This window comes from Mesoplodon mirus, assembly GCF_964341445.2.
Source record: "Mesoplodon mirus genome assembly, chromosome: 6".
NCBI lineage: Eukaryota > Metazoa > Chordata > Mammalia > Artiodactyla > Ziphiidae > Mesoplodon > Mesoplodon mirus.
Genome location: NC_138982.1, coordinates 9,230,638 through 9,374,816, shown reverse-complemented (window position 1 = coordinate 9,374,816; position 144,179 = coordinate 9,230,638). Strand labels below are relative to the sequence as shown.

The 144,179-nt window shown below is 40.9% G+C and overlaps 2 protein-coding genes across 4 annotated transcripts; both read right to left on the bottom strand.

Annotated features, from left to right (window-relative positions):
• Positions 1-23,013: 23,013 nt before the first annotated feature.
• On the bottom strand, positions 23,014-26,613 carry CHST2 (carbohydrate sulfotransferase 2). Its single transcript, XM_082625408.1, has one exon. It carries the CDS (start codon positions 26,494-26,496, stop codon positions 24,904-24,906), a length of 1,593 nt encoding a protein of 530 aa, XP_082481534.1. The 5' UTR covers positions 26,497-26,613; the 3' UTR covers positions 23,014-24,903.
• A 49,740-nt stretch (positions 26,614-76,353) lies between these two features.
• U2SURP (U2 snRNP associated SURP domain containing) lies at positions 76,354-128,485 on the bottom strand. 3 transcript variants are annotated; one of them, XM_082624706.1, is made up of 28 exons: positions 128,377-128,485; positions 119,781-119,825; positions 118,281-118,412; positions 110,446-110,544; positions 108,230-108,344; positions 107,533-107,666; positions 104,938-105,005; positions 104,289-104,383; positions 104,170-104,205; positions 104,000-104,082; positions 102,471-102,636; positions 102,078-102,289; positions 101,094-101,137; positions 97,908-98,012; positions 96,760-96,830; positions 96,517-96,676; positions 95,024-95,186; positions 94,529-94,608; positions 93,516-93,603; positions 92,372-92,494; positions 91,142-91,298; positions 90,208-90,303; positions 89,436-89,502; positions 85,184-85,343; positions 81,942-82,052; positions 79,463-79,581; positions 78,045-78,221; positions 76,354-76,895 (listed from the first exon to the last, which is right to left on the bottom strand). In XM_082624706.1, the coding sequence occupies exons 1-28, from the start codon at positions 128,419-128,421 to the stop codon at positions 76,757-76,759; spliced, it is 3,090 nt and encodes a 1,029-aa protein (XP_082480832.1). In that variant the 5' UTR covers positions 128,422-128,485; the 3' UTR covers positions 76,354-76,756. The 3 variants fall into 3 exon arrangements, with proteins under 3 accessions (XP_082480832.1, XP_082480830.1, XP_082480831.1); XM_082624704.1 differs by having other exon boundaries at positions 104,173-104,205; positions 128,377-128,478; XM_082624705.1 differs by lacking the exon at positions 78,045-78,221 and having other exon boundaries at positions 128,377-128,478.
• Between the last annotated feature and the right edge of the window lie 15,694 nt (positions 128,486-144,179).

The following is a 144,179-nucleotide window of genomic DNA, read 5'->3' as shown; positions in this document are numbered from 1 at the left end:
GCCACGATGATTTATTCAGCCAAATGTTTAAAAGAAATGCCTTGGTATGTTCGTATTGATTGTCCTGAGTTTTGCTGACAGAAAGTGTATCTACTAACTCCATCTCTGGGTAGCAGGGGGATTGGATTTGGGGATATAAATTCCACCAGTGGGTACCATAAACCGTCCTGAGATAAACGGGCTCCACTTTGCAGAGAAACAAAACACATTCCTTTCCACGTGGCTGTTCTTCAACAAGAAATAATGAAGGAAAACAGTGCTGAAATGTGCTGTGCAATTCTTAATGGCATTTTAATAGTTTAAACTAGGAGCAAAAGGCCGCTCGGCATGTGGTTTTACATAAACATTGCCCTTTCGTGATATTAATTGGGGTGAGGAGAGACAAGCTAGGAGAGACACATCAGATGGCAGGGCTCAGAGCTGGCTTACTCCGGGAGGTGGCCAGTGGCACAGACTCTCCTCTGCCCCTGAGAAGCCACAGCCAGACCCGGATGCCAGAGTAAAGCAAATCCTATCGGCACCCCTACATTATGAACTGACTTCCAGTGTGAAGTACACTTGGCACGCAGTTGACAGCTTGCTGGCCTGGACACTGCAACTGCTTAATTTATGTAATGTTCAGCTAGGGAAGAAGGCTTGGAAGTAAGTAAGAGGTAAATGACCCTTCACTTGCCACCAAAATCCATCTTTTCTAATCTCTTACAAAGAGGGTGATCATAATAATAAAATTCCAAAAGACAGGCAGCTTACAGGGGCATGTGCATTTACAGTTTGGGATGTACCTGAGACCACAGCATACAAATGAAAGAGGTACATACTTGTTTCTTCCAGGTAAAGTTGACGGTTCTATGTACAAATTGACACAAGCATCGTGAGCATGTGGTAAGTTTTCGCCGTTCCTATTCTAAACCAGGCGGATATGCTCACGACCAAAACAGACAAGGTCCCGGTTCCCAAGGGTTTCCTATTCTAGGCCCCCAAGTGTCGAGTAAACAAATCAACCAACAAAATAATATCAGATCATTATGAATGCTATGAAGAGAATAAAACTGGGACAGGAAAGAGAGTGCCTGTGTGGTCAGTCAGGGAAGCCTCTCTAGGGATGGTATATTTAAGCTGAGACCTGAATGGTCAGAGGGGAACAGCCATGCAAAGATCTCAGGAAACAACATTCTGGGCAGAAGGTACCACAAGTGCAAAGGCCCTGGGGTGAGTCTGTGCCATGTTCCTTTCCTTTCACCATCAAAACGGGTCCATGTCATGTCAGATCTTCTCACTGCAACATTTCTTGAACAGATGGCCTAGCTCTCCAGGGTAGAACATGCGCATGTTTTTAACATAGAAAATGAGCACCTTTTTGAAGAAGTGAATGTAATATTAAAGAATCATAAGGGCACAGAATCCCAGGAGAGTAGGAGAACATAAGTGCTGTTTTCAAGGTGCAAGAACTGGTTTGCAGAACCCCCTCTGAAACTTCTAGGGGCAATTACCCATAAAAATGACACATGGACTCAAAATGTATGTGGGGCTGGGGGGTGGTCCTGAGAAGGTGTTTAACAAGCACCAGGTTGTTTGTTAGGTTTTTAACAAATACTGAGGGATAGCATATTCTGTGGCCAAATTGGTTGATCTGGGTCGGTCTCGCGCTTTCCTCTTCCCCACGATTCTCATGATGGCAGCAACACCTGCCCTCGGGGTAATCTACGAAGGAGAATTGAAGTTGAGGACTATCCATTGGAGCAGTAGCCAACTGGAAGAGGAGTCTCTGTGCTGGGGTGAGAGTAGTTGACTTTCCCTCCATCAGGAGCTCTGAATGAAGAAATGATGCTCCCAAGTGGCTTCAAAATGGTATCAAAGTGTGTCTCAAAAGGCTAAGATGGAAGACTTGAATGGACCTTATTTTTTCAAAATACAATTTTAAGGGAAGAACTACCCATAAGAAACACTGTTCTGTTAAAATAGTCCCATGAGGCACACAGGAAGTAATAGAGATATCTGGGTGATCTTTCCAAGGCTATTGGGGGTGTCCTTCTCTTTGGAAGGATGGTGCCATGGTCAAGTCTGGTATACAACCTATTCAGATGTATCTCTTGAACAGCAACTACTTTTATAATCACAACCTGGGTTTGATCATATCAGGAACTGCTCATCTTTTGGGGAACTAGCTCTGGACAATAGCAACACAAAAAAATCTTTTTATAAGAATATAATTCCTCTTAATTTCTCTTTTGAAATCTTGTAGTTTTCCTTCTTAATCTATTATGTGCCACCAAATACATCAAGTACAATGTAGAAAAGTCTTTGACTTTCTGGATAAGAAGAATTAGGTGTTTTGATTTATATGATTGCTCTAACTGCATTACCCATGTGGGAAATTGTTGGCTAAATCAGCATGATTGAATCGTGTTCCAAGGGTTTCCTCACTGCACTCCTGTTTGATCTAGAGTGAATTTGCTTAGGAATCCATCGAAAATGAAATAGAGACATCCTTCACCAAAACAGACCAGCATTAGCTTTTGCACTGGGAGATTTGGCCTTAGAGTTCATAAATTACCTGTTGACTATGCATATAACTATGGTATCCATCAGGAGAGGGAGTATCAGCTATGCTGATTTGATATGACTCAACCATCTTGGCAAATGTATTACAAACTGGGAAACTGAATTTCTAACTAAAGCTATCTCTACACAACAGCACAATTATTTAAAAAATGAAAAATGTAGTTAGCTGATTAGGATCTAGCTATGCCAAACAACTAGCCAAGCTGATTTTTGCTTTACTAAATTGACCAGTAGCTTGAGCAAATGGGCTGAGTTAACCAAGTGATAAGGCATTAAATAGATCTATTCACACCAACACATACATGTATATAATCAGAGTTAGATTATCCAAAATCTATTTTCTTTTCAGCTCTAGTAACAATAAATTTTGATGCTCACAGGTAAAGAGATGAATTGTTAGAACAGTAAATATTCAATAAATATTTGTCAAAAGATAGTAAATAAACATAAACATGCACACTGATATTTCTGTGACTGTTAGAACAGTGGCTTTTATCCCAATATCTCACAGGCCATAAAACTAAGTTGAAAAGAATGAAAAGTGGCAACATGCAACCATGCCCCCTTGTATAGAGGCTTACACTTGTTCTAGTTGATGACCAGATCTAGCACTCAGATCTTAATTTCTAAATACCATTCTCCAATAAAAGAAATCACAGCTTCTTAGAGAAATGGCTGCTTCCAGGACAGGGAAAGAAAAGAAGATGAACCTGGACCATCTTATGGTGCCAAAGAGTCAGAAATGCTCAAAAAATGATAGAGATAGGTCAAAATGACACAGGATCCAAGTGGCCAAATCTGGAACAATTTCAGCAATAAAATAAATAAAGATAGTAATAGATAATTGCCCATAGAGTAAAATAAAAGCCATTAATCTATACAGATATAAATAAACAATTGAGAATAAACAAATAAATGAGAATGAAGGGAAAGCTCTTTCTTGCAGTAGAATTCTAATTAATAAATGTAGAAAGCATGATGACAGCAGGGAATTTGACAAATACCACAGTAATAATTGTTTCTGGCAAGAGTTATCAATGGGTGCTAAAATTAATAGGCATGAGTATGAGAAACAGGATGTTTACATGGTCTCAGAGTATCTCCCCCTAAAATATCTATTAGTTACAGAGGGGGAAATAGTAACTTCCCAATGGAGAAACTTGTCCGACACCACCTGAACCAAGTTTTCAAAGTTAATATCCCCAGTTATGGAACAAATCAATCTCAAGGGCCTCCTGATACATTGCACAAGAAGGACACAATACCACTTCTGTGATGTTCTTGTCAAAAACGCATAACCTGAATTCAGTCATCATGAAACCTGGACAAATCCAATTAAGGAACATTCCACAGAGTAGCTGTCCAGTACTCTCCACAAAAGGTCAACGTCATGAATGACAAAGACAATGGAGAAAACTGTCACACATTAGAGGAAACTAGGGGGCATAACAACTAAATGCAAGATGCTATCCCGGATTGGATCCTGGACCAGAAAAGAGACATTAGATGGACAATTGGAGAAATGTGAATATGGTCTCTAGATTACATAACAGTATGGCATCAACATTAATTTTCTGGTTTTTATCATTTTACTGTAGCTATGTGAAATATTAACATTTGGGGACTCTGAGTGAAGGGGATAAGAAAATTCTTTGTACTATTCTTGCGACATTTTGTAAGTCTGAAACTATTTCCAAATTAAGCATTAAAAGATAAAATGTTTATAATGGTTCCCATTGGGGTTGTGGTTGGAGCTGGTAAGCAGGGGGCAGCCAGCTTTGTAGAGACTAAACTGTGTGGTCTGACAGAGAGCTAAGGAGTCAGCCACCAACAGGAGGCAGCAGTGACCTGAAAGAGCAAGGTCTAGATCAAGCCTAAACCCTGCACTAACCTATTAACCCAAACCCAGACCTTTGGCCACACCTGTTTATACCCACGTATGTTTCAGACCTCACCCTGCTTCCAACTGCTCTCCAAATAGAGAACAAACTCCGTAATGGGGCTTTGAACAAGGTACTTAACCTCTTCATTCTCCATCTACAAAATGGGGCCATAATAGCAGGTAAGTCATAGGGCTGTTGTGAGGGTTACATGATATAACATGGAAAGCACTTAGCATGGTGTCTGGCACAGAGAAAGCTCTTGATGAATGTTAGCTGCTCTAACCATCATACTCCTTTCCATCATCATCATTATTATGATTCTGCTTGCAAAGCCTTATAAACAGCCTCACTAGAGTCTAGTTCCATGGGAGTGGGCACTCTGTCCAGCGTGGTGACCTCAGTAACTCCAGCTTTACATGGTCCCTCCACAGAGCAGACACTCCATATGGCATGCTACTCAAATGGAAGAAAGAAACATCTGGCACAGCTTCTCTCTGGAATTATTTTGAACAGAAATACAGCTGTTGTCACAGAGACCCAAGAGACCAGTAACTTAAATAAGAGAGAAGTTTATTCTTCTCTCATATAGTCATCTGAGTATGAACGGCCCATAACTGTAAGATACTTCCAGGAACAGGACCCTTGGGGCAGGGCCGTTCCCAGAAGGCTCATGACCTCATTCACATTCCTGCCCACAGGAAGCAGGAAAGGGCAGGAGGAAGGACACACTCTTTAAGGGCACAGCCAACAGGATATACACTCACTTCTGTTTCCATCTCACTGGCCAGAACTTAGACATGGGCAACATCCAGTTGCAAGGGAGGCTGGGAAATGTAGTCTTTATTCTGGGCAGCCATATGCCTTGCTAGCATTTGGTGGTTCTATTACTGTAGATGAAGTGGTTGATGCTATTCGGAAGCCACCAGCAGTACTTCCAATCTCGCCAGCTTCGTCTCTCCCACTCTAGACGCCAGCCCCACTCCACTTCTCCCAGGCCTTTGCACCCACTGTTCCCTCTGCCTGGTGCCCTAGCCTGGCCTCAACCCCACACCTTTTAGAAAATCCTGTTTCACCTTTCAGACCCCTGAAGAGACATCACTTCCTCTTGGAAGACTTCTAGCACCCCCATCACCACCCAGTAGGGATTAGGTCCTCCTCCCTCCATGCAAGTTCTTTCACTGTCCCTGAACTTGTCCTACAGTGGCACTTGTCACACTGTACCTAAACTGTTTATTAGTCTGTCTCTCCTACTACAATGTACACTCCAGAGGGCAGAGAATATGCTTCTCTGTGTCCCTTGCACATTACAGTGCTTTAAATTTCTGCTGAATTATTAAGTATATATACTTTTGAGAATCTGTATTTGAATTTCCAAGTTACTGTTGCTTTTCCCAGTGGAAGAATATTCTTGGCATGAACATAACCACCCTGGACCCAGGCAGGTAGTAGAGAAGATACCAGTGAAATCAGACCCACTGCTTAAGAAAGGAAGGAATCCAGATGCTGTGGGCCCCGCAGGACCCTGGGAATGTTTGCCCTGCTCCCAACTCCTGTTTCCATCCGGCTGAGCCGGAGGACAACAGAGCCCCATCACCAATGCCTCCCTCCATGAAATCAGCAGACGGGGCCGTCTCTAGCTCAGGACAGCACAGGCTCGCTTCCTGGGCAAGGAGCATTCGGGTGGCAACATTAGGACTCTGCTGGTTGAAGTCACAGCACAGATGGCTTATGAACATGAAAAGCCTGTTTCATGATAAAAGCCTTTGACTGTTTTTTTTTCCAGATTAATTCCTTCTGTGCCCTGCAAGCTGTACACAAAACTGTATGAACCAAGGAGAAAGGGCATTTCAACCAAAACTCTAAATTTCCTTGCTTGATACCATTTCCATGAGTCCCAAATCAGTGTCTTAAATACATGTTTGTGGATTCAATGTTTCTTTTGGTTTGTTTGAGGTAGGAGAGTGAAGGATATATCAATAGTTCTAGGCTGTTTGCTGTCCTAGTTTCAACAAAGGGGAAGAGAGAAAAATATTAAGCTCAGATGGAAGAATAAAAACTTACCATTTGTGAGTGTCTTAAAGGTTTCACTGGAGGGTCCTTCATTCACTCCTCCCAGCCGTCTACCTTTAATCACTACTTTGGAAGCAAGATAGAGAAGGAAATTGGAAGACTGGTCATCCCTTGTTCTGGGGCATCTCTCTGAACAGAGTAGGGATTGCGGGTTTCTGGGAAACCAAAGGAAAGTCCTAGAAGAACACAGCTAGCAACATCCTCCAGTCAAAATTTTGGATTGTGGATTCAACACTGTTTTCTGTTTGTAGCTTTAGCTTTGGGGATAGAAACAATGTGTTTCTGCTCTCCTTCGTGCAATTATGTATTCAAAAAAAATAAAGAAGGTTACCGATTGCTAAGGAAGCTGTAGTGAAGGAAACCTAACCTTAAACCTAATCCTAACTCTCATTCTACTACCAGGCTTAGAACCCCAGCTCACCATCTTTTCCTCACTGAGCGCCATTTCCCTCACTCCCAAATCAGAGTTTTGAACGTGAGTTTGTCAATAGAGGGCTTGCTTTTTTTTCTTGTGAGGAAGAGTTCTTTCGGTATTAGACATCAAGCTCTCTAAACGTTGGTCTGCAGCAGAAGTTTCATCTCCTTTAATCTTCTTGCCGATGATAGAAGGTCAATAACAAGACAGGGATCAGAATGGTCCCCAGCTGGGAAATGACAATGTCTTCTCATCAGACACCTCCCAGCTGGGAAAAGAAGCCAAAGATACAATGTTTTCTTTGAATACTCAAGGAAAGTTAAGGAAACCCCAAGAACTCTTTCTCGAGGAAGTTAATAAGCCCATACATCATTCTGGGTCCTTGGCCCATACTAGTCTGTGATGTCACCAGCCCATAACACCACTCTTAATCAAAATCTCCCTACTGGGCTTCCCTGGTGGCGCAGTGGTTGAGAGTCCGCCTGCCGATGCAGGGGACACGGGTTCGTGCCCCGGTCCGGGAGGATCCCACGTGCCGCGGAGCGGCTGGGCCCGTGAGCTATGGCCACTGAGCCTGCACTCCGCAACAGGAGAGGCCACAACAGTGAGAGGCCCGCGCACCACAAAAAAAAAAAAAAATCTCCCTACCTTCTTGCCTCTTACTGGTTGTTCAACAGGCCAGAGCAATTTGTGTGTACTCCCTGGATGACCAAATCTGTGCTCCACGGCCGTCTCCTGTCGGTGAACACAGAGCTATGACATGAAACAGTAACAGCTGTCACACACAGGCAATGTCTTTATCCTTATTTTTAAGTACATAATGCTGTGGAAGATGACAGGTTTGGCAATATTTTTTTTCAACCTGCTCAGAACTTCACCAGATATTTTCATAATGACTTGAGGACTCAATCTCTAAAAAGCCAACATCCACCTGTGACTAAGGTTTCAATGTGCATCTTTATTAACAATGGGGTCACTGAAGTTCCCCGCTCACACTTCTGATTAAGAAAACATGTAAATAAGTCCTCCTAAATCATTCCTTGTCAGCTGATTCTAAATGGCACCAAAACAGAAATAATTGCTTTCCTCTTGCATCCAGATAGGACACTTCCATGCAAACTGTTCATTTGATTCAGAATAGGGCCGATACATGATGATGATTCAAATAGGAAACTAGATCCTAATTGGGTCACTGGATAAACAACTTGAAGTTTTCTTTAAAAAAAAAAAAGAAAGAAAGAAAAGAAAGCTTGAAAAAGCCAAAAACAAAGATCCCTCCATAATTACCCACACGTAAAGAAGGAGTTGTGTGAGGTTTTCCTCTTTGTGGCAAATCATTAGGTCTATTCTAGGTTTTCAACTTAGAAGGTAGTTATGTCAGTCTGAAATGAAAACAACTACAAACCCTTTAACCGGGAAAAAGAGCTGCATGGTAAGATCTTGGGCTCTGGGCTGAGACTGCTGGCTCTCCCGGTTACTGGCTGTGTGACCATGGGCAGGTTACTGTATCTCTGAGCCTTGTCTGTGAATCGGGCTAAGAGAAGTGGCTACCTTAGAGGCTCACTGGGTTGCTGACATATATGCATAGCACAGTGGCCAGAACAGTACACTCAGTCGAGGTCAGCAAATTATTATCACCCTCTGAAGGTCAAAGGCAAGAGGATCTTTCTACCCATTCACTGTCAGTATAAAGTTGCTTTTGAAAAGTGAACCAACCACCCACCAGTTTGGCAAATCTAAAAGAGCTGGTACCTCTCCTGGAGGAAGAAGGCATTGCCTGCACCAGCTGGCTGATAGGTACACTCAGTCCCTAAGCTGTTAGGTTAGGTACCAGCTGGGAGGTGCACTCAAGCCCAAGATGGGTGTTTTCCCCCTCTTTGCTCAGCTCTGTTATGTTAAAGTGCTGTCTGTCCCTAAAATGGCTTCCTTTAAAATACATGTATACACACAAGCATATACATGTATGTATCTATATAGATAAATGGATATAATGTATACATAACCATCTATTGCCACGATCTTAATTTTCCCCACACTCTGAGGCTTCAGCCTTAGCAACGAGAGCTGGTGTGGCCAACTGTCCTGAGCTCTTGCCCCATAAGTGTTCCTCCAGGCTACGGCCGGTTGAGTGTGCTCCACAATGTGTCGTGTTTAGGCTGTGGTGTCTTTGCTCTCTACCATTTATTGGAGCTGTAAACATTGTGGAAATGAAGGTACTTAACCTGCCACAAAGAAACGAAGGATGAGTAACATGTTGGATATTAAAATGTAAGCTATCATACTGGGCAGCTCTCATCAGAGTGGTTAGGGAATCATCTCTGGGCCATTAGGAACTCCTGGAAGTCCTTAGATATTAGCATCAGGCATCATCACGTCACAGCAGCCCAGATAACTGATCCACAGCTGACTCTCAACTCTACACTGAGCAATGAAAGCCAAAAGTCTGAAGTTATTTCTCAAGAGCAACTGCCAATGGCAATGCCAGGACCACGTCTCCCCTGGGGACAATGCTGAGTCAGTCATCAACTCCCTCATCCTGGAGAGCAAACCACAGCTAGGAAGCATGTGACTGTGCTCCTCGCCTACCCCCAGCCTGAAGTCTCCAACCAGCCATTTTTAAACAAATTCTTAAGTTACAGAAAAGAAGTGACTCATTCTTTCTGCCCTGTGTTAATCAAAAGTTATGCAAATTATTTATGTTACATGTACATATGTATAAAACATGCATATATGACCCTTAGACGAGACTCTAAATTTACTCCAAATTCATATTATGATTGGGTGTAAAGCTCGTATGGTAGAAATATATTCTTATTAACTGAGGTGAGCAGAAATCAGAAAAAAAGAACAAGACTGACATTGTCATTTTTAACCAGCATCTAACCTTTAGAGGGTCTGGCATGTCAAGTTTTCTTATCACCTGAAAACATGCTAAGAAATGAGAATATCCGTCATTTTGTCTGTTATTTATACACTGCTTGTTTGCCTTTGGTCCTTCTAAAAATGCACACTCAAAAAGAGTAAAAATCAAATTCTGGAGTCAACCACATGGCTAAGATGCTGCAGGATGGAAGCCCAGAATTCATTTTAACATGTAGTATTCCCTAGACTGTGGCAGAATTCAGGTTTCAATTAGCTTTCTTCAGGCTCTCCAAATCAAGAAGAATCTAGTGGGTTGTTAACATATTCATAAGTAAACAAATGTTTGGTCCTTTGACAGGTGGCCAGGATGGGGTGCAGGGAGGGACCGAGGTATCCATGGTGAAGCCACGGGGGGCTTTCACGTCCCTCACTCCACGGGACTGGACCAGCTACGCATGCTGCTCCTGTCTTTCTGATCATCTTCATCTATACATTTATGGAAGGGAGCAAGATGCCCACTGAAAGAAGCCTGGCACGCAGCCAGAATTACTGAACTGCGATGGTGCTCCTCATACAGAACCGCTCCAGGCTGAATGTTAGCAAAATGAAATTGCCTACAGGTTGGCCACAAACTTGAATGTGAACATCGATCACCTGGGAGCCTATTAAAATGCAGATTCCAATCTGGCAGGATAGAAAGGGGCTGATGCAACTGATCTGAGGACCCCACTTCCCTTCACAATTAAATAAACGTGGTTTGGAGGCATCCCAGGTGCCAGGCACGGTGTCTTCTCCTAGAAATACAAAGATAAGACAGGGGCCCTGCCTTAGAGAAGTTGGTGTCATAGGAGAGACAGCTTAAAACACTCTGGGAAAATTCAGCCATCGTTTGGATTCTTTGCATCACAAGCAAGAAACCCCCATCCAAAGTGGTTCAAGTGAAAAGGGAATGTAACTGGCTCCTGTAATTGCAAAGCTCGGGTAAGGTGACTTCAGGTCCGGTTTGAAGCAGGGCTAAAATGACATCATGAATACCTAGTTTCTCTTTCTCCACCAGGACCTGGTTTCTCTCTCTCAGCCTTTTGGCTCTGCTTCCTGTGGTTTGGCTCTTTTCTCTTGGAGGCAATGTGGATACCAGTCCATGTTTCTTCTCCTCTTAATAAGAGTGCCCGCTTATCCCAGAAATCTCAGCAAAAATCTCAAGGTATCTCACTGGCTCTAATTGGGTCATGTGTTCAACACTTAACCAATCACTGTGTCCTGGGAAGTCAGACTTCCACCATGGCAAACACTAGTGTTTAGGGTGGAGTTAGCCCCAGCAAAACCACATGCATCAAAAGAGCAGGAGGCATGGATTCCCAAAAGAAAATCAGTGGTTGGATGCCAGGCAGCCAAAAGGCCACAGTCACCACAACAGAGGTGTGATAGAAGCAGATGCATAGAGAAAAACACTGGTACCTGATAAATACTGTTGACAATGCATGCGCACGTGCGTGTGTGTGTGTGTGTGTGTGTGTGTGTGTGTGTGTGTCACCAGCCACAGGCAAAGCACACACACAGTGCCCAATCTGGAAAAGACTGCTGATTGGCTTCTTGGGGGCCTTTAACATGACACTGCTCCACCTCTACCTCAGCAATGGTGTAGTTCAGTCACTCCAGAAATATTTCATTCATTACTTTCCATGCAGGAAATGAGAAGTGAAAAGCCTGGTTTAATTGTTTCCGAGATTAGAGTTAAATTGGAATATAGACCAGACTGACACATCAAATATTTTAAAGCCAATACAAAATAATGTGTAGCTAAGTACTGATTTGTCCTCAAAGAAAGGAGGCATTGGTGTAAGCTGGAACAGAAGCTTCCACAGGCATGAACATAGAGTTGCAGTAATGACCCAGCTTGTTCATTGGGACATGAAGAGACTAAGCAAGTTGTAGAAGAGGACAGTGTCAACTTCAAACACCAAGGATAAGTGCAAGATTTGAGCACCCAGATCAACGACCATGGCCTAGACCACCATTATCCATGATTTGAGTGTCCACGTTGGGAAGCTATCTGATATCCTAGACTTTTTCATCTCCTTAACATGTTCACCTTCAATCCACACAACTACCTTAGCCCTTGACTGAGAACAACTGCACCATCTCAGAAATATAGGATTCAAGAATTCCTGACTGCTTGTTCTATAATCTATCCTGCCAGAACTGTATATATATATAAAATCTCAAATCTTTACTCTCATTGAGAGTTTCAGCATCTCTCCTACTTTTTCCCTATCCTTTACCCATCATCCAAGCCTGACCTAAAGCAGTAGAATGTAGCTATAGAAACATGCAAACTTTAAATTCATTACTGCCTTAAATGCCCCAAATAGCAATGATGATGATGATGTTGATGATGATGATGATGATGATGATGTTGATGATGATGATGTTGATGATGATGATGATGTTGATGATGATGATGATGTTGATGTTGATGATGATGATGATGATGATGATGTTGATGATGATGATGTTGATGATGATGATGATGATGATGGTGATGTTGATGATGATGATGGTGATGTTGATGATGATGATGATGTTGATGTTGATGATGATGATGATGTTGATGTTGATGATGATGTTGATGATGATGATGATGATGATGATGATGATGTTGATGATGATGATGATGATGTTGATGTTGATGATGATGATGATGTTGATGTTGATGATGATGATGATGATGTTGATGTTGATGATGATGATGATGATGTTGATGATGATGTTGATGATGATGATGATGATGATGATGTTGATGATGATGTTGATGATGATGATGATGTTGATGATGATGATATGATGATGTTGACGATGGTGGTGATATCATTATCACCTAACATTTATGGAGTATCATTATGAGGCAGCTTTATTGTTGGTTCTGAGTCAGTAAGTACATAATTCTCTTTGGCTTAATTTAGCTCAGTATTTCTCAAAGGAACCACTATTGGCATTTGGAGCAGGACAATGCTTCATTACCTGGGACAGTCCTGTGCACAACAGATATTCAGCAATACTGCTTCCAGCCCACTAAATGCCAGTGTCATGGCAAACACACACACACACACACACACACACACACAGTTTTCCAAAGGCTGGCCCTCAATCCTCCCCACCAAGCAGATTGAAAGGACAGTTGAGAACCAGGGGCTGAGTGGAAAGAGTACTAATTTGGACCTCAAAACTGACATTTACTGTATATACTTTGACCTTGAGCGGGCCACTAGCCTCTCTGAGAGTCAGTTCCTCCTCCTACAAAAGATGGGTCGTAATCCTACTTCTGCCTGGTGGTGGCAAGTTTCCAATAATCTAATAAAGTATTAGTGAGAATATTTAGTGCATTCATTAGGATTGCATTTGACTGTGAGTAACAAAAAATTTGACAGCAGCAGCTGAAACAATTAGGTGTTTATTTTTCCTACAACACAGGTATTCTGAAGGCCGGTGGTCCACGACTGGTGTGGTGACTTCATGATCTCATCAACATCCCTGGATTCTGTCTTTCTGCAAGTGGCCTTTACCTTCATGGCCACCTCTCAGCCACAGCATAGAGTCTCCCCTTCCAGACTCAAGACAGACAGACAGACAGATGGATAGACAGAAAGGAGGGGGGAGAGGAGGAAGGGAGCAAGGAAAGAAGACAGGTAGGAAGACAAAACAGGCAAGAAAAGGCTCTGTCTCTATCAGAAACATGACACAACTAAAAATCCCCAGCAGATTTCCATTTACGTCTCATTGGCTGTCGCAGGATCATTCCTACCTACAAGGGAGACTGGGAAATATTTTTAGCTGAGCATATTGCCTCCTAAGATTCTGTGAGTAAGAAAGAAGGGGATAATGGATAGTGGGTAGGAAACCAGCAATACCTGCCATACTTAGTAAACTACAAAGCATTACAGAAGTGTAAGGTGGCGTTATTATTAAAATCTGAATGAAAGCACATCACAAAATGCACTATCTACATGAATTTCATTACCTGAATTAATCCCCATCACTTAAATAAGTGAATGTTCTTATTTACATCCAACGAGCATGGCTGCCCAATTCACTAATAAGGTATATCGCTGCCCACATTTTAACATAGCAATGCAGAGCGAACCACCTTTTGTGTAGTGGGCTCTGAAGAAGATTGGCCCCAATTATTCAAGGTAACAGGAGATAATGAGAAAGTATGTAAATGAATATAGAAGACTTTTCTTGGTTTAAGGCCACCTGGAATTTATTCACCTACTTTTGATCATTGCACCCTGATTTTCTTGTGGAAAAGTGCTCTCCCACATTGTGTGCAGGTTGGTGGTGAACTCAGGTGGCCTCGGCCTGCAGTGGCTTGAAGCAGGATCTCAGTCCCTCGACCAGAGACTGAAGCCAGGCCACAGCAGAGACAGCACTGAATCCTAACCACTAGACCACAAGGGTCGGGGCTAGTGACAAGGCCCTGGTTTGTCTGCTTTGGAGAAATGAATTTCAACAAAGAGACAGAAAGCAGTAAAACAAGTAAAGTGTTTATTAGGAGGGAAAAATTACCTGTGAATAGACACACCCCGGCGGGCTCAGAGAGAGAGTCACGATTTGTGATAGTTTGAATCACTTATATGGGGCATTTCTGCCAGGTTTCCTCTGGCCAATCATCTTGCTTTGCCTGGCTCTGAGTCCATATTTGGTTTATCTCAGGGTCCCCCCACCCCGTGCACACACATCTCTTAGCCAAGATGGATTCCAGCACAGAGGCCTGTGGGAAGGTTGACACCACTTATCATGGGGTGGTGTCCCCTCCCTTTTTGACCCCCAAGGAGCCTTTCTGCGCCTGTGTAGTCAGGAGGTCTCCTTGACCTCCAGAATGAGATATATGTGGTCTCTTTATCTTTTATCTTGGCAGGACTCAGCTCCTCCTGGCTCCCGCCATTATCTTTATCTTGGAGTATCTGTCCACAGTGGACAGACTTCAGCTGCTCAGCCTGGGGCCCATCTATCTCCTGCCTCAGTGGGACTGTCAGTCAAGGTGCCCTGCTCAGGTGCCCCAACCTCAACCAGTGCAACTCTCTCTTCCTAGACATTGAATTCTGAATGTGTGAAGCAAGACAAATGAAAGAGAGAGAAAGGGAGAGGATGAGGAGAGGGAGAGAGGGGTACAAAAGAGGGGGGGGAGTGTGGGAGGGATAAGGGGAGGGAGGGAGGGAGGAAAGGAGGAAGGAAGGAAGGGAGGGAGGGAGGGAGGGAGGGAGGGAGGGAGGGAAAAAAGAAAGAAACAAGAAAGCCAGTGTATCCAGCCTTGCTTTTTAGCTGTTCTTCAATTCTGTGGCCTCCCAATGTATTTTCCAGCTAATTTCCTGTTTTGCTTACTGTAATTGAGTCTGTTTTTCAACCAAAGAACCTTGACTGATGCCTATGAGAATGACACTTGCAGACCACCCAGACACTCAGCTCTCTGCTTTGGATTCAACCTCATCTCCTACTAAAACTTGACCAGAATCCCAAAGGGCACTTCTTCTCTGATTCCCAGACATTCTATACAGATGTGAAACACTGGAATGGCCAAAAAACTGGTAGAAGCCAAGGAAATAAGTCTTAGGGCAAGGACGTGTCAGGAAACCAAGAGCTGTGGTTTCTAGTTTGTGCAATTTCTCTGACTAGAGACACAGAGGACATCTTTCAGCCTCTCTGCACCTCGATTTCCACACCTGTGGGTGACTGAGCTGTCTCTATCACATCAACCTTTATGACATGCCAGTATTTCCTAACTTTGCTAGGTCTCCACCTGCCCACTGAGTCCCTACCTGCAAAGCCTTAGAGTCACAAGCCATATATCCACCTCCTGGACATCCCTACTCCTTGAGCAGGGCTCACACCACCTCATCCTTGAAATTTTAAATAAGATTGCCTAGAAGCCCCATCTCACAGTGGGAGAGAAATTTCCTTCCCTGCCCAACGCCTCCAGGAAGTCCTGGGGTAAGCCCACACTCCCACAGGTCAATTCTAGCTTGAGTTCCTGCTTCCACTGAATTTGCAATTGCCTCCCTGCCTTTCACCTCCTGTAGTTTTTCACCCCATGTCATCCTGGGTGGCACTACTCTGATCCCTTCGGCCTGCAAAGCACCACCCACTCAAGGCAAAGCAGGTAGCAGCCTTGCTGAAGGCGTGGAGTAACAGAGGCTACTACACACCGCAGCCGAGGAAGGCAAATACCTCCAGGCTGAACACTGGCCATTCCCTTCTCTCCCAGGGACATCACTGCAGGGTCCCCTCCTTGGGCTCCAGCATCCCGTCACGTTGCTTGTCTCCTCTCTCTACCTCTTCCCCTCTCCCTTCAAACTCTTTCTCCCAATCCCCAAATTTCCTGTTCAGATTTTCCATGCCTTCTTCCCACCTCCAAAATGGCCTGTTACATGTTTTGCTAAACAAAGGTCATTCCAAGAGGAATTCTGACCAACAATTGCTTCTTTCTTTCTGCTGCAAAAAAATGCATCTCTAACAATCCTGATAACACCTGTTCCCTGGCTGAAGGCATAATGCCTCCAGCATTTAGGAAGCATTTCTCAGAAAGCATTTGGCTGGAATAAAAAGCTTTGCTATTTTGTTGGTATCCCTTATATGGAAATACTGTGACCTCTCATGTACCAAGCAAAAAGAAAGAGGCTCTGTCACTTAAATAGCTGCGTGACCTGAGGAAAATTAAGCATCTAAACCTATATTTCCCTTACATAAAGTGGAGACACTCATCACAATGAAAAAAAAAATCTATTTCTATGTGTCTATATGAGATGATGGATGCTCACTAAACTTACTGTGGTAATTATTCCATGATGTATGTAAATCAAATCATTATGCTGTACGTATTTAACTTAGACAGTGCTATAGGTCAATTACACCTCAATAACATTGGAAGAAAAGATGGAGACAGTAATACTTATGCCATAGGATTGTTGTGAGAATCAAATAGAATCATGCATATAAAGTACTTGGCACAGTGACTAGCACATGACAAATGCTCTACAAAGGGTAAATGATTATTAGTACTCTCATCACCATCACAATTAGGGCATTTGAAAGTGAGACTAAAATGGTGATAGAAAGTTCTAAAAAGCACAACACATCGAGAAGTCACTTGGGAAATGTAAAAATATAAATGAAGACTTAACCTAAAAAAGTGCACTCGGAGCTCACATTCTGGAAGGATACTGGTCTCACCAGCAAGTATGGCTGGTTAAATAACAGGGCTAAAAACCATAAATGTGAATGCCCATTCTTTCAGAAGGAAAATGTGTTTCATTTCTATTTTTCTTTTAGAAAGAAATAACATAATACCCTCCTTCATCTAAAGATGCTGAGCATGAATATGAGAACATCAAATATTTTAATTCCTCCCAGGAGCTAGTTCAGTGCTAGAGAGAATAAGAGTTTGCCAGAGTAACTGGGACATCTGAAAATGGAAATGTAATATTCAGACCTCCACATTGTTCCTTGAAACCCTTCCAGTCCCTGAAAAAGTTAAAAGATGATCATACCAGTGATGAGCTCCACGTGTCAAAATAAATACACGGGCTCAGCCTACATTACTGCAATACATTTTCCTACTGGGCCCTTAAAAATCGTATCATTTCTACATGCACCCCCCAATGTTCATAGCAGCACTATTTATAAGAGCTGAGATATGGAACCTAAGTGTCGATCAACAGATGAATGGATAAAGAAACTGTGGTATATATATATATATTCCATAGTGTATATATCTATCTATATTAGAGACAGATTCCATTGTGTATATATATATTCCATTGTATATATATCTATATCTATAGATAGACAGGTAGATAGATAGACACAATGGAATACTACTCAGCCATAAAAAAGAATGCAATTTTGCCATTTGCAGCAACATGGGTGGACTTTGGAGGGCATTAGGTTAAGTGAACTAAGTCAGACAGAGAAAGACAAATACTGTATGAGCTCACTTATATGTGGAATCTAAGAAATACAACAAACTAGTGAATATAACAATAAAGAAGCAGACTCACAGATATAGAGAACAAAGTAGTGGTTACTGGTGGGGAGGAGGGGGAGGGGCAGGTAGAGGGGGAGGCGGGGGAGGGGCAAACTATCAGGTGTAAGGTAGGCTCAAGGATGTATTGTCCCACACGGGGAATAGAGCCAGTATTCTGTAATAACTGTAAATGGAAAGTAACCTTTAAACATTGTATTAAAATTTTTTTAATATGTAAAAAGGATACATATATATTACATGCACGGGTAGGACCAAAAGAATTGTATCATTTCTATTGACTGTAATTCAGTTGTTACCTTTCTTTGGGGGGCTCCAATTTATTGTTCCTCTGTTTCAAACATTAATAGGGAAAGACCACATTTGAGGCCTTCCACAGGACTTTTTGGAATTCCTTTTCATCCGTATTGATTTGTCTGGCTTTTTCCGCCTTCTGTCTGGCACACATATGAAGCTCAGACCATAGTGGAATGTCACATCCCAACTCAAAAGCCTCTGACAGTGTCTGCTCCCCTCAATCCCTTCTGCTGCGGTGGCTTCTTGGGTGATCTCTTTTATTTAGCACTCCACTTTTTTTTTTTTTTTTTTTTTTTTTTTGGCTGTGCTGGGTCTTAGTCGCGGCAGGCAGGCTCCTTAGTTGTGGCATGCAAACTCTTAGTTGCAGCATGCATGTGGGATCTAGGACCCTGACCAAGGATCGAACCCAGGCCCCCTGATTTGGGAGCATCAGAGTCTTAGCCGCTGCGCCACCAGGGAAGTCCCCAGCACTCACTTTTTAAAGACCTACGAGCAAGATGCTGCTTCAGTGTTGGGGAGACACACACACAGATAGGAGCCAGTTTCTTTCCTCTTGAAGGACCATGACTAGAAGAGGAAGTGGATTATAAACAAAGAACCCCAATCTGCAGGGATACATACCGATAGATCTATGCACGAGGCAGTCAGAGGGAATAGGAGACCGAAAGACACATCTGCATCTTGGAGCAGGGCTGATAAGTAAAAGCTTCAAACATATCTAGGCTCTTCGATAATGAGTAGGAATTTACAAAGTAGAGAAGAAATGGCAGGCAGGAGAGGGGAGGAGAGTGCAGAGAAATTTCCCCAGAGAAGAGCAGGACATCCCACACTTATAATGAAATCAACTTAGCCAAACAGACTGGACACAATAAGGAGGCTTAGCTGTTGGCTTACCACACCCTGCACCTTTACTCCTTGCATTCATTGTAACTTGACCTTCTGCTTTTCTATGCACAGACTCTCCCTCTCTATTATACACGAAGCAAATGCAGAGAGTCCCACAGTAGTTTCAGAAGGAAGGGAACATTGTTGTCAGCAGAAGTTGCTAGCATCCCCACGCTGAGGACAAGGAGGTCAAGCTCTCCATCCTCATGGAAGACTATCTGACCTGTTCCTGCCAGAAGGATTCCCCTGACGGCACAGGCCATATATATATATATATATTTATATAAAGTTATAGAAAATAACTTCTTGAACTTAAGAAGTAAATATTCAGATCAAATGGGCTTGATGAATACTAGACAAAATTAACATAAAGAGACTAGTTCTTGTGGAAGTTAGAAATTTTAATTTTTCATAAAAAGAATTCTGGAAGACAGGAAAAAACAAAATAAAACAAACAAAAAGAATAAACAAGTTAGCTCCAAGGGAAGAAAAATCAGGACCAGAAGTTAATAAAGCAATATCCATCCTGAACAGGATTGGTCCCAAGTTGTCTCAAGCCCAACTGATGACTCAGAGGGCCTTGTCAATCACTTGCTACAATCATCAAGGATTATCTGTCATGTGTGCACTCACCTCCTTCGAATTCTATCATGCAGAGTGCACTTGTCTCGCTAGGATGTCTGTGCTTCAATTATAGTTACACACGACACCTTGCAGCCACTTTCCAGGAAATCGTAGGCCACTGTTATTTATTCTCTCCTATAATTAAGCATTTCGTTTCTGTATCTGGATGCAAGACTGGCTTCACGACAAATACCCGTACAGTTTGTGGGCCCTACACTCAGAAGGGCCCATGCTTGATTTAATCCTCTGCTGCTGCAGAATTGAAATGCTTAAGAATTTTTTAACAGGAGGCCCTGCCTTTTCATTTTGCACGGAGCCCCACAAATTATGTAGCTGGTCCTGTCTCGAGGATTCACTGCCTCAAGGTGAATTTCAATCAAGCCCTGTCTACACACTCAGGATGGGAGCCATTACTGAATGGTTCTGAGTACAGCTTTTGGTTACAGTGATCATTTTCACAGTCATTTACTTGGCAGGGTGACTGTCACCAACCTGAAAGTTCAAACAGCCCCACAACACATCTGAAGTCTGATTACAAATAACTGGCTTGGTCAAAAGTTAAGCTTCGGCCTTGGCTATCCTCTCTCATCCTGCCAGGTATACAGACGGGCCTTATTTCTTCAAGGCTCCTTCAAGTTTATAAACAATACCACCTCCAACACTGGTTCATAAAGTTTCCCATTCTACAAACTTAATGTGTTATTCAGAATTGAACCATTTCCTTAGCATAATTTGATGAAGGGTGTGCAGAATTGTATCAGATGTAATAAAAGTCAAGCCCTGTAATTTCAATTATTAAACACTTGTACCAGAGCCCATACCCAAGCGGCTCAGTGGCTTGTACTTGAACTGCAAAAGTAGCAGCTGGATTGCCAGAAAAAAAGGGAAGGTATGGAAACCAACTGTGTTCTTAGCCGTGACAGATTTGAAAGAGTCCTTCTCAAGGCGAGTGACAAAAGGGATCTATAAACTGTGCATTTGCCTTGGGACATCCCATCACCCACCTCAAGCCATTCTGCAGATTGCAACGGTCATTTTCTACCTGTCCACATTGGATCCTGACACGGAACTGTCACTGGTTCTGATAGAATCATCGCCCACGAGCTCTCAGAGGCCTGAGATCAAAAAGTGTCCCTCCCCACACACCCATTAGCTGGTATAAAAACATTCTCTCTTCCAGACCTCAAGACAGTGCACAAACACACTTGTATGTGCAGGCGGGCATGTGTGCTGTGCATAGAGAGGGAAGGGAAGGAGGTCGGGGGAGGGTGGTAAAGTGACACCTCGTCTTTATTCACGACTACAGCTAAGACACGCCTTTTTACTTCCCTCTTTCTGAAGTCATCTCTAGAGACTGGGTTTCCAACATGATGTTTATTTCATTGTTCAGACAGAGGGAATACTCATTTAACGGCCTCACTCAGATTCACATTCACATTAATTTCAAACAGACAGCGTAATTCAGCCACCACTCTCCAGCGTGCAGCAGAAATCCTGGACAGAACTGGCCACGGCCCGGCAGGCGATGCATGGGGACAGGCAGCCATTGTCTCGTCCACTATCCACAATAGGACTCACTTCCTGCAAGTAACTATTCTCTGTCTGGGTGAAACTCACAGCACTCGAAACCATAAATAAATATCACAGGCTTCTGCCATCATTAACAACATCCCTTAGGTACCAGGGCAGCATTTATTCTGCCCGTATGTTCTGATCCCTGCCTTTTATCTTGTTCGTGCCGTTGGAAAAACAAGTAATAAAAATAGAATTCCTCATTTGGAGACTTTTACCTCTCCATGTTCAGAAATTCTAATTCATCAGTGGGAAATACTGAACTAAACACAGATCCTCCTGGAAATCTTGAAGGTGTTTCTAGTGCCTATGCCCCACATCTAAATAGAGCCTAAGGCCCTTTCTCTTCAGCAAACTTTGATGAACAGCCTGGCACTTTCTCCAAACAGGTAACTCGTTTTCCCACTCTTTCCCTTCTGAGCACTTTCAAAATTGGATAGTTACGTATTTCACTCACTTAATAAATAGTTATCAAGTACCCACTGTGTAGTAGACACTGAAGGGTACAGGATTTGCCCCCATGCCCGCCCACAAGGTACCCACGGGTCAGTCTGAATGAGGCCTTTGAGTGCCCCTGAGCTCCCTGAAACTCAAGCACCCAGCCTCAGCTGCTGCCCCTGTTCCAAACTCATATTTGTTGGCTAAATGCACTGAGTAGACTTTGTTTTACAAATAGAGCTTTCTAATTAACAAAGGCATTCCAAAGGCAATGGGGTAAATCAGGCGTGCTATCAGTCAAGCAGAATTTGAAAATAAAAATCACTCTGATAACCTGCTCTGAAGAATATGTCCTCCTGCTGATGGACATATTGCCCAGTTGGGAACGGTGAAAGGAACTCCTTCACATTTGCTGCTTCAGAAATGGTCACAATTCTCTGTCACAAATTGTGTGGCACAAGTCTGCTTGCTCCCGGGGCTGACAGAAGCTGATTAACGCCCAAAATTGCTTCTCTCCTTCTCAGACTTGTAGGTGAATGTCACTGATATGACGATCTCGGCTGTTAGCGGGAACTACACCTGTCTCGCTTTCCTAGAATGCAGCGAGGTACAAATCTCCAGGAGCAACAATTCACCCTGTCAAATTACCGAGCCCAGGAGTGGCACAGTGGAGAGAAGGCAGCTGCTACAAAACAAGGATATTATGGGCGGAAACCCCGTTCAAACACAGCAAGGGGAGAACTGTGGGTGTTTAGCTTAAAACTTCATCGGAGCAGAGACCGTGAATGTGCTGCAGGCTACAAAGCCTCTACGTGGCATCTCACCTTTTAAAAATACAAGATCCAAAAACATCATGATTCCACTTTAATGCAATCAAAGTCCTTAGCTATCCAGAGAGAAGAATGAATTCAACTGCTTAAAAATCCTTCACTCAAACACTAAACGTGAATTTTACTGTGATTGAGTGAAACGAGTTGATTCTAATGCCACATGAAATTTGTTTTTAAATGGTTCTTTTATTCAGAGTGGTTGCCTTTTAATGATGCTGCCTTAATTTCCTGCTAAACCTGTTTCATCTCTAGTCATCCAACATTAATATTTATTTTGTTCATTTACTTTTAAAGTATTCTTAAATTAAAGTTGTTACAAATATTCTACTGCTGCTGAAGATAATTCAGCATAGGCGCTACCATGAAAATATCATAGAAACCATGATCAATGTGTTATAGCTGTAATCTGGATTAATAAACACAATTACTATAAACAATTTTAGTACATTAAGAAATAACCATTCTAGAATGTGTTATAAAATCCACTGCTAAATACATCCCTTTTTTTTAACCTCTGTGCTTTTAAACTCTCGGAATCCTTAACAGTGTAGTTAGATTTCACATTGTAATAAAAATTATACTTAAAGTATTTCCCATGTACATATTCCTTTTCATTATATTTTCCTTAAAATGAAATCCTCAGCATTTAACCTATACAGATTGGCTTGCACAAATCTCACAATAAATTACAGTAAAATAAAATTATGATGAACTTGAACTTGTACCATATTTAATGTAATATACAACTACACTCTCTTGTTCCTGTTTAGCTTCATAACTTCTTATCATAATACAACATTCTGCAGAATGCTTCAGTACAAATGGGCTCAGGACAGCAGCAACACCATTACCACTACAGGAAAATTGCAATGGTTCTTTCCCTGGAAAATACCAAATCTTAAAATCCAACATACAAACTCATAATTCATTTTCATTTCCTCTTTCCCATAATTTATTTTCATATCTAAAAGAAGCTCTTGGTTGAAGACTTATACTGTCAGCAACACGTAGCTTCTTTGCAATTTTTTACTTTCAGAAAACATGATAAAAGAAAAGCAATGTACCCCACAAGCAACCTAAGTAAACCATTATAAATTCACATTCTCTTTTGCACTAATTTGGATGGGCAGCCAGGAATAAGGGGGATAACCTGTGGGTGCCCTTACAGTTCCCAGATCAAACTTCCCTTTTCATATGCCTCTGTGGACTGTGTCAGAGGCAGAAAAACTCCCCAAACTCAAATACTTCTGTCACTTTTCTAACCAAAGAACTTGTTACCGTTGCCAACAAAACGGTCACACTAACCTACGGAGGGTCACACCCTCCGTAGGGTCTTGACGGGGTCTCCCACCAGGTCCTCATACCGCACCACCAGTTAGTTTGAGGTTTGTGTTATCATCAGAAGTTTTTTGAACTACATACTTCTGTTTTTTAAAAAATCCTTTTTCTGAACTAACCTCAGGACCAAAACACTGGTCTCTGCTTCAAGGTTTCCCAGTGTTAAGAGTAATCAAAACCGAATGCCTTCAGATCCTCAAGGGGTTGCTTCTTCCTTTCTGTGCTCCAAGTGAAACAGGAAAGTAGTGCTGTGCTTTTTCCTCCACTGCCCTGCTTCGTTTTTGCCTTTAGAATCTGAAGATTTGTCCCCAGTCCTGGGCACCTGACAGACTGTGATTTACATGGGAGAACACAACTCCAAGGCTCTTATCAAGGAGTCTGAAGCTGCTCCCACCCATCTGAGCTGTTTTCTAGGAAACAGACAGGAAAAGGGGGTGGGGGGAGGAGAAGCAGATTCTGTCTGAAGCTGCACAGGACAAGGAACACAGGCAAATCCAAAGTAATGGAGGCAAATATAAAAAAGAATATTATTTATTATTTTCTTTATTAATACTCACATATAACCTTTGCTTTTTACACAAAAGTCTACTTAGAAGAATGCCTCCTTGGTTTAGCATGCCCAGTGGGGCTTTTGCTCCTGGACCACTTCCCCTTTCTCCACCCTCCCACACCTCCCACCCCACCCCCGACATCCAAATGACTCTTCTACATGTTCACAGATACCACGAAAATTTTGGAAACAAGATTTGGGTTACTGGATCTTGATTTAATCAACATCCCACTTCAAAATGGAAGGCAGGTAGGGGAGAGGGTAGGAAAAGGGAGAAAAGGCAGGGGAGAGAAGAGGAAGGACAGCAGGTCAGAACTTTCAAGCCTTGCCTTTTCTGAGATGTGTGTGTATTGTGGCTGTTCCTTGAAATTCAATGACTCAAAACACTGACAGCAAGTGCCTGTGTGGTTATTTATATTATGTATCTATAACAGAATGTGTGGGCTTCCTCAGTTTGGATCTGGGCTGTTTTTGTTGAAACACACCACAATCCTTCTGTGGGTGTCACCACAGGGAGTCTGGTCTCCCGGGAACCCCTCTCAGAGCCGGGGTTTCCGGAGCAGGGTCTTGCTGAGGTCCCTGACCTCTTCAGGGCTATTGACCCGCTCGTAGCCCAGCACGGCCATGGGCTGGTAGCAAAACTCCTCCACCTGTTTGATCTGCTGGAAGGTGAGGGCGGTCCGCCAGGCGTTGGCGGCCTGCGTGGCGTTGCGTGCTGACACCACGAAAGGCTTAGAGGAGGAGCCTGAGCCACTGGTCATGTTGAGGGCAAACTGCTCCATTTCAGGGCTCACCAATAGCCCCACAAAGTCATACACCCTCCGTAGGGTCTTCACGGGGTCTCCCACCAGGTCCTCGTACCGCACCACCAGGTAGTGGCCTTGCAGCCAGTCAGGGGGCTGCAAGGCCGTCTGCAGCGTCTTGGCCATGCTGTGGCAGATGACCTCCATGGCGCCAAGGGCGTGGTAGTCTGCAGGCCCACCCATGCTCTCCTTCTTGGCGCCCAGCTTATGGCCAGCGGCCTCCAGGAAGGGCATGCGGTGCGCTCGGGGGTCCCGGCTGCGCACCACCTGCAGGCTTTCACGGATGAGACCATGACGCGAGCGGATGCGTGAACTGGCCACAGCGCGGGGATCCCGCACCAGGTGAATGACCTTGAGGTCCAGGGCCGGGTCGCGCAGAAGTGGCGCCAACACGGCCACGTCGAAGACACGCACGCCCTTGATGACCAGAGTGCGGTACTTGCGGCATTCCTCCTCGAAGCGCGCCAGGCGCTGCGGCGGGCACTTCTTGCACACGCGATCGTCCACCAGTCCAACGACCTCCTTGCGGTAGGCGGGGCACAGTGGCGACGAGCACACCACCTTGTTGGTGGCCGCGCCGAAAATGCCCAGCGTGGTGAGGTTGCGCCCCCCGCTGCCAGCGGGACTGTACAGCTGGAAGACGGAGAGGTCGCAGCGGTAGAGAGCGCTCAGCATGTCCCGTGCCGCCCCTTGCAGGGAAACGGCGTCCCCCGGGTACAGTTTTTGCCACACGTGCCACACTGGCTCGTAGAGGAAGAACACTTCGGGGTTCTGGTTGAAAAGCTCGCCGAAGAAGGACGAGCCCGAGCGCCACGTGGTGAACACGTACACCAACTGCCTCTTGTCCCCGCCATCCCCGGTGCCCCGAGTGCCATTACCGGGAGGGGCTGCGGCCCCCGCCGCCCCCGCCCCGGCTGCCGGAGCCGCCCGGACGGGGGCGACGGGAGAGCGGTATGGGGTCCGGGGGTCCAAGCGGGTGTGTGCGCGGGGCGGCACGGCCGGAGGAGGCCCCGGACGCCCCCAGCCGCCCCCAGCCGCCCCCGCCGCGGCCCCGAGCGGCCCGTCGGGGCTGCACTGCTGCAACGGCTCCTTGTGCCACTTGTAGTCCAGGAGGTTGAGCATGGTGAGCACCAGCAGCAGCGCGTAGCCCGCGCACAGCACCAGCGCCTTCCTGCGGAACACCTTCATTCCGAGCGGGGACGCGGGCCAGCGGCGACCCGGGCGCCGGGGCCACGGCGGGAGCAAGGCGCGCGGCCCGGCGGCAGGCGCGGCCGCGAGCAACCGGGGGGGCGCGCCCGCGGGCAGGGCTCGCGGCGGGCTGCGGCTCATCACAGGCACAACCCGGGCCGGCAGCGCGGCGGAGGCGGCCCTGCAACCCGGGAGGAGGACGCAGCGGCCCGGATTCGGGCGCTGGGACTTGGGCCGCGACTCCGAGGCGGGCGCGGCAGCAGCGGCGGCTGGTCCCCGGCGCCCAGGGTTGGCTCTCCCATGGCAGCGGCTCTGAGAAGGACCTGCGAGGGGAAGCAGAGTAAGCTCGTGCGCCCCAACCCTCCTCTCCCTAATTAACGCCCACCCTCGGGTCTGCCTGGCTACCCCGCTAACCTGGAGCCGCGGGCGCTCCCCGGAGCGGCCCGGGAGCACAGCCCGGCGGTCAGTCCTGCTGTCACTCGTTCCCCGCCTTCTCGAGCGCTGTTTTCCGCCCGGGGTCCGCGCGCCTCCGAGGGGGCCGAGGGACTTGGCAGCCCAAGCCCTGGGCAGAGTTTGCGGGCAGCGGGCGCCCTGCGGCTGGGGAAGGGAAACTTTCACCGGGCCCGGAGCCCTGCTCTGCGCTCCGCTGAGTCCAGTGCGCCCGGCTCCATCGGCGTCTCCACCGCCCTCTCGGGACTGTAGCTTCCTTCCTCGCTCTGGTGGGGGGTGGGGGGGGTGAAGCTGGCCGAGGGAGGGGAGGGGGAGGCGGCTTATACGGGACCCAGCTCCCGGCAAAGCGGCTCCGCCTCTCTTGCTCTCGGCCTCCGCGCCCCGAATCTTCCCATCTCTCTGGCGGTGGTAGATGGGGCGCAGCGCGACTCTGCAGCGGCGGCGGCGGCAGCTGCTTCTTCCATCACCCGAAGGATGCCCGGGCGGGCATTGCCGGCAGCCCCCGCCGCTCCTCAGCCTCCGACTGGCCCGGAAACCCCCTACACACACAAACACAGCTCTAGGCAAAGGAGCCGGGTCCGCAGCGCTCCCTTGCCCGCCTACCCCGTGGCACCAGCCTCTTCAGGTCAACGAGGCATCGGGGCAGAGAAAACCCCGCCGCCGCCGCCGCAGCCGCCGCGCGAAAGCCGGCGCCCGGGAGGATGCTGCTACCCGACTCTCCCTACGCGGAGCGGCTGCAACGCGCTCCGGCCAGCCTCTGCGAGGCTCCTGCCAGCCGGCGCCGGGTTGGTGCGCGCCGCCGTCTGTCGCTGCGGCTCCTCCCCTTCGGCGCGCTGCCCTCCTCCTCCGCGCGTCCCGCGCCCGCCCCCCCCCCCTCGCAGCGCCCAGCTCCCGCCGCCGCCACCTTGGGGGTTGGAGATGCGGGTTCCGATTTACAGCGGCGCCGCTTGGGCCGCCATCCGCGCAGCGTAGGCCGTAGCAATCCGTGCGCCAAGCGCCAGGGTACGGACGCGGGGTTCGGAGCGCTCGGGCGTCCCGACCTCTGGGAAACTTGGATTCTCCGTGCCGCTACCGGGCTCAACCGCACAGTTTTGCTCTCGGAAAGAGTTGGTGATAAAGTTTGGGCAGAAATCCCCCAGCGGCCTCCCACTGCGCTCTCCCCCCGGGGTCGGCACCGCCGGGCCTCTCCGGGGACCGAGGACGCACCCGCGCCCCGGAGCGCTCCGAGGAGGCCGAGCGCGGCTCTCAGGCTTCCCACTCCCGGCTCGTCCCTTCCAGCTGGCCTGAGGCTTCTCCCTCACCGAGGAAGTAATAAATCTTTCTGACCCCTGGGTCAAAGAAGAAGCTTCAGTTTTCCGGAGGTGTGTGCCAGCGGGGCGTCTTCTCCCCTCTCTACTCCACCTATGGAGAGGGCCTCTTCGGTTTTATTAGCCCCCAGCAGACGCTCTCCCCACCTCCGATCGTAATGACGCGTCCGCTGTGACTGACGTCCTCGGGAATTGGGGTGATGGGTCGGGGGTGACTCTTTGTTCCAATTTACAGTAAAATACTTGTTTTGCTTCTTGGTGTTAGAGATGAGATCAAACGATTTCACCCTAAAGGAAACGCAGTTTTTGGAAGTAGATCATTTTTTAAGTTAAGGTTTAAGTACTTTTTTTTTTTTAGGATAATGAGGAACAGCCCTCCCTCCCTCCCTCCCTCCCTCCCCCCCCTCCTCCTCCTCCTCCTCCTCCTCTTCCTCTCTCTTTCTCTCTCAATCTCTCACCAAAAGAGACTAAGCCATAGCTCAGTTTCATCCGCAAAATGGGGACAATTATAATAGCCTCCAGTAATTGAACGGTGATGGGGAGCTAGACGCCCAGATGATTAAACCCCACTTGAGCCCTGGGCTGAATCGCTACGAACTGCGACCGGTCTTGAAGCTCACGGGCCGCTGGTAACAGACTGATCTCCTGGAGACGTTTTGCTGCCTCCTGTCCTGATGGAGTTTTTAGAAATTTGATAAAGTTACTGCGAATTTATGTTTGTACTGTTTGGGGCAGCCTTTCTCAGCAAGATCCTTCTAAATTAAAAAATGTTGTTTGCGCTATTATTCTTCAGTGAGTCTTACGGAAGGACGAATCTTCGGAGTGCAAGGAGTCTTAGAAAGTGACTTAATTCATATGAGTTTTCAGGGCAGAAAAATGTTCCAAGAACTTGACCTAGCCTCGTTTTCCAGAAAAATCCATAATGCCACAGGTAGAGTTCAGATAATCCCCCCCCCCAGTGGTTCTGATAAAAGGTAAGGGTGAGACGTTTCTGACACAGATTTTATGCAAATAGAAAGAGGGAGAGTAGAGATCGAATTTTATCCACAGCTTTCTCAAGCAGCATGGCATTTCCCCTGGGAGCATGTCAGGACAGACAGACATTTTTAATCCCTGTTTACAGACGAAGATGATAGTTTAATGGAGTGACTACCCTTTCCCCACGAAACTGAAGTGATATTGACACATTAAAAGACTGGTGGAAGAGAGGAAGTTACGGAGGCAAGAAAACCTCGACGTTAGTATTCAGCCTGGTTCCAAGAAAAATAATGTCGAATATTTAAAATTTAGTCCCTGGCTTTGTGGTTACTCAGAAAGCCCCTGAATTGCAGTTATTTGCTGTAAGGACCCTTTTCTAAACGATTGTTTGCATAGAAACAGTTTCGTCTGCCATTCTGTAACACTTTCCTGAAGTTGGCAAAATACTAAATCCATTTGCCAGACAACCCCCCCAGTGAGTGCTCAGCTGGCATCAATTTACAGGTTCCAGCATCTCCACCCTCTCCTTGCTTGCAAATGTTTTACCGTTTTGCACCGTGTCATGATTAATTCCAGCCTTCGTCACAACTAATGACACCCAAAGACTTGATAATGCCTGTCTTCCCACGTGGGTTCAGGATGTCCTTTCATTTTAAGCCACTTATCCCGTTAGCATAGTAATGACCCAGACCTATAAGAAGTCACATAATTTCGTTGCCAGAGGAGTCAGGCCACAGGGCTGTCCTTAATTTCAGCTCACTGTTGAGTTTATTGCAATTCAGAGTCTTTTCCACGAGGCTCCTCAGTCCATCCTCTGCGGTCTGGGCTGTGGAAAGGAAACTGCTGTTGGAAACTTGCTGTGGCATTTACCTAATCCTGGACAGATAGGAGGCCAAACGTTCTGGGTTGCTGTAGGCCCAGGGCCCAGCCTGTGGGATGTGGCAGAGAGATCTTCCCCAGACCTTCCTCCATAGTCTGTCGAGAAAAGATGTAAGGCTGGGTTACCCGGCCAGTTTCCATCCAGGCCTGTCTGTGTCACTGTGGACCCACAAGATTCCCCTCTGGGGAACGCCTGCCCCTCCCCGGGCACCAAGATAGATTCAGTCAGTCATCGTTTCAGCAAATATGCATTGTCAGGGGAACTTGAGTGCACAGAATTGGATTAATCATAATCCTTGATTTAAAACACACTGTTGGGGCTTCCCTGGTGGCGCAGTGGTTGAGAATCCGCCTGCCGATGCAGGGACACGGGTTCGTGCCCCGGTCCGGGAAGATCCCACATGCCGCGGAGCGGCTGGGCCCGTGAGCCATGGCCTCTGAGCCTGTGCGTCTGGAGCCTGTGCTCCGCAACAGGAGAGGCCACAACAGTGAGAGGCCCGCGTACTGCAAAACAAACAAACAAACAAAAAAACACACTGCTGTCATTAGTCCAAGTGTGGTCCTTTTCTTTTTTATATGATTTTAAATAATATAATGAATACTCATGAACCCACTACAGAGCCCACGAACCTCCAGAGGTAACCGCTCTGCTTAATTGAGTTTAAAAGCTGAAATGAAATGGTCAAGTTTGGGGTGAGGGGGAGAGGGGCTTGCCTTAACTGGCAAAAAAGGAAATAGCCTGAATTGTCTGACGGCTGTGAAGGAACTCTTTTGAGTTCCCACCTTCAAATTCTAGTATGTAGCCACCAGTCATCCTGAGGAACTCCAGCCCAGCCTCTACATCAGCACCAGTGACCTCACCCCTCACACCTCTCCCTGGCCTTATTTATCACCAGCTGGATGAGAAGAACACACAGGTTCCCACCTGTGTCTTTCTCCTCCACAGAACACTTTGCTACTCACTTCACTTCTGACGCTCCAGGTCACCAAAAGTGTGGATTCTTTCCCCAACACCAAGCAATTCTGTGGCACCCGCTGGGTGTCCAGCAACTTTACTCAATTCTGACACTATTTGCCTGGAGATAGCGTCAGATCCCAGAGGTTAAGGGCTCAGTCCCACTAGACTGCCCCCCACTTCAAATGCCAGTCGCAAATCCAGATTGCCACCTGGGATTCTGACCAATCGGTCCTAAGTAAGAGGTTTCCCATGATCCCCTCCTCGGGTTCAGTTAATTGGCTAGAACGGATCACAGAACTCAGGAGAAGTTTACTTACGTTTATCGGTTTATCGTCAAAGGGTATGATAAAGTATATGGGTGAACAGCCAGATGGAAGAGATGCACAGGGCAAGGTATGTGGGAAGGAGCACAGAGCTTGCACACCCTCTCTGGGCTCACCGCTCTCCCGGCACCAATACATGTTCACCGGCGAACCCCCTACTGTTGGAATGTATGGAGGCTTCTCATGTTGTCATGACCAATGGTTAACTCCATTTCCAGCTCTTCTTCCCTCGCCGGAAGATGGGGGCTGGGGCTGAGAATTCTAAGTTTCTAATATGGCTTGTCCTTCTGGTGACCAGCACTTATCCAGGAGCCACTCAGAAGCCCACCCAGAGTCACCTCATTAGAACAAAAGATGTTCCTAGTACTCTTACCACTTAGGAAATAGCAAGGGTTTTAGGAGTCCTGTGCCGGGAACCAAGGACAGAGACCAATATATGTATATTTCTCATTATCTCACACTAACACTGACTGGGCTGCTCACTCATAACCCCTGATCTGCTGGGCTCTTTTATTATTATTTAATTATAACCTCCCATTCAAAAAAAAATAGCAGGAATGTGAGGTAGCCCACAGAGATAAACACAAGAAAAATGATCAAAGGGGAAAATAACATGAAGCCAGGGGTATGGTCTGGACAGCAATTCATTTCATGAGGTCCTGTGCAACTGTGAGAGGTGAGTCCAAAAATTGGCTCTGAGCTTCCTAGTAGGCATTGTAAAGAAGGAAAGTTGCTCAGGAGATTGACAGCTTTGCCTGACATAGAGAACTAAGAAAATAATTTCTCTTCTTTGTATTGTAAGACTCATTCATGTGATTTCTTTGTTCACTGCTTTTTTCCTAATACTAGCACCCTATCTGGCATATAAGTGTTCAATAAATATTTGTTGGCTAATTACTGTGGGTCCTTAAAAAGGAATTATGCAGCATGGAAAGTGTACTATGTCCTTAAATAGGTCTCCACGATCTACAATTAAAAAAACTATAGAGTTGGGGCAGTAGGTGCTGGTTCTTATAAGCCCAGTCAATGAAATCTAATGTCATAATATCAATGCTCAGTTCAGGAAAGGTGGACTAGTGTGGGCTACATCTACCACTCTGATGGTCTGGCCTGATGGCTCATCTCAGCACGCTGCATTAAGCTATTTCTCATGCCCAAGTGTGTAGGGATGAATCCCTTCTAGGAAGAGGCTTCTTGGAGAATTGACTGCCTGGAAACAGACTCAGCTTCTGTCAATTCTTTTCACATCTCCATGCCAAACATCTCCCAACAGCAGTAAGAGCTGTGTCTTGTGCTATCCTCAGCTAGAAAGTGGTCTTGAAGCATTTGGAAAGTCATTTCGTTTCCCCCTCCCCACCCCGCTCTCCCCCTTCTGTTTCCCAGGACTTGTGAGCTATGAACACACTAAATGGAGTTGAACTGGGAGCAGGCAGCGTGCCTTGCTCCAACCACCACCCTCGTCCCCAGGCTGGACCTCCAGTTTGCAGGAACTGCTTCTTGGAGCAAATCTGTTCTCTCCACGGAGAGCCTGTCCCCCAACAGTTGGATGTCTGGAGATTGGGCCTCCCAATAGGCCCTGAGAGATGGCCAACTGGCTCACTGTGGACCTTCTGGACACATCACTCACCTGGCCCCAGTCGGTCAGGAGCAATGACTTTCACGGTATTTTTGAAACACAACATTTGAAAAACTGGAGAAGCTTTGCCACTGGGGTTTTAGTCCATGATCAGAAGTACTTTAAAAATAATCAACCAGGGCCTCCCTGGTGGCGCAGTGGTTGAGAGTCCGCCTGCCGATGCAGGGGATACGGGTTCGTGCCCCGGTCTGGGAGGATCCCATATGCCGCGGAGCGGCTGGGTCCGTGAGCCATGGCCGCTGGGCCTGCGCGTCCGGAGCCTGTGCTCCGCAACGGGAGAGGCCACAACAGTGAGAGGCCCGCATACCGCAAAAAGAAAAAAAAAAAAAAAAAAAATCAACCAGTCACCAAAATCAACTGTCGTGAGGAAGCAGAGATAATGTCACACTGGTGGAAACTCCGTGGGACATCCACATGTCTGTGCAGTAATAGAATTCTGCTTAAAACAAATAAAGAGCTGTCTAGTGTAATACTCCCATGCCTTCAATGTGACTTCTACCACAGGTAACACAGTCTCTGATAAAAGGCCGTCAACTGGAAAACCTTCTCTTTATTGACATAAGAAATTAAGTTCCTTGAGATGGAGAAACAAGATATAGTGGCTCATGGGGCTTCCCTGGTGGTTCAGTGGTTAAGAATCCGCCTGCCAATGCAGGGGACAGGGGTTCGAGCCCTGGTCCGGGAAGATCCCACAGGCCACGGAGCAGCTAAGCCCGTGCACCACAGCTACTGAGCCTGCGCTCTAGAGCCCACGAGCCACAACTACTGAGCCTGCATGCCACAACTATTGAAGCCCGCATGCCTAGAGCCCGTGCTCCACAACAAGAGAAGCCACCACAATGAGAAGCCCGCGCATCACAACAAAGAGTAGCCCCCGCTCGCTGCAACTAGAGAAAGCCCGCGCGCAGCAACGAAGACCCAACGCAGCCAAAAATAAAATAAATAAATAAATTTATAAAATTAAAAAATAAAAAATAAATTTAAAAAAAAGATATAGTGGTTCATGTACAGAATTTGAAACCGGCCCTGGATTCAATTCCCTGCAAGTTTACTTACTAGTTCTGTGTTCCCAGACAAAGTATGTCATCTCCTCGGGCCTCAGTTTTCCATCTGTAGTAATGGGATAATAATAGCCATCTCCTCGAATGGCTAGTAAAACCCAGGGCAAGTGCAGGAGGAAGACACACAGCGTGGCTCCGAGTGGTTAGTAAATCACAGTTCTTACCCCCCACCCCAGGTGAAGGGTATCTTCTCCTTAGAGTGGCGTGAACTCTGGGGTCTGCAAAAGGAAGGGTGCCATATCACTTCTTCTATTCCTTTTTTGGTAAGGACATTTGGGGATCTGGCTCAGCGAGGGATTTTTTTTCAGGGTAGGGAGTGTTCTGGTTGAGATTTGTAGGAGCAGAAAGGTGGGAGAAGGATTCAGTGGTTAGCAGAAGGATGAGGCCATCATGACTGGAGTTTGACCTTGGGATTCATTGGCCTTGATGTCCCCTGGGCCTTGCTACTCAAAATATGGTCAGTGGATCGGCTGAATCAAGGTCACCTGAGAGCTTGTTAGAAATGCAAAATCTCAGGCCTCCCAACGGCTTCCATCAGAATCTGCATTTTAACAAGATCACTGAGTGACTGGTCTGCATGTTAGAGTTTGGGGAGCCTGGGAAGCCCGGTAGCAGCCATTCTGGTGTTAACAGCAGTGAACACCTAAATAAATAACTTAAGGTCACGCAGGTGGGTGACTGGTTTTTCACCCCCTTTTCTGTTGCGCAGGATTATCAGATGGCTAGTACAGGCTCCTTCTGGAGCAGTTGCTAGCACACATATTAATAAGAAATGCTTCCTCTCCACCGTCCCCACCCCAGGTACAGCCCCAGTTCAGGGTGCGCAGCCAGCGAAGCAGAGGCTGGAAACTTTGTGCAGAATACAACCTGCACAACTGCACGAGGGAATGTTCTTGGCACAAAAATAAGTAAAAATAATACAAATTTCCAGAACTCGTCCTTCACTCTCAACTTCCGTATTTACCTAAAGTCATAGAAATAGCTGCTTTGCTGGCATTAAACAGAAACCAAAAAAAAGGAACTATGCCCGCACTTAATTACGGTAGCAACCCATTGTGACATCAGTTTTTTCTGAAGAAAGACGAGTGCTTTGGGCATGTTCTGAGTCTCATGGTACTCAGCGCCACACACAAAAGCAAATTCTATTCTGGGCCAAGTTATCTCCGTCCTTGTAACTTATAGACAAACTATTATGCAGAAAGCCAGCGATTTTCCACAGGTGACCTCCATGCTTATGTGTGTAATTTCTACGGTGTGTCGGTGAATGCAGGGAATGTAGAATTTCATGCATTCATTGTTTTGGCAGTCACAAGATAGAAAATCCAACCGGGGAAAATATCGGAGAAAGAAAGTAGGTCTTAACCTAGATAGTTTCATTCTGCTTCTCCTCTGTCTATAGTTGGTCTTCCCCCCTCCCTGCCCCATGCCCCGCTTTCATCTATGGCAGATTCTGAGTTCTGAATTCCCAAAGTTTTAGGTCAACTCTTTATACTTTGGCTCAGATCTTGCCTAGTTACACGCTGAAAAGTTGGATGCAATTTTGGCTCAGAATGTAACGTCTCATTAGTTTTCAGATGATATATCCTTGTCTTTCGACAGATTTCTCTTTTCTCAGTCACGACGTAACAAGTGGCTTTACTTCCTTCAAAGGAGCAACCTTTTGGCTTAAGCATGCTTTCTGCCACTTCCATTCTGAGAGCACAAAATGTTCTGTTGATCTGTTGAGTGTTTCTTTTCCTTTGCCTTGTTAGCTGTCTATTTTTATGCAAGATTTCATTGTTAGGACACAACTTTTTATGCAGAAAAGTTTCTTCTGCAAATCCGTGCCCCACTTACAGTTTTGGGAGACAGTCTACATCTTAATGCCACAGGTCAAATTCCAATCCAATAAATGTCTAAACTCCTAGCCTTTGTACAAAAATACATCATTCTCTTCATCTCCAGCCAATGCCCCATTTCTCATTTATTTTCAGGATCTAATTGACTCGATGAAATTTCAGTACAACATAAGAAATTAGGAATTTATTATACTAAACTCTCTGTTTTGATTTTTATGACAAACATCTGGGTTCATCCAGATTTATTTTTCCATTATCGTTTTTTTTTTTTTTTTTTTGCGGTATGTGGGCCTCTCACTGTTGTGGCCTCTCCCATTGCGGAGCACAGGCTCCGGACGCGCAGGCTCAACGGCCATGGCTCACGGGCCCAGCTGCTCCGCAGCATGTGGGATCTTCCTGGACTGGGACACGAACCCGTGTCCCCTGCATCGGCAGGCGGACTCTCAACCACTGCGCCACCAGGGAAGCCCCATTATCTTTTTAATGATGCATGTTTTGTTTCTTTTTCCCTCAAATCTCCTCTGCCCAGACCCTAGTGGTCATGGCTTTATACTCATTATAGAGAAGCAATGTTCAGCCATTGCCACTGCCTGGACTCTGTACCCAGAGAATGAAGATATGATGGACAGCATCATAGCATATGATGATGTGCTTGACAGAATGGCAATACCAACAAAATGGGAATAATGGTCACTAATGAGAGAAGAAAGCCCTCTCCTTCTGGTGAAAATTAATTCTTCTCAGTTAATATGCATGACACTGCTCTGCAAGCTTTTGGATCCCTGGCCTGTTGAACTCTGTCCATAATGACGTGAAAGCCACAACATCTTCCCCTATTTGCAGCCTTTTTGCCGGTGTCACCACATCAGAGCACTTGGGTATCCATTGCTCAAGTTTTGCCCTTCTGCCTGGTGTGCTGTGTTGGAGAAGAACCCAAGAGAGATGGTGCCATTTGGTATGTTTTTGGCTGAACGACATTGTTTCTGCACACAGCTGCATTTGTCCAACCACATTGGCCATCACCTTAAGTATTTATGGCTATTATGAAACTCCCATATCACTCAGGCAGGCAATTGTTTACTTATGTTCTCCTGGAAACCCTTAGAAATATGTACTCAGTAGCTGCAGATGTGCCCACAGCTTTCCCACAGTCCCAGCCTGGGTCAGCAATCTTTTACATCCTTTTAAATAACCCACTCAGAATATCCCCTAACAGATTACTATCCATCTGGTAGTTCAAGTCAAAGTGCTGAATATGCACTGTGTGCTTTGGGGGCTCACATTTAGTCTAATCCCATGGTTCCTCCTGATTCAAAAAGTCTTTACTTACCTGCAAGACTCCCCACATCACCAATTCTTGCTGTCAGTAGAAGGTAGATAATGTCATCTGTTTACATAATCATGGTTCACTTTCAAATCACTTTACAGAAGCTCGTCCTTATAACCTCCCACCAGAGAAGGATAGAAATTTCACGAAGACTGGAAATGAGGCACTAATTTTACCCATGAATAGCTAGGTCCAGCAGAATTTTAGCATCCTTATTTCATCCTGTCCTCCAAGGACCCAGTACTGGATGCCTAGCCCTGCACGAGGCTTATATAGAAAGCAGGAACAGAGAACTCATAGCAGATCTTCTCTCTCCATCTTCCCATCTTCCCACATCCAAGTATTCTCCTCCCAATCTCTCCCACAAACCGGTAGCAAGTATGTGTATAAGCCTCGTGGGCCACGTGAGAGTGCTGAAACTGATGTTAGCCGGGATTGCAGTGAAGACACAAGAAAGTGGAAGCAGCCCAGCCATGTTGCAAGTTTATGACCATGAGAGGGATGCTGACTCCATGCTCAATGGGCTCTGACCTCCAGGTCTGTGTTTACTCTAGATTCACAGGCCCTCTCAAATTGTGGTCCAAGGACCTGCTCAAAGTGAGGTTTAAACACTCCCCTCCCCCGACCCACAGCATCATTATCTCCAAGGACAGGGTCCTGGAAAAGCTCTCCAGCTGATTCTGATGCACTTAAATGAGGGGGACCACTGTCAACTGCAGCACACGCCTTGACCCTCAGGCTTTCACAGTCATTTCCCCCGTTTTGCAAGGCCCTTGGCTCCAACGCTAGTCCCCATCCATAGATAGGCTGAAAAGCCTCCTCCAGGGAGCCTTCCATGATTACTACAGGAAGAAAAGCAGCCAATGCCCAGAGCTCTTTCTGTCTGTAGCTCATGTCTGAACCACTGAGTTAGCTGAGCAGATATGTGTGTGCGTGTCTGTCTTCTCCTCTGGCAGTTTACCAAACCTCATTCATTCCTCTTCCTCTTTCACTCCTTCTTGTCATGTCCAGATACCACCTGTTTTATTGTTTATATAATATTTTATTTTATCTGATTCACTGTTCAAGAGCTAACCTATATTTATTTTAGATAGAAATTGTATATCACCACTATAAATGGAAAACCATTATCAATTTTTACAAATGAAAAGTAACCAAATATAAATGTAACAAAAAACAAAAGAAAGTTATTAAATTCAATTAGATTATAGCCTTTCTTTGTTTTTGGTTTCTTTTTTGTTTTGGTTTTTTGTGTTTTATTGTTTTTGTTGTTTGTCTTGTTTTGTTTTTGCTTTTTTGTTTTGTTTTTAAAAGCAGGAGAAAATCAGTAGGTATTAAAGACAGACCAGCCCCAGACCAAAATTGAAAATTATTCCTCATTTTCCTGAAAACAATCTGACATACCATGAGTGGTAGGGTTCCTGATCTTTAAGAAACACCGTGCCAGGGCTTCCCTGGTGGCGCAGTGGTTGGGAGTCCGCCTGCCGATGCAGGGGACACGGGTTCGTGCCCCGGTCTGGGAAGATCCCACATGCCGCAGAGCGGCTGGGCCCGTGAGCCATGGCCGCTGAGCCCGCGCATCCGGAGCCTGTGCTCCGCAACGGGAGAGGCCACAACAGTGAGAGGCCCACGTACCGCAAAAAAAAAAAAAAAAAAAAAAGAAGGAAAGAAAGAAACGCCGTGCCAGAAATTGAAGTTTCTCAAAGACAAGGACTGTATTTTATGGGAAATGTAACAATTTAAAAGTAGATTGCCACTTAAGAAATCTGTCTGAACGTTTTATAATACCATCATGTACATCTTTAAAACTGCTTTAGGACTTAGCACAAGTGCCTTGCTTATGGAGGCACTGAACAAAGATTGAATATTTGTTGAATGAATGAATGAGGGAATGTACAAACATCTTGACTGTAAAATTTGATTTTGCAACTTTCCTCCATTTAATTACTCCATTAACATTTAGGGGTCCAGTTCAGGGTCTTCCTGGTACAATGCAGATTCTACCCCATGAATTCCTTCCCCTGTGTGGTGAGTTCCTGATTTGCATGTGATTAGATTAGGGTCAGAATGCTCATTAACAGAGGCTGAAGTGGGGTTTTTTGTTTGTTTATTACACTTTCCATCTGGCATCCCAGATCACCCCATTCACTTATGTTAGGTCATGAATCACACGGTTTATTAGAGCCACTGATTGGTTTTTATGTTCCGGTTTTGGTTTAGGATTGTATGTCTAATATTAATCCTCCAGTTTCTAGCTTCTCCATTGCTGAGGGTTTGTGTTTACGCCTGTGCAACCCAAAGCAGTTATGCTCAACCTGCAGCCCTGGCTCCAGCTCACTGAACAACTTCATGCTATTTCCTTCTTAACTTAACAGTAAATATTTCCATTCCAGGCTCATGAGCATTGCAAGAGATGCTGGCAAACTCCATGCACCCCAAATCTGATAATTCCATTGAAACGCTTCTGTGAACTATATACATACATACAATTCGCTTTTGTTGTTAAGGTTTAGAGTTAAGAAAGACCTTTTTAAAACACTCAATTTACTTTTAAGTGTATCTCGTTCTTCTTTTCAGAATAGTATATAATCAATTATTTTCAAACATCAAAACCACATGAGTACCACACACATACAGTTACAATGAGAAGGGAAAACACATTCTGCTTGCCATTACACTCTGCATTTCTATTCATACAAAAGATTCTTATATTCAGCACATACTTTTTGAACAGCTACTAGAGGCATGAGGTCAACATTATACCACCACCTAAATTAAATCAAAAAACATATAAATGGTCCTTCTCCATGCTAAATCTTGTTCTGACCTGCTTTGGGGGTGCACATTTGTATCGTGTTTTCTAGAGTTGCCATTTGGGGGTAACATATGCAAATCCTTATAAATGTTCTACTCAGAAGGTACTGCTTCCATTAGTGACAAACTTGGTTATTCGGATTAACATACCCACTTACTGAAAGTTCGTGGTGTCAACTGAAAAAAATGCACAGCCTGAAAGTTGAGAATTATGTTTTATTTGTCAGACAAAACTGAGGAGTTAACCCTGGGATGCAACCAATCAGATAGCTCTGAGGGACTGACTGGAAGAAGAAAGGGAGGGAACTTCCCCGGTAGTGCAGTGGCTAAGGCTCTGCGCTCCCAATGCAGGCGGCCTGGGTTAGATCCCTGTTCAGGGAATGAGATCTCACAGGCATGCTGCAACTAAGGAGTCTGCCTGCTGCAACTAAGGAGTCCGCCTGCTGCAACTAAGACCCGGCACAACCAAATAAAATAAATAAATAAAGGAAGGAAGGAAGGACCCAGGATACACAGGGGCTTTTGCAACAAAACACCAGGTAGTTGGAACATCAAAAGATTACTGCTAATTAAAGAAAACCAGCCACCTCAAGTTAATGAAATTAGCACTTTCCTAATGTTCGGGAAGATGCAAGAGTCAGGGCTCATTGAAATCATTCCTTTGATATGTACCTCAGCTAGTTATGTAAGGTCACTATCCTGTGCTTTCCCAGCCTGAGTCCCCTCAGGGTGCACCATAGCGCGTGGCTTCGCGGGCAGCCTGTTTGTCTCCATCCTGAGTTCCCTCAAGGCTCACCGTCAGGGGCGGCTGTAGTGGCTTGATGGCTGCAGCATCCTTTATTTACTGAGAAGGCAAGCACCATTTTTCATTCACAGTGGATATACAGGGTAGAGGACCAAGCCAAGCCAAGCAAACCTCAAAGAAGAACAAGCAGGAAGACTTGCTGTTGCAGATATCAAGACTTGGTATAAAGCTCTCGTTATTAAGACAGTGTGATATTGGTGCAGGAAAAAAAAACTCGAGCATGGACTGGAATAGACCAGGTAGCTCCTTCACAGACTCATGCATATATGGACCTGAGCTGTGACGTAGTTGCCACTGCAAAGGGGTAGGACAGAGACAGTCTCTCAATACATGATGCTAGGACAATTGAATGTCCATATGGAAAAAGATGACATTGAGCACCTATCTCATACAATACATAAAATTCAAGCCCAGCTAAAGTACAAACCTGAATGTGAAAGGTAAAACACTAATGCTCTTAGGAGATAATGTAGAAGAATAGCTTAATGATCTCAGTAGAGAAAAAAATAATTGTAAACATACAAAAGCACTAACCATGAAGAAAAAAATATACATATGTATTTAACTACATTAAAAATAAGAGCTTCTGTTCAGCAGAAAAATAGCATAAAGGAAATGGAAATACAAACCGTGGAATGAGAGAAGATATTGCAACACATGTAAGTCTTTACACAAAGAATTCTCACAGCTTAGTAAGAAAAAGGCAGGTGGCCTAATAGAAAAAACTGTAAAAGATTTGAATTGGCTCTTCTCAAAGGAATGAACTGAAATTGCCAATATACACGAAAAGATGCTCAATCTTATTAGTAATCAAGGAGATGCAATTAAAGACCAGAAAGCAATATTACTACACACCACCAAATTGCTAAAAACATAAAAAATATGGCAGTGCCAACTGTTGGTGAGGAAGGGAACTCTCATTCGCTGCTGGTGGGAATCAAAAACTATTGCTACTTTGGAAAAAAGTTTTGACATTATCTAATAAACTTGAAAAAGTTCATCGCTATGATCCAGCAGTTCTAATTATAGGGCATATTTGCTAGAGCATCTGTGGACATGGGCACCAGGAGAAAGACCAGAAGTGTTTATAAGATCCAAAACATCAAAACAGATCAATAAATTATATGGTCAAACAATGGAATATGACATGAAAAGAAATGAACTAGAGTATAAACAAAAACATGAATCTTACAGACACTGTTGAGTAAAAATGAAGCAAGACATACAGTATTGTCTCATTCCTATGAAGTTCAAGAACAGGAGAAATTACACTATGTTCTTTACATATTTTTTTAATTATATTTTTTTAAATAAAGAAAATGCTTTCCACAAAAGTCAGTAGTGGTTACCTCTGTGGAGGAGAAAGCAAATGATGATTGAGAAGGCATGTTGGGGTGCTTTCAGGGAGCTCACAATATTACATTCCTTAACATAGAGGGTGTTTATTATAATGTATATTTTATGTACTTTTCTTATGTGTGGTATGTTTTATAAGAGGAAGTACAATGAGAAGAAGATAAAGCAAGAAAAGGAAGGAAAGAAAGGAGAGGGGGATGGAAGGGAAGAGAAGGAAAGAAGGAGTGAGGGAGGGAGAAATGAGAGCAATCAAAGGCAGAAAGACCGCAGCTGCAGAGATGCTGGACCACAGACAGGCTGGTGACCCAACTTTGATCATGCAGTTAAGGACGGTCCCCTAAGGGATGGCAGAGCAAGATGGAGGGAGCGTGGTCCCTGAATGACCACGTGGAGCTCAGCTGGCCCCCAACCTCCCAACCCACCAGCCTGGGCCACAACCTCAGAGAAATAACTGTCCATCTTCTTATAGCCACTGTATTTTGAAATGTATTTGTTACAGCAGCATTGCCTTTTACCATAACTAATACAGTTGTCTACATTGCCAATCAGGAGATTTCACATAAAAATTCAGACTTCTGTTCAAAAATCGGAATATCTAGCAACCCTGGAGTTGTATTCTCATAAGATAATCTTCCAGAGCTGAGGGGTGGCTGTCCCCTCAGTGGGACCATGTGATGGACAGCTCACCAGAGCCCACACCTGGTGCACTTCATTCGTTCATGGTACCTGCCTAGCTTTGGAGAAATTTGCAATCCCAGCATCGTATGCACTTTTATCAATCCGTTCTCCTGATGCAAAGATTTCATTCGCTCCCCACTGCCAAGATTTGGGTCAGCCTCCTCCGCCCCGCATGGGCAATGCTGCATTCTCACCCCTCCTGCGTTACCCCTGCACTCCTGTACTCCCGGAGCCCCACTTCCAGGCCCTGGCTCGGCTGGTCCCCCTGCCCAGGAAAGACAGCCTCCTCCTCTCTGCTCAGGTGACATCCCGCATAAAGCTCCTCGGTGCCCAGTGACCTGGTCATGCTCTAAACTGCTAAGACACAAACTAACTGTGTGTGCTTCTCAAAAGATCTTAGAATGTCAGAGCTAGAAAGAACGATAATAAAAGAGGAGAGAGATGTAATGAGAGCGTTTGAAATGAAAAAACTAATTAATGGTCAATTTCTAGATGGAAAAACCTAGACTCCCAAACACCTAGCCCTTTTCACTCCGTCTCATTCATTGACTTCTCCAAGCCAGGGTTATACAAACATTTTTTAAAATCACAACTCACAGTAGGAAACCGATTTTACATTACAACCCTGTACACAGACACAGACACACACACACACACGCAAACTCTTGCGCATGTGTGCCACTCACGAAACATGAGAGGTCCTCTGATATTTTCTAGTCTATTCTACTTTTTTAATACTGTCCTTAACCTCTGAATTATTTTCATGACCCATAAATTGTTTGCAACACAGACCAAATAACAGTCTGCTCCATGATTCCTCTTTGGCCAGGTGGCAAAGAGCTCTGCTTGTCTCCAATCTGGGATCAACCTCTTAGGGAGCTCTGAGGCCTTGGGAAAATTGCCTAACTTCTTTGAGTCTCAGTGTTCTCATCTGTAATATGGGATAATAATGTCTACTAGGTTGTCATAAGGAGTCAAGATAGTGTATATAAGTATTTTATCACAGCACCTCAGACATAACAAGCGGTCAATAAACAGTGGCTTTGTTGTCAGTTTTTCTTTAACGTTTTTGTACCACTCTTCAACTGCATGGCAATTTTCATTAGAATGTCATGGCACCCAGACAGCTGCTGTGCACCCGCCAGGATCTCAGTGAGTGCATCAGGGACAGTGTCCTGTCACCTCCTGGATCTTTGCCTTGAGGTCCCAACTTCAGGAATCAGCTGGGAGAGTTCAAATGGAAATCAGGGGACGTGGAAGTGTGGGAAGAGGGGAGGAGAAGAGGCAGTTTTCCCTCCTCCGATGCGTGTGATGACCGGCCACTGTCCTCCTAAACACTGATTTAGAGGCTGTCAAAACTGCAGTCTTCAAGGTGATCAGAACAAAATTCCTCATGTGGGGACCAAAGGAGACATTCCCTGGCAGCCGCAGGAAGGATGCGTTAGAACAGTGGTTCTCAATTTGAGGAGGGGCAATTTTGAGGAGGGCAGCTTTTAGAATTTACACACACACACACACACACACATGCACAAAGACACATGTACATGTGCACACACATACGCACACACTGAGTTGTCTGGTGAGAGTAATAGTATAATGTGGTACGACAGCTCCATTTTACAGATGAGGAAGCTAAAGTCCACAGAATAACTGGCTGAAGGTCACAAGCTCACCCCGATCCGCGCCCGGGACAGAGTTCTTTTCTCAGCCGACGCCTTTTCCCCTGTGCAACCGCCAGCTTCGTGCTTCCAAGCGTCCCTCAGATGCCCACTCGGCCTCTCTCCCCCGGATACAGTCAGGTTACACGTTGGTTTTGGAAAGTCATGACCGCTTAACCCTCTGTTCCTATTTTCTATAAGAACCAAGGCTGGTTTTGGTTATTTTTTGTTTTTTACACTCTCTGGGGGAAGTAACGTTGATGATGTGATATGGAAGTATAACCAACCTACTGGTCTCTCCATAAGCAGCCCCAAAGCATCAACAGTGGAAACATCTCTACCGGTGATCTTTTCTGAAGGCATTGCAGTTTGCCATGTAAAAATGGACTCTCTTCCCATCCTCACATTTGCCTCATTTGATTCTGGAAATCAGAAAATAACCGCTGACCCATTAAAATATGGTTGAATCACTGACTGATGAGAAACCAAGTAATTTCATTGGCAGCTCGCACTGCTGGCTCCCCCCCCAGCCTGGGGAAACACCGAATGTTTAGGCCATAAAGTACAGGCCAGGCCCAATCCACTCGGTCTGCAAAATGCAGGAATTTCTCGTATACGGGAGGCTGAACAACAGCCTGGCCTCTAAGTTTCTAAGCTTTTGTCAGTTTAAGTTAGGATTTTAATGCAATTTTAATAAGTAGTGATTTTACTTTGTATCTAATGAAATCCACAGAGCGTGAAAATAGACATCAGAATTTGGAGGACAATGAGTCTGTTAGCTCGGCTGCCAGCGTCGCTGAGCGAGAGGTACAGTACTTGAGGTACGAAGAATAGCCCGCATCAGAGGAGGCTTTTATTAGCTTCATTAGGTGGACATCAAATGAATGATTTCATAGCAGATCTAATTAACCAAAGAATGTGCACAGGTTGCATCTTCTTCCTGATAATTGGGCATCTAGACGCAAGGCATCTTAGCTACCTTAGAAATTCAGCATACAGATAAACCTGATAGATTCTTTGTGGGAAAGTGTTCCGTGCAGGGGATGTTTTATAAGCAGAATTTTGAACAACCCGGGATAAAAACTTTCTAACCTTTTGGATCCTGATGGTGGACCGAGGACACTGAAGCCACGTTGAGAAAGCGTCAGAATACTTGGGAGCCAAGAAACAGGAACGGAGTCTGACCCTCATAAATGAATGGAGATTTTATTAGAAAGCTATGGGGGTGGTTGGGAGAGAGGGGAGGGCAGTGTCACAGGAGAGAGGAAGGTGGAAGTCCCAGGCTCACAAGGGACAGAGCCAGTCCGGTCTGGTCAGGGGACAGGGGGTGCCCAGGAGACTGTGTTCCAGCCTCCGCCAGGCACAGCCCCGCTGGAGTGAATGACGCCAAGCATTTTCTGTCCCTAGATCAAATCAAAAAGTGATTCAAATTCCAGGGAAGCGAGTCCCTTCATCCTGCTTGGGTCCCTTGCCCACCTTGTAGCAACTGGTTCAGGTGCAATGATAAAATGGGTGCTGCACCATCAAAAAACCCACCATCCACTCTTGTTTCCTTCTTAACTGAAAACTGCCTCTGCAGAAATATTCATGGGTAGAGTATTTCACCAACTTTATTCTGAAGGTGGAGATACTTTTGTGTCTTTTGGGCAGACTTGGTTCTTTTGGGGAAATCTTATGTTGTTTATTGGTTTGATGTTGGAGTCTTTTTGGAGGAAGATTGGGTCACAGGGGACATTTAGTAACACTATGATTGTCCAGCTTTTAAAAATAAATCTGATTTAAATAGATTAGAAGTACTCTGATCATCACAATCTACTGATTACCTGGACCCAGAAGAAATTCCTTCTGGCTCACATTTGAAGACCTCCTCATTTAACCAGAAAGTTCAGAGTCAAACTTTGGTCCACAGACGGAAACTGTGTTGGTTTTCGCCTCACTCCATTTTTATATATTCATGCTTGTTTTTCTTGTTTGTATCACTTCTTCCTAAACTCTACCTACTTCCTTTTACGCCATATTATTCACTTTTTGTATCCTTCAAAGGTACCTTAAATATGATACAGAACAAGCTGGGAGGTGATGATGATAAAGATGCAAATACAATATACACACACAACAGAATGTTAAGATGGGCCTCTTTCAGTCTCAGTTTTGGCCAAAACTCCATATGGTCAGGAACAAATCAATAGGTTGAAGAATACAATATACATTATGATATCGAAGGCTTGTGTATTACTGTAATATTTGTCAACATAGCTCTTTTAAATGTCAAATAAAACTGAAATTTATAAAATTTTAAAAAAAGAACAAATCAATAAGTGTCAAGTACTCTCCACATTTCACAGGTTGCTACTAGACACCCCCATACAAGACTTGCAAAAGAGGGGCTCAAAAACTGCAATCTTTAGCCCAATGCCACCTTGAGGGTACTAAAGGGGTGAAGCTGAGAGATGATGGAGAAAGCTCTTAGAGAAATGAGAGAATATTTCTCTCTCTCCTCCTATGGGAAGAAGTCAGAGGCTTGTAAGGGACAAGATGAGAGAATAAGTGGTTTCTTAGTCCTCGGGACGCCTGCGCTCTCAACACACCAGAAAGTCACAGTCTTTTTTTTATGAAAAAGATGCTTCGGTTGTTCTTTTTTATTTCCTTGACTATACATTAATTTTGGTGATTTATCCAAGTAATTTTAAATAACTAAGGAAGTTGGATTTTACCTATTCAACTTCAGATCATTTTTTCTTGTAATTTGTTTTTTTTTCTTTTATATTCTTTTCCATTAGGCTTTATTACAGGATACTGAATAGAGTTCCCTGGGCTATACAGTAGGACCTTGTTGTATATCCATTCTATATATAATAGTTTGCATCTGCTAATCCCAAACTCCCAATCCATCCCTTCTCCATCCCCCAGTCCCCTGGGCAACCACAGGTCTGTTCTCTATGTCTGTGAGTCTATGAAGGCACCGTAGAAGATGAGACGAGCTGGAGCATTTCGGAGAGTGGTCAGAGGCGCGTCTCTGAGGAAGGGACGTCCAGGACACCAAGATGGAAGGCAGGGTGGAGCCGGCCAAGCATAGGCTGGGCGAGAATGCAGGAGTGAGAAAGGGAAGAACACTTGGCATATTCTAAGTCTGTGAGTCCGTTTGTGTCACAAACTCACAGTCTTAACCCACAGTGAGATCATAGGAATCAACTCTTCACACAGCATAGGTGCCAGGGTCCCTGGGTACAAGTGTACGTGATTTCCATGAGAAGACCTATCACGGAACTAAATGAAAATTCTTCCTTGTAATTGGACCAGAGAATTGGTCTAAATCTAGCAAAACGCCACTCCACCAAGGTGCCTAGGGAATCTTCGGATTTTGTTTCTTGATCTGGGAGCTATCTGAGTTTTCCCTTGTTTGCATTGGGCCTGCACTGGCCCTTTGAGGCGAAGGACTGGACAGCTCCTCCCCTTTTCTCAGGCAGCATGCTGACAGGGGGCACTGCCCTGTGGCTGGCAGGTATGTGCAGAGTCTGAAGAGGGAAAGGGGGAGGGAGAAATTAGAGGAGCAGAATGGTGGTGGGCCCAGGAAGCAGGGAAATGTCAAGATATAACCCTTAGAAAAGCCTGTGAAATATCTTGACCAGATCCTCAAGCCGGAAATCGAGTGGTGAGGTCCTTGCCTGACTTCTCCAAGGCTGGGAGGTTCAGCAACCTTCCTCCTTCATGAACTGCAGTAGCTAAATGCAGGGCTCTCAAGGGGAACCGACTCAGTTCACCTAATTGGTAAACGCTTCGAGATTGGGTGTTTCTACATCTCCTTAATGACAGGTTGTACTGAATGTTCGATACACGTTCTTAGATGTGGTAGGAAGAATGGATTGTGCAGTTGAGACAAGTGGGATGAAATTCTAGCAGATCAATGCACTCTGGGTTAAGTGTTTTATTACAATTACAGAAAAACTAAGAGATTCAAAGAAGGAGCTCCAAATAAACTGTTCCTTAGGTTTCTGAGGTTATGTCTTGAGAACATTATCTTTTCTGAAAATCAGAAACACAGCAAAAGAGATTCTTTTTTTTCTCCAGTTGTTTAATTATTTTTTGTTCACCCCTGGGATTGTGTCTGATAGCTAGAAAAATGAGAGATCAAGGCATCTCAGGGCCCCTTATTAATTCTACACACCAAACATTCCCAAATAACCCTATATAATACACCACTGACAATAAATATTTTAGTCTGAGAAATAAATATATTTAATTATGAATGTATGGTTTAAGGATAAGCTAGCTCTCAGCTTCTTAAGCTTTTTATTGTTTCCCAGAAATTTCCCAAAGATAGATGTTGAAGAAGGACTTTTCAGAAATAATTTTTTTTAATGAGTTATCAACTCAATAAAGAAATGGGCAAAAGATATGAACAGATACTTCACCAGCAACCAAATCCCTTTCCCATATTCGGAAACTTCCCCAACATGTGTCCCTTCCACTAGAGGAGCCAAAGGGGGGCTGAAATTCATGTTCCCCAGCTCTGTATGGAGGGCCCAGGACTGTGACTACGGTTCTACTAATCAGCCTCGCAGATGCACAACAGACGAGAATCCAGTCCAACAGCCGTCTGTGCCCTTAGCACCTCTATTCCCACTCATTCTGTGAGCCTGGCTCACTGCTGTCCTGGTGATTCTAGGAGGTGCCCAGTAACTGTTTTTCCCACTAATCAGCACTAGTCAGTTTCTGTTGCATTCAACTAAAACCCTGGCTTATTTGGCAAGGATGTGGAGAAAAGGGAACCCTCATACACTGTTGGTAGGAATGAAAACTAGTATAGCCACTATAGAAAACAGTATGGCGGTTCCTCAAAAAATTAAAAATAGAACTACCATATGATCCAGCGATTCCACTCTGGGTATTTATCCAAAGAACATGAAAACACTAATTCAAAAAGATATATTCACTCCAATGTTCATAGCAGCATTATTTACAATAGCCAAGACATCCAAACAACCTAAGTGCCCATCAACAGATGAATGGATAAAGAAGATGTGGTACATATATGCAATGGAATACTACTCAGCCATAAAAGGGATGAAACCTTGCCATTTGCAACAACATGGATGGACCTTGAGGGTATTATGCTAAGTGAAATAAGTCAGAAGGAGAAAGACAAATACTATATGATTTCACTCATATGTAGGATCTAAAAAACAAACAAACAAAATAAATGAACAAGCCAAACCAAACAGAAATAAACATGTAGATACAGAGAACAGAGTAGTGGCTACCAAAGAGGAGGGGGCCATGGGGGGGGATAGATAAAGGTGATGGATGGAAACTATATTTCTGGTGGTGAGTATGCTGCAGGGTATCCTGAAATAGAAACATAAAGTTGTACACATGGGGCTTCCTGGGTGGCGCAGTGGTTGAGAATCTGCCTGCTAATGCAGGGGACACGGGTTCGAGCCCTGGTCTGGGAGGATCCCATGCCGCGGAGCGACTAGGATCGCGTGAGCGACATGCCCGTGAGCCACAACTACTGAGCCTGTGCGTCTGGAGCCTGTGCTCCGCAACAAGAGAGGCCGCGATAGTGAGAGGCCCGCGCACCGCGATGAAGAGTGGCCCCCACTCACCGCAACTAGAGAAAGCCCTCGCACAGAAACGAAGACCCAACACAGCCAAAAATAAATAAATTAATTAATAAACTCCTACCCCCAACATCTAAAAAAAAAAAAAAAGGTGTACACATGAAATTTATATAACATTATAAACCACTGTTACCTCAATAAAAAAATTAAACTTAAAAACCTGACTCGTTCATTTTAGAACAAGGAATGTGAGAAGATCTCAAATGTGCCTCTGTTTCCCACTTAAAACATGGAGCTGCTAACAGCACTCTGTTTCACTGAATTCTTGAAAAGAATAACTTGTAAAAATGCAAATGTTGTTTAAATTAAGTAACATAGACAAAACACATATGCGTACGTGTTTTTGTACCAGCATGTTTTATTAAAAGGAAGGCAAATTTCAAAGCTAGAGGAGAAAACAAAAGCCTTCATGAAGAAATGCTGCACAGAATATCCTTGTTCTAGACCCTTCAGGCAGTAAGTGGAAATCCAGCCCGCACTACTACCTGACTGGACTTCAGAATTTATGGAGCCACCTAGGAGAAGAGACGGGGTTTTTTCCCAGACCCAACAATGCCATCTAAAGCTTTGAAAAGCATCCCACCTAGCCATAACTCCACCTGTGTGTCACAGCATCTCTGTGTTTCCCTTCCCTGTATCTTTTTTAAGCTGCTGAGATAAATACAGAACCTCGGTCTCTTAAGAATTCATCTGGTGGAGCCTTTTTCTTCTCACCAGCTGTAACCTCCAATTGTAGCATCCAAGGTAGAGGCTAGGGACATGGTAATCAAGTCACAAAGAATGAGCCCAGAAGGAAAATTAAAAAAAAAAAAAAAAAAAAGCAGCAAACACGAGAAAACCTTGCACATCAGAAGCCCATTCTTAGAAGAAAAGGTCACTTACAGGTAAAAATTAAAAAGGAGGGCTTCCCTGGTGGCGCACTGGTTGAGAGTCCGCCTGCCGATGCAGGGGACACGGGTTCGTGCCCCAGTCCGGGAAGATCCCACATGCCGCGGAGCGGCTGGGCCCGTGAGCCATGGCCGCTGAGCCTGCACGTCCAGAGCCTGTGCTCCACAACGGGAGAAGCCACAACAGTGAGAGGCCCACATACCAGAAAAAATAATAATAAATAAAAATAAAAAAGGAAATGAGCATCTGGAGACTATTGCTTCATTAAGACTTTCTTTTAAAGGCTGTAAGGTCAAGGTACCCACAACCTTTAGAGAATATCACACACTTTCATTTGCAAATCCATCCAAGGACATTGTGTCCCCTTTTGCTGCATATGTGTTGCAGACAAGGAACAAGAGGCAGCCCTGGGTGACCCCACAGGGAGGAGGGAGCCCCAGGGAGTGCGGGACATTAGACCAGAACAAGCTGCTGGGACCAAAGGTAACATTTTCTGCCGGTGTCAATGACTTGGAAAGTCACATCTATTCCACTGAGCCTTTTTCTTCAGTTATGATGCTCTGAACCCATCTTCTTTTCACACCTGCAGCTTAGGGACAATTCTGTGAATCAGTCTGTCATCAGCTCACCCTCTGCACATCTCTAACAGGCACAGATGGGGCTGCAGCAGCTGGCTGGAGGCAAAGAGAGATTCCTTTTAGGGGAAGGTGCTACCAAAAGATTGTCAAGGCCCGGGCCCCCAGAAGGGATCTGCAGACCTCCTGCTGTCTGCACAGAACCAGACCCCGGGCACAGGGCCCGAGGGGCAGAGAGAGAACCGCTGGGCTCCCCCACCCAGAGGCTGACTTTGTTTATCCCTCCACACTCCTGGAGGGAGTGCCCAGAAGACAGACAAACTCACAAGCACCTGTAGGATTAAGAGGAAGGAAGACAGGGACTTCCCTGGTGGTTCGGTGGTTAAGACTCCGTGCTTCCAGTGCAGTTCTCCCTGGTCGGAGAACTAAGATCCCACATGCGGGCAAAAACAAAAACAAAAACAAAATGAGGAAGACAGGCAGTGGCAGGGTGAGCTCCAACCTCTCCCTGTACCTCTGAAGTCATCAGCTGAACGTGGTGCAAGAGGCCTGGGGTGACCCAGCTCCCAGAATAGGGGATACCAGGAGCCCCAGCTTTGTCCTCAGCCTACAGTGCCCCTCGCCCAGGCACAGTGAAAGGCCGCCACTCAGTCAGAGATGGGCACTCCCCTCGCCTGCATTCAAAACGTGTGCAGCCCAGAGCGTCAGCCTCTACAAGTTCAAAGAGCTTCAGCTCTCCCTAGCCCAAGGAGATGTGGAGGGGGCCGTGCAGACCTGGACTCAACATAAGGCCCAATACGTGCCTGTAATTTCCATTCTATACAGTCTGTCCTGACTCTTCAGAGAGTTTAAACCATTCGTGTTAGCATTTTTCAATATTATTCCTCGATGTGATACAACTTTATTACCATCTCTAGCTGCCCTTTCTAATTCTAATATTCTCATATTCTGTGCATCCCAAGAGGCCCCTTTCCTGACAAAGATATTTACCTTAGATATGTGCAACTTCCAGAAGTCTAAAAGATGTCATAAAGCTATTAGCGAACACAGTGGTTTTTAGCTTCTCCAAAGCAGAACCCACATAATTAATATGTCTTTTAGGATCTTCATCTCTGCCTAGCTTTCCTCTATCCCCCTATGTGAGGAGGACTTATTATAGACTCTATCTTGGATCCACCAGGGGACCACAGAAATGAGGTCTGCATAGCATTTCATTAGCCCAATAGATTATATTCATGACGGAGAGGGAGAAAAAGCACACTGATACCCCAGGAGACTTGTCATGGTCCAAAGCTTTTCCCTCAGGCTGAAGCAGGAGGGAGAAGCCCCAGCCTGGGCAAGAAAAAAGGCAGGCTCCCTCATTGGGCTCACTTCTGCCTTTCAGAGGCCAGAAGGTTTATGCTATTCTGGAAACCAGCTCCGAGAGGCGTCCTGAGGATCAGAGTTGGTCTAGACGGGGGTTCTCATACTTCAGCGCCCATCAGAACCCCTGGAGGGCTGGCGGGGGCATAGATGGATGGGCCCCACCAGAGTCTCTGATTCTGTTCATCTGGGGTGGGGCATTAGAATCTGCGTTTTTAACCAGTTGCCAAGGATGCTACCTCTGCTGGCCTGGGGACCACACTCTAGAACCAGTGGAGTTCCAAGATGGATCACTGGTTTAGGACACTCTAAAGGGGCCAGTGGACACAGGTTCTGTGGGGCGCCCCAATCCAGCTGCTCTTCAGGCCCCCCCTGCTCACTGTGAGCCCCCCTCCTGAGGAGTCCAGATGTCCCTGGACCGGCCCAAGGCCCATTCGCTTTGACCCCAGGGCCAAGGGCTGTCCATGCAGCACCCCGTCACCACGAGGACAAGTGCTCACTGGCTCTGCCCATTTCCTCCTTCGCCAGGACTGGCTACATAATTGGTGGAGCCCAAAGCAAAATAAAAACGGGGGACCCCTTGTTAAAAATTAAGAGCTTCGGTACAGTGACAACAGAGCATCAAGCCAAGCACGCACGCTTCTTCCCAGGGCTTGGTCCCTGGGCCCCAGGTGGCAGGCAGGCGAGTCCTGAGTCTCTCTGCCCCATCCTCCCGTCTCCCTCATGTCTCCACACAAAAATCCACCCTCCCTCCACACCACGCCCCACCTCCTTGACTCCACAACTTCTGCCCCTCAAAAAGGGGGTATTAGGGACTTCCCCGGTGGTCCAGTGGTTAGGGCTCCGGGCTTTCACTGCCGAGGGCCTGGGTTCGATCCCTGGCTGGGGAAGTAGGATCCCATAAGCCACACGGCACGGCCAAAAAAAAGAGGGTGTTGGTATATTTTTTGGAGGGAAACTTAAGTACCTGTGAAAGTTATAAAGTGTTTCTACACTTTGACACAGGAATCCCTCTCCAAGGGATTTATTTGTCCTGCAGTGGATAGATTCCTTGAAGTGCTCTCCCGGGGCTCAAAGGATATTCACTGTTATGGTGTCTGGAATCAAATGTTTATCAATGGTAGTTAAAGAATGAGGCAGATTTATAGGTAATGACAAGGAAGTATATTCAAGATCTAGTTAGTATAAAAAGCAAGTTGAAAATGTGTGTGTGTGTGTTAGCACATGAATAGAAAAAAAATCAGAAAATCGAAACAATACGTTGTTAGCCATTGCCACCAGGAATTTTCACTCTCACACTCTAAATCTTAAACTTTTAAAGTTACTTCTTTTATTATTTCTGAGCTTATGTAGAACTAAAAAACTACTTAAAACCCTCACCAAAACTGGTTTCATCCAGAAACCTTGACCATCAGCCGGGCTGCTCCCTCCCCGCTCCCCCCTCTTCCTTTCAGCCCTGTCCCTTTTCTCTCTTACTTTGTACGTCCCAGCCCTGTAACTCTCCACTCGCTGCCATGAAGTCTCTCAGGTGCCTGACTGAAGCAAGACTGCAGCTGAATCTGCTGCATCTAAATATGCTCAGTACTTCCCAGAAATGGGCTCCTATAAAAACCCAGTGAGTATATTGAAAGGAGAAGAAGCATTTATAGAATGTCTTTCAGATCTTTTGCCTTATTTAGTTTTCACTCTGAGGTATGGATGTATTCTTTCTTTAATATTTTAATTTTATTGGAGTATAGTTGATTGACAATGTTGTGTTGGTTTCAGGTGTACAGCAAAGTGATTCAGTTATACATATACATATATTCGTTCTTTTTTAGATTCTTTTCTCATATAGGTTGTCACAGAATATTGAGTAGAGTTCCTTGTGCTATGCAGTAGGTCCTTGTTGGTTATCTGTCTTATATATAGTAGTGTGTGTGTTTATGGATGTATTCTTATTTTCACATTTGGACTTCGGATATGGAACAGGACACCCACCCGACACCTCACTCAAAAGTGTCTCGAGGTACACCCCAAGTTGAATTTTTATCTTCACTAAGGGTTCCAGCCTCCCCACCTCTTAAGACTCTAAGCCATCCCTCTTTCTTTTTTTTTTTCTTTTTTTTTGCGGTACACGGGCCTCTCACTGCTGTGGCCCCTCCCGTTGCGGAGCACAGGCTCCTGATGCGCAGGCTCAGCGGCCATGGCTCATGGGCCCAGCCGCTCCATAGCATGTGGGATCCTCCCGGACCGGGGCACGAACCCATGTCCCCTGCATCGGCAGGCGGACTCTCAACCACTGCGCCACCAGGGAAGCCCTAAACCATCCCTCTTTCTCACTCTCAATCCTGAATAACAGTCAGCCAGTTGAGGTATTAGGGTAAGTAATGCTAACAACAAACTCCCAAATTTCAGTGGCTTTACACAGAGGTTTATTTTTCACTCAACTAGGTCCAACGTTGCTGTTCCTCGCTGGCAGATGGCTTTCTGCTTGGCCATCCAGGGTCCCAGGTACGTACATCTCTGCCTTTTCCTTCCTTTGTGTCCTCAGCACAGCAAAAGGGAGACAGTGTGGAGGGCAAACAAGGGAGACTTTATGGTCCAGGCCTGGAAGGGCAGAGTAGAAATCACATCATCTGGTCACATTCCAATGGCTGGGATTTGGCCTCATAACCCCACCTAACTGTGGGAGCCTGGGATGAGTGGTGTGTAGGCAGATTATGGCCCCAAAACGTCCCCAGAACCTGTGTTCTATGTTACATGCCACAAGGACTTCGCAGGTGTGATTCAGTTAAAAATCCTGCTATGAAGAGATTGTCCCGGATGATATGGGCGAGCCCAGTGTAATCACAGTGTCCTAAGAAGAGACAGGCAAGAGGGTCAAAGGCAGGAAAAGGAGATGTGAAGATGAAAGCAGAGGTTGGAGTAACATACCTGAAGATGGAGAAAGTAGCCCAAGCCAAGTTGGTACCTCTAGAAGCTGGAAAAGACAAGGACACGGAGTCTCCTGTGAAGCTTGCAGAAGGAACAAAGCTCTGCAACACCTGGATTTTCGACTTCTGACCTCCAGAACTGTAAGAGAACAAATCTGTGTTGAGTTAAGCCACTAAGTTTGTGGTCATGTGTTACAGCAGCACTGGGACTAATACACGTGGTCCAGCTGTGTGCCAAGGAGGAAAAGGCGACAGATGCTGGTAAATAATCGCAGCCTTTTTCCTCAGTGGGAGATCCATGCTACCCTTTCTGCTGCTGCCATGACCATTCAAGCTCCCTTTGTTCACCTGGCCCCTGGCTCTGGCTGCCCTCCCACTGACTCTACCTCATGCCAGTGTCTTTCCTGCTCAGCTGCCAGAGTGGCTTTCCTAAATTATAGGTCAGGTTGCATTACTTCTTTGCTCAAAACCCCCTGTAGTCCCTAGAGAAGAAAGTCCAAAATTCTCAGCGTGGCATTCCAAGTCCTGTAATGTGGCTTCTCTCTGCTTTTCCATCCCAGCCTCTCATGTCTTCTCTCCCGTGAGGGGGAAATCCTGGGGCTATAAGGGCACATGACTAGAGTTCAAAAGATGGGGTCAAAGGGTGCTAGCAGTTGGCCAGGGCTCATCCCTTTCCTCACCCTCAGCTTCCCCTCAGGCACCACCTCCTAACAAGAGAGAGAGAAAGCCAGGGGAGGGCCTTCCAGATGTGAGAAGCGGTTTGAGAAAAGATGCTTCACATACCGATAATTACAACCCAAAGAAAAAGGTGCTTCTTCTAAGTCTAAATAATTGAAAGGGCAAACCCCAAACAAATTTTCATTGACTCCCTGGCTTACCTGAATATATTGAAGCCAAATTCCTCAGCCTGCGAGGCTGGACAGTCATCCCTGCCATCAAGCCCCGATGAAATATCTGAGGGTCCACCAAGGAGACTAGGAGCTTGGAAAGATTCCAAGCCCATGCTTGTAGCTGAACTGTTCGTGAGTATGATGGAGACAAAGCTCAGGTAAGACCGAAAGGGAGCCACAGTCGAGTCCACTGTCACCCCTACTGGCCCTTCTCAGCCTGGTGCTCGTGTCCCCTCCCCTATCACTCCCTAGGTAACACCCCCCCACACACAACGACTGTGGGCTGTGCCTTATGCTCTGTGCCCCTTTTCCCCAAGCCCTGTTGTTTCTAAGTGACAGGGCACTGCAAGTCAGTTAACCATGAAATATCACAGACTCATAGAATTTTTAAATACACGTTTAAGTAACTTTGGAAAAGGGGGAGAGCAGAGAGAAATCACCCATAAGTCTACTAACCTACTGCTCTCATTTTGATATATTCCATTTTAAACATTTTCATGTGCATATTTTAACAGTGTCATAAATACAATTTTGCATCTGGCTGCATAGTCCTCCCAGGCATTATTTAATGGCCTCATAATATTCCTTCCAGTAAATTCTCCACAATCTACCAAACTGCTCCCCCATTTTTGGATGTTCAAGCTATGTCTAATTTTTTTTACAGTTTGCAAATAAAGCGTTGGTGCATGCATCTTTTTCCAGATACATATATATTTTTTACTATTTCCTTAAACCAGATTTCTAAAAGTGGGATTTCTGGGTCAAAGTGTATGAAAATATTCAGGGTGTGGTCAAAGTGCATTTTAAAAAGTTGTACCAACTTAAAGTGCAGTGAGCAAAGGAAAAGAATATCAGGTATGGAAATATATTTGTATTTCATATAAATATTTTTAAATCACTTCAAATATATTTTTGCTACTGTAATTAGCAAGAAGAAAAAAATAGCATTTTGGAGTTGGAAGGAATCTCATACAACCCAGTGGTTCCCAAACTTTGCTGCAAATCAGAATTACCTGAGGAGTCTTTTAATAATATGAGTTCCACTAAAGCTTGAGAAATGGCTGTTTTAGCTCTGGGGGTAAAAAATGCACAAGATGAGTCTCGAGACTCTATCATTTCAGAAAACAAGGAAGCTATGAAAGACCAATGTCATGTGTCAAAAAGACTCAGGAAGCAATGGATAAAAGCACATCAAACATGTTAAAAATCCATGAGGTTATAATGATGCTAATAATATAATAAAACTTTAATGGTCACTTTGGAGGATGGTAGTGATATTCCCTGCATCAAGATGATTTTGCAAACTGGAAAGTAAAGAGAAAGAATCAAGCATTTAGGCTGCCTTTCCTATCTGAACTGTACTGTGGCCTGAGTAAACAGTAGATGAGGGGAAGTTTCTCTGTATCATCTCAGCTAACAAATGGAAAAGGAATGATAAATTTAGGACATCACCATATGCAACCATAATGGATTAATAGACATAGGCGATGGCCATCAGTGGCGGCTAATGTCACAAAAAGAGACACAAGCAGACATTATGTGCCCCTAATGGAAGTGCACACCACCTCTTATGAAGTTTCCTTGCCAAAGCTTTTGAACCCAAGGCATCAAACCTCTAGATCAAATGACTGCTTTACAGAGAATAAACCTGGCAGGAGGCAGAGGTGCCGTCAGCCAAATCCAGACTATGGGAAAGTCTTCAGGACAAACAACGCAGCTTCTTCAACAAAAGATTTAAGGGGGAAAAAATTAAAATGATGGACACCGATGGATTAAAAATTACTTAAGAGATACATTAGCCAATCATAATGCAGGATTCTTACTTGGGTTTCAATTCAAACACACAGGAAAAAACCGCATTTTTTAATAGGACAATTGTGGATTTGTGAACACTGACAGGATTTTTAATGATATTAAGGAATTACTGTTCATTTCTTTTCTGGTGTATAATGGCATAGTGGACATATTTAAAATCTGTATCTTGTAGAGAAACATTGATACTATGTATAAAATAGGTAACTAATGAGAACCTACTGTATAGCACAGGGAACTCTACCCAATGCTCTGTGGTGACCTAAATAGGAAGGAAACCCAAAAAAAGAGGGGATTTATGTATGCGTATAGCTGATTCACCTTGGTGTACAGTAGAAACTAACACAACACCGTAAAGCAACTATACTCCAATAAAATTTTTTTTAAATATGTATGATTAAAATAACATGTCTGGGATTTATACAGATTAAAGTGGCTGTGAAGGGATAATTGTTGAAGCCAAGTGATGTAGTCGGGGGGTTCATTATACTATTTTTTCTACTTTTGCATATGTTTGAATTTTCCACGCTTAAAAGTAAAGCCATATATATATATATATATATATATATATATATATCTGGTCCTAAGTCCCACCTCAGACCTGCTGAACCAGGATCTCAGAGGTGGGACCTTGAATCTGAGTTCTGAGATCTCTCCAGTGAATCTGATGTGGTTGGTCTGTGGACTGGTGTTTGGGAAACAGTGATTTGACTCACAAGGACCCTGAGGCGCAAGGACATCACATTTCTTGCCCAAGTCACACAGCTAGTTCACGGAAGAACCCAAGTTGCCTGACTCTGGCCCAGGATCATTTTCAGAATAATAGGCAGACTCTTGAATGCAAATGCCTTCACTCCTAAATGTATTCCCCTCTTAGGCAACATGATGCTTTGACCCAGTTTAAATACACGTGGCCGGAAGTCACCCTGGGAATTGTCTAGGATCTTTCATCACTCTGTAATCATAGTCCCATGGGGCTACCTGATCCGTGAGGACCTCAGTGTCTATCATGGAGAAGAAGAGGACTTTCGAGCCACATCTGCACACAGGAACTCACATTTAAGACCTCCAATGTTAGAGGGCAGACAGCAGAAGCAGGAAGAACTACAATCCTGCAGCCTGTGGAACAAAGACCACATTCACAGAAAGACAGACAAGATGAAAAGGCAGAGGACTATGTACCAGATGAAGGAACAAGATAAAACCCCAGAAAAACAACTAAATGAAGTGGAGATAGGCACTTTCCAGAAAAAGAATTCAGAATAATGATAGTGAAGATGATCCAGGACCTCGGAAAAAGAATGGAGGCAAAGATTGAGAAGGTGCAAGAAATGTTTAACAAACACCTAGAAGAATTAAAGAACAAACAAACAGAGATGAACAATACAATAACTGAAATGAAAAATACACTAGAAGGAATCAATAGCAGAATAACTGAGGCAGAAGAACGGATAAGTGACCTGGAAGACAGAATGGTGGAATTCACTGCCACAGAACAGAATAAAGAAAAAAGAATGAAAAGAAATGAAGTCAGCCTAAGAGACCTATGGGACAACATTGAAAGCAAAAACATTCGCATTATAGGGGTCGCAGAAGGAGAAGAGAGAGAGGAAGGACCTGAGAAAATATTTGAAGAGATTATAGTTGAAAACTTCCCTAACATGGGAAAGGAAATAGCCACCAAAGTCCAGGAAGTGCAAAGAGTCCCAGGCAGGATAAATCCAAGGAGAAACAAGTGAGACACATAGTAATCAAATTGAAAAATATTAAAGAAAAAGAAAAATTATTGAAAGCAACAAGGGAATTCCCATAAGGTTAACAGCTGATGTCTCAGTAGAAACTCTATAAGCCAGAAGGGAGTGGCATGATATACTTAAAGTGATGAAGGGGAAGAAACTACAGCTAAGATTACTCTACCCGCAAGGATCTCATTCAGATTCGATGGAGAAATCAAAAGCTTTACAGACAACTAAAAGCTAAGAGAATTCAGCACCACTAAACCAGCTCTACAACAAATGCTCAAGGAACTTCTCTAAGTGGAAAACACAAGAGAAGAGAAGGACCTACAAAAACAAACCCAAAACAATTAAGAAGATGGTCATAGGAACATATATATTGATAATTACCTTAAACGTAAATAGATTAAATGCTCCAAGCAAAAGACATAGGCTCGCTGAATGGATATAAAAACAAGACGCATATAGATGCTGTCTACAAGAGACCCACTTCAGACCTAGGGACACATACAGACTGAAAGTAAGGGGATGGAAAAACATATTCCATGCAAATGGAAATCAAAAGAAAGCTGGAGTAGCAATACTCATATCAGATCAAACAGACTTTAAAATAAAGAATCTTACAAGAGACAAGGAAGGACACTACATAAGGATCAAGGGACCAATCCAAGAAGAAGATATAACAGTTATAAATATATATGCACCCAAGTTAGGAGCACCTCAATACATATGGCAACTGCTAACAGCTATAAAAGAGGAAATCGAAAGTAACACAATAATAGTGGGGGACTTTAACACCTCACTTACACCAATGGACAGATCATCCAAACAGAAAATTAATATGGAAACAAAAACTTTAAATGACACAACAGACCAGATAGACTTAATTAATATTTATAGGACATTCCATCCAAAAACAGCAGATTACACTTTCTTCTCAAGTGCACATGGAACATTCTCCAGGATAGATCACATCTTGGGCCACAAATCAAGCCACAGTAAATTTAAGAAAATTGAAATCATATCAAGCATCTTTTCTGACCACAATGCTATGAGACTAGAAATCAATTACAGGGAAAAAAAACCACAAAAAACACAAACAAATGGAGGCTAAACAATACGTTACTAAATAACCAAGATATCACTGAAAAAATCAAAGAGGAAATCAAAAATTACCTAGAGACAAATGACAATGAAAACACAATGATCCAAAACCTATGGGATGCAGCAAAAGCAGTTCTAAGAGGGAAGTTTATAGCAATACAATCCTACCTCAAGAAACAACAAACATCTCAAATAAACACTCTAACCTTATGCCCAAAGGAACTAGAGAAAGAAGAGCAAACAAAACCCAAAGTTAGTAGAAGGAAAGAAATTATAAAGATCAGAGCAGAAATAAATGAAATAGAGTGAAGAAAACAATAGCAAAGATAAATAAAACTAAAAGCTGATTCTTTGAGAAGATAAACAAAATTGATAAGCCATTAGCCAGACTCATCAAGAAAAAGAGGGAGAGGACTCAAACCAATAAAATTAGAAATGAAAAAGGAGAAGTTACAACAGACATTGCAGAAATACAAAGCATCCTAAGACTACTACAAGCAACTCTATGCCAATAAAATGGACAACCTGGAAGAAATGGACAAATTCTTAGAAAGGTATAACTCTCCAAGATTGAACCAGGAAGAAATAGAAAATATGAATAGATCAATCACAAGTAATGAAATTGAAACTGTGATTAAAAGTCTTCCAACAAACAAAAGTCCAGGACTGGATGGCTTCACAGGTGAATTCTATTAAACATTTAGAGAAGAGCTAACACCCATCCTTCTCAAATTCTTCCAAAAAATTGCAGAGGAAGGAACACTCCCAAACTCATTCTATGAGGCCACCATCACCCTGATACCAAAACCAGACAAAGATATACAAAAAAAGAAAATTACACACAAATATCACTGATGAATATAGATTCAAATATCCTCAACAAAATACTAGCAAACAGAATCCAACAACACATTAAAAGGATCATACACCTTCATAAAGTGGGATTTATCCCAGGGATGCAAGGGTTCTTCAATATATGCAAATCAATCAATGTGATACACCATATTAACAAACTGAAGAAGAAAAACCATATGATCATCTCAATAGATGCAGAAAAAGCTTTTGACAAAATTCAACACCGATTTATGATAAAAACTCTCCAGAAAGTGGGCATAGAGGCAAGCTACCTCAACATAATAAAGGCCATATGCGACAAACCCACAGCAAACATCATCTTCAATGGTGAAAAACTGAAAGCATTTCCTCTAAGATCAGGAACAAGACAAGGATGTCCACTCTCAGCACTATTATTCAATATAGTTTTGGAAGTCCTAGCCATGGCAATCAGAGAAGAAAAAGAAATAAAAGGAATACAAACTGGAAAAGAAGAAGTAAAACTGTCACTGTTTGCAGATGACATGATACTATGCATAGAGAATCCTAAAGATTCCATCAGAAAACTACTAGAGCTAATCAATGAATTTGGTAAAGTTGCAGGATACAAAATTAATACACAGGGCTTCCCTGGGGGCGCAGTGGTTGAGAGTCCACCTGCCTATGAGGCGGACACGGGTTCGTGCCCCGGTCCGGGATGATCCCACATGCCGTGGAGCGGCTGGGCCCGTGGGCCATGGCCGCTGAGACTGCGCGTCTGTAGCCTGTGCTCTGCAACGGGAGGGGCCACAACAGTGAGAGGCCCGCGTACCGCAAAAAAAAAAAAGAAAGAAAAAAAATTAATACACAGAAATCTCTTGCATTCCTATATGCTAATGATGAAAAATCTGGAAGAGAAATTAAGGAAACACTCCCATTTACCACTGCAACAAAAAGAATAAAATACCTAGGAATAAACATACCTCAGGAGAAAAAAGACCTGTATGCAGAAAACCATAAGACACTGATGAAAGAAATTAAAGATGATACAAACAGATGGAGAGGTATACCATGTTCTTGGATTAGAAGAATCAACATTGTGAAAATGACTATACTACCCAAAGCAATCTACAGATTCAGTGCAATCCCTATCAAACTACCACTGGCATTTTTCACAGAACTAGAACCAAAAATTTCACAATTTGTATGGAAACACAAAACACTCCAAATAGCCAAAGAAATCTTGAGAAAGAAGAACGGAGCTGGAGGAATCAGGCTCCCTGACTTCAGACTATACTCTAAAGCTACAGTAATCAAGACAGTATGGTACTGGCACAAAAACAGAAATATAGACCAATGGAACAGGATAGAAAGCCCAGAGATAAACCCACACACCTATGGTCAACTAACCTATGACAAAGGAGGCAAGGATATACAATGGAGAAAAGACAGTCCCTTCAATGAGTGGTGCTGGGAAAACTGGACAGCTACATGTAAAAGAATGAAATTAGAATACTCCCTAACACCATACACAAAAATAAACTCAAAATGGATGCGAGACCTAAGTGTAAGACCGGACACTATAAAACTCTTAGAGGAAAACACAGGAAGAACACTCTTTGACATAAATCACAGCAAGATCTTTTTTGATCCACCTCCTAGAGTAATGGAAATAAAAACAAAAATAAACAAATGGGACCTAATGAAACTTCAAAGCTTTTGCAAAGCAAAGGAAACTACAAACAAGACGAAAAGACAACCCTCAGAATGGGAGAAAATATTTGCAAACAAATCAATGAACAAAGGATCAATCTCCAAAATATATAAACAGCTCATGCAGCTCAATATTAAAAAAACAAACAATCCAATCAAAAAATGGGCAGAAGACCTAAATAGACATTTCTCCATAGAAGACATACAGATGGCCAAGAAGCACACGAAAAGCTGCTCAACATCACTAATTATTAGAGAAAAGCAAATCAAAACTACAATGAGGTATCACCTCACACCAGTTAGAATGGGCATCATCAGAAAAATCTACAAACAACAAATGCTGGAGAGGGCGTGGAGAAAAGGGAACCCTCTTGCACTATTGGTGGGAATGTAAATTGATACAGCCACTATGGAGAACAGTATGGAGGTTCCTTAAAAACCTAAAAATAGAATTACCATATGATCCAGCAATCCCACTACTGGGCATATACCCAGAGAAAACCATAATTCAGAAAGACACATGCACCCCAATGTTCATTGCAGCACTATTTACAATAGCCAGGTCATGGAAACAACCTAAATGCCCACAGACAGAAGAATGGATAAAGATGTGGTCCATATATACAATGGAATATTACTCAGTCATAAAAAGGAACAAAACTGGGTCATTTGTAGAGACGTGGATGACCTAGAGACTGTCATACAGAGTGAAGTAAGTCAGAAAGAGAAAAAGAAATATCATATATTAATGCATATATGTGGAACCTAGAAAAATGGTACAGATGAACCGGTTTGCAGGGCAGACATTGAGACACAGACGTAGAGAACAAACGTATGGACACCAAGGGGGGAAGCGGCGGGGGGGTGGGGGTAGTGGTGTGATGAACTGGGTGATTGGGATTGACATGTATACACTTAATATGTATAAAATGGGTAACTAATAAGAATCTGCTGTATAAAAAAGTAAATAAAATAAAATTCAAAAAAAAAGACCTCCAATGTTATTTCCAAATGAGATTACACACGGAGGTCATAAACCTTGTCCTCCTGGATTCACAGTCCAACAGTAACAAAATCTCCTGTGTCTGCAACATCTTTTCTGAATGTTCCTATTACATTCTGCTCAAATGAAAACCAGAAGGCAGCAGGAACATTCAGAAAGGAGATTAAGGACATTGGGGATTTTGTTTCTGTTGGTCCATGAATCCTGAACAGAACAGGGAATATTCAGCCTGAGGTGTATTAGAATGTTGGAGGTGAAGGGTGACGTGGGATTCTGGGGCTCCTCATGATAAAACTGACATAACCCGGGCTGAAGGACTGGGAAAATTCAGCCTTGGCGGAAGAAAGAAAAAGAATGGTCGAATCAGTCGTGAGAAGCTGTGAGAAGGGAAAGGGAGAGAGGGAGAGTTGGGTGTCTGTGGTTTTCTTTGGACCACAGGAGATGTGAGGACCTCTTCTTGACATTTGGTGATGGGGGCAGAGGCTTAAGGGAGGTTCACTGCTGATCTGACCCCTGTTGTTAAAGGGGCAAACCCACACCAAAAGCACTGGCTCCTTCCTGGCCCAGAAGCTGTGGGTGTCTCATCACTTGGTGCATGGTGATGGGGGTAGGAAGCTTGGGAGGTATGGTTCCCCTTTCCACCTTGCTATCTATCACACTTAACGTTCAATATTGCTACTCTTTAGCTTAATCAAACACAAGTTTTGGAAGATAAGAACCTTAAGGTCCAATTTTTTATTGACTCAGTGAGGGAGGATCTCGCAGTATTCCATCTCGAGTCATCTGGGAGGAGAAGTTTCCTCTTAACCACATACCAGGATATAGTAGAAAAATGGAAACCTACCTAGGTGTCCCTGGTCTGGAAAAGAGGACACACAGCATTGCTTGGCTTGATTTTTTCATGTACCAGAGGTGTCTTCCTTTCTGTAACACATAACCATACTCAGACACGTATGCACATGGAAAACTAACTTGCCAAAATCACACAAAAAATTGAAAACAGCTAAAGCCACCCAAAGACTTACATTTATTATATATAATTTCTCTCTCTTCTAAAGGTAATATAAAATAGTGATTTTTTTAAAAAACTGAGTTACAATAGATTCATATCAGGAGTATTTGGCCTTTTGCCTCAGATGTCAGAGGGAATTAGTGTGGCTCTAGGGATATGGCTGCCAGTCAGTATGGCTCCTGCAAGTGGGATTGCTTTAAACCTACACGTTTCTTCAGATGACTGGACCAGTTACCTCATTCATCTATACAGCCTGCCAAAATCACCCTCTGTTTTATGGATTCCAGAAATCTCCCCAGCTGGAAGCAAGTAATTTCATCCAATTTGAATTACTTTTTTAAATTGTACGTCACAAGTTCCCAATGGTGGCAAAGGTGTGGTGAAATACCCATCCCCCAACATTACATAAAGTCTAAAATGGTACCTATTTGGAAAGAAAGTTGGCAACATGCATCACAAGAGCTTTAAAATGTTTACATTCTTTGACCCAATTATTCCATATCTGGGAATAATCCAAAAGGTTTTTTGAAGAATGAAAACAAAAATGTTATACATGGTGATGTTCATCACAGCATTGTTTAGAAAAAAGTGGAAACAACCCAAGTTTCTAACAACAGTGTCTTGGCAAACTACAGTAAAGGATTGTTTGTAGCCATTAAAGTTATATATTTTCTAAAAGTTTATGACTGGAAAGCTAGGTCCATCAGGTGCCCCCTTCCTGGAACCCAAACCTCCAGGAGAAGAACAGAGAGGCTGAAGAAGGCTGGAGCTGTGATCCTTCCTGGTGGGGGCCTGGCCAGACTGCCCACCACTGTGATTCCAGCTCCCTTGCCTGCTGCGCTCTACATCCTGCTGACTTCCACATCTGGCTTTCCATATGGCACTGTCAGTTCTCTGAGTCTAGGCAGGCTTCCACTGAATTCCTTTTTGCTTAATTTAGCAAGAGATGGTCTCACTGACTTGTGCCCAAGGACTCTAATCTAACCAACCCATCAATCAGATCATCAGACTCCAAAAAATAAAGTTGCCCAATCACAGTTTGAAAGTGTCTTCCAAAGTCTGTTTAGTGGAACTTTAGTCCTCTGAGATCAGATACGTTTGGGAAATGACATAATGTCTCCTGCCTGGGTATACATAGTCCATGGTCAAGGTTCTGAGAAGGACTGCTATAAAGAAGCCTATTTAGCCTGGTGTTTCTCAACTGATTTGACCACACAACTCCTTTTTCCAAGTAGTACCTATTAACACCCTGCAGTGCAGTAGGCAGTAGTAGCAGCGGGTGGCAGTGAAGGAATGCTATGTAGTCTACACAATTTATCATTTCCTCATATACCAGCAACAGGGGTGCTGTGTCCTGGTCTGGTTGAATTTGTTTAAGAGAGGTCAAGTGAAGTTAATCTTAAAGTGAATGCTTAGCCTCTGCTGGGAAGAAGAATCACAAGATCCAAGAAAATCATGAGAGGAGAGGTTGAATGATTAGGTAGCTGCTATGTGCTTGGGGCAATGCCACATACTTCACTTATACGATCTCATTTAATTTTCACAGCCAAGAACTTCCTAAGTTCCGTTTCCCCTCTTGCCTCTCTGCACAGTGGCCAGTGATCTGAAACTACATCACTCCCTTGCTTAAAACTGTCAAGTTCTTCCTAACCTCACCTCATTCCACGCCTTCCTTTCCTCACTGCACTGGAGCCACACTGACTGCTTTCCATTCCTCATCACACCAACACTGTTCCTTCCTTAACACAGCCAGCTCCCTGGGCCTGGAGCACTCAGTGCCCTATCTTCACACAGCCAGTCCTACCTTATTACTCAGGTCTCAGCTCAAACATTACCACTACTACAAGGCCCTCCTTGACTACCCTATCCAAAAGAGGCACCTCTCATCCACTTTCTGTCTCACCACCCGCTCTTTGTTATTCAGGACCTTTTACCACTGGAAATGATCTTGTTTGATTTTCTGTCTGGCTCCTCCCATTAAGATGTAAATTCCACAAGAAAGACCTTGTTCTATCATTACCCCCCGCGCCTAGAACAGTGCCAGGTGCGCAGCAAATGCTGTTTGTTGATGAACCCTATAAAGGGGATGGTGCACTTGTGCTAAGGAAATAGGCGTTGTGACCAAGGCCACACAGCTGGGAAGTGACTGGAAGCCACGTTTTGCAACGAAGCAAGGTTGAAGGGAGTCTTTGGAGTCCGGGTATTGTGTTATATTGTTTGGCCAAGTCCTGCTGGGCTACAAAATACAAAGAACTTGGCTCTCAAGGAGGCACTCAGCTTCTGTGTACTTTCTATCAAGCCCTGTAGGAGCTAATCTAGATTTATTAAAGATGATCAAGGTCAGAAATTCTTCTTTAGAAATCACATTCCACCCAAAATATCCAAAAAGCTCTAAGGTCTTGAGGTCTGACAACTAGACTCATTCGTACATGAGATGATGGAAGTGATTATATCTAGTATTTTGTGTCTTCACCTCAGTCTTCCTTCTTGCCCTGGGCAGTGTTTGGGTCAGAGGTAAGCATCTGTACAAATCAATGAGAAATATCATTTTAACCACAATCAGATATTTTATCATGTTTACCTTGTTGTCTTCAACACATTCTGCAAGGAAAGAACTAAAAACTTCAGAGAAAGTGGGGAGGGAAAAAAAAAAAGCACTACAAGGCAATCAGAAGAGGTAAGGGGGTCAGGCAAGTCCTCTAGTTTCTCCAGGAGTACATTATATCCTCCTCCATATTCAACAAAAGGGTCTGTTTCAACAGAGGTAAAACACCTTCCACACAGACATGAGGAGCTTTGCAAGGTCTTCAAGGGTCTCTGGATCCCCAGTGAGTGCGTGTAAGAACATCAAGATAAACTGACAAAAGGCCAAAGTCTAGGATAAAGAGGGGTAGGTACTAGTACACTCAGGCACTAAAAATTGCTTGAAGGCTTTTTTTCCTATATTCCAAGGACGTATAAGGTACAAGGAAAGCCATGATGTGGTGATCTCTGTAGCTAAGTACTTTGAATTCCATTGTGATAGGCTATGGTACCTAAAGAGAATCATTTGAACTATTCACTGAGTAGGACAGTATCAATGTATGTGCCGTGACTGTTAATTATGAAGACTATTATAAGATAAGCTGTTCTGGAAATACACGGAAACAGATCTAGTAGAATTCTGCAACTTGTCGTGAATGGTACCATAAGCTCTGAAACATACAGCAGGCAGAGTTTTGGGGGGTTTTTTTGTTTGTTTGTTTGTTTTGCGGTACGCAGGCCTCTCACTGTTGTGGCCTCTCCTGTTGCGGAGCACAGGCTCCGGATGCGCAGGCTCAGTGGCCATGGCTCACGGGCCCAGCCGCTCCGCGGCATGTGGGATCTTCCCAGACCGGGGCACGAACCCGTATCCCCTGCATCGGCAGGCGGACTCTCAACCACTGTGCCACCAGGGAAGCCCCAGAGTAATTCTTTCTTAGCACCAAAACTTTCTCTCGTTCTTCATATATTGTTAGTCACCGTTTTATTATGTAATAGAAAAAGAATACATTAGATTTCATAATACATGCAAATGAAGAATATTCTGACAGGTTTCGACAAGTTCCACGTCAGTCAAGAGAACAGGTAAAAAGATGATTCCCTGCTTAAAGACGTTCTCTAACATATGCCTACTATTTGAGTAAAATTAAGCATGCTCTTAGGGCAATCAATTCAGAATTCAACCGGTACTTTTAGACGTTGATGCCTCTTGAGAAGTACTTGAGTGATACTTCTGCTTTGTGGCACACATATATAGTATTTGGCACAGACTTGGACATGCTGCAGATTTTTCTGGAGAGGACACATTCTTAAAAGTAAGATGGATATATCAGGAGAAGTTAAGGATTAGCACCCTATGAAATACATAAGGTACATATGTGATCTCGAAATTTAGAGTTGAAATTCCCATTAGCTAAATGCTGTGATTAGAGACTATAAAGATTAGAAAATCTACTCAGAACACCTTTTGGTTTTTGATACCACACTACACCCTGTAAGGGAGGCCTGTATTAGGCCCAGATAGCTAACTTTCCCAGAAGTGAGTGAAGAGTTTGACACAACCTTTATTAAAACTTTAGCATGGCTAAAAACCATCTGAAAAGCATCTTCCTAAATGCTGTTTAACAAACTGCTCACACCCAATAGCTATTGCAGCAGTGAAACAAAGTATGCTGAAAGAAGAAAAATCATCTAATAGCACTTCATGTAACAGGACTATTTAAGCTGCTAAGGTAGCCAATGGATAGTGAGGTACTTATTTGTTTCGATTTCAATGTTTCAGCTATATGGAGAACGAAATAAGTGTTTTTAAGCAAAGTTTTGCTCTTCTAGATTCATGTTGGTGCAGCTGCTGAGAACTCCAAAGATCATTACAAATGTCCTGAAAGGTATTTTACTACAAAGCCATTATTCCTGAGTAGAATTTAAAGTGTAATTTCCTTTTCAAATTCTATATAGTTTCAGCTCTCCTTTCTACAAGTAGTTTTAGGGTACATTTCTTATTTCTGCATAATCTGAAAATACAAATCGTAACTTGAACATATACACAAAACGCAGTTCAATTGCCCTCACATTACTAACCCTCTTTTTAGTCTTCCCTCATGCTCTTCTCTGTCCACTCATTCTGTGAATATCGCATACTGTTGCTCAGCTCTGGTAACTGGTATAGCTTTTCTTCTTTTTTTTTTTACTTTGAACTTGGTCAAAGAATCCAGTGCTTCATCCTATTTTATACTATTTTCCAGGTTCTTTCCACATATACCCTATTTAAGCTGTTTACATTTGGATTTTGCTTTATGAGCTTCCTTTCAGGAACTTTGGTTAATGGAATTCTATAATAATAAATGACAATTTAAAAAGTATCTTTAAAAACCTGCTTAATGAAAATGTTTTTCTCAAAGGAGATCAAGAATTAAATGTCATCTCTAAGACTTGACAGCAAATTATGAAGTGATATTCAGTGTGCAACAAAGCAACATATCCCCAAGTGTAAGTCCACAAAATCTGTTAATACAAATCAAGTACACAAATATATCTTTTAAAGGTACCAGTAATACAGAATTGTAGTGTGAATCTATTTTTAGTTAAAAGATGTTCCCATCATTAGGATCCAGGAATACTGAAAGTTTATTAAACCACCACCGTATGACAACTACACACCAGTGATTTACATGTGATTCCATCCTTAAAATAAACAGGCAAGGTTATTGCCATCTTATAGGCAAGAATAGATTCCAAAGGATCACACAGCTCGTAGTGGGGAAGAGCTGGTATTCAAGGTCAAGTAAGTTCAAATACAAGGCCACAGACCAGCCTCTTCCTCTTCCTCCATTATGCTATGCCACATCTCATTTAAAAATCAACAAGTAAGTTCTTTATTCTAAACAGTTTCATGCTCTGTGTTTTCTAACAGGAAAAAATAACTAAAAAAATTAAAACAAAAGTTTTTTTTTCCTTTGTGGCAAAATGAGTGTCTAATCTAAACAGAGTATACTAAATGCCAAAATTTTAGTTTCGTTTTCATCAGGCAATAAATAAGCTAAAAAAGCATGAGTATGGTCATTTATATTAATACACTACAATTTCAAAATCACATATGCTTTGAAAGTGTATTTTGCACCCCATGCTATGATGCTGATGTGAAGTCATCTCATACAGAATCATTTAAAGAGAACACAGCACAAAAGTGATAAAAAAAAACGTTGGTGGTTGGCATATACACTTGGTATTACTCTGTTTTCTTTTTTAAGTTTTTACGCGAAATAGAAAATGCTAATGTGCCATTTGCAGAAAAAAACTTTTCAAATTCTATAAGGAAATATAGAAATTTTAAAAGAAAAAGTAGGCTTTAAAAAAGAACCAATGCACATGCTACCACACTGATGAACCTGAAGGGACATTATGCTAAGTGAAATATGCTAGTCACAAAAAGACAAGTTCTTTATGATTCCACTTACTTGCATGCAGTATCTGGAGTAGTCAAACTCACAGAAAGTAAAAAGTGGTGGTTGCTGGGTGTGGGGATGGGGGAGTAATGTTTAATAGGTACACAGTTTCAGTTTTGTACCATGAAAACTTCTGGAGACAGGTTGCGTAACAATGTGAACACACTTCACAGGACTAAACTGTACACCCAAAAATGGTTAGGATGGTAAATTTTGTTATGAGTATTTTACCACAATTTAAGAGATTTTAAAGGAACCAATAAATTATTTTTAACGTGATGATACTGTGGTTATGTTTTAAAAAGAAAACACTTAGAGACATTTAGAGAATAATAACTTGGTCTTTGCAGACCGATGGGTACTAGGAATGTTCATCCTGTTATTCTACTTTCATATATGTTTGAAAATTGCCTCCATAAAACAGAACAAACTCTCTTTAAAAAGTGGAACCAATAAGGAACTAAAATTTCCTTATCAAAAAAATCATCTAGGGCTTCTGTGGTGGCGCAGTGGTTGAGAGTCCGCCTGCCGATGCAGGGGACACGGGTTCGTGCCCCGGTCCGGAAAGATCCCACATGCCGCGGAGCGGCTGGGCCCGTGAGCCATGGCCGCTGAGCCTGCGCGTCCAGAGCCTGTGCTCCGCAATGGGAGAGGCCACAGCAGTAAGAGGCCCGCGTACCACAAAAAAAAAAAAAAAAAAAAAATTATCTATCATGACAATATTTTATTATGGTTTAAACACGTAAAATGTAGTAACATTTTAGCTATAACTGATAAATATGACACATCACTTATTTCACTTGGGATAATGCTGCTGAAAACTAGATATGGTTTGCTGGGCTTACATTAGAAAAACTGTATGGAGAAAATTACATGAACAGTCTAAAGTCTGCTATGAAAACAATGTATTTTATTAAAGTAATTAAAAGTCAGAAAACAACAACAAAAAGGAAATTCCACAACCTTTGTTTGCAACTATATAATCTTTATGTAGAAAAACTATAAAGTGACAGTCTGGAAAGCAACTCCACAATAAACTGAATCCTTACATCAAGAGTAACTAAATTATGGAATCAGTTCACCCAAAAGAAATTGTCTTGCTATAGAATATTTCAGCTAAGCTGATTTCAACTGTATTATTCTCATTTCTGAAAATCTGTCTTTCCTGATATTTCAAATCACCAAAGATATAACGTACAAGACCCTGTTGAAGTCAAAGAATAAAACACAAAAATACTCCAAGCACAATTACATATAAAAATGAATGAGGGCATTTATCTACAGATCTACAAAACTATATAAATAACCAATTATACATATAATCCGTGTACACTGACGCTCCATGAGGTGGTACTGAATAAACACTGAGGCATTGAATTTTCAACACTGGAACATGGCTCACTCTGGACAGCAGCACATTCCCACCTTTTAGTCCAGCATCACAACACATCCCCTGGGATCTGTATTTGTGTATCATCTAAGTCCTGGGAAGTTGATAACAAAATAAAGAAAAATGCCAAAAGGAAAATGAATTAAATACTCCCTAAAATCTATTCTAAAACATGCATGTGAAATATGAAGAAACCAAGCACTTCATGAGTTTTTACAGTCACATGTTCCTTTAAACTTACACTAGTGTCTTCATTAGTACCTGCACTGAATCTTCTGTAGCTTTTCCATTAATATATAACAGAAGAGGAAAACAACAAAGCAAAAAGAAGCTCTTATTTTCTTAGAAAAGTGGTACTATTTATTTTTAAAAACAACTTTTTCTGCTAAAGAAATCACACTGTTGTGGTCATCAGAACAGGTTAAGTCACTTTGACAATACTTACTTCATCTCATTTTTAATAATCATATACTATTATCATGTCCATGGAATTTTTCAGAACTTATACCACAATGGAGGCAAATATGTGCAGAATATTTCTAATAAACTATATTAGCTCACGATTAGAATTTCTTTAAAATATTTTCAAGTGCTCAAGAATATTAAAGTTTGTGGGAAAAAATGCAAAAGTCATAAGCAAGTATTTCCTCCCTCTAAGATTCTTTAATTGGGATAAAAGTCTCAGGAATGGTCTGCAATAAAGAAAAACTAGGTCAGTGTATAGTACTTTCTGCAAACTTTAGCAGAAATGCCAAGAACACTCTGAGCCAAATAAAAGTGATCGTTTGGGTCAGGGCTTTTTGTTTTAGTTCTTTAGTCTCTAACTTTTCAACATGTTGCAGTCCAGAAGTGCCCATAAGCTTATTAACAGTAATAAGGAAATACAAAGTTAAAGAAAAGATTCGCAAACATGATTTACTTTCTCTCACCTGTTAAAGAATGAGAGATTAAGTGGTATTAACCTGGTAAGGAATCCCTGTGCATGTTAGAGAGTGAAGGGTTTAAGCCACGCCCTTTATAAAAAGAGTAGCCAACAGAGGATTTCCTCCTACATGTAGCTGTGGTGGAGGATAACTGTCTATCACAGAGCTGAAACAGGGTATTTCCTATAACTGGATGGCCACATCTACAAACATTTTAGTCAACCTGTAGAAGTTTTGCTATCTAATTAAGTGTTCTTTAGACAGGAAACAGGAATAACATGCTATTATAAAAATATGGTAGAGAATATCTCCTCCCTTACAATTTACCAATTTCTGACCGTTAAGCTTTCATAGAATCCATGGAGAATTAAACACACTTACCCTGGATATTTTCTCATTAAGTTGGAAATAACCTATGTAACAATACCATTTGCAATTCCAGGGGGGAAAAATCCAATACAATCTAATACGAACATTAGCAAACTTCACAGAATACATATTCTACCAAGCCTACACAATCCCCACCCATCACCCAAAAGGAAGCCAGTCTCCCCACTCTAAGATAGATAAACAATGTTCGTTATATCTGGATGCAGATTAAAAGAACTATGTCCCACTGCAGTAGAAAAAATACTAAATATAAGCACCTGAAACTGACCTAACAATTTCTACACACTCCTGCTTCTCCAGGATATTTTTTTAAAGAGAGAAAAAGAAGTACTCCTTGCAACCTGACTGGCAAAATCATTTCCTGACTAACTATTTCTAAGCCTATACTAGATACCAATGAATGATAGAGTGCCCGCAGTCACCAGCAACTCAGCATTGTTATTTCTGCAAAGAAAGGTGATTATATAAAATTCCATTCTCCCAGGGAATGAACAGGGGAGAAAAACATGCTCTTTAAAAATGGCTATATTTGTAGGTTTTTAAAAACCAGCACCAAATGTTCATGTTTAATTATTCTGAGCAACATTTAGTAATTAACACCCTAACAATACGGACAAACAAAAGAGTGAATGATAAGGGAATAACTTTCAAGCAATATTGCATGTTGATAAGAACCACTAAGTAAAATAATCTGATTGGCTCATTTCTACAGCTATTGTAGGTCTGCCCAGTTTGGCAATAACATGCCTCACCGCTCAGCTGATACTCCTACTCCTCAAATCATGAGTACAGCTTTTTTATTTTGTGACTAGGCAAGACTCAGTAAAACAACTTGAAAAGATATTTTTAAAAAACAAGCTAACTCAAAACAATCCATTATTAGAACAGTTTTCTACTCTATTAAGAGGGGGAAAAAAACATCAAACCATTGTATAAAGTGCCTAAATGAAAAACTGAAAGCAAGATTTACAAATAGTAGTAGTGTCAGTTCAAGTCTACATAACCCTTTATTACATTATAGCAACATTATATTCAACATTACACAAGTTTTCTTATTTCTTCCTCATACTGCAATTTATTACCACTGTATTACAGATTTCAACTCTGCAAATGGTTTAAATCAACTTTTTGCACCTTTAATTTACAAACCATTGGATGTTAAGTTTCCTGAAAATTATTTTATTTTTAGATTTTACTTAAAGCTAAACCTAAAACTAAATTCTTTAAAAACAAACCAAAAAAAACCCCAACAAAGGTGCTTTAAACTGAACCTTGTAGAAATATTCTGATACCAGTGTTTGAAAGACAGCCTACAGAGGGCTGTAAAAGGGTGACCTTCAAAAAAAAATTCTATGGCCAACTATTATTAGAAAACTTCTTTTAAGTAAACTTTTCTAATGACAGAAGATGAAATCGAAAGATGGAAATTTAATTTTTCCCTGAAAATAAGTAGTTGCTCAGGACACAGGTTAAGTGTATTGAAACCATATTGCTTCTTTGAAAAAAGAAAAAAATATTTTAACCAGGCATTGCATTAACAAAAGACTACACCACATGTACCTAGTCTTTTGATCTCTGGGTACTAGCATTACTTAAGGGAACCTTACCAAAGAAACTGGTTGGCAAACCTACCAAATGTGAGTCTCAGGTCCCTAAATTTTGACAGTCATCTTAGTAAATATAAAACTTTAGCTACCTGAACAATGGAGCTTGTAAAGTGCATTAGGTATAAGAAACACAGCAGAAGTGCTAAACTCACTTAAGTAGGACTTTAAGGGACTTGATGTCATCGATAGGGCAAAAAAACAACGTTATAGTTTTCTGTTCAGATTTTATTTGAAATCTAATTCAAATTGTCAAAGCTACAAAAGGGGGGAAGACATCTGTATTATTTTTTGCTAAAGTCACAACATCCTAAAACAAAATATTACTACTGCCGGCAGATCCATTATACACATTTTTGATGAAACGCATTAGCACAATAGAAACCTCATCTTGAGAAACAGCCACAATGAAAGTAATTTATACAATATAAAACAATGACAGGTCTACAGATGCAGTTACTTATGAGTTTACACATGCATTCACAAACAAAGAAAAACCCCAGGAATGCTCTTTCATTAGATTTTTTGTTTTTTTGTTTTTTTTTTAAAAAACAGACCGTTCAGGCACAAAACAAAATCGCATTTCCAGTAAGTGACAGCGTCTTAAAAACTTATGTCAGTGTTTGTTTTTCTTTGACTTTTTATGAGACCTGTGTGGAGATCGGGACTGGGATCTGGATTTCTTCCCTGATTTTTTAGGGGATCTAGACCGTGATCGCCTAGACCTTTTAGGTGTCCTTGAACCAGATGGAGATCTGAGGAAACAAACAAAAACAATTTAACCAAAGTACTCATGTGATCAAAACTGACTATCCTTAAATTATCTAAAGTGATCTTTAAGAGAGCACAATGAAAGTCACTGAAATAAAAAAGGTTGTAAACTTTCCAAGTTTATACTTTGCCTACCATGTGCACACACACAGATTTTGTACTTCCTAGGCACCACATCAGTGATCATTGGTGGTATGCATGCTTAGAAAGACAGACTCCTGAGCCTTACCACTGCTCTGCTGAATCTAAATCTCAAGAGGTAGGGACTGAGAATTTGCATTTTAACAAGCTCCCCAGATTATATAAGCCAAAAGTCAAAATGGCATCCAAGATCATTCACAAACTTTTAAACACAGCAGCTTTGCAGCCTATCTTCTCGAAAGGAAAAGAACCAACTACTGCAATATCATTTGAGGGAATCATTTAAGACAGCATAACTCTGTAAGTGCTACTCATGAAAATTACCAAATAATTATATATATTATATATATATATATAATTTTCATGAACATGTATATAAATATATGCACAAGCACCATTTAGAAAGAGACTTATCTGTTGTATAAAGATTTTACTAAAAATGGTTACAATAAAAACATTTTAGGATAAAAAGCAGTTCTAGCTCTCAGAAAAATTCTTCTATAAAACACTAGATAAATAAAACATTTCTGAACCACCTTTCTGGAACTAGGAGGAGAAAGGTATATAACACACTAAATTAAACACTGAAGAAATAGTATCTATGTCCATAAGTCTCTACCCAAGAACTTGCTAATAAGATTACTGTTGGGTGGGGAGGGAGAATGTATTTTTCTTTCAGCCTTGACAAAAATCAAAGAATATTCTGTAGAAACTAAAGAACAGAAAGGAAAGGAAAGCAGCTATCCCTACTCCACAGGAAACTGATGTTTAAAATTCTTGGCTGGTCTTTACTTGTTGGAAGCTTTCTTGTGCTTTAGTCATGACAAGGCTGGGGTGGTGAGATGGGAAGGAAGATTCTAAAATGAAAGTATATCTGTTTGGTTTTCTAGAATCCTTTTTAAAATGGCTGCCAACCAAATTATTTTCAAAAGCTGGTGGAATGACAAGGAAACTGGCATTTCAAATATTACAAAAAAATGACTTGCGTTTACCTTTTGGCCTTTTTGCTAACATCTCTAGGAGAATCTTTGTGAGATGACCTGGACCGTGAGCTCTCTTTATGAGATCTTTCTGAACGCTCTGATCGTTCCGATTTTGGTGATGGGGATTTCACTCGTCTACCACTGCTACTGCGAGATGGGCTAGGGGACGTACTGTGTCGCCTTTTCCTATGGAACAAAGCCCCCAAAACATTCCAAAAGTGAGCAAAGGATCAGGTATTCATTTTCCTTCTACTAAATTAGCTTTTAATTCCTACCAGCTTACACTATCTTTATTTTCACTAACCTTATTAATGTTATTTTCCAACAACATTCAAAGCCTTTTATACTAAGAACAAATAAGTCTTAAAGATAGGTTGATCTAGACAAAAACTGAATTCAACTAAATTAGATTTTCTCCTGCTCCAAGAAGGATTACTGGAACAATGGACCAAATTTCATCAAGGTCTCTGATTAGACAACAATGTTTTTTAAAATGTTAACTTCCTGCTCTTGAAACCTTTTTTTGTTGTTTGATCTTGAAACTTTTATTGTAGTTAAGTATGAGGACGGGGCATCATGTAGGCACAGTACTCTTAAATGAATGGGGATGAGGGGGGAAGGAAGAGAAAGAAGAAAATAAAGCAAAAGGAGAAATATTTTAACATTGGGGGAATGTGGGTGAAGGTATCTGGGAATCTTTTATACTATTCTTGCAACTTTTCTATAAGTCTGAAATTGTATCAAGATAATAATAAAAAACAGAAAAGTGATAGATTTACTACTTAACCAATTAGTGTACCTGTTATTTGTAACTATATGTAGAGTGACTGAGCCAAATTTTTTTTCTTGGCATTTGCTTGGTTTTTATTAGGAAAACCTCAATTCTGTTAACTGAAGTAATTTTCTCTACTAATCAGAGATTTAGGAACTGTGAAAGTAAGAAATAAAAACTAAAAGAGAAATGATTTTGATTAGAATAAAGACTTAAAGTGAGGACCAAGTCCCTATGGCCTATGTACACAAACTCCCTTTACAAACAGGACCAGGAGACTCAAGTTTACAGGTATCAGCCTCAGCACAGAAGAAAAGCTTATATTGGAGGCAACAGGCAAGATCTAGCAAGTTGTTTAGTTATTTAAGCCTTAGGTTTGATACCTAATACGGTAACTGAATTCTTGCACTGAACTAAGGCTAAGGTACCATACGCACCATGTAAAGGGATGATGTCCCAGATAACTAAGCCAAGTGCCAACTGACTGCCCCATTTCTCAGCTAATTCTGCCTCCTGCAGGCAGAGGCCAAACATGTTTACCACACACACAAAAATACTTTTCCAGTTTGTTGGCACCAGTGATGAAAATATTACAAAATGAAACATGATTCCAAATCCTGAAACCAGTATAGGCATTAAATGAGAAATGTCATACCTTTCTTTCCTTGTTGGTGTACACTCATCTTTTTCCTTCTTGTCTTTGGATCGAGATTCCAATTTTTCTTTATCCTTCTTATCTCTTTCTCGTTCTCTTTCTAATTCTTTCTCTTTCTCCTGTTTTTTTTTTTTTTAAAGAGAAAGTATTTACCCATTAAAAACACCAACCTGGTTAATCTCATTTATGAAACAATATTGCCTCTTCTAGTTAACTATTTTTTAAATTACTACTGAAGGTATAACTATTTTTTTTAAATACCTACTCTTCCAGAAAACCAGTCATTTCTTCTACTCTTCTACTTATACTGAATAATAATGCCAGGGACAGCAGCTAAACATTTTCTGAGTGCCTACCACAGGCCAAGCAATTAATAAACAATTTTCCATAGACCATTTCGTGTAATTCTTCAAAACATGCCTAGGAATAGCATTATCCTCATTCTAGAGATGAAAAATGAGACTCAGAAAGGCTAAGTACCATGCCTGTGGTCATACAGGATGGTGAAGTCAGGATCTGAGCCAAAGCTCTAGAGCCAGGGGTCTCTTAGCTACTACCTAGAGTGCTGTCCCTCCACTTAAAAAAAAAACTGGAAAAAGCTAACAGTACAATGACCTTTCCAATTCAGACTGCAATAAAATTGTCAATAGTGATTCTAATGGTACAGCAAGTTGATTTAATCAAAGGAAAGCCCTTACAAAGTAATATGTTGAAAAGGAGAAAGAGCTATTCACAATAATCGTCCATCAGAAAATACTATTAGTGAGAAACAAGTCCCAATCATATTGGAAATTTTAAATTCTAATTTATAAAAGTACAAACTGACTACATGACTATATAATTATATAAACCAAAAAATAACTTATTTGCTTATCCCCAACTGCTACAACTGCCACTTCTCACTTGAAATTATGATTTCTATTGATAATTAAAGGAGTGGCTATAGACAATGAACCCACAAAGCCAACTTAGCTCTCCACTAACAGGAATTAAATTTCTGTATGATTTGTATGCATCAAGAAAGCTAACTGATATCTGATAAAAAGCCTACATCAGATGCTGGCACATGTTTTCCATAAGGGTCAGGTGGTGAATATTTTCTTTGTGGGCCACAACCGGTCTACTCTACCACTTTAGTCCAAAAGCCACAGTAGATAATACACAGATAATAAGTGAAGGGGTATGGCTGTGTTTTAATGAGTTTATTTACAAAAATGAGGTGATGGCCATAGTCTGCTGACCCCTAGTATGTACCTTCAAAAAATACATTCTTCCCTCCAATTACAACCATGGAATGCAAGGAGACTAAAATGGTAATAACACATGTATTACTACATTAGACCCAGTGGGCGTCTCAAGGTGTAGTCTTCCATGCAGATCAAACATCTACCACCATCTCCAAAGGGACTCATGGGGTTCAGATACATAACATCTTTTTTAAAAAAAAAAAACAACTCATTTATCTTTTTTCCAAATACAACATACTGAGCACAAATTTAAAAAGTGATGCTGAGGGGACTGACTTCCTCTGGTGATCTGTAGGATACATTTTCCTGATTGATACTTTCATAGGAATCAGACTACAGTTAAAACACTCAAGATATTTTAAACATTTTAATTCAATAATAAAGAGTTAATGTAACTATTATCTAATTCACAGTCCTGCAAAATTGGGACTTATCAACCCAGTTTCACAGAGTAAAAGCAGGTTTCAGCGACGTGCCTGGGAGCGCACAGCAGACAGTGGCACCAGGACTCCACAGTGCTGGACAGCAACAAGCTGCTTTACCATACTGTTGTGCTCCCGTCACCATTAATAGGTTTGTATGATTTTAAGCTCCCTTCTAGTTGTTTCTATTTCTCTCTATAATCTTTTATTTGTAAGACAGTCAAGATATAGGTTAAAATTAATAGCAGTCCCAAAAAAATTCTTAGGTTCTTTCAACAATTATCATGTAGGCCTCCTTGTTCTGAAATTCTCTGTATATCCCTACACACTTTTTTATGTATAAGAATACGAGGTCCCTCAAAAGCTTAGAATTCACAGATGAGATATTCTACCACTTGCTGTCCCTCCTTGGACACAATGGAAAAGGAGTCCTAAATGAAATTCCCAAACCCTAACTCCATCTCTGACTCTGTGCTACTTCTCAGGGCTCTTGGTGTCTCACTGTCACAAATGTGACTCTTTCTATAGTATCTTCCAGCTCTGAAAGCATGCTCTTAGCAGGATTTCATGCTCCACAGGTAGTATCAGGAATAAAACAGTGTGCTCTTGCCCTAAGACTGTTTTCCACGCTGAAATAACTGTAAAACATCAAGTTTCAAACGTTCCTGATTAGCTACCAATATTCAGCATTTAGATAAAGGATATAATTTGAAGTATTCTTTTCCTTAAATATACCAATATATCAATATTGTGGGCAGTCAAACAAATAACTCTGGAAGATGCATATTACTGTGTATACTTATTCCTTACTCGTTGAAGAAGTTTATCTCTGTAGTGTTCTACTTGTTCCTGAAAGCTCTGGCCTGGTTTTTTAGGTCTTTTTCCAGATTCCAATTCATCTTGAAACTTCATAACTTTGAGCTGTGAAATAACACATATTTAAAATAACTCTTTTTATCACTATAGCTTCTCAAGGAGTGCTTTGCTCCTTTAAAAAAAAACTCTCTTCTTTGAAACAAGTGTATAAAAACGAAAAGCATAAGTATAGTAACATAAAACATAAAAACATACAGTAACTGATTAAGGACTCAGTCAAAATATAACATCAATGTGTAACTCCCTAATCGGAAGGCCACTTTTCAGACAAGCCCAACTATGCAGAATTCAAGTAATCAGACATTGGCCCACGTGCCCTCTGCACAGCCACACGAGATGACTTGACAAAAATGACTGTTCTAATTTGTGGTGAATCAGTTTAAGAGTTAAGCATCCAAGAGTCAAACAACAGACCTGAATGTTACTTTGGTGAAAGAAAGGCATTCCTAGAGCACCTTTTGAAGACCATTATAAAATCCCTAGCTACAGTTCCTACTGATGTGGCCTAACTCAGGCACAAGCACAAGTCCAGGGCACTCAGAAAACAGGTCACAGGGCCTCCCTGGTGGCGCAGTGGTTGGGAGTCCGCCTGCCGATGCAGGGGATACGGGTTCGTGCCCCGGTCTGGGAGGATCCCATGTGCCGCGGAGCGGCTGGGCCCGTGAGCCACGGCCGCTGGGCCTGCGCGTCCGGAGCCTGTGCTCCGCAGCGGGAGAGGCCACGGCAGTGAGAGGCCCGCATACCGCAAAAAGAAAAAAAAAAAAAAAAAGAAAACAGGTCAAAGGGTCCCAATTCAAAAGACAGCAGCCCACGGAATGGCTTCTTAGCCATCTATCCCCTGGCTGCCCTGGGACAGTGCCAAGTATATCACCTGTCCCCTCAACTATTCACTCTTTCCTCAGGGATGAGGGCAGAAGAGGGATCTTTCTACTTCAACAACAAAGAAGACCCTTCACCTGGCTCCCCACCTAGTGTTCCACTCCTCCAACCCTTATTGATAGAAACGGAGTCCACAGCACAATGAGAAAAGAAAACGCCAGCCTAGGCGCTGCCCTAAGCAGAATCCGAAAGACTAAGAACTTGCTTCCTTCCAGTAAACGCTGTAATTTATGGCTGCGTGCCTTCTAGGTGCTTTGCAGAGAATGTCAATATTTTATAACACAAATCCTTTGGTTTTTATTAATCCCATGGTAAAAAAGATTCAGCTACAGACATCTTTATTACGACACATGTGGGGAAGAAAAGAGCTTTTAGAAAGAAAAACTATACTATAAATACACATTATACATACTATATATACTATAGTATATAATAAAACTAATTAGAACTTAATTCTCTATTTAAGGGTTCTCCAATAAAAAGGTATTCACTGAATTCTAAATTCAGAAACTGACATTTGAATTTAGGGGCAGAGAAGAGACTGCGCATGAATGAAGCTCACGAGCCCTGAGTTCTAGTTCAAATTTGCCACCAGTTGTGGACCTTTACTCCACGCGACTAAATCTCAGAGTAAATAAGGGAGAAGAATAGATAATTCTATAACAAAGCCAAGATCTACATTTTAAAATCAGGATTTGGCTCACGTCCAAATCCCAAAAGGGTAAGTAAATTGCGACAGGGTAGCCACTATGAGAGCAGGATGAACAACCGCTGAGTATCTAACAAAGAGAGAGGCCAGATTCTCAAAGAACATATAAAGTAGGGAAATGTATATATATAAGGTGTGTTGGTATGTGCACCTCTGTGTATGCATGTACAGCACAAATCAGTATATACATATACAGTGTAGAACCATCCAAATTAACAAAAAAGTTGTATCACATGGTTTTCTTTCAAGTCAATAAGAAAACAGAACATTTAGAAACAGTCTGTTTTGGCATTTATAAGAGGGTCATTCATTTATCAAGAAAATATATTTTTTATTGAACTCAATCTTTGTTTCTACTCCAATAGATCCATCAGGTCAGTAAGGCAGAGTTCAGTAAGACTGGGAGAAGTTCTGAGAGTTAAGGGCCATGTGCAGCTTCAAAAAGGTCCACGGGTGAGCACATTCACTGATAACACAACATTTGATTCCCCTACAATTTTATAAAGAATGTATATGAATACACCTCAGGAAAAATGAATCAACTTACTAACTCTGAAAATCCCTCCTCTCTACTTAAAACTGACATCATACTGATTCTGTGTAAGGTTGAAACAAAACGTTTTCTCTATTAACTTTTTGGCTTGGTGATATCCAGAAAGAGGTGGGCAAGAACTTGTACCAGCCCAACAGTCAGTAAGTGGAGAAGCGGAAATTCAGGTGGCAGGTATTATAAGTTAGTAAGAGGAAAAGCACTGACCACCAGTAGGCATATAAAATACTGTTACATGAATGGACAGAGTATTAAAATTCACTCTCATGCACACTTTTGAGATTCTGGACTGACTGCTACACGACTGCTAATACTTACTGGGAATGTTCCACCACCTTGGGGCAAGAACTAACGAAGTCTCCCATTATAGAACCCTCCCCTCACTGACGTGTCTGAATACCTTTGGTAATTTTAAAAAGGCATTATAATAGAAAAGGGAATGGAGAGAAGTCTTGAGAGTTTGGATTCCCACGTAAGTCATTCCCCTTCTTGTTGTTAAGCCCCAATCGACGTCTACTCTCTCCCCATCACTTGTGCAGACACTGAAAATGAGCCTACTACAGTACCATATATACGTAACTTGAACGTGTCAGAAAATATCTCACTTTTTTGTTACATATTATTTATGCTCAACATGTGATGGATTTCATAATGTGAGATATAATCTATTCATTACATCAATATCTGCGAGGGTCTCCTATGTGCCAGGCACTGGAGATATGATGATGAACAGACAACAGACATGGTCCCTTACCCTTGCAGAAATCACAGCCTAGAGGGGAACACACTAAACAAGCAAGCAAGGAAAAAAAAAAAAAAAAAAAACAATACACACACCACAACACATGTAAAATCGTAACAGAAAGACAGAAGAGATGCTTGAACTAAGAGGACTGAAGGAAGATAGCTGGTATGAAGGTTTCCAGGCAGAGAGGGAACAGTATGGACCAAGGTATGATGCTAAGAGGAAGCACAGTTTGGTGGGAAAAGTGAAAGAAGGCCAGTGTAGTATAGTTTAAACTTCAATGCAATACTAACCTCAATTTCACGGAGTTTAGCTCGTTTTTCCTCACTCATTTCAGAGTACTTAGAGAACTTGGACTCAGTCATTTCTTCTTTGATTGGATTAGAGTACGAATGATGTTCTTCAGATTTGGAACTTTGAGTATCTTCTTCATCTTCACTTTCTTCTTCTTGACTTTGGAAATAAATAAGCAGAATACATTGTATGTCTCGACAGCAAAGAAAAAAATTACATTTTACAGTACAGCTTTTTGATTTTTCACCGCCTTAGAGCTTAAATAATGTTAACAAAACATAAGAGGATAATTCATCACTAAAACATCTTTTACTAAATATCTGATCAAATAACAATTTTATAAAACTCTTGTTTCCTCCATAGAAAAAATCTGAGCTTCAACATAACCACACTTCTAAAAATTCTGCTTATGTTAATGTTATTTCTGTGCTTTTCATTCTGCCACAAACGTTCCTTGCAACAGTTAAATGAAATGAATAATCAATCAGTGATTTCTGCATACTTCGTAGTTCAGAGTAATTTCATGATGGTTAATGTTTAAAAAGCCAAATCGTTTACCCTTCCTTCAGCAGAGCCTGTAAGCTAGAAAATACATAAGTTTGAGTCACAGAGTTTCTATGCAGCAAGTAAAAGACCTTATCTAATTAACACATAACCCTAAGAACAAAACAGTGTATTAATTTTAAATTTTAGCACACATTAGTATTCATGTCATAGTTGATTATGAAAGTTGTATTGGTTCTATGTCAGATAAAAAGAAAATGATAAACTAAGTGACTACCATAGCTAAGGATACAATGAAGAAAAATTCTCCTGTCCTTCCAGAAGCAATCGAGTGGAAACAGACAGGGAAACAACTATGACAAGGTGCTCATCATTGCCAGGATAGGATTAACAAATGTTCTTCAATGTTCTTGAAGCACAAAGAATGATGGGAATTTAAAAAAAAAAAAAAAAAAAAAGCTTGTATGGGACTGGGGCCTTTTGGGTGTAAATGCTGGATCTGGGCAAAACAAGTCTTCCATGTACAAACTCAAAATGTTTACGTATATACAAACAAAACTCCTCATAAACAATATTGTGATAAGAACATTACTGGCACAGCCTAGAATATATGCCATTTTCCCTTAATATTTGAACCTGATAAGCCCTTATATATTGGTATTTGGGTACTAACTACACTCTACCATGAATAAGAGGAGTTCTTTTAGTATATATTTAAAACTATTCATGATAATATAAAAACAATTATAACCAAATTCTTTCCAAATAAAATTTTAATTATTTTAGAGTCACACACTGAATGAGAAAAATTTAAGCAAGGTAGATAAAAATAGAGAGAGTACTAGCTTTTTTATTTCTCATCTAAAGGTCCTTTCTAGAATACTAATAAAATACTTTTCACACTTTATACTCTCAGAGCCCCACAAATCATTAGTAGCACATATAGGCACAACTCAATACAATACTTAGGTGATGAAAAAAAGAGGAAAAAGTCAAAACCAACGATTAAAAAACATATTCTTTTCAGAAATAAACTTTTACTTAATATTTCCCATTAATTTGGCAGAAACTTCCTAAATGCAGTTCTTAGGTAATTTTTTAAAAGACGAAAATTTCTTGTTTTATGGTGCAAAATAGTTTTACAAGTGTCTCAGATGCTTTTAGTGGTTAAAGTGTGTGTGTGTGTAAATACAGTTTACTGAAGGATTATTCTGGAAAGAGTTAATCAATAAAGATGCAACACAGCTAATGAAACTGTGTTATCTATGCAATGGAGATTACTTAACCAATTCCAGCCTGTTATTTACAATTTTTTCAAAAAATTTTTTTTGCAATTTGAAATATTCCTTGATAAACTTCCTTGGACACTTATCTGAATGCCTGCTTTCAACCACAGATGAATACAGAGCTGATAAACATATGGGCTGACATGGAATAACAAAACCCATGATACTTGAGTGAAAAACATGGGTCGCAGAAGAGTATGTACAATATTACATAATTTATGCTTTAAACAGATATGCATGTTTTTATACATACAGAGAAAAAATATAGGTGGCTGAACACTGATCATATAATTTAAGACTTTTAAAATGAACTACACTGCAATTTGAGAATTTGAAATACGTACATACTTTACAGCTGCTATTTAACTTTTGTAAGGCCTGAGTCATCTGTTCTAACTGGCTTTGACTTTAGCTCTTAGTTACCAGTTCTAGGTTCAGATCTCATCACAGCCTCATCTTGCTCTTCTTTTAAGGAACTGGAAATTCAAGACTAAACCCATACAGAATCCGGTACAAACGCATTAAATTACTATTGGAACTTTTCTCCAAAGCATTAGTAACGCTCTATGTATTTTGTAATCACCCTTCTGCCACAAAGACAATAATTACTAGTGTCAGAAAGCAGCTCCAGGGCTTCCCTGGTGGCGCAGTGGTTGGAAATCCACCTGCCAATGCGGGGGACACGGGTTCGAGCCCTGGTCCGGGAACATCCCACATGCCGTGGAGCAACTAAGCCCGTGCGCCACAGCTACCGAGCCTGTGCTCTACAGCCCGCGAGCCACAGCTACTGAAGCCCGTGTGCCTAGAGCCCGTGCTCCACAAGAGAAGCCACCGCAATGAGAAGTCCGCTCACCGCAACTAGAGAAAGCCTGCACACAGCAACGAAGACCCAATGCAGCACCACCCGCCCAAAAAAGCAGCTCCTTGGTAAAAAGGCATTTTGGATTCAGCCACTAGAGAGCAGCAGTGAGGCGCAAGAAAATTTCAAGGACCAGAAAGCAGTGGTATGTGAAAAAGTATTTTCCCCTGCTTTGTACTTTCAAAAAGTTATTTTCATGTTATCATGACTTATTTGGAGCTCCTAGGAAAAATCAAAAATATAAATTATATTTTCAGTGATCCATGCTTCACTGTATGAATGTACAATTACCATCAACACAAAAATGCGTTCACATTTCAAACATTAACATAAATACCAAATTCAATGCAAAAAAATTAGCACCTTTAGAAACAAAACCGCTTGAACAATATTTGAGTTCTGCAATGGCTTTTCTACCCTTCCTTTCCCTTAAATAATTATTTTATGAATACACATACTCATTTTAAAAAGCAGTGATTCTACAATGGTGAGAGATGTTACTAATGATGGGACTGCAGACATAAAAATGAAAACAAACTGGACTGTTCCCAATTCCTGTACACCTAAACAGCCTCAGAGAGGTACTTCCATCAGTGAACCACATCTATATTTTGTAAACATGTTGTCATAATCATTGCTGACTTGTTCTGATCACACTGTTTCTGGAAAGACATCACCACTGCCAAGTTTTCTTCATCATACCAAACTGTGTTTCCACAAATGCTGATCAATCATATTGCCTTAAATCTAAATGCTAACACCCAATTATTGAATCCATACAAATGCTCAAATTGTGCTGGGACACAAAGGGACTTTTCCTTTTGTGCACTCTTCCATATGAAAACAATAAAAGAAGATTTAAAAAAAAAACAAAAACAAAACCCAGAAACCTCTGCTTTGATGCCATCTCTTTCCCTATTAAAAAAAATTAACTTTTTTCGTAATGATTTTTAAAGGTGTCAAGTGTTATCTTAAAAAAAAAAAAACAACTACCAGCATAAACTTGCAGGAGAATTTGGGAGCAGGAATTCCTATAATCACATTCAGTGTTAAAATCAACCGGGGGTAATTACCAAAGAGCAAGATTGAAAACTATAATTTCTCCATACGATAAAGGTAAAATGGTTTTTTTTCTTTTAGTTATTCTTAGTTCTTCTGAGGTGTTAACATTTAAATAACGTAACCGTCATAATGGTCATAATGCATTATTTTTCTTAGCAATGCACAATCCCCCCCAAAAAGGAGCATAATAACCTTCCCATTCACATTTTAAAAAACACTTTTTGTGGAGCCAAAACAATACTTGATGACAAAGATTTAAAATAAATGCAGTTGACCATTTAGTAACTACAAAGTAAGAATGTATAACCTAGCATAGGAAAACAAACTCAAAAGCAAAGTGAAACCAGATGCGTCAAAACCAGAAAGCAAAAGCTCTTTATTCACTGGAAAAACAATGAAGAACTAAAAATGATCCTCTTAAAACAAGTTTTTTTAAGAGTTAAGTTTTCCTCTTCACTATTATTTCAAGCATACCTCTTAATGAAAAAGAGAGTGTATAAGCAATAAGAAACTGAGTATATTCGAAACTTAGATTCTTACTTTTGATTTTCTTCTTCTTCTGATTCTTCATGCTGGTCAAATAACTCCCATTTAGAAGTTGTTACAGCTGAATGGAAGGAAAAAAAGGATGTAATTCCATAAGGTAAATCAGCATTTTTGCAGCAGCACAGTAGAAGCCCAACTTTAGAACTGAAAGTTTATATTACAGAAGTTATCTACATTTATCTTTTCTTTGAATAGCCATTTCTATGTACTAAATGTATTTCTTTCCTCACACCTACACTATAATTTTACTCAAATTCATGAGGTGACAAATAATGTTGTCATCCTTATTTCTATGCTAGATGGTAAGATTTCATTAGAACCTACAAATACTAAATTAACAATTACAGATTATAAGCACTAGGATACATGTCCAAGCAAGTATGAAAGGCAGGTCTAAACTGCATCTAAGAAGTCAAGCATTATAAGAGAGACAAAGCTTTGGTTTTTCTGAAACTGACCTCTAAGTAAATTTCCAAACAGGTACAGCTTCCCATCTACATTTTCTACTGAAATGGCTTAACCTAAAAGGTTTTTAGAGATTTCCCTGATTACTCTTGAAGCATCCAAACTGAATGATCTAAGAAAATTTAAACAGCAGCCACAATGAAAACTTAGCCACTAGACATAAAATATGACAACACTGGGTCTTAAGGTTGAAACATGTTATAAAATACAAAAGGAAAATGTACACACACACAACAATGATTTGGTAAAATTTTAAGTACTCAATTTTTTAAAGCTTTGTATTTATTGTATTTTTACTTACCCTGTGCTTCCAATTCAGATTCATCTACAGCTTCCCATTTTGATGGGGCAACCTTAAATATAGGCTCATTCTTCTTTGAGTCTTCAGTCGCATCCACTATTGAAGAAAGATGAGCCATTAACTCTGACTACTAGAGGATGACTTAAGGAGCTCATGAGTATTCACTTATTATTAAAAAGTAAAATTACATAAGGTCACACATGGATTAATAATGCTAGTGTCAAGGACAAGGATTATGACTAATCCAACTCTCTGCACCTGAGGTCCAATTTTTAAATATAAGTATAAATATAATTTATATATATACATATGCATATATGTGTGTGTGTGTGTACACACACACACACACACACACACACACACACATATACCCAGAACAGAGGTGGTTATTGCAAGCAAATGGAGAAGCTGAGGAAGTAAAAGAAACTTTAGTACCTTTATCTAATTATTGTTTAAACTGCAGAATTCATATATTATTCAATATTTTAACATATAATCCAAATGTACTAAAGATTATGTATACTTCCTATTTCCAAAAATGATTTCAGGCAACTAGGAAAACTGAATCTATAAGTTAGGAAAAATAATAAAAATAGAACTGATAAAACCAAGCACCCGGGATTATGCATACAACTGAACACAGGATTTTGCCTATAGTTTCCTAACAATTAAGACAGGAAAAACCTGCTAATATTGTAAGAGGCTGACTGTCCCAACAAATAAATGTGACCAGAAAGGAAACCTTTTTCTTGGCACAAATGTATTACTGGGTTGTTCCATTCTGAAAAGTCAGAAATAAAAGACAAAAAAAGTTAATGACTGACAACCTTACTGAGAAATTATAACCTTTTCCCATATCAGCATGTGTGGAAATTAAAGAGGCTTGGAATCAAACTTATTAGCTAGATTTAATGAGTTTGAAGTTTGAACTTACAAGGTACTCCATCAAGATCATCATCAAGGCTCTTTATAGGGACTCCATCAAGGTCATCAATGGGAGTAGCATCAATAGGAATTCCATCCACATCTTCTAGAGGTGCACCATCAAGCTCTTCCTCAATGGGGGCACCATCAAGGTCATCTGGCACATCCTATAAAAACACATACTACTGTAACATTTTCTTTTGCTTGCTAAAGTCATATTGCTAAAAGATTAACTTGCAATCCAGTATAAACCAACTAACATTCCCAGGTACAATGTGAGGAGATAATAAGAATATATTTTTATCATCCAGCTGACAAAGACGCATTCATCTGTGCAATATTTATCAAATAGTTACCAAGTACTTAATTATGCCAGGTACCATGGGAGGCACTGAGGATACAATGATGGGCAAAAACGAGCCTTGGTCCCCTAGTCCCTCCTGTCATAGAGCTTTAGTACAACTAGGGGGTGGGGGGGGACAGGGGGGCAGAGAAGGAGCCAGGCAATCAGATAATCACAACAATATACGATGACTGCTGTAACAAAGAGGTGCAGTGTGTTATCAGAATGTGTACTAAGTAGGTTCCGCCTAAAGAGGTCTGAGAAGGCTCAATGAATTTATGCCTCAAACTGAGATCTGAAGTGTCTCAGATAAAGAAGAGATGTTCCGGAAAGAGGAAAGAACATGTACAAAGGTCTATGGTAGGAGGGCATATATTTAAAGAAACTGAAACGAGGACCATGTGGTTGGAGCAGTGAAAGTGAAAATATGATAGCTGGATTAGGATGGTAGAAATGAAGATGATGGATTTAAGAACTATTGAGGAGGTTTAAAAAAAAAAAAACCAGAATGGTGATGAATACAATCTGCAACCACTGTGGTGTATCTTTTCAGGTACCTGTTTACTTACACAGCTATCTTTAGTTTAACAAAATGAAATCATGCTACATACATTGCTCTATTACTTGCTTTTTTTCTACTAATATACTATAAAGCCTTTCATGTCATCAAATAAAAAGTCACCAATTTTCACATAAGGACACAAAACAGAAAATTCCTGTCACATATAATTTCAAGTCCTGGGCTCCAGCAACCCCAGCAACAAAAATCCACTGTTTAGTGGTAAACAGTAGGCATTTTCCACAAAGAAATGTTACTCACATCTGTAACATATCATACCTCCACAGCATTCCAGAAATAAATCTTAAGATAATCGGACAAATACACTGAATACCTACCTCTGTCTCCTTTTCTTCAATAATATTTACAAGTCCTAAGAAAATATTTTGTAGTTTGATCAAAAACGGTTCTGGATAAATTGCCCAATCTTCCCATGCTCTAAAGCAGGTCATTACCCGTTGCTAACAGGAAAAAGACAATGAATTATCATTTAGGGCAATAACTATCCAACGTCATCTCATGATAATGACCATCACAATTTGCTAAATTTTCCTTTAAACCAATATTCTTTTTAAAGTTTAAGGGAAATAACTATTCATCATTACAATATTTTTTTAAAAAATCAATATTACCTCCCCATTAAAAGAGGAAAGAAACTAAGAATAAATGTAATAAAAAAGAAACAGTAACTGTTTGCTCTCAGTCACCTAAGATCAAGGTCCCATACCACTGGTGGTACACATGAGGCCACATTCTGGGAAACACTAGCTTAGAAACTTATGAAAGCTGGATATCAAGGTAGCCCACGTTTTGATCTGAAGTCCTTTATGGTCTGATGAAGTACTTCCTGATTCTGGCTAACAATTCTCTCTGTCCCCTCCTTAAACTTTTCTATAATCTCTGTCTTATGGTCAAAATTTAAGGTCAAAAAAAATTTTAATGGAGTTGTTTGTCTGAATCCCCTAAATGGTGGGGTCATTGGGCATCTTCCCAAGCTAAAAATTTCCTTAATGAGTATTCTTCCCATGAAAGTGTATCTATTTTTTCAACTATAAGTAAGGTATTCTGTTTGGCTTTTCTTAACATTGGTCTACAGCTTGCGTGTTAATAAAAAATTAATAACTGAATATACTTTCAACATGAATAACTATATTCCTAATCCAGCCAAATAATATATGCCACTACAAAGCAAGTGATCTTCTGAGTGTTTTCTGTGAAAAGACCAATATTTAAAACGTTTAAATAAAATCCTTAAAACTAAAACAGACACCCAACAAAACACTAGACGTATTTTAAAATTTCAGGCTTTTTCTGATACTGAAAGTAAAATGGCAGTAAATTTTAAAACAATAATTTCTGAAACATCTAAGTTATGTCTTACACTTACTTAATTAACATACTCTTTTAGCCCTCCAATGTGCTTCCCGGCGCCCACTTCCCATTTAAAACACTAGGGCAAAAATACCCAAACAATAAACGTACCTTAAAGTTTTCAGACTGTAAATGGCCTTGAATTGTACGATAGGTAGCATTGAGGTCTGAAAATATCTGACACAACTTTGTTTCAAAACTGAAATTCAAATAATATGCTTTTTACAATAGAATGTGTTTAAAAATCCTTATCTACTTCAACATGCTAGCCAATGAAAACCACTCTGGACTTTTAATTTTATAAATAAATTAATCAAGTAAATCTTTAAAAATAAGAATTAGGTGTTTAAACTCTAAAACTTTAACTCCTATTATTCTGAATTTTTCTTCAGCAAAATCACACGAAGAGCCTTAAGAACTAGTTCCCTTAATTAACAAGGAACTTTTACATCTAGGATACCTTGAGCCATCTAGTCCAACCTCTTTGTTTTATAAAATAGGAAACAGAAAAGGTAAGTGACCTGTCCAAGGCAAAAGAAGAAATAGCAGAGCTAAGATTAGGGCCCAAACCTCCAAATTTCCTTTCAGAGCCAGTTCCTAAAGAAAAGCTTCCCTAATTCATAAAATAAACACCAAAAAAGAAATGTGGGGAACTGAGGAAGAGTTGTATATCAATATACAGCAACATAATTACCTATTGCCTAGGAAAACATTAACAATGAACTACAACCAATACAATGATGATCAGAGAACACTGATTCTATAAATAGTTAATGCTCCTTTGTTTTCTTCCTTTGTTGGCCACTATTTCTAGTGTTTCAGCTTATTTATTACACAAGTGGCTAAATACACAATAGGAATAAAGTGATTTTTAACTCTTATTTGTTCTTTTATTGATAGTTAATCAAGAAACTGATAGAAAAACTTTCAAAAGATTATAATAATTTAGCTTAAAGTGGTTTACTTCCATGAATACAATCCAATTTTTAGAATATTCAACAAACTATGAAGAAATTCAAATTATTTCTTATTATTGAGGGTATTATCAAAACTATCCTCTGTTCTGAGCTCCTTACCCTTAAATATTTTAGTTCAGGCATGTCAACTTACATCACTATACTTACAATTTTCTATAATAGGAAGCATTGGCAACTTTGGCTGAAGAGTTGTACAAAACATCAGAAACCAAATATAATCTGGCAATCTAGAATACCAAAAGATAGCATAAAATGGATTAAAAATAAAAACCAACAGCAAAAAACGTATCTAAAAAAATTTCCATATTGAAATGTTTTGAATCAACAGCATAAGGCCAATGTTTAGCCATAATTTAATAATCCTAACTAATGAGAAGAGTTTTAAGAAATTAGGTATCACCACAACCATGACTCTGGCGTGGATAAAAGTTGTAACTCATTTACATTTCAATCTGCTGATAATTTGTGTGTTAGTAACTAAGATAAGTTTCCCAGGCAGAAGGAAAATGAAACTGTACGAGAAAGATTTCTTCAGTCAACTTCTTCATTCAAAAAGGAAACCAATTTCAATTCAAACAGAAGTCAACTTTTACCTCTCCTTTACTTAACTAAATGTTCCATTAGGAGAAATTATTCCCATACCTTTTTGGGAAGGGGTGTCTTTAAGATGGACAATGACTCGGTAATGCAATCCACTATTTCTTCAGCAGCTTCAGCATTATTAAGACAGAAAACCATTGCATCTCCAATATCATTTTTCCTTGGAGTTAACCCCCGCAGAATTTCTTCTAATTTGTCCCTCTGTCTGAATACGAATTTTTTAACTTATAAGTATTTATAAATACAAATATCAAATGCCATTATAGCTTCTGTTTGCAAGTTAATTTCTTTAAAACCCACTCAGATAAAACTCTGAAGACTAAATTGTGTTAAGTCTGATTTGTGTTACGTATTCCAAATATGTTACATTTTTTTAAAGAATTTATACGGGGAAGAAAACTATCCTGGGAACTAATAAATTATTTTAGTGACTTTTAGTTTACAAGTTAAGTAAATTTAAAATTATAGGCATTTTTTCAAGAGTCTTCGTGAATGTCCCACTCCTATTATCCTATTACACTGAAGAAGAACCTTCATGGTCTTCACTCTCCTTTGAAGGAAGTTTGTTACTTTAGCACTTCTGGATAGGATTAGGACAGGCTATAAAGCAAGGGTTGACAAACTTTTTCTGTAAAGGATCACAGAGTGAATATTTTAGGCTTTGAAAGTCATACAGTCTCTGTCACAGTTACTCGGCTTTGCTGCTATAACACCAAAGCAACCACAGACTACATGTAAAGGGATGGGTATGGCTGTGTTCAAATAAAACTTTATTTACAAAAACAGGAGGTAGCCAGATTTAGCCTATGGGCTGAGTATGCAGATCCCTGGGCAAAAGTAATGATGAACATAACATCTTCAGAAGCAAATATACTCTCAAATGCTATAGTTCTCTATCAGCAATGCTCTCACAAACAATGCATCAATGCAACTAGCATTAAGATTTATTGACAGGAAGTATATAATCCTATAAGCTAAAAATTATTTTGGCCTTTTTTTCCCCTTCAGGTATACAGAATTTCCTCTAAACATTTCAATAGTTTAATTTGTTTTTGCTTCTTAAACCAGGTTAACTGCCCTGAAGCAGTGCTGACTGAGCACTAATAATAACATGTTTCTATGGTGGCCGCACACGGCACTTCATGGGCAGCTTTGCAGTCACCCATTTGACTTCACTAAGCCATAAAATAACTTTACCTCTTTACGTTGCATTCAAAGAGGCAAGAGTTCTAAGGGCCATGAAATAATTTCTATAAGAATATAAAGTATTCCACTGCTAGAGTACCATCACTTAAGAGATCATCAATAATTTTTGTCAGTAGGAAGAGGTCAAGTTGAGTAGGACACGCACTTATAATACTTGCCAAGATTTTTTAAATTACAATGCATATGTTAAGAGATGTTACTATTTTAAACAATCACCAATTTTAAAAACCATTTTATTTTAGGGTTAACACATCTTATTAAGACCATCAATTGAAGTGACCATTAAAGCAACTTTTCTGAATATAAAACAAGAAAGGTAAAAATCTTACTCTTCCTTAAGTGCTCCCTTTTTACTAGGCTCCTCTACAAAAGCTTCTGTTTCCTGCTCTTCTGACATCCCATGCAGATATGGATTTAACGGTGGTGGCCTCCAAAAAGATCCATTTTTGAACATACGAAAATCTTCCGTCCGCCACTTAGTTGGAGAATCTCCCTAGTTAAGTGTCCAGAATGTTATTAGAAAGATCTAATAATACCTCAGAGTCAAAATTAAACAAAGTAGTTGATTATACTTGCCTGCAGAATAGAATAAAGCTTCCACCTATAGTAAACATGGGCTGGTGTCTGGTTTTCAAATAAGAATCTAAAACAAAAACAAACAAAAAATTAAACATTGGATTCTTTAATGGAGAACTATCTTCAAGTAAATATGAACAAATGAGAAACATTATTTGTCTATTTACTTCTAAATAAAACCAAAAGCAAAGATCCCCGAAAGAAATCCTCACCCACTGCCATCTACCCACTTCCTCACCCCAACCCCAGACTGCCTTTGTGACTGACACTAATACTCAGAAGGTATGTATGCATCTTGCTGAGTCTTACAATCAGTTTTATTGAACACTGTGTCAGGTACTGTGTCTGGCAATGGAGAGGTCTTCCCAAGATATAATTTCAAAAGCAGTGGTTTTTAAATGACTTAAGTAAATTGCAAATGAAGTGTTAGATATAACTATTAAGAAGATAAGTAGTTTCTTATAAACCTCATTTATTCTACCATATTTTGCTTATGAAAGACTCTTTCATTGAAAAACACAATGAAAAATATTTTCCTCCTAGAGAATGCTAAAAACAAAGCTATTTAATTAATCAAACCATGGAAATCACTGGAAAATTGACACAGGCACATTCTAGTCTAATTATTAAAACTGCCTTCTCACCCCATTACGAAAATAACCTCATACTTTTAGGACTTTTTTCTTTGAGTATTTTTAACTCCAAAAAATAATTTTAAAGTATTTTTAAAAATGCACATCTGAGGATAAACAAAATGTGGTATATACATGCAATGGAATATTACTCAGCCTTAAAAGGTAAGGAAATTCTGACACATGCTACACCAAGGATGAACCTTGAAGACATTAAGCTAAGTGAAATAAGCCAGTCTCAAAAGCACAAATAAGGTATGACTCCACTTAGATGAGGTACCTAGGGTAATCAAATTCACAGCCAGTAGAATGGTGGTTGCCAGGGGCTGAGGGACCAAAGGGATGGGGAGTTACTGTTTAAGGGGTACAGAGTTTCAGTTATGGAAAATGTGAAAAGTTACGGTGACGGTTGCACAACATGAATGTACTTAATGCCACTGAACTGTACATATAGAAATGGTAAGTTGTATGTTACATGTAAATGTTATTACCACAATAAAAAAAATGCACACCTGAACATAGGATTGTTGATCTCTCTGTTCATGATCATAGCTTCAAACATTGGCCCTTCACGTACAACAAACTCTATCATTCGATGTATCAGGGCGAGCAAATTCCTACAACAACAACACAGTTAAAGAAAATGGATTCAGACCTACCACTAAATAAAACTACACTTGACCTAAGTCACTATAGTTGTGCAGAAACAGATTATCCTGCTGACTAATACAGAATTGCATAGCAAGACAGTAACCTGGAGCGTACGTTAATACCGTGTGCATTAAGAGGGAGTGGGGCAATGGGGGTAGGGGAGGGGGAGGGGAGGGGAAAGGAAGGGAGGGTGGGAAACCACAACACAGCTTCACAGTAATAAAGATTTCCATTTCTAAATACCACTTAATTTTACTTTCCAAATGCAAAACATTAAATTATGAATCACAACTAACTGGAAAGCTGCAAATATATAAAATCAGTAACTTAAAGCTTACATGTTATCATAACCATGTAAAAACTTACACACTATCTCAGTTTTAAAACATTCCTAAACCAAGCACTTTTGTAGTGATATTGAAATGTTATAGACATGACTATAATTTATAAAAATGCACAACTATTAACAAGTTTAAGGTCTGATTTAATAATAATAATAAAGAAAATCCATCCAACTCCTGTGCTTTTCTGGTACACATATAGCAGATGGAGTTTTTACTGAATCTGACCTTTAATGAGGCAACATCCCTTTGGACCACACTTCAAACTAGTTCACATAGTTCATGACATGTATAATTCTGCCTGTGTGTTCTGAATCAGTAAAGCAATTATATTGCCAAAGCCTTAAACGAATGGAGTCCTGTTTCCAAAATATTCCAAAATAAGGGACATGGTGATATGCCCTTCCCATTTTTCATAACAATTACTTCCCAATATTTAAGCCAAAAATAAAGATATGTAACTCTTTAGTTGTCATTTTGTTGACTGGGCTTATACAAAGTCTTTATTTTTAAAATTTGATACCTTATTAGGCTCCAAACACAATTTTAGACATTGATTACAGTGTCAGGCAAAAATGATTCAGCTTATGATAGCTACTTCTGATTTCTCATTTCACCAGTCTCCACCATATAGAGTTGGCAAATAACAAATGGGAAAAGCAAAAGGATATTGGCTCTTGGTACAAGGCACACACTAAATTACACCTTTAGCATTCCCAGCTCAAATTAAGTTCATATAACTGCTAGAATATAAATAAATATATAGTCATAGAATAAGACATTGTTTTTGCTCTATAAAGCCCTGCTTCAGAGTACATGAACAGTAAAATAATTTATCTCATGCTGATTATAATTATTTTCTCAGTTCTCAAACAAACCTACTTAAGTGGACACTAAAATCTCTACATAGTGAAAAAACGAATTTTTTTGACCTCCTAAAAGAGGTCAAAGAAAAATATGAAGGTTTAATAAATCTTTAACAGAGGGAAAACTATATATTAAAATTATTAATTCAACCTCAAACTGTTAAAACAAAAACCCAAAAGTATCAATTTTACATCTAAAAATTCTTTCACAGGAGTATTAATTGGTCTGCAAATATGCAGTTCTTGATATCCAAATGAGAACGTATTCTCAACATCCATATGGTTAATGACATTGTTTTAAAAGAAGGGAGATATGGTATTGATTCAGTCCCAAAACTCCCACTGGTATATGTCAAATTAAAGGGAAATTTTATGTATCATAATATATAAAATCAATGACTAGGTGGACAAATACTACACATCCAGAAACTTGTATGAATTAAGTCAAAAGCAACTTGACTTGCCTATTAAAGGTAGATGAAACATGATTTAGCATGTTTAAAACAAAGGATTCATTGTAATGGTGAGTCAAGACTTTACAGCAAAATGTATACTCAAAATTTTGTTTAGAAATAAGCTGAGCCACATGTAAAGCTAATACTGGATATATGCTTTTTAAGTGCTGCCAATATACTACTTTCCTGTGAGTGCTTTACCAGTGGAAAAAAAACCCACTATAGTTTTAAACAGGCTTGTAACTGATATATCTATTTTTAGAAAATTTAAAGTTTAAAAGAAGTTTTAAAATGTTTCATGATTATTTAAAATCAAAATCTGACAATTAGTTGTTGCTAACTTAAATTCAAGATTCTTAAAGAACTGTAATCACTCTTTTTTCCTTAAGGATTATGTGCTTATTTTTAAAAAGGTGACTTTTCTATCAGAATGAAACAGTGTAGTACAAAAAGATGATATAATTTAAAGTGCATTATTTTATTTTAAAATGGTAATTATCTTATTCTGGGCAACAACAACAAAAATTGTCTCTCAGTTATAATAAAACCACATTTATTGGAGTCGATCGTACCAATGTCTGGTCAAAAACTGTATACTTTCCCAATCCATCCCATGATGTTTTCCTGGTCCCCCGCTGCCGCAGACAGTTCAGCTGGTGTTGCTCACCAAGGCCAATGTCAAAGAGAATTTGGTATTCTTTTGTGTTCATTTATTATTCAACCAGTGTTGTGTTCTTGTGTTTGGGAAAAGGCTTAGCTTGACTGAGCAAGAGCATACCTACAGCATGAATTCTTCTGCTTTAACATTATGTTGAAAAAGAAAAAAAGGAAGAAAGGAAAATAAAAGAACTCCAAACACCTTTGTTATCATGAAAAAAGTTTCTAGTTATGGTCAGTGTTCACAAGAATAATAGAAATTCCTTCTTAAAATCATTTAGGAAAAATAAAGCTATGCTTTCAGTAAGGAAAACTCAAACTAAGCTTGCATATTAAACACAGACAATTCAGAAACCAAGAAAAAAAATAACAGATTGGGTCAAAATGTAACATTATCTAAAATTTAAGATACATTTAAAACACCTATTTTCCCATCCCAATAGTCTAATGTTATTAGACTAACAACTCCAGATTAAATCTATTAAACACATTCTAACTACTAAAGCTACAAAATACCCTACATTGGTAACAATAAAACAAAAACGATAATGACATAAAATTGCAAAGTATACTAAAGTTAGTTAAATTTCACATATCCCCCCCAAAAAGTACTGGGAAGGAACCATTGCTCAGTCAAGATACTACCTTTTCCTCAACACCATTTTTTTTTAATTCAGAAGGGGATATTGTCTATATTTAGATCAGTAATAATAAAGAAAAACATGTACCTTTCTGTTGGGATAACCACTTTGACTATGGCTTGCGACAGAGTCTGTATATGAAGTCACATCAGATAATAAACATAGAATATGTGAGTATTGTTAACAAGTAACAAGCAAAAATATACATATGCATTGAAAATACTACACATCTAATCACAAGTTTTGCAGGCAATCACTGCATTTGAAGTAATTATACACTAAGCAATTACATAAATGCAAATGGATGTGTTCAGTGAACAGTAAACGTTCACCAAATGCAAAGAATCAGAACATTCCTGCCAGAATGCACATCAATGCACTGAAATAGGTACTACACTGAGAATTATCAGATAAAGATTTTAATTTGTGAAATCATTAACTGTTTGCCTCTGACCATACAGTTTGCTACTTTGTTCCCAAGCCTTTAAAACCAGCCCTGTCATTTTAAGTGTAATTAATTCATAATAGAACCAACAAATTCTTATAACTTGAAATTAAGTTGGTTTTATGTTTAATAAAAAGAAAATATTCACCCTTTGCTTTTACTAGAGTAGCCAACTTTTTAAAAACCATATATGCTCTCAAATATTCTAATACTTTAGATCTTGAAAACGAAGTTATTAGCTAGCTGCCATCCAAACAATTTAACTATTTAGGAGTCTCTAACTGAAAAGGCACTTAACCAAATACAAAGTATCACTTTCTCAAAACAAAGTAAATTTAGATACTACACTTAAGCAAACCTGGATACAACAGTGGACAAAGGAAAAAAAAAAAAACTTAATAAGTGGTCAAAAAAGGAATGATAGCCACAAATAAAAATATGACCTAGTATCCCAATACAGGGTTTCCATGGGCTAAGGCAGGGAACACATCTAAGTTATTTCATTTTCTTTAAGAGTTGCCAAACAGAATTACACACACACTTTCTATAAATTGTTGAAAAGAAATACTACCACAGATTTAGTATTTACAAATTAGATGCGGCCCTATGTACATTTTTTAAATTACCTTCTCAAAATCCTCCTTGTTTTTAGGTGGTGGTAACATGGGAGCATTGGGGTTTTTTAACCGCTCTCTAGGCTGCGCATTAAAAGGCAGTCCTGACGGAGGTGGGGGAAGCGTATGTTCCATCATGGAAGGCGGAATGTATATTGGATGTGGAGGAATAGGCACAGCTTTACCCCAACCTAACTTCATTTCAAAAGACATAATCATCTTTCCTAAAAGAAAGAAAAGAAAAGTCACCCTGGTAACTCTCAAAAGAAAATAAGGGCTCTCTTGTGATTTTAATTAATTTTCATGTTTAACCTTTACCTTTCTGGTCCATTTTTCCCCTCGAGTTTTTATAAATACTTTTCAAAACCAAAGCAATATCTGAGTTCTACAGATGGGCTTCCTTACCATTTAAGTTTTTTAAAGCTCTTTCAGCATCTCTTCTATTCATAAAGGCCACAAAGCCACAATTTCTCTCTCTTGCCCTTTCTTCATCAGTTCTGGGCCACATAATTTTCACGCTGGCCAGGGGCCCAAATCTTCCAAACTCCTGGCACAACATTTCTTCATTCATCTATTAAAAGGCGTAAGATATTTTTGGTAAGCAAAGAGGAAAGAAAAAAGAACTCTGTGCAGCACAGAGCAGTTTTTGCAAAATGAGAAGAGACCTATCAATGCTACAGCTTTCCATTCAAGTACTGGGACCTCTACAAGGGTAAAATCCTGCCTTCATGGGGCATGCACAAATCTTTTCACACCAGAAACATTCTGTTTTACATAAGTGGCCGGGTGAAGAGGCTGGGTGGCTGGAGAAATCAAAAGCACACCTTTACCTTCACTCTTCCTGCTTCTGAGATCCTGCACCTAAAATACGCTTTCTACAGCAATGGTTTGTTCAGCATTTAGCAACCTTTTTCAGGCAGCAATGATTACCACACTTAAGTCAAGGAGGAAATATTTGTTGTCAATGAAAGAAATAAAGGATCTGGTCACTTTTTCTTTTTCCAGCACCCAGCTGCCAGTGTAATCAAGAACAGAGAAAGCAAAAAAGGGTAAATATGCAATGAGGTCCAAAATATATATTATTTTTTAAAAGATCTTATTATGCAGAACAACCACTACATTCCCCATAACAATTAAGAATGAAGCAGGGGAAAGAATTAAAATATAAAAGACAAAGCAAAAATATTAGTTTGCTATTATTAAGATGAAAAAAGAAAAAAATCCATAAGGAAGTAGGCTATGCATCAGAAGGGGACAGTCTCAAAAGAATATTTTCTACCACTGGTCATATCCTGATAAATAAAATCAGCACCTAGCAAAACATTTCAAAATCAGAGGATAGTCCAGTTACAGCAAGAGGAGACAGGGACTTCCCTGGCGGTGCAGTGGTTAAGAATCTGCCTGCCAATGCAGGGAACACGGGTTTGAGCCCTGGTGTGGGAAGATCCCACATGCCGCGGAGCAACTAAGCCTGTGCGCCACAACTACAGTGCCCAGGTGCTGCAACTACCACATGCCTAGAGCACGTGCTCCACAACAGAGAAGCCACCACAACAAGAAGCCCGCACGCCACCACGAAGAGTAGCCCCGACTCACTGCAACTAGAGAAAGCCTGCGCACAGAAAGGAAGACCCAACGCAGCCAAAAACTTTTAAAAGAAATAAGAAGAAGAGCAAAGCTAAATAAATGTATTTAAAAAAAAAAAAAAAGAAAAGAAAGAAAGAGGAGACAAGCCCTTAGGAATTATAGCAAGAAAATTCGACCCATACTGCTAAGGCTCAATTTCACAAGATAATTTTAGAGACTTATCTAGTTCCACCAAATCTGCTTACTTCAAATTCTTGACTTCATTTTTTTTAATGACTGACAAAGCAGTTTTCCTACAAAAGTATACAGCATATGAGCCAACATTCATCTTACTTTTCTAATATTACCTGTGGATTAATGTTTCCAAGGTATAAATTAGTAGTGCTTGGATCTCCTACATCATGTGAGCCAGGTGCATAATCATCGAGAACTAGGACAAAGAAGAAAAAATTATAACCTGCAAAATACAAAGTTTGGACAATTTCTATGAATTAAAAAAAGCAAAAAACTGTATTACCACCAGATGATCTGTTTCTTCTTGAAGGCGCATCCACTTTAAAAGGGGGAAAAGAAAACAATTCTTAGTTTTTGGAATAGTTCGTCACAAAAACAAACATTAAAATAAATGTCACTTACTAGAACGACGCTGACCATCAGAATCTGACTGAGGCGGCTCAAATCGACTTAATCTGCCTTTTGTTTTATGTCTCTCATCACGCTCTTCTTGAATTCTGTTGAAAATATATATAATCACTAATAACGAGCCAAAATTTGTTTGTTCACATTTAATAACAGAACTTATCCAGATATCATCTTGAAATAACCTGAAATATTTGTGTGTAATGCCAGTACTGACAACCAAGATTAAAGAGTCCCTCAGCTACAAGCCATGAGCAAACTTCTGACATATCATGTAAGCAGTAGAATACAAAGCCCACTTCTAAGGTGAGAAGGAAATTCAACATTAAAACCACTTAATTTGTTCTTTCTTAGCTAAAGGTTGACCACTCCTCACCCATATCTCAGTGACTATATTGTTTCCACTGCAAACAGGACTCTGGACATTAGTTAAATCAATTTAATTGCATCCACATAACAGAAGCAACCTAGATGCTGGACAAAAGGCTAATTTCATTTTCAAACATAACCCACAAAATAATCTAAAACAGCCTCATGGTAAGCCAGTTAGTAAAAACGAATTGGTAGACTACATTCTTCATACCTGCATCTATAAGTATCAGCTCAAAATACCTACGAGAGCCATTCTCAACACTGTAAAACTTACTGTTTCAATTCTTCTTTGAAGAGTTCCAAATTGCTTTTTTTCTTTTCTTTCTCGCCTTTCTTCAGTGGCTATGAAGGATATGATAAGTTATACTTCAAAGAAAACAAGGTTAAACAAAACTAATGGTTCGATAATCAGATCACTTTAAATAAACTTTTATTTTAGTGCCAATTATGATCTTATTATTTAAATTAAAAAGAAAGAATGCTTCTGTTACCACTGAACTTTCCTTCCTATTTTCTAAAACTGAGAATTTACCACATTATTAAAACAACAAGGAGCAGTCTTAAAGGAGCCACCAACTCTATCCCCTGCCCCGCCCCTGCCCCAAAGCCTACAATACTTAGGCCGGAATGCTGCTGGAAGGGTACTGGAGGGAAAATCAATAAACATAAAGTAACTGAACTGCCATGTAAATAACTGCCGTGAACAACTACCAAAAATACGCACCCTTCAAAACAATCACCTTAGAAGGAAATGAATTACTGAAACCAACAGTAACACCGCTGGAATTCCTCTCTTAAAACTGCTTCCAGGGCTTCCCTGGTGGCGCAGTGGTTGAGAGTCCACCTGCCGATGCAGGGGACACGGGTTCACGCTCCGGTCCGGGAAGACCCCACATGCCGCGGAGCGGCTGGGCCCGTGAGCCATGGCCACTGAGCCTGCGCGTCCGGAGCCTGTGCTCCGCAACGGGAGAGGCCACAACAGTGAGAGGCCCGCGTACCGCCAAAAAAAAAAAAAAAAACGGCTTCCAAAAATGCTTTTGGAATCCCTCTTTTGAAAGTGCCAAAATAATTCAATGGGGGAGAATAGTCTTTTCAACAAATGGAAGTACGGCAATTGAATATCCACCCATAAAAAAGAATGAAGTTGGACCTCTACCTCATACCATATACAAAAATTAACTCAAATGGTTCACAGACCTAAATATAAGACCTAAAAACATAGGAGTGAACCATCATGAGCCTGAATTCGGCAACAGTTTCTTAGATATGACACCATGAGAAACAAAAGAAAAAGCAACAACAACAAAAAATTGATAAACTAAACTTCACTAAAATTAAAAGCTTTTGTTATTCAAAGGACACTAACAAAAAAGGGCAAAGCCAACCCACAAACTGGGAGAAAACAACATAGTTGATAAGAGACTTGACTCTAGAAGCTGTAAAATACTCTTACAACTCAACAATAAAAAGACAAATAACTCAATTAAAAAATGCACCAAGGATCTGAAAAGACATTTCTCTACAGAAGACTCCCAAGTGGATGATAAATAAAATGATGCTCAACATTACTAGGCAAGTGCAAATCAAAACCACAATTAGATACAACTTCACACCCACTCAGTTGACTGAAATAATTTTAGCAAGTGGTGATGAAGATGTAGAAAAACTGGAACACTCATATATACACTGCTGATGGGACTGTAAAGTGGTACAGCTACTTTGGAAAACAGTATGGCAGTTTCTCAAAAGGTTAAACAATTAGTGACCATATGACCAGCAATTCCACTCCTAGGAATATAAAAGAATTAAAAATATATGTCCACACAGAAGCCTATACATGAATGTTTTCAGAAGTATTGCTCATAATAGCCAAAAAGTAGAAACAACCCAAATGTCCATCAAGTAATAAACGGATCAGCAATATGAGCTATATCTGCAAAATGGAATGTTATTCAACCATAAAAAGGAATAAAGTACTGATATATATACCAAAATGTAGATGAACTTTGAAACATTATGCTAAAAAGCCAGACACAAAAGGCCATATGCTGTATGATTCCATCTGCATGAAATGTCCAGAACAGGCAAATCCAAAGAGATAGAAAGTAGATTAGTGGTTGCCAGAGGTTAGGGATGACTGAAATTAAGTATAAGGTTTCCTTCTGGGATGATAAAAATGCTTCAAAATTAGAGATTAGTGACTGTTGCACAACTGTCAACATACGTTAAAAAAACACTTAATAAAGCTGTTTTTTAAATTGCTTTCAGAGCTATTTTAAAAGTCACACAAGAAAAATCAGTCTCACTATTCAGCATAATCACATTTCCTCAAATCTGGCTCCAAATGACAAGACCCACATCTACCTACCATCCCCCATGAAAAAATCCCACTCTCAAAACATAAAGACTTTCTAACACTGAGAATATTTAAAGGAAAGTGTCACTAGTTCTGATAGTAAATCCAAATAAATTCCAAAAATGTTCCAGGCAACAGACACATTGTTGGAGTACACCGTCTTCCAAAGTAATTGATACTACACATGCTGATATTTAAATACCCAAGTTCAGCATTGCTTAAAAAGACAATCCCATTATTTTACATTTATGCCTATACTATAGTTAACTTTCAACTTGCAGTATGCTATGAGTAACAGCAAATGTTCACTGCTCAACAAACATAAAAAGAGTATCATCTATGTGTCCTAATTTATTATCTCTCATCTAGGAAGGTTAAACATCAAAACTCAACATCTACTACCAAAATAATTAGAAACGAGAAACCAAAGTCCTGCTTACAGTGGAAGTGCAGAAAATATTATTGGCAATGTCATCTCTGAACATAAATGGTCAATTTTTAAGTATGACTTACAGGTTTTTTGGTTTCTATCACAAGAAGAGATGGTGGTCTTTCATTGGATGACTGATTTGGAGGATTTTTTTGATCTGCAAATCTTGAAGATGGCTTATAGATTTTACCTCTTTTTTCATCTGTTTCATGTTCTTCTGAAATTTAAAATACTAAGTTTCAAAACTAATTTCACATTATGTGGATTTTGTTTACTTACTATTTTTATTAAAAATAAACACAACTTAGTAAAATGTTTTTAGTATTAAGATATATCACTAGTGACAAAATATGAAATTCAATTCAAATATTATTCAAATATTACTGCCTTACTCTCAAAAATACTAATTTAATCATTTTATAGTAAAACTATAAAACCTGTAAAATGGTACAGCTACTTTGGAAAACAGTACAGCAGTTTCTCAAAAGGTTAAACAACAGTTACCATATGAGTAGCAACTCCACTCCTAGGAATATATAGTAAAACTATAAAATACTTGAAAATGTTTGCAAAGTTCTCTGCTATCTTGAAACCTGAAAGGTACTAAAAACATTTTTTAAACTTATCTGGCTCCAATCTGTCATTAATCCACATTTGGCCATTAATTTTACTAATCATTATCACCACTAGAGGGTGCTGATAGAAAGGAAACATGAAACTCAAAAGCAATTCAACCAAGACTTTTTGGGTTTGCTCAAGGACTGTAATATTCACACTAACCTTTAGCTGCATTAACAACACCTCCGCGCACAAACGTTTTCACTTTATTACCATCACCTCCTTCAAAGGCAGCAAGAAATTCCTCATAAATTTCAGCAGCTGCCTTTTCATCCTCCTAAATACACACGAAAATATTAACATCACTTGATACAAAAATTACTGTACATATGGTGAAACTCATCCAAGAATAATGTAAATAAAACCTCTCCCTCCAATGGGGAAAGCAGGTTATTAAGCAACCTTAACAGGCGGTAATATCTAATGCTTAGTAGATATTTAAGATACTAATTAACACTGGAATTAAGAGGGGCTTTGCTCCTCTACAGGTAATTTGTGGAACAAGAAAAGGACCCACTAGGGGCCTCCCTGGTGGCGCAGTGGTTGAGAGTCCGCCTGCCGATGCAGGGGGTGCGGGTTCGTGCCCCGGTCTGGGAGAATCCCATATGCCGCGGAGCGGCTGGGCCCGTGAGCCGTGGCCGCTGGGCCTGCGCGTCCGGAGCCTGTGCTCCGCAACGGGAGAGGCCACAACAGTGAGAGGCCCGCATACCGCAAAAAGAAAAAAAAAAAAAAAAAAAAGAAAAGGACCCACTAAGTAAATCTGTTTAGAGACAATGCAAGGGTCCAACTGTATGACAACTGACTACACAAAATATATTATTCAATTAATGTTTATGACATTTCTAAGGCACAACAATTTAACTCTGAATATAAACATTTCTTTCACAAACCACTGAAGACATGAGTATTAGAAGTCTGAAGAACCAATATCTCCAGACAGTTGGCATTAAAGAAAAAAACCTCAAAAGAACCTTGACAATTATAACTATTCTAAATGTCCCCAAAACATGTATGAATAGGAAGGCCAACAGAACAGAACAGAAAATACAGAAATAAATCCAATAGCACATGGAAATTTAGTATTCAATAAAAGGGGCCTCTCAAATCAGTGGAGAATAGACGGACTTTTCAATGAATGATGGTGGGATAATTTGATAGTTATTTGAAAAAAAAAGATAAAAATGAACCAATTCTTCATACCACATACCAGGAGAAATTGCAAATGAATCAGATTTAATTTTTTTAAAATTTAAGTATTGGGAAAAACAAGAAGAAATTCCTTTAAAAGCTTGGAGTAAAAAAATGTAAACTGAAAAACCAGGAATCGTAAGACTGATAATAAATCTGACCATACAACAAAAAATAGTTTCTGCATGGAAAAAAAACACCAGAAGCAAAATAAAAAGGCAATCAACAAACTGAGTAAGAACACTGTACCTTATGTCATAGACAAGTGTTACAATATACTTAATACAGGAGTTTCTAAAAACAGAGATATCCTACTAACTTAGAGGAATACTGGTTTAGATATGAGCAGACAGTTCACAAAATCAAACACAAGAAAAGTTGTTCAACCTTACTTATAAAAGAAATGCAAATTTAAAACTACACTGAGATACCATTTTTTCACTTAGCAGATTGGCAAAAGTCCTTCAAAAATACTGGCAAGGCTACGGGGAACCAACCTCTCAAAAAACACTGCTTACAGGGATGCAAAATGGACCTGCCCATATATATGAGAGACCAATTTAACACTATCTAGCAGAATTACAGCTATGCATTTACCATTCAACCCAGTAATCTCACTTATAGGAATATACCCTAAAGATACACTAGGAATAAACCCATATGCCTAGCACTATCCCTAAGTGCACTACTGGAAACGGCAAAAGACCAAAACACAAATGCCCTCAATAGGCATTGTAGTGAATGTAGGATTTTAGTGAATAAACTATGGCATAGCTATAGAGCTATAAAAAAAGAACAAGCAATATTTCAATATACTTCCAGTAATCTCTGAGATATAATGTTAAGTGAAAGAAACAAGGGGGAGAAAAGTGTACTGAATATAGCAAGCTATTGTTCATCTAAGAAAGAGCAGGCACAACATACATTTATACAAACTTGCTTATACAAAAAGAATAGACCAGAAAACAATCAAAACTCTTACACAGAAGAGAGGAAATGTTGGAGGGGACAGGGATAAAGCTGGACTTCTCCGAATAGATCTTGTGTTATAATAAGACTTAACTTGGGGTGGGAGCTGAGAAGACACTGGACGTCAAGAATCTTTGAAAAACATCTCTCTACTGTCCATACACTTAACGCCTCCTTAGACACACTTATAAAGATAACTAAAAATACATTTTAAGCATTACCTTCTTCTTTAATTCTTCTTGCTCCTTCTTACTTAAAGTTCGCTTAGCTGTACTCATTTTTCCAATACTGAATGCTTTAAGTTTGTTTTCTAGAAGAGGCTGTGAAAAGAAATAAAAAGCATACCTTTACATACACATTATCGATTTAACTTGTTATTAACCTCAAGGTTAATAACTTACAAAAGCCACTTTTAAATACATAAAGTAAAAATAAAACACAAAGAGAGACATAAAGGCTTAGAACTCATTCAACCTACTTGGCGACAAGAATAAAAGCACTTGAGGAAGGAAAGTATAGATGTTTCTGGGCCAAAGAAGCAGTGATAGAAAACAGACGTTCAAATAGGGAGAAAGAGGCATCTACTTCCATGGTTCAGTAGCAGGAATCATTACCATCTAGAGCCCCCAATTCAGGTACAAAAATCGCATCACTTCCTTTTGTAATTCAGTAAATTACCTAATTCTTCATCAACAAAACTCATGTTTATGAACAAAATAATTTCATTTTCATTGCTGGGAAAATATCACATACTGTGTTCTAGGTTTCACACAAGTAAACAGTCATCAATTAATTGTGAATATGAGAAAATAGTATTTTAATGAATTCTTCATTTATGTAACTTAGAAGCAATTTCCTTGTAAATATGGTTTGAACAAATTGTAGACTTTTAATTGTTCAGTTATTTATTTGAATGATAATTTTGAGTCATAAACTTTTAAAAGAGAGGAAATGTTTATTAAATACAGACTAGAATGGTTCAAGATGGCGGAGTAGAAGGACGTGCTCTCACTCCCTCTTGCGAGAGCACAGGAATCACGACTAACTGCTGAGCAGTCATCAACAGGAAGACACTGGAACTCATCATAAAACATATCCCACATCCAAAGACAAAGGAGAAGCCACAATGAGAGGGTAGGAGGGGCGCAATCACAGTAAAATCAAATCCCGTAACTGCTGGGTGGGTGACTCACAAACTGGAGAACACTTATACCACAGAAGTCCACCCACTGGCATGAAAGTTCTGAGCCCCACGTCAGGCTTCCCAACCTGGGGGTCTGGCAACGGAGGGAGGAATTCCTAGAGAATCAGACTTTGAAGGCTAGCAGGATTTGATTGCAGGACTTCGACAGGACTGGGGGAAAGAGAGACTCCACCCTTAGAGGGCACAAAGTAGTGTGTGCATCGGGGCCAAGGGGAAAGAGCAGTGACCCCAAGAGAGACTGAACCAGACCTACCTGCTGGTGTTGGAGCGTCTCCTGCAGAAGCGGGGGGCGGCTGTGGCTCATGTGAGGACAAGGACACTGGCAGCAGAAGTTCTGGGAAGAACTCTTTGGTGTGAGCCTTCCCAGGGTCCGACATTGGCCCCACCAAAGAGCCCAGGTAGGCTCCAGTGTTGGGTCGCCTCAGGCCAAAAAGCCAACAGGGAGGGAATTCAGCCCCACCCATCAACACACAAGGGGATTAAAGTTTTACTGAGCTCTACCCACCATCAGTCCCTCCCGACAGGAAACTTACACAAGCCTCTTAGATAGCCTCATCCACCAGAGGGCAGAGAGCAGAAGCAAGAACAACTACAATCCTGCAGCCTATAGAACAAAAACCACATTCACAGAAAGATAGACAAGATGAAAGGCAGAGAGCTATGTACTAGATGAGGGAACAAGATAAAACCCCAGAAAAACAACTAAATGAAGTGGAGATAGGCAACCTTCCCGAAAAAGAATTCAGAAGAATGATAGTGAAGATGATCCAGGACCTCAGAAAAAGAATGGAGGCAAAGATCGAGAAGATGCAAGAAATGTTTAACAAAGACCTAGAAGAGTTAAAGAACAAACAAACAGAGATGAACAATACAATAACTGAAATGAAAAATACAGTAGAAGGAATCAATAGCAGAATAACTGAGGCAGAAGAATGGATAAGTGACCTGGAAGACAGAATGGTGGAATTCACGGCTGCGGAACAGAATAAAGAAAAAAGAATGAACAGAAATGAAGACAGCCTAAGAGAGCTCTGGGACAACATTAAATGCAACAACATTCTATTATAGAGGTCCCAGAAGGAGAAGAGAGAGAGAAAGGACCCCAGAAAATATCTGAAGAGATTACAGGTGAAAACTTTCCTAACATGGGAAAGGAAACAGCCACATAAGTCCAAGAAGATCAGAGAGTCCCAGGAAGGATAAACCCAAGGAGCAACATGCCGAGACACATAGTAATCAAATTGGCAAAAATTAAAGACAAAGAAAGATTATAGAAAGCAACAAGGGAAAAATGACAACATACAAGGGAACTCCTATAAGGTTAACAGCTGATTCCTCAGCAGAAACTCTACAAGCGAGAAGGGAGTGGCAGGACATATTTAAAGTGATGAAAGGGAAGAACCTACAACCAAGATTACTCTACCTGGGAAGGATCTCATTCAGATTCGATGGAGAAATCAAAAGCTTTACAGACAAGCAAAAGCTAAGAGAATTCAGCACCACCAAACCACCTCTACAATAAATGCTAAAGGAACTTCTCTAAGTGGGAAACACAAGAGAAGAAAAGGACCTACAAAAACAAACCCAAAACAATTAAGAAAATGGTCATATGAACATACATATCGATAATTACCTTAAATGTGAATGGATTAAATGCTCCAACCAAAAGACACAGGCTTGCTGAATGGATACAAAAACAAGACCCATATATATATGCTGTCTACAAGAGACCCACTTCGGACCTAGGGACACATACAGACTGAAAGTGAGGGGATGGAAAAAGATATTCCATGCAAATGGAAATCAAGAAAAAGCTGGAGTAGCAATACTCATATCAGATCAAATAGACTTTAAAATAAAGAATGTTACAAGAGACAAGGAAGGACACTACATAAGGATCAAGGGATCAAAGAAGAGATAACAATTGTAAATATATATGCACCCAACACAGGAGCACCTCAATACATAAGGCAACTGTTAACAGCTATGAAGGAGGAAATCGACAGTAACACAATAATAGTGGGAGACATTAACACCTCACTTACACTAATGGACAGATCATCCAAAAAGAAAATAACGAAACACACGCTTTAAATGACACAAAAGACCAGATAGATTTAATTGATATTTATAAGACATTCCATCTAAAAACAACAGAATACGCTTTCTTCTCAACTGCTCATGGAACATTCTCCAGGATTGATCATATCGTGGGTCACAAATCAAGCCTTGGTAAATTTAAGAATACTGAAATCTTATCAAGTATCTTTTCTGACCACCACACTATCAGACTAGATATCAATTACAGGATAAAAACTGTAAAAAATACAAACACATAGAGGCTAAACAATATGTTACTAAATAACCAAGAGATCACTAAAGAAATCAAAGAGGAAATTAAAAAATACCTAGAGACAAATGACAATGAAAACCTCGATCCAAAACCTATGGGATGCAGCAAAAGCCGTTCTAAGAGGGGAGTTTATAGCAATTCAAGCCTACCTCAAGAAACAAGAAAAACGTCAAATAAACAACCTCACCTTACACCTAAAGGAAGTAGAAAAAGAAGAAAAACAAAACCCAAAGTTAGCAGAAGGAAAGAAATCATAAAGATCAGAGAAGAAATAAATGAAATACAAACAAAGAAAACAATAGAAAAGATCAATAAAACTTAAAGCTGGTTCTTTGTGAAGATAAACAAAATTGATAAACCATTAGCCAGACTCATCAAGAAAAAGAGGGAGAGGACTCAAATCCATAAAATTAGAAATGAAAAAGGAGAAGTTACAACAGACACCACAGAAATACAACACATCCTAAGAGACTACTACAAGCAACTCCATGCCAATAAAATGGACAACCTGGAAGAAATGGACAAATTCTTAGAAAGGTATAACCCTCCAAGACTGAACCAGGAAGAAATAGAAAATATGAACAGACCAATCACAAGTAATGAAATTGAAACTGTGATTAAAAATCTTCCAACAAACAACAGTCCAGGGCCAGATGGTTCCACAGGTGAATTCTATCCAACATTTAGAGAAGCGCTAACACCCATCTTCCTCAAACTCTTCCAAAAACTGCAGAGGAAGGAACACTCCCAAACTCATTCTAGGAGGCCCCCATCACCCTGATACCAAAACCAAACAAATATACTACAAAAAAAGAAAACTACAGACCAATATCACTGAAGAACACAGATGCAAAAATCTTCAACAAAATATTAGCAAACAGAATCCAACAACACATTAAAAGGATCATACACCTTCATAAAGTGGGATTTATCCCAGAGATGCAAGGATTCTTCAATATACGCAAATCAATCAATGTGATGCACCATGTTAACAAACTGAAGAAGAAAAACCATATGATCATCTCAATAGATGCAGAAAAAGCTTCTGACAAAATTCAACACCCATTTATGATAAAAACTCTCCAGAGAGTGGGCATAGAGGGAACCTACCTGAACATAATAAAGGCCATATACGACAAACCCACAGCAAACATCATTCTCAATGGTGAAAAACTGAAAGCATTTCCTCTAAGATAAGGAACAAGACAAGGATGTCCACTCTCGACACTATTATTCAACATAGTTTTAGAAGTCCCAGCCACAGCAATCAGAGAAGAAAATGAAATAAAAGGAATACAAATTGGAAAAGAAGAAGTAAAACTGTCACCGTTTGCAGCTGACATGATACTATACATAGAGAATCCTAAAGATGTCACCAGAAAACTACTAGAGCTAATCAATGAATTTGGTAAAGTTGCAGGATACAAAATTAATGCACAGAAATCTCTTACATTCCTATACACTAATGATGAAAAATCTGAAAGAGAAATTAAGGAGGAACTCCCATTTACCATTGCAAGGAAAAGAATAAAATACCTAGGAATAAACGTACCTAGGGAGACAAAAGACCTGTATGCAGAAAACTATAAGACACTGATGAAAGAAATTAAAAATGATACAAACAGATGGAGAGGTATACCATGTTCCTGGATTGGAAGAATCTATATTGTGAAAATGACTATACTACCCAAAGCAATCTATAGCTTCAACGCAATCCCTATCAAATTACCAATGGCATTTTTCACAGAACTAGAACAAAAAATCTTAAAATTTGTATGGAGACACAAAAGGCCCTGAATAGCCAAAGCAGTCTTGAGGGGGAAAAAATGAAGCTGGAGGAATCAGACTCGCTGACTTCAGACTATACTACAAAGCTACAGTAGTCAAGACAGTATGGTACTGGCACAAAAACAAATACAGATCAATGGAACAGGATAGAAAACCCAGAGATAAACCCAAGCACCTGTGGTCAACTAATCTATGACAAAGGAGGCAAGGATATACAATGGAGAAAAGACAGTCTCTTTAATAAGTGGTGCTGGGAAAACTGGACAGCTACATGTTAAAGAATGAAATTAGAATACTCCCTAACACCATGCACAAAAATAAACTCAAAATGGATTAGAGACCTAAATATAAGACCAGACATTATAAAGCTCTTAGAGGAAAACATAGGAAGAATACTCTTTGACATAAATCACAGCAAGATCTTTTTTGATCCACGTCCTAGAGTAATGGAAATAAAAACAAAAGTAAACAAATGGGACCTAATGAACCTTAAAAGCTTTTGCAAAGCAAAGGAAACTACAAACAAGACGAAGAGACAACCCTCAGAATGGGAGAAAATATTTGCAAACAAATCAATGGACAAAGGATTAATCTCCAAAATATATAAACAGCTCATGCAGCTCAATATTAAAAAAAACAAACCACCCAATCAAAAAATGGGCAGAAGACCTAAATAGACATTTCTCCAAAGAAGACATACAGATGGCCAGAAGCACATGAAAAGCTGCTCAACATTACCAATTACTAGAGAAATGCAAATCAAAACTACAATGAGGTAACACCTCACACCAGTTAGAATGGGCATCATCAGAAAATCTACAAACAACAAATGCTAGAGAGGGTGTGGAGAAAAGGGAACCCTCCTGAACTGTTGGTGGGAATGTAAATTGATATAGCCACTATGGAGAACAGTATGGAGGTTCCTTAAAAAACTAAAAACAGAATTACCATATGACCCAGCAATCCCACTACTGGGCATATACCCAGAGAAAACCATAATTCAAAAACACACATGCACCCCAATGTTCACTGCAGCACTATTTACAATAGCCAGGTTATGGAAGCAACTTAAGTGCCCATGGACAGACGACTGGATAAAGAAGACGTGGTACATACATACAATGGGATATTACTCAGCCATAAAAAGGAACAAAACTGGGTCATTCGTAGAGATGTGGATGGATCTAGAGACTGTCATACAGAGTGAAGTAAGTCAGAAAGAGAAAAACAAATATCATATATTAACGCATATATGTGGAACCTAGAAAAATGGTACAGATGAACTGGCTTGCAGGGTAGAAATTGAGACCCAGATGTACAGAACAAACGTATGGACACCAAGGGGGAAAGCGGTGAGGGGTGGTGGTGGTGTGATGAATTGGGACATTGGGATTGACATATATACACTAATATGTATAAAATGGATAACTAATAAGAACCTGCTGTATAAAACAATAAATAAAATTCAAAAATACAGCATAAAATATTAATCTGCAGTTGAAATCTGAAGGTTTCTCTCTCACCTACCAAAATGAGAAGTTAACCAATTATGACATTAAACTATCAACCCCTTGGTTATTAAACAGGCTTGCCCTTGGCAAGATACAAAATAGAAAAGTAATATTGCTGCAAACTACTTCCAGGTTACATTAAAATCTCTTTAAAAAAAATAAAGCAGTTCATAACTCAAAAGTCAATACTGGGTTTCACAAACACATTCAAAGTAAATTTTTTCCGAAAATAGAAAGGAAAATGTTTTGCGATCATTCAGCACCTTTGGTTTCAACTGCTGAAGTTTAAACAAATGGTAAAATTACATACAAATTCAATGAGAAACATACTTTTACAAAGCAAAATTTTTGTCCTCAATTTTATCTATATCCTAAGAGCTAAACTTAGACACCTAAGAGAGAAATGGTTAAGGAAATTATGGAACACTTACTCAAAAAATATAATCATCCATTAAAAAGTTTGTTTACAGAGTTTTTCCTAAAATTAAAAAAAATTCGACCTGAAGAATCTTTTAAAATGTGTTCCTATAAAATGGACCTCAGCAAAGTAAAAATATGTTTATGTTTAAAAATATTAAACAAGAAAAATAAAGTGTTATCAGTATCAATACTGGCTGGTAATGACTGTCCTCTTTATTATATTTTCCAAATTTAACCATGACAAGAAAACATTATTTGAAATTAAAAAAAGACTAAAAGAACACGAGAGTACTTTGCAGATACAGGAAATGAAGATGCTCCTTCTCTGGGTGCTTGCAGCACCCTGGGAATTGCACTGACCAGAGTGAACAGCACCTGCTCCTGTTAGCTTCCCAGGCTGGGACTATGTATAAGCTGAGAACAAGAAGTGTGTTTTAATCATCTGTGTATTTCCAGTGACTGGCCTCTGGCACTTGGTTCAGTAAAGGTTTGGCATAAGGGGATAACAATAAATCTATTAACCATTTTACATTCAAAACACTCCTTGGTTTTTTAAAATAAAATTAAAAATTTTAAACGAAACATATCTTACATATGAGCTAAAAAACATTTCCTTAGATGAGTTTGAATTTATTGTTAACCCAAATAGAATAATGAGTGCTATTTTCAAATAGTACAAGATGAAACAACAAGTACAAAACCAAGATATTCAACTACCAAATTCAATCAAGGGCAGATCAAAATCATTATCTATCCTTTCTTATCTTTATCAATACTTACTCTTGAGAGATTCTGATGAGGAGAGTCACAAACGTTTTCACGGGTACTTTCATTCCTATAATTATGCTTTCTTGGGCTCTTGGGTCGTGTCCGACTTGGCATATCACTATCTGAGGGTCCAGATGCATCCATCTTCGAGAAAAGGAAAATGAGTTTTTAAACATCATATATGTAGTACTGAAACTAGAATCAACCCAAATGTTCAAATATTGACAAACTTCATTTTACACTATCAAAATATTTCACTAATTATCCCTTAATCCCATCCCTTAATACCACTGATTTCATCAGAAAAGTTCTTAAGTACAGAAAGTTTTCAATAATTCTAACTTGCACTTGAAAGATCAAATTTTATATCACTAACAAATAGTTGTTTTCCTTAAAAGAACAGGTTAGTTTCCTTCATTTTCAAGAAAATATCTGCCAAACACCCAAGTCTGACTAACCACAGTTTGTCTGTCAGTTGTACCTTCAAGTAAAAATGGTATTCCATGAAAGGAGGAGCCAGTTTTATTTCACAACTTAAACAACCCCACAAGTATTACACTCTTCCTCAAGACAAACACCCCACTTTGGCAAGCAGAAGTGCCTTATATGTGCCTCCCGTTTCATCACTCAGAACGTTAAAAACACCCATACACAAGGACAAGATTTAATATCAGTAATTTTTACTGCTTCATCAAGAACATCCTTAAGTGAAACTAGCATATTTTTACTGTGTCTGGAAGGGAAGAACACAATGACTACTAGCACATTTTGGTGACACTGCCTTGATTCATGCTAAGGTGCCAACAGTTTACCCATCAATTGCTTTTGCACCATCAGAACACATGTCAACACAGTGATGGCAAATGCTGTCTTAGTGTTATTACAGAATAGCTCAGCCACCCTGAAAAATTCTCAGCAACCCCAGGGGTCTGAAGACCACACTCTTAGCACTGCTATAGTAACACGTGTAAAGGAAAGTTTATCGCAGTATTATTCAAAACGTCAAAAAGCTTGAAACAAAACGTCTATGCCCATCAACAGAGAAATAGCTTGATAAATAATTGCACCTCCCCCGTGGAAAATTAAGATGCCATTAGAAAGACTAGATTAGAAAGACTAGATTAGAGCTGTATCTGTCGACTTGCAGGGATTTGCAATAGGTGTACTGTGCACTGTGAAAAGAAATGTGTATAACACAAAACTTGTTTAAAAAAAAGTATAAGCACACACACCTATGTATGTACAAAATTTTACAAGCACAGTAAAAAAAAAAAAAAAGGAAATATACACACTTGGTTTCTAACATGGTTTGAGGGGCCAACTTATGTGAATAACAGAACACAAAAAAAGAACACAGAACATCTAGCAAAAAAGGTTAAAGAAAATATGCACATACAACGCAATCATATTTATTTATCAAGTAAAATCATTAAGGGACACATCAAGTAGGGATATATACAAAAAGAAATTACATTTTAAGGAAAAAAGACAACGATTGCCTTTTATACTCACGTGGGCATCTGAAGATCCAGATGAATGAACATCTGATGATCTGGTCTGCAAGCATTAAAAATAAAAACCAACATTTAAATAATCAGAAAATGTATTATGCTAACAAAACAAGTATTTCTCGTGTTACACAATCTTTCCCAACTTGTAGCAATTTCTTCTCAGCTAATAAAACCTAACAAAGGCAATCTCTGACTTACAAACAAAAATTGTGATCCAAAATAAATGTGTCAGTCAAGTTCAGTCTTCAAATAATGGCACTTTCCAATAAGGTCAAGTGTTAAAGCTTCACCTGATTTTGTTTTAATTGATCTACATTTCAGATTACATATGGCATATAATAATTTATTTGATTTTTCACTATGCAGCAAAGGATGAAGAAGCCAAGCTATAACACTATTAACTAAATAAATAATATGTGGTATCTTTCTTAAGTTTTAATTGGAGGCCCAGAATTTAACTCTGGTACTGAGTTGTTTTTATTTTTCAAGGTATTGGGTAGTGAGATTTTACTTATTTTATATATATATTTAAGTATTAAAAGTGAAATCAAGAATCTTGAGATCACAAGTACCTCATCGATCCTAGCTCCCAGTTCTAGATTTCAAATGTAATGCACAAGACAATATATTCATTTTTAAGAAAAAATTGAAGATTTGTATGATATAGAAAAAAGCCAATAAGATTCCTATGGGTCCACACAGTACTGCTTTACTTATCTTGTTGAAACATAAGGCTAAGAACAGCTGATCGGATTTTCATACTGAATCAATTTATTCCTCTGAACTCCATACTGAACCCTAGGCAAAATCAGCCCAAGACAACCAAGCACTGAGCCATCAGCCATCTCCATTCTTTCTACCCATCTTTTTTCTGTCCCCAACTTTTATTGTGTCCCTCCTATTTCACTTTCTTCTCCCTGCTAACCTTTCCTAAAAGGCAAGGTAGCATGAAAGAAATTTTTTTATATTTAAATTTAACCCTGTGGGGCTTCCCTGGTGGCACAGTGGTTGAGAGTCCGCCTGCCGATGCAGGGGACACGGGTTCGTGCCGCGGTCCGGGAAGATCCCACATGCCGTGGAGCGGCTGGGCCTGTGAGCCATGACCGCTGAGCCTGCGCGTCAGGAGCCTGTGCTCCGCAATGGGAGAGGCCACAACAGTGAGAGGCCCGCATACCGCAAAAAAAAAAAAAAAAAAAAAAAATTTAACCCTGTGAAACCTACTTTGAATCAGTTTGAAATGCACCCATTTGCAGACACTTAAAAAACACAAGAGAATAAATAACTCCTCTTAAAAAAGAAAAAAACAGTTCCATCAAGAGACTGAGTGAATTGAGGAGAAAAAAAAAATTCAATTGCCTTCTAATATACCACTGTTAACCTGCTAGGTAACAAAAATAACACGGTAATCATAATAGTGAGAAAAAACATAAAACACCTAGAAACCAACTAAAGAAATATGTACCACCTGTGCGAAGAAAATACAAACTTCACAGAAGAGTTGTTATTCAAGTCAACTTTTGAAAAGATTTATCACATTCCTAGATGGGAAAACTCATTATTAAGACAAAGTCAACTACACCTAAATTTATTTATGCATTTAATGCAATTTCATTCCACAGCTCAAAATCCTAAAGGGAAGTCTCTGCAAGGGGACAAGGGGGATTGCCAAAAATAATTCTGAAGTTCACCCAGAAGAATAAGCACAAAAGAGCAGCTAAGAAAGTGCTACCCTTTCTTTAATCTATGCCACCACATCCATATCATCATTTCTAGGATTTAAAAATAACAGCATGGCTTAGGACGATCCATCAGCTGATTTCAATTAACCTAAGATGGTCATATTTACTGCAAACCAAACATTTTCCACTGATACGCTACACAGCATCAGAATGAAATTTTAGGCTTGAGAACAGTTAAAGAGATGCAAATACTAGTGAATAAAATTTTTAAAGGAATAACCAACTTCTAAAGCTAATGGTCCAGGTAAGCGGTAAATGTAATGCTATTTCTGAAGCCGAGTCTCTCCCTCTACTTAATCTGGAACTGCACTATGTTATTTGTCTTGGGTTTGGGTTTTATGTTTTTACTGAAGAACAGTAAATTAGTGATGCTTAAAGATCTTCTGAAGTCCACAGCACAATTCCTCATCCAAATGAAAAGACCCAAAAGCAAGAAATGAAAAGGCAAAATAAGGGAGATTTGAGGCAATAAAGAAGCAGACACAAGAAAAACTTATCTCAAGTTTGAGAAAGCAGATATAGTACAGATGTGGGGAAGGACAGCAAGGGGGGAAAAAAAAGGATCATTCTGATGGCTGCTGAGGAGACAGAGGTGAAGCCAACTAAACGATACCATAAAACTTTTCCAGCTGCTCCTACTTTACGTCAATTGAAAAACCGCCACACCTGAGTTTTCAAATTAGCAAGCTACCCACAGCAACATTCCTCCAACACCTCCACTCTGCCTAGTCCCCTCTCCATTCCCATCTGCCTCCTTCCTCCTCACATCCTCTAAAGCATCAACATTTCCACAAGTTTAACAATCACTCCCATAGGAAGCATATCAACACTTTTATTGTGCTGAGATGACTCCCAATTCCTTATCTTCAACCTTGGTGCCTCTCCTGGGTTCCAATCTGTTCTTAAACAACTTCCTGGACATCTTCACCTGCATATCTGCAAGTTCCTCACATCCTATATATATAAAATATAGTTTCCTCCCAAACTAGCTTCTCCTGTTGACCTTCTTACTTCTGACACCGAATGGTAACTCTCAATCAGTCGTAACATGCAAGTAGTAAAATGTTAAGAGCACAGACTCTGGAATCAGACTTCCTGTTTTTAGCACTTACCAGCTTTGTAAACTTGGGCCTAGTTCCTTCATCTGTAATGCTGAGTAGCACCTGCCTTATAGGATTGTTGTGAAGGACAGAGACAGGTGAAGCACTAAGAACAGTGTCTGGTACACAGAAGTGCTCAATGAGTGTTAGCCAGCAGCATTTTACCAGGGTCATCCTTGACTACTTCCCTATCCCCCATAACCAACTGAGTCAAATTCTGTTCACCCCACCTCTACTGAAATTCTTCTCTAGGGACCCTTTTTACTAAAGACACTATTGTGGTTCAGATCTTCCCTTTATTCAACCCATTTACTGGGCAACCACTTACTGGTACTGTGCCTTACATCAGAGATATAAATGTTCTTAGGAGCTAATAAATAAGAGAGACAAGTAAAACAGTGTGGCTACACCACCAGAGCACAGAGGGCAAGCAAATCTTAATGGGAGTGGGGACGACGTCAGAAAAGCTTCCCAAAGAGTATCTGAGGTGAGATTTTTGAAGCAATCTTTAATATTTATCAGCAGCACTACAAAAATCTTCAAACTAATCCTCCTCACTCCCAAATTCTTCCTAAACTATGTCTCCAGAAGAGCTTTCCTAAAGGACTTTCCTGCCTTGAATCTTCCATGGCTTTCTAATTTTATTCCATAGGTTTTAAAGCCGCCACAATTTAGCTCAATCTTATCCTTCCGTCTCAGAAACTTTTATCCCTATGCAAATGTCCTATATACATTGGCTAAACCAGAACATGTATCAATCCATTTGCCAGTGATTTATTTTCTTTACCTCACCCATCTCTTTTTTATACCTCTACGTCTACCCTTCAAAACTCTGTTCATTGTTCAAAAGACTGAAACTCCTCCATTCCTGAAGCCTCCCCACCCCACCCTCCAATCAACCATATGTCATTTCTTTCCCTAAAGTTTTAGACGCTTCTGATGGCTCCGCTTTGAACTATCATGTGTTGACTCTTTTTCCACTACACAGCATGTTCCCCAAAACTGATTATCATCTTATTTAATTTTTTCTTCCTCAGAGTCAAACAAAATCTGGCAAGTGACAGAGCCTCAATAAACTTGCTGACGTACCCAGTTGGAACAAGTACCTACACAACAAAATTGCACTCCTCACTATCAACATACTAAGCTGTCCACTCACCAACAAGTAACAGCTACCTAGCTGAATACCACTTTCCAAGACAAACCGAAGTCTACCTCTTAAAAAAATTCATCAAATCTATTGAGTTAAATAATAAACCCGAAATTATCCTTAAAATTACATCCAAAACACTACCAATACATGAAAAGTTGTAAGTACGTTTTGAATGATCTGTAATCTAAAATGAGGAAAGCCTGGTAAAAAAAATTAACTGCTCAAGGAAGAGACATCTAACAGTACCAAATAGCCTCAAGTGCTATTGGCAAATGCATCTTGCTTTTAAAAAAAATTATTTCAGCAAAGTATCTGGCATGTGGCCAATCTGCAATAAACTGTTAAAGCTACTTAACAGTACAAGAGGCAAATTATTTGTAATATTAATATTTTTGAGTTTAATATCCTGTAGGAAGTTTGGGGCTCCTTTTTCTTTCCTTGTTTTTGTTTTTCAAAAATGATGTTCTTTGTAAAAAGGGATAGAGAGGCAGGAGTCTTCAACTTGCATACCAAATGAGCCCTCCTCTCATTTGTCTTACTGGCAAATGAGTATCTTTTTGTCAATTTATCATACTTTGCAGGAAAAAAAAAAAGCTTCAGGAATAAAAACTAGAAGAGAATAAAAACTAGACTTTCAGGGCTTCCCTGGTGGCGCAGTGGTTGGGAGTCCGCCTGCCGATGCAGGGGACACAGGTTCGTGCCCCGGTCCGGGAAGATCCCACATGCCGCGGAGCGGCTGGGCCCGTGAGCCATGGCCACTGAGCCTGCGCGTCCGGAGCCTGTGCTCCGCAACGGGAGAGGCCACAACAGTGAGAGGCCCGCGTACCGCAAAAAAAAAAAAAAAAAAAAAAAACTAGACTTCCCGAAAACAAATAATTCAATCCAATAAGATAGAAAATTTTAAAAACCATATTAATAGTCATATTCGAGCACCAGTGCTACAAATACTCGAATTTCTAAAAGACACCAATCAAGAAAACGAAAGTTCCTAATTCCTCTCTCCACCCCAAAACACAGCCTTTCACCCAAAAAACTAACCACCTTATATTTTAAGATAAGACGGTTATCTTATCTTACAACCATATCATAATAAAGATTCAGTTTAAACTAAAACTGGAGAACAGAGCCTAATTTTTCAAGGTTTGTGTTTTGTTTGGAGTTTTTGATCATATTTAATTCTTTCATAGCTTCAGGTACCACCAAAAAAATGTACACAAGCAGTAATATATACCTAAGGATGATAAGCCTTGAATGGATCCTCATTATATCCATGCATGTTTCGTACAACTGAAATACTTTTGTTAATCAGCAATTAAAATAGTTCCCACACCAATTTAGCACTGGGTGTCCAAGGAAGCCAGCAGTATTTCCTACTTAGCCATTTACCTCTCTAACCCAATTTTGGACACTGGCAAAAAATAAGCACTGTCACAGAGTGAAATAACAGGGCACACAATTCCACTGTATTAGTTCTACTACCAGTACAGGGGCTGCAGAGGGAACGAGAAGACCACATTCTCTTCATATCCTCATCGTGCTGAGCAAACAACTCTTACAATCAAAATAAATTAATTTTATAAATTAAATTCTAATTTTATATGCTAAATTTAACATTTTCCTAAGCAAACAATGACAGGCTCTTTGCCTCTCCTCCCAAAAGCAAAGCTACAACATGGTACCCCTCTCCCGCAAAGCATCATTTTAGTCTGGCGATACAAGAATAAATGCACAGGAAATTTTTAGCTAATTCCCAAAACATTTACTGAATTTCTATATGTGTCAGGCTTTAAAATAAAAAGTACAGCAAAATTACACAGAAAATCAAGGGTCTCTTCATCAGGGACAACTACACATAAAGGTTAAACCATTTGACTATACAAACTTAAAATGTGATTTTTAAAGCTAAAAGAAACTGTAGAGGTTATCTAATTTAATCTCTTTATTTTGTAATTAAGACACATCAAATAATTTTGCCATTGTCAATAGCAAAAAACCCTATTATACATTTTATTTGTTAAATTACCTCAATACCTTAAATTACCTCAATTAGCTCCATTTTTTTTACTGAGGTATAAATGACATACAACACTGTATTAGTTTTGGGTATTCAACATAATGATTCAGTATTTGTATACACTGCAGAAAGATCATCACAATAAGTCTAGTTAATGGCCGTCACCAAACATAGTTACAGAGTTTTTTCTTCTTGTGATGAGAACTTTTAAGATCTACTCTCTTCTTAGCTTTCAAATATGCAATACAGTATTATTAACTATAGTCACCATGCTGTACATTACATCCTCTTGTACATTTTAAAATTAACATTTTCCTCAGGGTCTAGAAATACGATTAACAAGCATCCCTACCCATAGCAATGGGAATTTAACTACCAAAGAGTAAGAATGAACATGAAACTAAAGGATTTTTTACTCCATCTGTATGGTAGAATATGTCACTCATCTGCACTCCCCAGAGGAAGAAATCAAAACAGAGATCAAAGGCTAGAAATTCCAAACACTGTCATATTAACCAAAACGATCTTATACTCTCTCCAATAAATTCTGGACTTGTGTTAGAAATAGAAAGCAGTAATCTGAGCAGTCATTATGATAACGGCTAACACATTCTGAATCTCAGGATTAGAACTTAGCCTGACATTTTGAAAAGTAAGTACTTTTTACCTCCTCTAAGAACAAAGGGGAGAGAGGAAAGGAACTAAGTTTTTTTATGTACTTGATATTCACTCATTTAATCCTTACATCAACCCTGTAGAAAAGGGATTATGTCCATATTACAAACAAGGAAATTGAGGCTGAAAAGTTTAAGCAATTTGCCTTGATATCGCAAATATAATTTATTGCCAAGTCAGGATTTGAATCCAAATACCTTTTGTTTGTTATCAAAATGCATAATCTCTCCACTACATCATGCACCCTCCTGAGATATTTTACAGACATCGGTAGGAAATCTCTTAACAGCATCAACTGATGATAATCTAAAGCAATATAAACTAAAAAGATTACTGGAAGATCCAACAATTTACTTACAGGGAACAGCCACACAGTCACAACCGTGAGAAGTACTACTAGAGAAGGAGGCCTGAACATATATATACATTAATATGTTTTCAATGTACCCAAAGCCTCAAACAGAAGATACTTAAAATATTACGTTGAGTAGAAACAAAACTAGTGAGGCTTGTGCGTGAATTTTATGGATGCACTCACTAGCTTTAGTAACAGTTCCCTAATAGTAAGCAGGGCTGTTTTTGTCAGAGTCCGCTGAGGAAGTGGGCAGTCAGGTACCCAACTATGCCCCTCCTCACCAAGGAGAAATGTACTGGGGAGGGGAGAAACAAACAAGGAGTAAACGCAGGTTGTACAGCAGCCAAGACTGGCCCTCTACCACAGTTTCTACATAACTAAAAGATTTCTGGTAAATCCATTACTAATTACGAACTAATTATAAACATCATTCACCAAATGGCATAAAGACTATGACTGAACAGAAACTGAGAAAGCAGGTGTATAATAGCCTACGTTTCCCAGAACAAACTGTACACACAAGACTAGCCCCGTCTACCGTAAACGTAACTTCCTCATAACCTACTTACTATAATACACACTCTTTAAGAAGTAAGTCCTTAGAACCTTTAAGTATTACACTTTTTGCATCAGCATCAAAAAGCTTAACAAGTACTTCGGGCACTATTACTTTTAATATCGTGTTGGAGATGAAAAACTCAAAGCAAAAAAACGATTAAGTGACTGACCCGTCCAGGATGGCAACTTAGGACCTGATGCTAATCACAACCTAACTAACGCTAAACGACTTCTACAGCTCAGTGGTTTCACAATACGTGCACACGGTTCCCTGTAAACTCAAAAGCAATTTACTAATCTTAGGTGGCTTCCAAGTCTATGAAAGTTTTCCTTTCAGAAGAAGCGGAAGACCCCGAGTCCTCGAAAACGAGCCCTCCAATGAAGGGCTCATTCTACACTTCCTCTTATGTGAGCTAAGACCACGTGTAGAGCGTAGCATTAACCTTGGCGAGGCATCACCGCAAAGGAGAACTGCACTTCCAACCCCGCTTCCTTCCACTATTGGCCCTCCCCTCACAATTTGCGGCCCTAGAGATTTATTCCCTGGAGGACGTGAAGGAAATAGAGCGAGGCCGGAAGCGTGCGAGATCCAAACCCAAAGAGCCGAGGAAACAGAGGCAGACACTTAAGCACCGGGAAGCGATTCCCGCCTCTCCCAGGCTCTGTCCCGCGGCCTCAGAGCTCAATAAGCTGAAATACAGGGGCGCGTTTTCCCGACTTCAGACCTCAGTCTAAATCACTGATTTCACTCCAGTGCTAAGCGGGAGCCGAACTACTCAGGCCACCCGCCCTGGGCCCGCCAGTCTCGAGCCGAATCCAGGCTGGGACTAAGGGGAGATACCAGGCCTCTCAACCTGCGCACCACGGTGCGTCTGCGCCCGGCCTACCGTCGCGACCAGAACGCGGACCCCCACCCCAATCTCCTCCCTCTGGCCAGAAGCGTCTGTAGTCCCCAGACGACAGTGATACACTCACTGACTTACTAAGTCCTCTAAGAAATTACCTTTGAACTGGCCTTCTGAGAGCCGCCTGGCGTTTTGTCCGCCATCTTGAGCTTTGCCCCTCCTTCGGCAGCGGCAGCAGCGCGGGCGAGTCGAGCGCCGAAAGACTGGATCTCAGCGGAGCCCGCCTGAGGCGCGTGCAAGGCCGAATAGTCGACTGCCGAGTTGGCGAAATTCAAGAGGAGCTTCGCCACGTGACTTCGGGGTTGGTCATTTCCCGGGCCCGCCCATTCCGCTGAATATTTGGGGGCGTTTCTGTGGCGTGTTGCGTTATTGGGCCCGAGAATTTAGAGAATCTTCTTGTCCTGGCTTTCAGGGCCGGTCAATAGTTCACTCTTTTTCCAGCACCGACCCTTGGTAGGTGCGAGCCAGTTGCACTTGCTGGGCGAGGAGGGAAAGTCTTCTTAAAGAAGAAATGCGTCGTCAGCTGGGAGGAGCCTTTACTTCAACTCAGAAAATAAATCTGGAGCCGACCGGGGTCCGGCGCTCCGTGGACAGAGATGGTGTTCGCGCCACCTCTGTCGCTCACACCCTAGTGGGAAAGGCAAACTTGCAGTCTGTTCAAGTTAATTTAAAATAGAGTGGTGTCCGGAAGCGGAGGAGGGAAGCTTTTGACCCAACCTGAGATTCCGGCAGTGGGGTTATCGGATAGACTCTGGGTCAAAACGGGTACATGCAGAGAGAGGGTGAATGAAAGAAAAATCATAAACAGATGGTATTCTAAATCTAGCATCCATGTAAGTTGTGTGTCATTTAAGAATTACATTCTACGGTTTTTTCATTTTTAATTACATAAATGGGGGGAGCATCATAAACCTTTCTGTACTTAGCTTTTGGGTTTTTGGTTTTTTAAATTCTTAATAGGATCTATAGTCAAAGAAGGAAAGCTTGCTTGAGGTCATTCCTGAGCCAAGCCAGGCAAGGAAAATGGAAAGGGCATTCCAGGAAGAGGGAGTCGTTGAAATAAAAGCCTGGTGGCGTGAATCAGGACAGCCCTGTGGTGCAGTCACATTAAGCAGTCCCGTTTTATTAGACCAGGTTTTGGGAATCGACGTGGCTGGAGAAGTGGATGGGAGCAAGCTCACACAGGGCCCTGAGGTAACCAGTGTGCTTAGGGAGTTAGAATTCTATTCCAAGGATGAAGAGTGGCCCTCAACACAGTTAAGTAGGGCTGTGATATGATCAGATTTTAAGTTTTAAAAGATTGCTCTGGGCTTCCCTGGTGGCGCAGTGGCTGGGGGTCCGCCTGCTGATGCGGGGGACGCGGGTTCATGCCCCGGTCCGGGAGGATCCCACGTGCTGCGGAGCGGCTGGGCCCGTGGGCCGTGGCCGCTGGGCCTGCGCATCCGGAGCCTGTGCTCCGCGGCGGGAGAGGCCACAGCGGTGGGGGGCCCTGGTACCGCAAAAAAAAAAAAAAAAAAAAAAAAAAAAGATTGCTCTGAGCACTGGGGGAAGGGAGGAAGAAGGGTTCATGACCTTCTCCTGAATTCATTTATTCAAAATATTTTTGAGCCCGTTTTGTGTGTAAAAGCCTGCACGAAATGTTGAGAGGCTTACAGAGATGCCTACAACACATTATCTTCGTATGATTTAAGATTTAATGAGGAACAAAACAAAAAAGATTTAATGAGGAATAGGGGAGAGAAGGGAACAGCAAACTAACTAACGGTGTAGAATTCAATTTATGCTGCAAGGAAGGGTCATTAGCTGTGGGAACCCTGAAAGAATTAATTCTAAAGGTAGGGGTTGGGCAAAGAGATGGGGGGAGGTTTCACAGAGAAGGAAGTATTTGAGCCAACTCTGAGGAAGTAGAATTTTGTCTGTTGGATGGTGTTGGGGGGAGAGGGAGGGGAGGTTGGCGTGGTGGTGAGGGAAGCTGGATCTGACACATGGAAAGACTCACAGTCGTATGTGCCAGGCTGAGGAATCAGCAGGCCAGGTAGGGCTCCTGTTCTGTGTGAGGGGTTGGGCGTAGAAGAACAGACAGTAAACAAATAAGCAAACAGGAATGGTCAGAAAGTAACAAGTGCTACACTTGAAATGGAATGATGCTTTACAATCTCTAGTCCTGCTGAATTTATTTTCGAGCCCAGCTTTTTTCACTTCTGGGCTTCTCCCCCCCAATTAGTCCTGACTGCTAATTGAAGGCTAATCAATTTCTTTTTATACTCTTATTGAAGATATCCCTTCCTCCAGGAAGACTTACAGGCCTTCCCTCCCCTACCAAGCCTAAGAAAGAGACGCTGCTTCTGTTACCATAGGAACCTGTTTCGCACTCAAGATGCTCATTGCACCAGATCTTCATTGTCTGTTTACAGTCTAGGATTAGAAAATGAAATCATCAGCTGAGATGAAGGGGGAATTGTGGGCTTGGCCGTGCCTAGTCATGTTCTGGCAATGCTGCAGGCTGACTTTGTCACTGTAAAGTGAATACATTCATACTTTTCATTTAAATCCCTAAAGTCCTACTTCACATAAAAATCATTTTTATTAAATGTTTACTCCTAAAGACTTGAACATAAAGGAACATAGACTTCTTCTCTCTCTTCTTTTTCATACAGTAAAGCCCCAAAGGAAGTCAAACAAATATGACCTGACTAGAAATGGTACATAGGCATTTATTAAGGCCGAATTAAGTACACTCTTAAAAACTCACAATCACGGGCTTCCCTGATGGCGCAGTGGTTGAGAATCTGCCTGCTAATGCAGGGGACACGGGGTTCGAGCCCTGGTCTGGGAGGATCCCACATGCCGCGGAGCAACTAGGCCCGTGAGCCACAATTACTGAGCCTGCGCGTCTGGAGCCTGTGCTCCGCAACAAGAGAGGCCGTGACAGTGAGAGGCCCGCGCACCACGATGAAGAGTGGCCCCCACTTGCCACAACTAGAGAAAGCCCTCGCACAGAAACGAAGACCCAACGCAGCAAAAATAAATAAATTAATTAATAAACTCCTACCCCCATCATCTTCTAAAAAAAAAACAAAAAACTCACAATCACAATTAAGAGCAGCTTCCCTCAATAGGTACATGTAAGTTGTGGCCCTGTTACTCAAGCCACAAATCAAAGAGGATGAAAGGGCATGAATATGAATATGAATGGAAGTTTACAGAACCTGAAATTTTTAATTAGATTCACAATTATTATTGCCAAGTGACTACACATGAAGAGTAAGAAAATCATACCATTTACTGCAATTAGTATTACGTTTTTACAATCACACTGAACCCATACCATCCTTCTCTTCCTGGCGTGTTGGTTCTCTAGTCCTACACCTGTCATCTGTTTTCAAGGGTTCTCCCCAAAGCTACATTTGACCGAGATTACAGAGTAGTGCCAGATGCAGTCCACAGAGGTGTTTTGTTTGGCTCAAGTAGGGAGGGTTTTTCTTTGAATTTTGAGCATTTTTTAATTGGGAGACTTGACTTTTTTCTACTCAGGATTTCCAGTTTTTCTTGAAAAATGGGCAAGTCTGGGAAAAACCCGGTGGAGGTGAGCCACAGGGAGCTCTTGGGTAGGGGGTCTCGGGTTCACCAGGGCTTCACCACACACGGTGGACAAGTGCCCCACACAGGCCTGCTTGTAGGCCTATGAGCTATCTACTTCTCATGTACAATGTAAGTTTCAGCAGGAGTAATGATCAAAATATTTAACTATCAGTCCCCCGGCACCAAGGAGAACTGACTTACCCGTTAGGCACAGAAGGCGCAGTGCCTAGGGCCCATTTACTTTTAGGGGCCTCCCAAAATGTTTTAATTTCTTTTAAAATAAGGGGGGGGGAGTTGGAGTGGAGAGGCTGAAACAATAGCAGCATTTCACAGTACACGCAGTGAAAGGTAGAGACCTTAAAAACGATTGCCCTAAGGTTAACATCTCCTCTATTGTGCCAATGAACTGCTCCTACTTGGTGGCACTTTCTTTCTAGAGAATTTTTAAGCAGCTCTCCCTGCTCTTTAGGCTTCAGGATATAGGTTGGTGAAAGGACAATCCCATCCATTTGTTCATTTGGCAGTTATTGAATTTCTAGCATGTGCCAGGCTCTGCAGAAAGAAGATAAAAGGGAGGAAGGGAGAGCTAAAAATCCGACTTAGTCTATCTGCTGAGAGATCCTAGCCGCTTCTAGGAATAGTCAGGTGACAGCCTCCAAGGAGGGTGTGGTCTGTGTGGACTGGAAGATTCTTTCTGATTAACCTGATCGCCTGCCCCACCCCACAATGCTAGCCTGACAAGTAAAATTTCAGTGGCAATAACAGCTTCTCCCTTTTCTCCCCCCACCAGCAAAAAAAAATGTACTTATTGATGATATATAGAATTCCTTTGACAATAGTAATTAGCAGTGGAATTTTTTTTAACTACAATGCCCGGGATGTAGGGAGGTAAGAAGTATATAAAAACAATGTCCGAGGGCTTCCCTGGTGGCGCAGTGGTTGAGAGTCCGCCTGCCGATGCACACAGGTTTGTGCCCCGGTCCGGGAAGATCCTACATGCTGCGGAGCGGCTGGGCCCGTGAGCCATGGCCACTGAGCCTGCGCGTCCGGAGCTTGTGCTCCGCAACGGGAGAGGCCGCAGCGGTGAGAGGCCCGCGTACCGCAAAAAAAAAAAAAAAAAAAAAAAACAGTGTCAGAAAGCATATAGCCCAAGAATGGTCTGGTGACATGTTGAAGATAATAAAAATTGCTATTTTAGCTTTGATCCTGGAGAGATTACCCTTACTGTGTAGCAATTATTGTATCAACAACATAGTAAAACCTAGGATGGGCCAGATAGGGTATTGTGGAAATGGGTGTTTCTAAGTTTGTGTGTGTATGTGTGTGTGAAAAAGGAGGACTGAAGGTGCCCAGGGCAAGTCACAACAACCGAACAGAGGGCAACATCTCCTAGGGAGAACTCACTTGCCATGGCCTGGCAGTCCAAAGGTGGGCTTGGCTTGGACCACCAGGTAATATAAAGGCTAGGTGGAGAATGAAGTTATGGAGAGAAAATAAAACAAGACTATTTCTCTGATCAATTTCATTTGGTTGCCAACAACAGAAGCCCAGATGCAGTGGTCTTAAGCACATAAGACTGTTTTCACGGTGCTATCATGGTAAGTCTTTCTCTTAAGGAACATGGCATACTTTTCTTCTTTTCCAAGTTTTGTTCTGTTTCCTTTGTATTGACTTTGCACATTTCTTGTTATCCTAATTCTTAGATTTTAAATTTTTTCTGTTACTGCAAATAGGATGTTTTTCCATTATTTATATGTGTCCTAGGTAATTTTTTATGTTGATTACTATGCATGAATGTTGTACCTACCACTTTGCTGAATTCTTTTATTATTTGTATAGTTTTTCACAGTTTCTTTTGGACTTTCATTTCATTGGCAAATAACTATAAGTTTACCTCCTCTCGTCCCACTTTTTTTTTTCTATCTTTTGTGTAATAACATTAGCCAGTGAATCCAGAATAACGATAAGTAAGAATGGTACTAATGGATATCCATGTCTTGTTCCTGACTTTGATGAGAATGCTTTTAGTGTTCTTACGAGGATGAGGCTGACTTTGGGGTTGTACGTTGAATTATTAATTAATATATATTAATTATATATTAATTTTTTAGCCAAGCATGGAACTGAAAATACAGAATTTTTCATTCTCATAGAAAACTTGGGAACCCTGAGGATATGCCAAAGACTGCCAATGGTCAGACAACCCTATGACAGAAACACTATTACAGGCTTGTGTTAAGAAACCCCAGGACACCTCCATGACTTGGGAAAATAAGGGAACAGAGGAGAAATGTCCTGCTCTGTGCACCAGCGAGAATGGGCAGTGGGGTGAGCAGACTAGAGGGAGGAGGGGTAGAAATCTATATTAACTTCCTGTTGCTGCCAGAACAATTACCTCAAAGTTAGCAGCTTATAGCAACACAAATGTATTATCTCATAGTTCTGTAGGTCAGAAGTGTAAAATGTGCCAGCAGGCCTGTGTTCATTTTGGAGGCTCTAGAGAAGAATCCATTTCCTTACCTTTTCCAGCCTCTAGAGTTCACCTACACTCCCTGGCTTGTGGCCCCTTTTCCATCCTCAAAGCCAATAGCATAGCATCCTCTCTCTTCTCTGACCTCTGATTCAAACTTATAATCTTCTCTCCAAGTCTTCCATCTCCCTCTTTTAAGGTCCTTCATGATTACATTTGGTCCTCCACAGCAATCCAGGATAATTTCCCATCTCAAAAACCTTAACTTGGGCTTCCCTGGTGGCGCAGTGGTTGAGAGTCCGCCTGCCGATGCAGGGGGCGCGGGTTCGTGCCCCGGTCCGGGAAGATCCCACATGCTGCGGAGCGGCTAGGCCCGTGAGCCTTGGCTGCTGAGCCTGCGCTTCCGGAGCCTGTGCTCCGCAGTGGGAGAGGCCACAACAGCGAGAGGCCCGTGTACTGCAAAAAAAAAAAAAATAATAATAAATAAATTTAAAAAAACCTTAACTTAATCACGTCCACAAAGTCCCTTTGCCATGTAAATTAACGTATCTGCAGTTTCTGGGGGTCAGGATGTGCATGTCTTTGGAGGGCTATTATTCAGCCTACCACAGGATCTAAAATGAACTTTCTTCATCTTAGAAGAAAGCTGGCAGGCACAGCTTTGATCCGACCAGAACACTAACATGGGAATGGTCCTAATAAATACAGTCTTCTCAAAGCAACTGAGCTCTGAAATTGTTATCGGGGAATTAAAGGGGTAGACGGTATGGTTCCAGTGAAATGGCATGAGACAGATCCCCGTTGTCAGAGGACTTACAGGGCATAGAGGAGACAGATGTGTCAGAGCAAGTGTAATAACATTGAAATTCTGGTCCGGTTTGTTTACTGCTGGGTCTGCAGCGCCTGAAACAGAGTAAGCACCATGCAGGCACTCGATGACTATTTGCTAATGAATGAAATCCACAGCAGAGGTGGTTTTTTGGGAACACAGAAGACTGGTGCTGCATAAGAGGAGTCAGGGAAGGCCTCGTCAAAGAATCTGTAGAACTTTTGGGGGTATCTGTCCTGCTCTTAAGAGATCACCTCTGGGGCTAACTCCCAGGAATTACTAGAGGCTCTCAGAGAGCAGGATGGAGACCTTAGCACAATGTTATCTCATTTTAAGAAAATGCAAACTTTGCTCATTTTAAACAGACTGAAAAGTCTCCCTTCCTGTGCAAATTTTGAAATAATACGAATCTCCTCTCATCCTCAATTTAAAAAACTCTTTTCGAGGATTGTGTCATTTCAGGAGTTCCCTGGTGGTCTAGTGGTTAGGACTCAGCACGTCCGCTGCGGAAGCCCAGGTTCAATCCCTGTTGGGGAACTGAGATCTCACAAGCCACGCAGAGCGGCCCAAAGGAAAAAGAAGACGCAAGAATTGTGTGATTTCTACAGACAGGCTCAACGGACTACAAACATCATTTACTATTTTGCCACGTGGTAGTACTGCTGCAGCTGGTGAATAAAAACACCCGCCATCCTTTGTAGATCTTGTGAACACACACACAACTTCTGTGAGTGGTCCTGGTGCTCCTGTCAATTAAAAATCTTCCTAGTGTCCTGTCAATGTCAACCAAGCTTTCGTTGAGCAGTTCTGCTAGCTCCGGTACTGAAAAAAAAAAAAAAAAGTGCGAACAAAATACTGTAGAGGGGGAAGTTAAATACGACGGAACGATGGTATACTGTGTACAAAATCTTAGAGATAGCAAGCATATTATAGATAACATTAGAGGTAATATCTTTTCAGCCTGGCTTGCTCTGTTTCCTGAGGAGGACAGGGACAGGGCTGAATCCCAGAACTTATTACTGCGCCTGGCACCCATAAGCAAACAATAAACGTTTGTTGAATAAATAATAAATGAACATGGAAGCTGGCTACCTTGTAGCTCCCAAACACATATCCTCTCACCCTGCACAGAGACTAACAAAAAGTTCCTGAAACCAAATTCCAAAATCACAGCCGTGAGTTTCTGAACAGTCCAGCTCAGATCAGCTGCCCATTCTTGGTCCAATCAGCCGCGCCCAGGGAAATAGGGCCACACAGTACAAATGGCCCCCAGAGGCTTACAGTGTGATCGAACAAAGATTTCATGTCGGGTGTGGGGTTGAGGGGCCAAAACTAACCATAGAGTGTATGGATAATAGGTCTCAGGCACATATACAATTTGTTTTTCAAATGTTTGGAGATTCTGCTGTGACTGCTACGATACAATTTGGTTTACTGTGGTAAAATACACATAACATACAATTTGCCATTTTAACCATTTTAAGGGTGCAGCGTAGTGGCATTAAATCCATTCACACTGTTGTGCAAACTCTCATCCATCTCCAGAATTTTTTCATCTTCCCCAACTGAAACTCTGTACCCATTCAACACTGACTTCCCATCTCCCACCACCACCCCAGCACCAGGAAACCACCATTCTATTTTCTGTCTCTATAAATTTGACTACTCTGTATATCTCACACAAGTGAAATCAAACAGTATTGGTTCCTTTGTGACTGGCTTATTTCACTTAGCATAATGTCTCCTATAACGTAGCTATGATGTAGCACGTGTCAGAAGTTCCCTCCTTTTTAAGGCTGAATAATATTCCATTGTATGTCCATAGCACAATTTGTTTAGCTGTTTATCCATCGATAAACATTTAGGTTGCTTCCAGCTTTCGGCTGTTGTGAATAATGCTGCTATGGACACTGTCAGAGCATTCCTGAATTCACAACAGCTCTTTGTCATTTATACATACCAGCAATCAGTGGTCTTAAAAAAATACCTACTATCAAGTGGGGATCAGCAGAAAAACTGGCAGTGTGGGTGCCCTCATGCTTGACATCTTTTTGAACCTTAGAACAGGAGTGTGTTCAGAGTAGAGGGATCAGTGTGGTGGTGCATCTGGAAATCAACTCCTGGGAAGAAGGAATGATACGAAATAAAGTCATTGGCCTGGAGGAGAGCAGACTGAAGGAAGCTACGGGAGCTAAGGAACAAAGACTTTTTCCTTGTTTCTCCCTAAGACAGATGAGGAAGCACTGGATGGAGGCACAAAACAACAAATTTCTGATTTCAACTCAATGTCCAAAATACTTTTTGACCTCTAGAACTGTTTACCAATGGAACAATCTACCTTAATGAAATAAGTACTTCTCTACAGAAGCTGATTGTAGAAAGGGCTCCAGAATTTGGAAGGCAGTTGGAGGAGAGCTATATCTGGGTTCTAAGACTTCTTTTACCCCAACATTCCCTGTCTTTCAAATGCTTGAAACATCCATAGACAAGACAAAAACAGCCAAAGCTGTATAGTTTCCAAAGTAAATAATTATTCATTATAAACTTGATTCGATATTCATGAGTGCCATAGTCCACAGATGCAGCTGGAATCTGAGAAGCTAACTGTTGAGTGCTGTTAGGGACCCACACAAACCTCAGAGAGGGAAGCATTATCTAAGATTATAGTGACGAGAGCCAGAAATGATCAACAGGTACACTGGGACCTCAACTCAAGAGTCCTTGCTCTTGTTTGTATATTACACTAGGAAAATACCCTGGTAAATCCAAATCAAAGTAAACAAGTAGTGTTCCACTTTTTGTTACTAAAAATTAATGACTCCAATTTGTCTCACTTATTAGACTTTGGTTTCTAGTTTTTCTCCTGTGATTTCTCTTTTCTCTTTTCATTAAAACTTGTGGCAAAAAAATGCCTCAAGAAGCTGTGGAGAAGTAGACAATTCTTCTGCTTTGGAGTTTGGATGGCCATTTGGCCATAGTTACTAAAATGTGAAGTGAACATACCCTTTGACCCAGCAATTCCACTTGTAAGAATGAATTTTCCCCCTGGATGCTTTCTCACTCCAGTGAAGAATATGTGCAGCAAAACATCAAAAATGCCCTGACCGGGCTTCCCTGGTGGCTCAGTGGTTGAGAGTCCGCCTGCCGATGCAGGGGACACGGGTTCGTGCCCCGGTCCAGGAAGATTCCACATGCCGCGGAGCGGCTGGGCGCGTGAACCGTGGCCGCTGAGCCTGCGTGTCCGGAGCCTGTGCTCCAAAGCGGGAGAGGCCACAGCAGTGAGAGGCCCGCGTACCGCAAAAAAAAAAAAAAAAAATGCCCTGACCGTCCATCACTAAGGGACTGTTTCCTAAGTTCTAGCATATCCATAGAATGTTCAGTGTGGTGCAGGGCCAAAGTGCTATGCCAAGAAGATCTTTATACACTGTCTTGGAAATTGCTCCAAGATACACTGTTACATGACAAAAGCAAGGTAGGAAACTTTATGCTTGAAAAAAAAAAGCCATCAATAGGTAGAAATATGTACACATGTGAGCCAGGCAGCTTCTAAGATGACCTCCAATGCTCTCCAACCCCTGGTAACCATGCCCTGTGTAATCCCCTGCCCTTGAGTATGGGTTCAACCTAGTGACGTGCTTCTAATGAACAGAATACAGCAAGGGTGAGAGGATGTCACTTCTGAGATTCGGTTAAAAAACCTTTGGCTTCTTGTCTTCCTTGACTTTTCTAGCTCTTCTCAACTGTTGGCTCAGATGAAGTCAGCTGCCACGCTGCGAGGGGCCCAGTGGAGAGGCCCACGGGGCATGAAGCTGAGGGAGGCCTCAGGCCAAAAGCCAGTGAAGAAATGAGGCCATCAGCCCAACGACCTGTGAGGAACTAAGTCCTGCCAACAAGACCTTGAGCGAACTTGACAGCAGATGTTCCGGGGTGGAGCTATGAGGTGACTGCATTCCCAGCTGACAGCTTGATGACATCCTTGTGACAGACCCTGAGTCTGAGGGCCCAGCTAGGCCACTGGACTCCTGATCACAGAAAATGTGAGATAATAAACGTTTGTTGTTTTGTTTTTTTTTTTTTTTTTTTTTTTCTTTTTGCGGTATGCGGGCCTCTCACTGTTGTGGCCTCTCCCGTTGCGGAGCACAGGCTCCGGATGCGCAGGCCCAGCGGCCATGGCTCACGGGCCCAGCCGCTCCGCGGCATATGGGATCCTCCCAGACCGGGGCACGAACCCGTATCCCCTGCATCGGCAGGCGGACTCTCAACCACTGCGCCACCAGGGAGGCCCCACGTTTGTTGTTTTAAGACACTAAGTTTTGGTGTAAATTGTTACACAGCAGTAGATAACTAATACAAAATGCTTGTTTGTTATGCATATATACAGTTCTTTAAACACTGGCCACTGTGCTCACCATCGGGAAAGGAAATGTAAGATTCTGGGGATCAGAGGCAGGGGGAAACTTACTTTTTAATATAGACCCTTTGGTCTACCTCAGTCTATTGTTTATTCAACAAATGAGCAAAGAGACAAATAATAACATTTTTAATATCCTCCAATAAACAATCATTCCAAAGACCCATTTCTAAAATTCTCACATGAACGTTTTTTCTATATTGACATACATTAGCTAACTCACAAAGAAGCATTTTCATACTTTGTTTAACTTGAGCACATATCACATCACTTCTCACAGAAAAAGAGACTCTTTCCTTTTACCTCTTTGGGGGAACAGGAAAATGCCTTCTTTTCAGCCCCATTCTCTGTGGCCTGATAACCTTGTGCTCCAGCCACACCAAGGGTTCCATCTCCCCCTCGGGGGCCTGTTTCTGTCTCCATCTCTTAACGCACACCTCCTCTCAACTTGGAATACTGTTCCTCCCAGGCCTCCCCCGGATAATTCCTATGCACAACATCCAACTCAAGGCTCTTCCTCTGACACCTTAGCCCACTCCTGCCCCAACCATCCTCATGCCCTTACCTGATAATCCAGCAATTCTGTTCCTGGATATGCATCCCAGATAAGTGGGTCTCTCAATCCTTTGGGCTACCCTGTACTTTACACTTAGTCCCAGGCAGGTCTTCACCCACTGTCATGTCATTTTTCTGTCTTCCCTACTAGACAGTAAGCTCCTTGGAGATGAGAGGGCATGGGATAGCAGGCAGGCATATGGGAACTGTGGTCCAATATGCCCTGTTGACTCCCCCACTCCCTACCTCGAGCAGGGGCAAGTGCATGTGGTTAGCCCATACAGAGGTCACGTTCTTGACTTAAATTCACAAGAGATATTTGAGGGCTTATACTTACATCACCTTAGGAAGCACATATAGGATACCATACGTTGCAACTGACAGGAGCCTCGTCACTTGTGTGACTTACACTGTAAGGAAATTTTATTATTTCACTCATCAAGAAGTTCAGAGGCAAGACTGTCCCAGGACGTGTTCATTTAGCAGCTCGGCCTCATCAAAGACCCAGGTTCTTTCCATCACTCTGCTCTGCCACCTTCAGCGGGTCAGCCTGCTCCTCAGGCTAATTTCCCTCACAGTCACAAAATGGCTACCACAGCTCCCAACATCACACCAGAGGAAAAAGTGTTCCTTTCTTCCTGAAAGCTTGTATATCTTTTTTTTTTTAAGAAAAAAACTTCCTAGAAGCCACTCTATCAGACTTTCTCTTCATGTCTTATTTGCCAGAAATGGGTTGATGCTCATGCCTAAACCAACTGATGGCAAGGGGAGTAGAATGACCATGATTGGCTTATACGCAGCACCTGGTTGACTAGGGTGTGCATTATCTGAATAAAAAAAATTTGTTTTTTCTTGGCTGCCCTGCGCCTTGCAGAATCTTAGTTCCCCGATCAGGGATCGAACCCAGGCCCGGGCAGTAAAAGCACCAAGTCCTAGCCACTGGACTGCCAGGGAATTCGTGATCTGAATAAAATCTGAGTTCTGCTGAAAAGGAAAAGGGTGGGTAATAACAACACTGTCTCCTACATTGTGAGGACCTAGGTTTCTGACATTTTTTTTTAACTATTGAACTAAATTGCATATACTATAGTTAGAAAACACTACATTACTCCCAAGACCTGGAGCTTTACTTTTAAAATGATCACATAAGTGACCTAAATCTAGCTCAGAATATGGATTTTTAAAACTTTGAGCATTGGTAGTACTGAGTGAAAAAAAAATGAGGCAATTAAACCTAGAACCATGCCAGTGTTTGCCAAGAGACTAAGATGATGAATTTTTTCCCTTTCCCAATTGGTCAGGACTCTTCATTGAGCTTAAAGAGCAAGCAGACCAGGAGCTGACAAGCTGGGCGTGTTGTAGAAAGGAAAACACAGGCTCTCAAGCCAGATTGGCTTAGTTTAAATCCTAGCTCTACCATTTAAGAGTATACATGAACTTTGTCAATGAAATTAAATTTTCTGGGCCTCTGTTTCCTTATGTGTAAAATACAGATAATAATACTGGCCTAGATCATCACAATCATGGTAATAAAGTCACCTCCAAAAGTTAAAAAAAAATAATAAAAACATAATACTGACCTTGCAGCTTTCTGAGAGAATTAAGTGAGAACCTGGAGTGAAAGCACATGGCTAGGACTTCCCTGGTGGCGCAATGGTTAAGAATCCGCCTGCCAGTGCAGGGGACACAGGTTCGATCCCTGGTCCCGGAAGATTCCCACATGCCGTGGAGCAACTAAGCCCGTGTGCCACAACTACTGAGCCTGCACTCTAAAGCCCGCGAGCCACAACTACTGAGGCCACGTGCCATAACTACTGAAGCCTGCGCGCCAAAAGCCCGTGCTCCAACGAAGAGCAGCCCCCACTCACAGCAACTAGAGAAAGCCCATGCACAGCAGTGAAGACCCAACGCAGCCAAAAATAGTACAAACAAATAAATTTATTTTAAAAAAAGAAAGCACATGGCTGAATGCCTAGAGCATAAGAATAAAATATCAAACCTCCTGCCATTGTAAAAACAGAACAGAATAAACAAACAAAAACAGTGTTATATTAGCACAAGACTGAAAGATTGGCCAGTGGACTAGAAGAGCTAACGTAGTGCCATTTAATACACAACAAAGGTGTCACCACAGCTCAATGGGGGAAAGAATGCATTGCTCAACAGATGGTGTTGGGAGAACTGACTCATTATGAAGGAAAAGAAAATCCAGTTTGGTACATGGGACCAGGGTGGAAAATGCCCTTTTCACCTCTCAAACTAGCAGAGTGGTTTCAAGGTGAATGAAGGTTCTAATTATCTGAGGGAGAACTCTAAAATTAATGGGGGAAATTGTAGTAGGATGTCTTTGTGACTCTAGGAGTTAAGAAGCATTTGTTAAACAAGCCTTGACAAACACAGGCAGAGAAAGACAAATACTCTATGATATCACCTATATGTGGAATCTAAAAAATACAACAAGCTAGTGAATATAACAAAACAGAAACAGACTCAGATATAGAGAACATACTAGTGGTTACCAGTGGGCTGGGAGAGGCAATATAGCAGTAGGGGGTTAAGAGGGACAAACTATTATATATAAAATAAGCTACAAGTATATATTGTATAATAGCCAATATTTTATAATAACTATAAATGGAGTATAACCTTTAAAACTTGTGAATCACTATACTGTAACACCTGTAATTTATATAATATTGTACATCAACTATACTTCAATTTAAAAAATTTACAAACACAAACCATAAGGCAAAAACTTGAGGCATTCGATTACATAAGAATTAAGGACTTTTATTAAACAAAGGCCATCACGGGTAAAAAATAATAGATTACAGAATAGTAGAAGATATTTATAGTGTCTAAAAATGGAAAAGGATTAATATCCCTAATATACAAGAACAAAAAATCATCAAGAAAAAGTCAGCAACTTCATAAGAAAAAGGGGCAAAGAATATGAACAGGCAATTTAAGAAGAGGAAGCCCGAAGTCCACCAGGCACATGCAGAAATATTCAATTTTATTAGTATACTTCTAAAAATCCAAATTAAATAAAATATTATTTATACCTATAAGATGGATAAAAATAAGAAAGCCAGATTATGTCAAGTGTTGGTGGGAATGTGAGATATGTCAGGGGGGGAAATATCACTTATCTATTGCTGCATAGCACAACACCCAAAACTTAGTAGCTTAAAACAACAAACATTTTATTTAGCTCACAATTCTGTGGGTTTGCAATCTGGACTGGGCTCTGCCAGGCAGCCTACTCTCTGGTCCCACTACTCTCCACTCACTCCCATGTCTGGGGCCTCAGCCAAAGTGTCTGGGGCACCTGGGTCCTCTCTCCGCACCTCTCTCCGCATGGTCGCTCATCCTCCAGCAGGCTAGCCCGGGCTTGTTCATGTGATGGTGGAAGGATCCCAGCTCAGCAATAGGAGTTGCAAGAACTCTCAAGGCCCAAACTCAGAACTCAAATAATGTGTTTTCTGCCATGTTCTACAGTTCAAAGTAAGTCACAAGTCAAATCAGATTCAAAGGGAAGAGAAATAGTTTCCACCTTTTGATGAGAATTTGTGAACACGTTTTTGGCCTTCTGCTATAGGAGGTACAGATTAGTTCATCCATTCTGGAAAACAATCTGGTACTATAGTCAAATTAAACATATTCATATTCTATGGCACAGCATTTCCATCCCTCAGTATATATCCCAAAGACGTTCTCACTCAGATTCATTAAGAGACAGCATTATCTGTGGTAGCAGGGAGTTAGAGACAATTGGTTATCCATCTCTTGGCCAGTGGCTTGTTAAAATGGTAGACATACATCATGGAATATTATGCAACAGTTAAAAATAATGGATGAAAAGTACACACAGCAATATAAATAGATCTCAGAGGCATCTGCTGAAGCAAAAGAAAAGGAACAGAATGAGAGATATACTGTAGTACCACTCAATTAAAAATACATGTACACAAAACAATTATATATTTTTTGCAAGAAACATACACACAGATACACATTAAACACATAATAATAGTTGCCTTTGGGGGAAGCC

Excerpts from the sequence above, each read along its gene's own strand:
- CHST2 (XM_082625408.1), bottom strand. The coding sequence starts at position 26,496 with ATGAGCCGCAGCCCGCCGCGAGCCCTGCCCGCGGGCGCGCCCCCCCGG.
- U2SURP (XM_082624706.1), bottom strand. The coding sequence starts at position 128,421 with ATGGCGGACAAAACGCCAGGCGGCTCTCAGAAGGCCAGTTCAAAG. Across the intron at positions 91,299-92,371 it reads TTGAAGAAAAGGAGACAGAG|GATGTGCCAGATGACCTTGA; the intron begins GTAGGTATTCAG and ends GTGTTTTTATAG. Across the intron at positions 89,503-90,207 it reads ATCTGAATTGGAAGCACAGG|CTGTAACAACTTCTAAATGG; the intron begins GTAAGTAAAAAT and ends CCTTCCATTCAG.